At 51.7% G+C, this 124113-nt stretch overlaps 6 protein-coding genes across 22 annotated transcripts; 5 read left to right on the top strand and 1 right to left on the bottom strand.

Annotated features, from left to right (window-relative positions):
• Positions 1–17737: 17737 nt before the first annotated feature.
• Positions 17738–20941, top strand: PSMG3 (proteasome assembly chaperone 3). Of its 4 annotated transcripts, none has more exons than XM_084536326.1 (4): positions 17775–17907; positions 18290–18419; positions 18506–18723; positions 20396–20941. In XM_084536326.1, the coding sequence occupies exons 3-4, from the start codon at positions 18508–18510 to the stop codon at positions 20546–20548; spliced, it is 369 nt and encodes a 122-aa protein (XP_084392452.1). In that variant the 5' UTR covers positions 17775–17907; positions 18290–18419; positions 18506–18507; the 3' UTR covers positions 20549–20941. The 4 variants fall into 4 exon arrangements, with proteins under 4 accessions (XP_084392451.1, XP_084392452.1, XP_084392454.1 ...); XM_084536328.1 differs by lacking the exon at positions 17775–17907 and adding an exon at positions 17938–17955; XM_084536325.1 differs by lacking the exon at positions 18290–18419 and having other exon boundaries at positions 17738–17907.
• A 1231-nt stretch (positions 20942–22172) lies between these two features.
• On the top strand, positions 22173–33450 carry TMEM184A (transmembrane protein 184A). Of its 3 annotated transcripts, none has more exons than XM_084536323.1 (9): positions 22173–22680; positions 25450–25674; positions 26098–26263; positions 27068–27158; positions 27253–27328; positions 27882–27973; positions 28354–28523; positions 28611–28808; positions 28927–33450. In XM_084536323.1, the coding sequence occupies exons 2-9, from the start codon at positions 25450–25452 to the stop codon at positions 29175–29177; spliced, it is 1269 nt and encodes a 422-aa protein (XP_084392449.1). In that variant the 5' UTR covers positions 22173–22680; the 3' UTR covers positions 29178–33450. The 3 variants fall into 3 exon arrangements, with proteins under 3 accessions (XP_084392449.1, XP_084392448.1, XP_084392450.1); XM_084536322.1 differs by lacking the exon at positions 22173–22680 and adding an exon at positions 22698–22917; XM_084536324.1 differs by lacking the exon at positions 22173–22680 and adding an exon at positions 22967–24112.
• MAFK (MAF bZIP transcription factor K) lies at positions 32951–46149 on the bottom strand. Of its 4 annotated transcripts, none has more exons than XM_084536332.1 (3): positions 46017–46149; positions 38633–38712; positions 32951–37731 (listed from the first exon to the last, which is right to left on the bottom strand). In XM_084536332.1, the coding sequence occupies exons 2-3, from the start codon at positions 38666–38668 to the stop codon at positions 37297–37299; spliced, it is 471 nt and encodes a 156-aa protein (XP_084392458.1). In that variant the 5' UTR covers positions 38669–38712; positions 46017–46149; the 3' UTR covers positions 32951–37296. The 4 variants fall into 4 exon arrangements, with proteins under 4 accessions (XP_084392458.1, XP_084392457.1, XP_084392456.1 ...); XM_084536331.1 differs by lacking the exon at positions 46017–46149 and adding an exon at positions 40682–40814; XM_084536330.1 differs by lacking the exon at positions 46017–46149 and adding an exon at positions 40503–40524.
• LOC311444890 (lysosomal alpha-glucosidase-like) lies at positions 42286–57932 on the top strand. Of its 6 annotated transcripts, XM_084536320.1 has the most exons (21): positions 44510–44578; positions 44851–44995; positions 49516–50077; positions 50293–50438; positions 51053–51218; positions 51498–51594; positions 52495–52614; positions 52713–52831; positions 52910–53041; positions 53801–53911; positions 54505–54618; positions 54883–54967; positions 55274–55391; positions 55712–55845; positions 55987–56138; positions 56240–56388; positions 56481–56622; positions 56816–56914; positions 57086–57250; positions 57335–57481; positions 57630–57932. In XM_084536320.1, exons 3-21 carry the CDS (start codon positions 49526–49528, stop codon positions 57690–57692), a joined length of 2811 nt encoding a protein of 936 aa, XP_084392446.1. In that variant the 5' UTR covers positions 44510–44578; positions 44851–44995; positions 49516–49525; the 3' UTR covers positions 57693–57932. The 6 variants fall into 6 exon arrangements, with proteins under 6 accessions (XP_084392443.1, XP_084392446.1, XP_084392444.1 ...); XM_084536317.1 differs by lacking the exon at positions 44851–44995 and having other exon boundaries at positions 42286–44578; XM_084536318.1 differs by lacking the exon at positions 44510–44578 and having other exon boundaries at positions 44589–44995.
• Positions 57933–58794: 862 nt separating this feature from the next.
• On the top strand, positions 58795–86345 carry INTS1 (integrator complex subunit 1). 4 transcript variants are annotated; one of them, XR_014698210.1, is made up of 47 exons: positions 58795–58941; positions 59030–59320; positions 59864–60060; positions 60300–60437; positions 61159–61318; positions 61611–61716; positions 61986–62172; positions 62294–62439; positions 62723–62864; positions 63212–63388; positions 63613–63721; positions 64250–64370; positions 65050–65127; positions 65637–65794; positions 66321–66417; positions 66850–66941; positions 67277–67337; positions 67701–67898; positions 68178–68307; positions 68399–68578; positions 68670–68819; positions 69382–69561; positions 69757–69861; positions 70796–70963; positions 71310–71421; positions 71854–72015; positions 73204–73350; positions 73723–73821; positions 74183–74307; positions 75019–75273; positions 75928–76087; positions 76704–76844; positions 77242–77422; positions 77504–77627; positions 78148–78266; positions 79313–79400; positions 80031–80257; positions 80802–80925; positions 81440–81533; positions 81837–82029; positions 82249–82376; positions 82861–82973; positions 83547–83660; positions 84530–84600; positions 85150–85241; positions 85355–85464; positions 85759–86345. XR_014698210.1 is itself a non-coding variant. In XM_084536792.1 (47 exons), exons 1-47 carry the CDS (start codon positions 58884–58886, stop codon positions 85872–85874), a joined length of 6564 nt encoding a protein of 2187 aa, XP_084392918.1. In that variant the 5' UTR covers positions 58795–58883; the 3' UTR covers positions 85875–86345. The 4 variants fall into 4 exon arrangements, 3 of the variants coding, with proteins under 3 accessions (XP_084392918.1, XP_084392920.1, XP_084392919.1); XM_084536792.1 differs by having other exon boundaries at positions 81400–81533; XM_084536794.1 differs by having other exon boundaries at positions 81400–81533; positions 83550–83660.
• An 8936-nt stretch (positions 86346–95281) lies between these two features.
• MICALL2 (MICAL like 2) lies at positions 95282–119278 on the top strand. The gene is made up of 17 exons (XM_084536798.1): positions 95282–95600; positions 102184–102232; positions 105407–105548; positions 107281–107441; positions 108114–108235; positions 108606–109274; positions 109492–109667; positions 110513–110588; positions 110909–111024; positions 111550–111702; positions 114436–114491; positions 115005–115128; positions 115726–115816; positions 116143–116216; positions 116527–116641; positions 117591–117637; positions 117723–119278. Exons 1-17 carry the CDS (start codon positions 95458–95460, stop codon positions 117806–117808), a joined length of 2400 nt encoding a protein of 799 aa, XP_084392924.1. The 5' UTR covers positions 95282–95457; the 3' UTR covers positions 117809–119278.
• Positions 119279–124113: the final 4835 nt, after the last annotated feature.

A 124113-nucleotide genomic window follows, 5' to 3' on the forward strand; every position in this document is an offset into this window, starting at 1 on the left:
CACGGATGGCAAAAGCACACCTAGAGAAGCAAGTCGGGCTGTGTGGGCACTGTCTGCCACACAGAGCTTGTGGCATCGAGTGACAAAAGCCACTCGAGGTCAGGTTGAGCTGGTTCTGGGACACCACAGGGGGCATCTCTTGGTCCTGGTGGCTCAGACAGCAAGCCACCACAGTGGCTTTCTCACATCCCCTGATGGCAGCCAATGCAGGAGGATGGTTTATTTGAAGCGTGAGGTTTGCCCCATGTCTGCTTCTCTCCCGCTTCCCATCTCAGGGAAAGCCGCCCTTGCCCTGGATCCATCTGCAGGATCAGAGCAGCCACAGCCAGACCAGGCATTACCACAGCCAACATACCAGCTGGGTGGGATGTTTTTGGTTTCACAGGTCCTTGGCCAGACGTTGCCCAGGCCCAGGAGCTGGTGGTCTCATTTGGCTCCTCTGGGCCAGCTGCTGGAGCATGGGAAGCAGGGGGTGATCCCAGACCAGCCCTGCTGCGGAGGTTTCTCCAGTGAAATGAATTGTTGTACAGAGCAGGAAAACTTCTCTGATGTTTGCCAGGGGATTTTGCTGAGGGAGAGGCGAGGCAGAGCCAGCTGTAGTGAACGTGCAGCGCGGTGCAAGAGCAGGGAGAGAAAGCCCAGGTCTGACCCCAGCAGCAAGCGGGTGCATGGCCACAGGCGATGCTGCCAGCTGTTTTGCAATCTCATTTCATACAGACATTGTTTTCCCTGCCTTCAGTTCATTGCTGTTGCTCATTTCTGGCCTGTGGGAAAGGGAATGGAAAGGGAGAAAGGGAAAAGAAAAAAAAAAAAAAAAAAAAGGAAAAAGAAAAAAAGGAAGGGAAAAAGGACAGAAAAAAAGAGAAAAGTTATTGCAGACCCATAGGAGCCTTCCAGCATAACATTTAATAGGCTTTCTCCTGTTATATTAGCACTAGACAATCGAACTGTTCAGCACAAGGTTATTTCCCTCTAGGATAGAGCAGTGGCTTGGTGAATGCTTAAGGAGATCTAACAAACATGTTATTGCATTCCTGATGGCGGAGGGACCACCAGCGACCCGCGCTGGTCTCTAATTGCCTCTGTGCTGCTGGGTTTGGGACGAGAGAAACCAGAGGTCTGGGCTGTAAGGAGTCACCCCGCACCCTGCCTCTGCCCTGGGAGGAGGGGACCACGTCCCTGGCTATGATATTCAGGATATTTGGGATATTCAGCATTCCTCTCCCAGCTCACCTTCCCAACGCGCTGCTGCTGGCTGCCATTGAGCAGCTGAGACTTCTCCCACTGGAGACCTCTGCTTCCCAGGCCTCCATCACTTCCAAAACGCTGTAGGAAGGGGCATAAACTGCATCCGCAGCCCCACTGACCCCGCAGCAGCCTCTCCTGCCTGCACCACGGAGCAGAGCACACCGAGAGATCCGCTGCCCATTCCCATTACAGACCCCAGACCCCAACCAGTCTTAACGGCAAAAAGTCAGTTTTGGTTATGGGAATTGATTTTCTCCTCTTACAACTCATCCCCACCAGGTACGGCGTTGTCAGTCACTAATTAAAGAAAATCATTTCTTTTCTTCCTTCAGGCAGTGCTCCTTGCAGCCTTACATCTTAGCCTGCTTCTCCCCTAGTCTCCTCCACCTACTTAACTTCCTTAATCCTTCCTCCCGTATCTCCTCGCTGCAACGTCCCACTGCTGCCTCACTGCCATGCCCCAGGCTGGATGCGATTCCCCTGGGTGCTCCCCTGTGCTGTGCAAGGCGAAACAGCTGCAGGGCCTACAGGCAGTGCTACCAACGGGCACTTCTCTCTTTCTCACCCTTCCTTTATCTCTTACTCTTCCTTTTGTCCTTTCCCTTTCCCTTTCCTTTCCCTTTTCCTTTCTTTCCACCTCCCTTTTACTTTCTCCCTTCTCTTCTCCCTTCCTTTCTTCTCTTTCCCTTTCCTTTTCTTTCCCAAAGAAAATCCCCCCTAGGTCCACGTATGGATGTGGGGACAGCAGGGTCCCTTTGAGCACCCAGTCCCCACAGTGCAGAGATGCTCAGTCTCACATTTTCCAAGGTCGTGTGGCTCTTTGGGGAAAGTGAAGGAGCCTCGACACCTCCCCAGCCTGGCACTGCTCTGCTGCTGGCACGAATCCTAGCTCCCCTGTGCTGCAGCAAGCCATTTAGAGCTCTCTTCAACGCCATTACCTTTTCCTCATACGTTTTTGATCCAAAGCACAGGAGAAAGCTAACAGAGGGAAATCAGCAGTTTAGCTGGCTGATGTGGCAGTTCATAAGCAAGTCAGCTTATACATGGGTTTGGACGATAAAGAAATTGGCTAGTGGGAAGAATATTTACAGGAGTCTTTTCCCAGCTTTGGAATTAGAGAAAATAATCCTACTGAATTAAACAAAAGTGATAATAATATAAGAGAGCGCTTCTTAAACATAACAGCTTCCTTCCTTGCCAGCAACATAGAACTCAATGTTTTCAACACATGTATAATACATTTTTAATGTAAACAGCGGGAGGCATAATTCCAGCATAGGAAGTGAAATAGAGAAATTGTTCAGGAAGGGAGCTGGGGAAATTGCTAACGTTGCACGCAGAATGAAACTTTCTCTAAATCCCAGCTCTGTCTGTGGGGCATTACGGCATCAACGCTATTACCACCGCGCGCCACGGACAGCTTATTGCTATTAATGATGTTAGCGAAATAAAGGATCCTTTCTGGCTGGACTGGGTGGACGATGTTAAGCCGTGCTGGAAAAGCTGGATAAACCTCATTAAGGAGAATTTGGCACTGGGAGAGAGAACACTGCAGCTCTCACCAAGTTCAGGATATTTCGGAGGAAATCACGGCCCCTGATAATGGGGATCTCAGGAGCCAGGACAGCTCTGGGCATCCTTCATCCTGCAGCCCACTGGGGTCTGCCCAGGAAGGGACCGTCCCCACACCTTGCCACCTCCTCAGCCACCAGCTGTAATCCTGGGGTTACGAACTCTGCCCCTTTGTTTTGGGGCTCCTTGGTTAAAGAGAACATGGGGAAAGGGCTGTGGCCCCTAGCAGGCACCCAAGTGGGTGGCAGGTCCCTGGGTGGCAGGCTATGGGGACAGCCAGGTTGCGCATTCCTCCTGGCTCCTGCTCCGTCCTGTGTTTGCTCTGAAGACACGTTGATGGATGAAGGAGCAGCTTTATTATGCATGCAGACAAGAGTGATCAGGGAGGGATGGCAAGGACGTTTTGGGGACAAGGCTAGAATTCAAAATAATTTAGACTAGTCGGAGGAAAGGGCCCCAAATCCAGAGGTGAAATGCAAAGTGGGGACGGCAGCAAGGTGCTGCCTTTCAGCAGGAGGCACGGGGAGCTCAGATCCAGGTGGGAATGAAGGGAGGAACGGCCTCTCATCCAGAAGGGAGCTGGGAGAGCAGCAGGTGCAGGGCAATGGTGCCATTAGGAAATGGGACGGAGTCAGGCAGCCCTGTGCCACAGGAGGAATGGTCCCTCACCGTACTTAGCCTAAGAAATAGCAGAGGGGGGCTGTTAGCCTTGTCTCCCCCTCAGCTTAACTGCTAAGTCCTTAAGGCCTTTAAAAGATAACCTTCGGGAGGAAGGGAACAGCCTGTTCTCCACGCCTGCGGCAGACAGGACAAGATGCCACGGGCTCAAACTGCAGCAAGGGCAAACGGGGTTACACCCGGAGAGCTGTCATAGGGCTGCTGGAGCAGGTGCCCTGCGGGTGCTGGAGGCTCTCCACTCAATGGGTTTAATAGCAGCAGAGCTGCAAACTTTTATCTCCTATCAGTGTGTGGTCTTCCCTCCTTCTGTGGTGTCAAAAATGCACAGGGAATGCAGGAATTTCAGCCGTGCTCAGGGAGAGGAGTGGGTCTGGGTTCCCCCCGAAGCCTCTTCCCCTGCACAGGAGAGGCAAGGCCAGCTCATTGCCCTATGAATTAATGCAGCGCTGAATAAATGGGAAAAGATTTAAGTGATGCTATTTTCGAAGGCAATATTGAACGTAAATAGACATGGCCAGGTGCCAGCTTCAAAACATAACAGTTTCCAATGCAGCCAGGAGAGGCATTCAAAGAGTCTTTTGAAAAATCCATTAAGGCTCCATCAAAACAAGGAGCTTTTCATGATGACAGACACATAGGTGCCTCCTTCAGCTTGGCCATTGAAATACAAAAATCAGGCAGGTTTTCTCCTCATTTTCCTTCACTCAGATTCAGCCCCTCCAGGAAAAAAAAAAAAAAATCTTTTTTTTTTTTTTTTTTTTTTTTTTTTTTTTTTTTTGTTACGGGGAAGAAGGCAGCACCGTTTCAAGTTTTAACAGATCTCCTATTGATCAGCCTTAAATTCACTGCACGCTGCCTTCATTCGAGCTCTCAGCCCCGCTGCACTGCTGCTGGCATGGAAGGGACTTAGCAGGCAAGCAGAGAGCTCAGCAGAACACGACCCTCCTCTGGCTCCAATATGCAGAAGCGTTTCAAGGCTGAAAAGCCCAAGCTTTTGCCTTTCCACCAGTAGGTCTCTGAACACCTCTGGGTCTTCATAATAGCAGCTTCTGCTTCATCATTTCAATTTCTGCATGAGTCACAGTTCCCCCCATGTACTACTTTTCTTTTCCTGCTCTGCCTCAGAGATAAGATTTCACGGTGTCCCAGAGCAGAGATTTGAGAAAATTCAGGCAATGGGTTCATGTCCTGGAAAAAATGGGAAAAAAAGAAAAAAAAAGGAATAATAAAAAAAAGAATCTTATCTATGACAAAAAGGGAAAAGGAAAGGGGAAAAATGGGTTTGTAATAAGGTTGTTAAGAGACTAAATCAGTGCTTCCTTAGGAAGTCTCTACGATGTAAAGTGCCAATTAATGTGCACATGATGTGAAATATGAATAGGCTGGGGTTTTGGCTCATCCCCCAGTACCAACTAAGTGAGGGGCTTGAGTCGACAACACAAGTAGCAATCTGAAGGGAGAAAAGGAAAGCCTTTCATCCCGATCGGGATGTGCCTCCAGCCACCGCAGAAGGACAGAGGAAGAAATACGAGTTAGGAAATGCCAAGATCCGGAGAAGTGACCCGAGGGTGCCCGTGGTCTGCCTTGGACATGTGCTAGATGAAAGCCCCCAGTCCTCACAACGTTTTTTCCCAGTCACGAATCCAACAACTGTTGCAAACTCGTTCACACAAGCACAGACATCAGACTGCAAAGGCACAGCGCAGACCTCCTACAGCTGCGGACCCCCAGGCACTGGGTCACGCTCATCAACCACCCCCCCTGGTGCCTCTGGCGCTAAGGTATTTTTAAAAGGCTATTTTAGGAGACAGGACAAGGGGCAAATTGTTGAGAAAGCCACCAGAATCGGTCATTTGATTCTTTAGGAGATCTGCATGCTGGTGAAGGAGCTGGATGCTGGGGCTGTGCCCTCGGACCATCCCAGCCAAGACAGGATCAGTGCCCACGTCCTGCCCGGTTGTTGATGCTCTGGACCAAACCAGGCTGGTGCTGAGGCACCGAGGAGAAGCCAAAGCCATTCCTGGTGTGCTCTGTACTTACAGCTGCAGTGCAATCAAATCCATCAGGCAGGAAGAGGAGTTCAGTTGGCGCTGTGGCGTCCCGGAGGAAAGCCGGGTTGACTCAATTAGAAGACGCGTACGAGTATTGATTAATGTCAAGTACACATTCTCTCTCTCTCAACTATGTGGTGCACTGGTAGCTTATTTGCCCCCTCCAGGTTGTTCTTAATTTCAGACCAACACGATCCTTGTTGTTCCAAATGCACAATACAAATTGACAATGTAATGTGGTTTGTATTACCGCGGTCCCTACTGGCCTCTAATGAGTTACTAATTCAGCCATCTGATTTCCTCCTTTTATTTCCTTTGTGCTTGTGGGTTCCACACTCCCTGCAAATGTATTTCTTGCTGATGTTCCAAGCCAAGTCACCTCACAGCAGTAGGCCCTACAGATTTTTCTTGTCCTTGGACTCCACCGTAAAGGTGGCCGTATCTCCTCCTGCAGGACACTTTCCTCATCCCCAGGGCAATTTTTGTGTCCCAGGTGTGGGGTAAGGGCAGGTTCCTGGGAGCCAACCCCTCCCCATGTGCTGGGACAACTGGTTCGGGGAGGACAGCAGAGCCTGGAGCTCCCCACCTCAGTTTACCTACAAAACTCAGGCTGGCCCTACGCAGGGAATGGGTGCTGCACCCTCATGTCTTCCAGGTCAAAGGAAGCGTTAGACCCTCACTGAACACATCTGCTTACAGAGCTTATTTCTCCAAGAGGGATTTCTTCATCTCTGCCTGGGGAAACAAACCCTTTGAGCACCTTGCTATAAAATTAAGAGCTAACCAGGCTCTCCACCAGCTGAAAACAGAGACCTCGAGGTCCTGTAGCTCAGTCAGAGCAGCCAGGAAGGTCCAGTTTTTGTGCCAGCACTGCCAGTCTCCTCTCCAGGCACTGCAATCCCAAAGCCCTCCAGCTTGTTGCATGGCACAGGCAAAATGCACTGGCTGCATTGAGTAAGGCTGGGGGCTCAGAGGTGCCATGATCTCACCAGAAGATATTAAAATTCTCCATCTTCCTCTTGCTTGATGAAGGAGGGGTGAACTGTGCTTGGGCCAGTTGGAAATTAAACCGTTTCAAGCGTGTAACGTCTATTGCTCTCCTTGGGGATGACTCAGGATGTGAGCAACACAGTTCTGGTGGAATGGCACTGGAGAGGACAGCAGGGCCAGCACTTCGGCTCTCTATTTATGGGTATCATCAGAGAAGCTTTATTGGATACATATTTTGCAATCCTCTCCCTGGAGGGTCCAGCTGACTTTCGCAATATCTTTTTCTCTTGCTTTCAGTAGTTGATTTTATCTCTGTGTTGTATACCTATGTATTACATGGAAGGGATTTGGGGAAGGCTCCCTTCAAGTATGGGGAACTGGCAGGTGATCCCCATTTGGCATAGGAAGGGAAAACAGAGCTCCAACCTTGGGTGCAAGGTCCAGAGCGGGTCTGTCCCTTCTGCCTGTCACCTCACCGTGCTTCCCTCCTCCAAAGGAGACCAGCAAATTGCTTGCCTTGCACAAAGGAGGCCTGCCAAGGCTGCTCGCTCTTCTGGTTGCCTGCCAAGATGTGCTGCTTCCCCCATTTTGGCCACCTCTCAAGGGCACCCGATGTCCTCAATGAGAAGTGCCGGGTTCCCTGGAGAGTGGGTCCTCCCCTCTCCAACAGGTGGGAGGCCTGAGGATTTCCTTCCAAACAGGGAAAAGAAAGCAATATTTGGAAAGTTTTCGCAAAGCCAGCACATCCCGCGGGGAGCCTGGGTCAATCAAATGTTTTCTTTCGCTCTCTGTTTTCCCATGTAAGATAAAATGTGGATGAAAAATTGACACGAAGTGAAAATGACTGCAGCTTTGTTTGAAAAATCATCAAAGCAGAGCACTGTAAGCTAGAAGTTACTTTTGAAAAGGCAATGATCAAAACAATATGGCCTGATGTGTCAAAATAGCATTTCCAGCAAAAATTGCTTTGACAACATTTTTTCCGAAAAGCTTTTCATTGCACCTTCCCCAGAAGAACTGCTCCTGGTGACACCATGAGAAGATCATCACAATATCATCCAGGCATTTTTCCCTCTTGTATCTCCCCTTTGGGCAGTGGTGATGTGTATGGCCTCTCCTTCTCCCTTGCTGTGCTATGGGACATTTAGTCTTTAGTACAAAGGTCTTGTGATTATTGTTGGCCATGCAGGGAGCATTTGTGTAAATGGATGACTTCCTAGACCCCTGCAGACTTCACAAGGGTTTCATGTTCGCCTGCAGGGGCAAGGGATTGGTCTTAGCTGACACAGATGTCCCCAAGACAGTGGTGATTTATGAGAAGCGCATGAGGGAGAGTGAGCCTGGCATGAAGGGTGCGTTACACGTTTTGGGCCATTCATATTCATAAGTGCAATGTGCATCTGCTGGCTGAGGCACACGTATAGAGCAGATATTGGGATAGGACGGTGCGTGCTTCTGCAGTTGTCAGCATGGCATTGAGATGGCCGGCACGTAGTAGAAATATATATAGGAAATGATAGTTGGAGCATGACTGTGTGATCTCTGCTCGAGATAGTACATGCTGAACTCCGTCCACACGAGCAGGATGGTACAGACCTGAACAGAGCATAATGAATGCCCTTCTTCATCATGCAGGTGTCACTTCTCCTGACTCAGATTCAATTACACTTGTGGAGCTGATTGCAGATTTCAGACTACTCTCGCATATCAAGAGCATATTCAGTGTTCCGGGGACTCGATGAAACAAAATGTCAGCACGTGGTCTTCTTTACAGCCCCTGGGTCTTGTTCATCCCTGGTGGAGCTACATAAAGAACAAGCTTGGCCTATTTTGTCAGATGCAGGGATATCTGTGGAATAGTATGTTCAATCTCTTATGTCAGGCCATCTATCTCTCCTCAGCAAAATGCATCTGTGATTACTTCTCCGTTTGCTGTTTTGTTTTTTAAATATAGAATTATACAGTAGCCCTCCAACAGAAGGAGGGGGGAATGAAAATGTTTCATTTAAAAGTTTATCTACTCGAAGTAAAGTTAGGAAGAGCACTGAGCATCTCAGGTGCTGGTTACCCTATAAATGAAAAATAATGAAGACAGGGAAGAGGAATATTAAATGAAGTGGATTCCTCAGGGATTCATATCTTGGCTCATATACAAGTCTGAGCTGCTGCAGGAGAGGAATGGGAAGGCTGGGCTGGCGGATAGGAGATAGAAGAAGAGAGAAAACTTCAGTGGAGCCTGGGTAAGGTGAAAAATAGCTCCACCAGCAAACCAGGCCAGGCTGGATTCACCCCACATAACAGCAGCGATGGGGTTTGCCCTCAGAACCAAATGGCAAAGCAAGTTCTGTGGTAGAGCTTCACCACCCATGCAGCCGAGATGTCAGGGTGGTTCACTTTGCACAGAGCTTGCTTTAAGGAAGATGGCATTCACACCGCTCCCCCTCCTCCAGCCAGGGACCCTGTCTCTGGGGACTACACACTGCCTTTTGGCAGACACAGCCCTCTTCATAATTCACGGCAGGCTCCCATGACACTGTCCCTGTCTGCTTTCTCTTGCCCGTGCAGGAGTGTGAGACCAGGATCAGTGCAAGAAACACCAAAACCCCCCAGCAGGTTGTTCATCTGGTGGCTAAGATGGGTCCTGGCACATTTTTCTCTTAGCCCTGCTCTCTTCAGCTTCTTGGTGGGAGCTGACGCTGTGGGAGCCGTGTTGCATTGCTGTGTGGATAAGTAGAAATCTCCACTCAAAAGCTCTGCCTTGGCTTCCAAGTCAACAATGAATAAACTTCGGCAAAGAACGCCGTGTTGTAATGCAGGTCCCAGCTGGCTCCAGGAACGTTGTTCTGTTGGAGACTATATTTCACAGTGTGTAACTGTGACAGGGTTTCCTGTAGCAGGCCAAACGCGGGAACATTTCTCACTCCTTGAAAGTTGCTGTTTGTTCCTCGGCACAGATTTACAATTTAATTAAAAAAAAAAAAAAAAAGGCAAGAGAAGAAATGTTGATTAATGCTGCTCTTAATCATCAAGGCTTCCACCGGGGACCACCTGGTTCTGCCCACCCAAGCCATAACATGCATTACAGGACTGACAGTAGAAATATTCAGAGAGGAGAATATCATAAGAATGAGGCAAATTTGGGTCTCACTTCCTTGGGAGAAACTCTATGACTTAAGTAGCCTTTCCATCTTTCTGTGACCGCAGAAGCTCGGCTTGGCCCAGCGCCTTCTTGGTATTGAACATTTTCCTGGCTTCTAATCTGTAGGACCTTTCCCCAGCAAGCGTCCCTTCAGGCTCCCATTTGTAATGTTTGCATGATATATCAGGAAACATCTAATCACAGTCTGTCTAAAATGAGACATCAGTCCGCGGCATGGAGTCCTCTCTGGGAAATTATCTGCTGCGCTGCAGGCTGTGAAGGGGAGATCTGTTACCACTCAAGAGCTGCCCCATTCAAAAACTGCTGAAGCAAATAGCAAAAATTCTCTGAGTCAAGCCTGAACCAAAGCCCCAGCCAATATCAGGGAGCCCTATTCTGTCAGAAGAGCCTCTTTTCAGATAAGACTTTCATCCAAGGTTATCCGAACACTTGCAATCAAGTGGCATTTTGTGCTAACATTAATCCTGGTGTCCTGGCCACGATCCAGTTTGAGTAACAACATTCTGCCAACCTAGATTCCTCCAGAGGTTTCAGCAGGATGCAATTTTCATCTTCTTTGCTGTCTTCCATTTTGGGGCAGTTAATTCTGGACGGTGTAGAAGACTGACCATGTTCCACCCTGCAGCTGGCAGGGGTACACTGATGGAGAAAGAGGATATTGAAGTGAGTAGGAATTCTCTAGGAGCAAAACACTGCATGAAGCAGTTTATTAGTAACAAATGCCTTTTAAAACACACTTGTACTTTTCTTTTATACTCTGGTATCAATTTAAAATATAGAGCTGGAATACCGCTGAGATCCCTGAGAAAGGTTATTGGCAATCCCAGCAATCAGCAAAGAGAAGTGTATTTTAAGTTGTAATCAATAGGCTTACGACACAAATGAAAGGCAGGTGTTACATAAGGATTTTTTTTCCACCGTAGAAAGCCCTGACAGCCAGTGATTGCAGTGAGGAAGAGAAGTCATCCAGATGGACTCTCTGTCACACTAATGAAGCCATCTCATAACTGTAACAGAGCCCTCATGTATCTGCTGTGACACTTAGCAAATCCGGGTATGAATAAATAACCAAAGTCCAATTGAATTAACCTCCAACTGATCAGCACTACTAAACAAATTATCCTAAACTCCGAACGAGATGAGAAGGACTGGCATGGGCCAGAATCATGTGGTAGGAGTGTTAATTCAGTTTAACAGGTTTAAACCTAATCTCTCAGCATTCTCTGATCCCAGGGTTTCAGGGCAAACGGGTTCCAAAATGCTCTTGGAAGCGACAGGAAAGGAAACTCACATGAAGTTGCGAGCAACAACACGAGCAACAGGCTAGAGTCCCCTGGAGAAACAGAATTAAGTGAGGAGCAGAGAAAGACTGAAGCAGAGCATTTCTTGCAGACACAGAAGAGAAAGTAGGAAATGACACTGATTTCCTTTTGGAGTATTCAGACCTCATTTCCAGGATGAAATTTTAAAAGTTCACGGCATATCTCCTTTTCTTGATGAGTATGCTTCTTGGACAGAAATAGAAAAGCATTTGTGAAATAAGGGACAATATTTTAATGCCATTTTCTTCAGTGTATAATTGTATTTTTACTCCTCAGAGTATGTGTATACTGTATATCAAAGGCACAATTCCATTATTACAAACTTCAGTTTATTACTTAGGATAGTAATAACAAACAATTTCAATACTATTTTTTTTCTAATGTTGGTTCATTTAATTTTAATGTTGATTCTTTATGTGGTCAGTGAAAATTAACTATTTAAACTTCAGCTTTAACAGACTTAACATTTTCCAGGTTTCTGAAATGTCAAATCTGCTTACAAGAGAAAACATTTATCCTGTCACTCTCTAGGGACAGGAATGGATGCAGAAAATTCTACAAGTGTTATGAAATGGAGATAAGGATCTGAAGCACTTCTAAATACAAATTTGTGCAGCGTATGCACATGCCTCACAAAATCTTTCCAATCACAATATTCTTAGCTAGACCAATTTTTTTGTCATAGCTATGTCCTTCAGTATGGCTTCCAGTTTCTTAAAATCTCACATTTTTTTCAGAGACTGAATCAGGTCACTGTCAGTAGATGGAGACTGGGATCGGAGAGCTCATACATCCCACCGAAGGGTGCCTGCCTCCATTCTTTTGCATTGTCATGGTATGTCTTTATGCAGGTCTGACATTTATGACCAAAAAATGTGTTATTCATTCTTTATAGTGATCTACAGCATTTTTTTCTTTTTGTGCTAAGTATTTTAATTTTGACTTAGTTTTGATGACCAAAAAAAAATGTAATGAACTACAAAAGAGTTCATTCAGACACCAGGCATTTCCACCATCCCTGTCTTCAAAATCTGTAGAGAACTTCAAAATTAGATGGTGCCATTTTCACCTAATATCCCAGAGTGTTTCTTAACACCCAGAATAATTTTGATTTTTTTGCATTACCAAGGCACAAAGCTACTCATTTCACTAAGAGAAGCCTCAATATTTCCACATATTTAAGTTCTGCAAAATGAATACCTTCTGTAATTCTGAAATTTTTGTTACATGACCCTCAAAATCCAATCACGACTACTGCATACTTTGCTGTTATTTATGCAGTATATGCACTAAAAGTAAATATTTATTCTAATTTTCCACTGCGTGCACTGACTGATATCTCCCAAAGTTAACAGTAGCATTATGAGCTGCAAATGATGATGCACTGTCAAAGTTGAAAACATTTGGTTATATGCCTCTTATATTTTCAAATATTCCCAATGCAATTTCATAACTGTCTTGAACATAATGAGACAATGGATTTTTTCTCTTTCAACTGTGTAATAATGAACAACTATTAGAAACAATTTATTATTTCCAGAGTTTAAGGGATCAGTGGCCACAGAGAAAATATGCCCTTTTCAACCAAGTTTTTAATTGTTTTCTCACTTGAAAGAGGAGCTAATATATTACTGGCAGTGCACAAAGCATTTGTCTCATCAAGACACATCATTTTAACTATGGTTGAATTCTAGACAACGGCACTATTTAATTTGCTGTCACAATTAAGTGATTTATACAACCGACCATGCTGTTAGTATTATACCCATAGTCTGATATTCTCTTGTTGCTTCTGCAAGAGTCAAGTTGTTATTTTGTCTCCACACTTCTTAGCAACAAAGAGCGGTACGAATTTTGTTCTTAGAAGCTACGCTATTATTATTTTTATGATCCACTCCATTTGCATGCTGCCTTTCATTTGACAGACCACCGTGAGCAACTGAAAAACTCCTGCACAAACTAGAGTGAGCTTTATGACAATTACTGCTGTCTTTACTGATCCATGGAAATAATTTCTTCAGCCGTTCCAGCAATTCAAAGTTTCTGCTGCTCACAGAGTGGATCTGTTGATGGATGATACCATCCACAGGCACTGTCATGGTCATGATCAATGTAGGGCTGTTATTTGACAAATGAAAATTATGTAAACAGTACTCAAACTCAATCTTGCAGCATGATGACTCTATCTGCTCTGTACCCCCTGGGTGCAGTGCCCAGTACAGGCAGCTGTTATCTTATGATAAATATTGTAGATAAAATTATTGTTAGCACCACCAAGACTTCATGATGTAATCCCGAGCCTTTTAGGTAGCTGGAGTTCTTTAGGTAGACTGGGGCTGTTCTGGATGCATTTCACACATTTCAAGAATGTCGTTTTCATTCCAGCAGCTGCTGAAGTCATTTCTGGATAATTTTTGCAAATAAATGTAGGATCCACTGGTTTTCAAGGTACTGGCTATAAGAAAACTACTGCTGCTCAATATCAAGCACCCAGGAAACCGTTTTCAGCAAAGTCCTTCTGTAGGTGTGACTTGCCTCACTTGTGCCAGGTTCTACAATCTCGGGAGCAGCCCCTTTCTTAAATTCTCCCGAGCATCAAAGAAGCCCATTTCTCATCCCAGTCTCATTGATCTCAAGTCCTCCTACCCCACTCTGCACAGCAGCCCAGAAAACACAAATGACACAGCATAACAAAGTCCTATAAGGCCTGGAGTACTTCTTTTTATAGCTTGCTAAATCTGGGGGAAAAAAAAAAATGTAAAGAGCTCTAGTCAAATTGCTACCTAGATGTTTCCAGGCCCAGCCAGAGCGTGTTGGCTTATTGCCATGTTTTTAAATCCTACCCTACACACTGAGCTTTTGCAGGAGAATACGCTAGTGTTCATATGTGGGAAGTTGCTATTTACACAGACATCAGTGAACATTCCCATATTGTTTTCTTACTACGTTGAAAATGATGGGAAAAAAAAAAAAAAAAAGACAATAGGATGACCTGACAGTCTCAGGCATGCAACTACATACAGCAATTCAGATGTGCAGCTGACTGCAGTCTAAGGACTATACAGAAAGGAAATAATTAGTTTTTGAGCTTTTGTTTTGTTGTTGTTTTGTCAGAAGGTTGTGGTGGTGTGGTTGGTTCTTTTTTTTTTCTTTTTTTTTTTTTTTCAGGCTGAATTCATCACTAAGAAAAAACAAAAAAAAAGCTTAATCAATGAACAGGTAAATAGCTTAGAGGGCTTCTGCAATGCCTGATTGATTGGCTTAGCCTTCCTCTTAGTTATGCAACAAATGAATGAAATAGGAGATGTCGCACACAATGAGAGCTGTGTAGAAAACTTAAGGACAAAGCACATCTCCTCGACTGGTCTCTTAGAACAGGAAATGATACTGAAACTCTGAAAGTTCTGTTAAGCTGTCACCTAAACCTGGACATGTCCGAACTCAGATTTTAACCTCAGGTTTCCCTGCAAACCTGATGTCCCGTTTCAGTCCACGTGCAGAAGCTGTTCTCTTTGGGTCATGTTTAGCAGGCACATACCTATGTCAGGTGTCAGCCTGACTGGGGTTTAGAAACCAGGAGATACAACAGCCAGCTTCAGCCCCGGCAGGCTTGACTCCTAGCTGTAGGTAGCCAGGTTCTAAGGTGTGCTTCTGCTTCATATCTAGGCATGACATAGCCTCTCCCAACTGGCTGCAGAGATAGCCAGCCGAGATAAAAAGGCTTCTGGTACCAAAGCTGATCTTCAAGAACAGCACCAAATGTGCTCCTCCACTTTCCCTAGGCTCTCATTTCAGTGCTATTTTCTGGACATGGACACAGCCTCTGTCAGACTCCATTTAAATGCAGTGGGAACTGCTTGAAAAAATCAGGAGGTGGATTTCTGTCATCCCTCTTACCCCTTTGACACAACCGCCCCAAAGAGGGAGCAGTGACAAGCAGGCACATAACCCTGCACCACCCACACCCTCCCGACCTTGCTGTGATGCTGATATGGTGAAGAGGAGCACTCTGATATTGCCTGGCCAGACAAGAGCCCTTAACAGCAGCTCTGCTTCACGCACCTGATTGATAACAAGGGTCAGAATAATTCCCAAGCAGCTCCTCCATCAGGGAGCAAACTAATTCCTTTCCTCTCTCCTTGGATGCGCAGACCAGAGCCCAGCTGCACCTGAGGTTCCAGCTCACAGTCTATATTCTGCATCATAAAAGATACAAGAGAGAAATCTAAACTAGAGAAGTAATAACCTGTAAACTAATAAACCAACCCAGCGCTTTGATAGCTAGGCACTCCCAAGAGCAGGGATTATTAATGGATGTCCTGAAACACTATGTGTCTAGTTTTCAAGAGAAGTGGGAAACATTTCTAATGCTCTGTGGATCCTACGCATTTGCTCTATAAAATCACTTCAGATAAATGCAAAGATTATTATAAAAAGCAGACTGCTTCCAGTCTACACATAGGCACTTAAGCATTTTAAAAGGAAGAGTAGTAAGAAGCTGCTCAAATAAATAATAATAAAGGTATAAAACTGCAGTATTATGAGTAGTTTTTCTTGTCAAAGTATTGGGCTGCACAGTCATTGAGTTTCACTGGTAATTGAGATAGTGACATGCATGACTTATGTTTCTTCAGCACTCAGTGCCTGGGAATGGAAGAGATCCTGGAATCCTGCACAATCTCTGGCCAAGGACGTGATGGCTTCTCAGCTGCTGTCTCCCTCAATTCTTTATTTCCCTCGGACCGTAAAATGGGGTATATTAATAACCTCGTATGTCAAAAGAGAGTTCATGAAGCTAAATGTAATAATGTTTGCAATGTGATTAGGGATCTTTGGATGAAAAGTGCTATAGATAACCAGACTGTAAGCACAGATACGTATCTTTCTCAGCCAGAACATGATGGGAAGCAGGTGGTGGTCAGGCAGGCAGACCCCATGGGAAGGGTCCCATTATCTACCAAGGTGTGCATTCTCAAATCCCCATGCCCTGCCTGCGTCAGACAAAAAACAGTCAGACAAATACAATCTCCTTAAAAGTAATCCATATATTTTTAAAATGTATTTATTTTTTGTGATGAAAATTCAGGGCTCAGTTACCTCTTGCTGTCTGCTTCATGCATTTGCTACATCCTACCTCAGATCCATGCCAAAATGTGACTTCCAATTAAACGAAACTGTTAAAAATAACTCTTTGCTCCAAACCTAATGAAAAACAGTGAAGTATGAGGGACAGAGCTGTTTCCATCTAAGTTTGAACTACAGTGGACTGTCTTTGTCCTCCTGTCATGTAAAAAATAAAACAGAGTCTGGCAAGGATGGCAGGAAGAATCTGGTCCTTTGTGTTTCCTGAAGTAAAATTATTCTCCAGAGAAGGTAGAGCAGGAATAAACTTCTTCATGAGTCAGGAGGCTTTACTGACAAGAGCTGCTATTATCTCTGTCAAACAGGCAAAGCCTCAAGTGATTGTGGTAGGCAAGAAATAGGAATGCTGGTTTTTCGCAGTGCTGGAAAACAGACTATTTGCCAGACTGTGCAGAGTGCCAAAAAGGTATCAAGCCTCTCCTTTTGCGTTAACCACAATAACCTGCTCGAGCAGAAGTTTTTTTCCGTGGACCTCTACTGCTCTCTAATGGTGCCTTAAAGCATTCTCAGCACGAAGTTTATGCGCTCTTCCTAGAATTTAGTTAAAAGTTTTGCTGAAACTTTTAATACAAAACAAAAATATCATGAGCTCTTAAGAGTGATCTTCTGAAGAGGTAACCCAGCATTCAGGATGTTTTTCCTGCAACCATAGCTGGGATATTTTGTGTCTGGTATGAAGAATGGTAAAGAACAGCTAACAAGTAGAAATGAAGGCTTAGATTGAATTTTAGATGCACTGAGCGCAGCAAATCCAAAAGTCCAGAAAGTTGTGAATCTCAGAAAAAAACAGTTTCCAGAGCTTTGTATAAATTGGCCAAAATTGTTACTCATAAGCACTAGCAATTCAAAGGAGGAAAGGAGAAAAATCCTAATTAGCACTAAAATAACTGTACGGACGTAACAGAAATTAAATGTTTGTATGAATGGCTCATGGTATATAAATATCTTTTTGCACGCTTCACATACATGCCGTTATCTCCCATTATAGCACAGGTGGGCAGCAGCTACTTGCTTGAGCCATATGCATACTGCTCAGGAACCAAGACCAAAGGGGGCAAGGCTTGAAGGGTATTTTATTGGTAAAAACAACCCCGTTTCTCCCATCAGCACTGAACCCAGGTGTCCCACCAGTGCCAGGGGAGGACGGGACCCAAGTGAAGGCATCCTTGAGCTCATGGATGGCCCAAAACCAAAGGTGTCGTGACAGAATGTGTCCCCTTTGCTGACCCGCCCTGCAGTCCTCAGCCACTCAGCACCACACCACAACCCCCAGCTGCTGGGCACAGTCACATCCTGCGTGAAAACTTGAGAAAAACAAACAAACAAACAAACAAAAAAATAAATATTAAAGGTTAAATTTAGCAGCCTCCATCCTGCCACCAGGTCAACCCCGTCCCGCCACACACCCAGGGCAGTCACGGACGGGCACATCCCACTCCTTCCTATATTTTCAGCCGCGATTTTCAGCGAAAAATGGGCAGAAAACACCCGAAAGGAGCTTTGGGGGGGGGGGGCTGCCCGTGAGGGGAACGGGGGGGGGGGTTGCGCTGCAGATGGCGCCTCCCTGGGCGGGCGGCCCGCTAATGGCGGCCCCGCGCTGAGGGGACGGCGGCGGCGGCGATGGCGGCGGCCCTGCGCCATCTCCCCGCGCCGCGGGCGGCTGGAGGGAGGGGAAAGGCGCCGCTTCTGTCGTGGCTGGGCGGGCCCGGGCGGAGAACGGCGGCGGCGGCGAGGCCTGAGGAGGGTAGGGGCGGGCGAGCGGGGGCTGTGATCAGCCTGAGCCCGGGGCAGGGTGAGGGGATGGCGGGCACGTCCCGCAGCGAGGGTGCTGTGGGGGTGCAGCGCTGCTCCCCTCATCTCTGAGGGATGCGATGTGGGGGGGGCCATCCTAAAAAAAAATACATAGTTTGGGGTTGTTGTTGTTGGTGTTTTTGTTTCCTGCTTGCCTGCCCACACAGTGCTGAAGTCTGGGAGGTGCGGGGGTTTTGGGGGGCTCCCCTTGATGGCAGTAAGAGTGAGGAACTGCCATGAGGTTTTGCATCGTGCTGCGCTTGGTGGGAACAGGTCCACTCATTGTTAAACTGCGAGCAGTGTGAAAACCTATAAACAGCAACTTTTCCATGTAGGGGCATTTGTATTTCACCTTCCTGTGAGGTGCGTGTGTGGACACTGGGTGTTGACAACTGTTCCTGTCCTGGCTCACCGCTTTGCCTACACCTCTGGGTGCTGTTACTCCCTGAAATCAACTTAACCTCGGTACACCAAGTGAATGAAAGGATTCGGGCTTTTTATAGCCTGTGGTCCGTGTTTTTAATCTAATGTCGCGTTATTGTTTTCTGCAGCAATGGCAGCAAATCCCATCGTGACGTCAAAGCAGCGAGAGGAAGTGGTACACGGGGTCCCCACGGAGGTGGTGTGCACGGCATTCTCCAACTCCATTCTTGTGGTGGTAACGCAGTACGGCAAGCTGGGGACGCTCGTCTACGTGGACCCCAACACAATAGGCGACAACATTGGCAGGCCTTCGCTCACCACAAAAGTGCTACTGGGCAAGGATGAGGTAAGAACAGATGTACAGCATGCTGGCACCAAGGCAGAGGGGGAAATGTGGTAGCTGGGGCTGCACCAGTTGCCAGGGAGTTGATGAATCACCGTAGTTAAGCAGTGTTTGCATAGTGGTAAAATTAATGTAAAAATCTGTTCCGAAGGAAGAGGGGTTCATCAGAAAAATATGCGCATTTATCTGTTCTTCAGCGTAAGTTTAACTAACTGAGTGGTTTGGGGGCCTGGTATTTTGTATCTTACAGGATATGGGTTGCTTTGCAGTGTTTATGGCAGGTTTGATACAGCTGGTGTTGATTTAAAGGTTGCAAGATCAAACATTTGGCCTTCGATAACCTTTTCTGGGTTTCAGTTCCAATAAATTTAACTTTTCAAGTCTCGTCTCCTCCCCCCAGCCCCCACCCATGCCAGCCCCATAATGGACTTTAGTTGCCCTTTCCCAAGTGTGCTTGCCAGCACCTGCCCTTGATAAAGTTTAATTTGTTTTGCTTCAACAAAATGAGTTTTTATCGACTATTTCACAAAGCTGGAGAGAAAGCAGAAGGAAACGCATTTTGCAAAGCGTCAACTAGTCAAGCATTAAAACAAAAAGTTACAGAGCTACAAGATTATGAGGCTTTCCATCAGGGCTGGAGCTGTCAAATATTACTTACTAGCCTAAAGTAGAAAAAACTAGCAGCACAGGTTCCCAATTCTGTCTGCAGCTTCTCATTATGGAGTTCTCATTCTTCAGTAATAGCTGCCTTTCCTAGATGGGAGAACCTTTGCTTTGGTAGGTGTGACATCTGCTAATTCTGAATGGCACCACCTTCAATCTGTTTTTATGTTTTATTTTGGAGATGGAAAGTGCCTTTTTATACTTGGTTACATAGTATTTTTAAATAATTTTACAAACTTAATCAATCTAAACTTTAAGGAAAGGCTTTTTAGTTTGCTGGTTTCCTGCTTGTTGCCATTAACATCCCTGTTTGGGATAGGACACGCTTCCAACACACAATGTTTGCTAAAATCAAACAAGCTCAGCCTTTTAATAAATACATAGCTATGGTGCCAATAAATCCTAGACAAGCTTGACATTCTTGTTAAAGAAACATCACTAAGAAAATTCTATCCCTTTTCTTCTCTGCTTTGGCCTCACCATTTATTTCTGTTTTTCATTATTCTATTAAAATCAGAAACACATCTTTTACACATGGCACGTAAAGAGCGTGTATATAACACCACTTTGAGATCTCTAAGAATTGCAAAAAACAAGACAGCTTTCTTCGCTGTCTTTCTACAACGGTGGAAGGAAAGACTCCCCACACCAGCTTTCCAAATTTTCCAAACGAGTGCAAAACTTAATTCAAGTGCAGCTCCCGTTAAGTTGTTTCAGGGTGGGTTGAACAGCTGTTGCTCTCAGGTCCAAACTCTTCCATTTTAAGATAGTTGAGAAAGTGCTTTCTAAAATGTCCTGTACCATGGCTTGGCTTTGCTGACCAGCCAAGCTGCGTGTCTGTTTCTAATCATGCTGGAACTGTTCAGCAAACTTATGTTCAATCTGAGTCCAGTATAGGCAGGTTCTCTGTGTGCTCCACGAACGAGTCATTGCAAGACTCTTCCTCTCCTAACGCACGCAGGAGGGCTCTCCCAGCTGTAAGAGTACACATCTGTATACCTTTGCTTTTCAGCCCCTCGTCCATGTTTGTGCCAAAAACCTGGTGGCGTTCGTGTCTCAGGAAGCTGGGAACAAACCTGTTCTTCTCGCCATGGCTTTAAAAGACAAGACCATGGAAGGAATACAAGCTCTACGGGAAGTGATCCGAAGTTGCCAAGTGTGGTGAAGTTGTACCATCTGGATTCAAGGAAATGATCTTGAGTCCATGACTCATCACCACTTTTTTAAAAGGACAAAAAATGAAAATGATGGAATGTCTTTGTGCTGGTTTTGGACATACTGAGGAATTTGATGAATTTTTCTCTACTGTGTAGAATGTTTGTGGGTTTTATTACTGTGACAGGTTTGCAGTCCATATAGTCAGTGATGAGACAAGCACAATTGTCTCGACATACAAGAGAAATTTTATTTTTATCACTTTGGGTGGGTTGTATATTTGAGAAACATGGCTCTGCATTTGTGTCCTGAGGAGTAATAGATGCCAAGCTCTGTAGCTACAGTGTACCGCAAAGGGGAACACCCAGTGCAGAGTGAATAAAAGAAACATTGATGAATCTAATTTTATGTGTTTTCTTTCTTACTCTGTGAAAATCACTTCAATTGAAATACAAGCCTCGGTAACAAATCAGCAGCAGTTGCATAATAGGAAAGACTTTCTTGACTGTTTTTTTTAAGGAAATGAGTCCTATATGAGTGCTTTTGTCCGTATGTCAGTCCCTTCCTGATGTATTCTGAACCCATTCTTTACTTTCAGTCAAATTTTAAAGAGAGGTAGATAATTAAACTGCTCAAAGTTTTTGAAAGCTGACGTCAGGATGGCAGAAAGGAACCCAAATTAGTAGTGGAAAAAAGACAAAATATTGGCTGTTTACTTGTTATATGTCACCAGCATTTTAGAGAGGCAGCATGTGCGTAGCTCTGGACCACCCGCAGCAAGCTGCCCCTGTTCTAAACCATCTGTCAGAGGAGATGTGAGGTCAGAAGGACTCGTGGGGGTTACACAGCGGTGTGTCTGCCAAGTCCATTGAAAAGAAGTGGTGTTACTTGAAGTCATGTGAGTAAACGCAACACTTAATAGCCCAGCTCTTGCTATTTGCCTGGAAAGCAGGTTTGTTTTTACCTTTTCTTTGAACAATTAACACCAAGTAGTAAATTTTTAAGTAAGCCATTACACACTTTTGTCACTTATGAACTTGACTGAGTAGACAGAGGACAGGTCTTGTGTTTAAATTCTGAGCAGGAAAGACCTGTGTTGTGTTAGGAACCATTGATACTAGCAGAATCAGCACAGCCATTCCCCTTGTAGATCCAGTTGCAGGATCATTTCTGTTGCTAAAAGATCCCCTAAAGGTAGAAAAGCAGAAAATGAACTTCAAAAGGACTCCCTCTGAAGGAAGGGTTATTTACAATATTTAAAGGATAATGAGAAATGAAAGGTTTTTTTAAAGTACATTCAAAAGCTGCAGGCTCGCAGCTGCCCTTGACAAGAAATTTCATCTAAAAATAGTTTTCCAAACTGTGCTTCCAAGAATCAAAGATTTGCATCTGTCAGAACTCCACATTTTCTCTCTTTTACACTTTTTTATGTTGTTGCTCTAGGAGGGCTGAGAGAGGCATGTGGAATTTGTTAATGCTGATCGTGGTTTGCTGGTAGAGATCCTTTTCCGTTACAAAATTCAGTGAATTTCCTGGTTCGTGGTACTCCCACGGTGTCTGTGGGTCCAGCAACTTGTGGAAAGTGTATGTTAATCAGCAAATTGAATGTAAATCATCACATCTCCCACTGTGGTGGTAACGTCAGCACACCGCTGCTGTGCCCTGAAGACTTTGAGTGTTGCTACCTGAATGCCAACCACAGATTAACCACCAGAATTTCCTGGTTCTCTTTGCCACCAGGTCTGCACACAGTGGCAGGCAAAGAAAGGACGTGGCAATCTCTGCCATTTGATGCTCGGAGCCGCAACAGACTTATCTGGCTGCCTTCCTGCGGGTGATAAATCTGACCGTGAGCACTTGGTCCTTCGACTTTGCTCTCTGCTCTGCAGTAAAGCTGGGGGAAGGCCTGCCCCAAAAAACAGCCACGCGAGCCTGGCTGCTTGTACAACCAGATGTCTGCCTTTTAGTCATCGTTATCCTCCGGGAAAGATTTAACTCCCAACTGCAAGGAGAACCATCTTCACTGCCCGTGCAGGCGGCACAGCGCTCACCCACAGCCACGGGGTGCTCACGGGGCAGCAGCGCCGGAGCCTTCCGTGTTTGCTTTCCGGGCGTGGGTGCCAAGTGGGGCGGACTGGAAAGGTACGTTTGGCAGCTTTTCCTCAGGAGGCAAAGCTCTACCTGCTGCTCCAGCCACCCTGGGGCCCAGGGAAGGGGCAGAGGGGCTGGGACTGAGCCCCCCGGGGCTGGCGAGGTGAGGGTGCCCGGCTGGGAAGGTGCCCAGAGGAGGAGTCTGGTGGTGGAGGAGGGCGCAGGGGATGCGGAGGCAGGTGCACGGCAGGAGGCAGCCGAGGCCGGCTCCCGGAGGAGCCCCGCAGGGTGAGTGGGGCCCTGGGATGGGGAAGGGGATCCCGGTGGGCTGCTGGGGGGTCCTGGTGCTCCTCAAACAGAGCAGAGGCTGCCCCAGCCATCGGCTCCCAGCACCTGTGGGTGCATGTGGCAGGGCAGAGCCTGCAGCAGGAGCCCTGTGCGTGCATCACCCACTGCTCCGCCTTATTTTGGGTGCTGTTCTGCCTTATTTTGGGCACATGCTGGAGGTATTCCTCCTGGCAGGGGGTTGTGGGGGCTTCTGCTCCCTTCCTGGCTGTCCCTGCCCCACGGGGCAGCCGCCAGGGTGGGGTTTGTGCTCCTCAAGGCGTCCTGGCAGCAGGCAGCTGGGGAGGGATCCAGCAGCCTGTCATGCAAGGAAAATCCCAGACAACACAATCCTACAGGTGGTCTGCCCCAAGAAAGGTGCCAGTGCCTGTTTTTTTTTTTGGCTCAGCGCTCCCTTAACATCCCCAAGTCGCAGAGGGGCACAGGGCAGGTGTCTGAGCACAGCCCGGCTGGATGTGGCACTAGCACCGTCCCGTTGAGCTGAGTTTTGGAGCTAGAATTACCCTCGCACCTCCTGGCTGCCTTTGTTTTGGAAGCAAACGGGCCCTTGGCTGCATTGAATTGCCCGGCTACCTTGCACGGCTGGGATCTGATTACCTCTGGAGCTGGGAGCCCTGGCTCCGAGTGGCACGGAGGCTGTTGTTTTTAATGACTTGCTGCGACGTGTTAAGAGTTTTACAATGCGGGAGAGCCTGCCAGGGCCGGCTGCTGGTGCCGTGGTGCTCGCTGCGCAGCCGGGCTGTGAAAGCTAATAGGAGGCAGCACGGCTTGGGCTGAGCATCCACGGCACGGCGCTGGGCTGAGAACAGAATAAATGGGTCTAGCAATTAGGAATTGAGCCAGATCGTGCCCTCCCCCAGCACAAAGCTTGGGCAGAGGGACAGCACCTGACACAGGGCATCCCCAAAAAGCACGGGGGGCTGCGGGGAAGGGGGCCCAGCTCATCTCTCTCCCTCCTCCCCACGCCTCCAGCTCTCCCTGGCCTCCAGTTAATGTTTACAAGGCAGGTCCGCTCTGTCCAAAGAACAGATCCCTCCCCGGGATCCTGCTTCCTGCTGGCCAGGGCAGGGTCATGACGGCTGCACGGGGCAAAAAAACCCAGCTCCTGCCACCTCCGTGAGCCCTCGGCCAGCCGCAGGTACGCTGGGACGAGCCCTTGGGACCTCGCCAGCCCGCGGCCACCCAGCCCGCCCCGGGCATCTCCTCTTACAGGCGGTGGGAGGTATTTTTAGGGCCGTTGATCTGACACCAGCTGGGTTTCCTCTCCTACCAGCTTGGGGTTCGGAGAGAGGGCGAGCCAGGCGAGCTCCAGCTTTGGGTTGGTTCCTGTGTTTTAAGTGGATCGAGGTCGTTCCCTAGCAGGCTTATCACTGGCAGATATTTTCCTGCCGCTCACCAGTCCGTGCTTACAGGTTTTCCTCCGGGTGATAGTTACCGAGCAGCTGAAATCTTTGTTTATGACCAGCGTGCCGAGGAGCGTCTGCATTGGTAGAGCTCCTCTCGCTGCTGGTTTTCAAACCGCTATTGTTGTACTTGGGGAAAAAGCAGCTTTCCATAGATTAGCACAAAGAGAGGCCAAACACGGCAGTTTGTGCATCTGTTGGCCTTGAGATATGAAGCTGCCCTATAAATAAAAGTGTATTATTAGGCTGGTCCTTGCTGTTTGGAGCTGCAGGGTGCACAGTGCCCTGTGTGTCCCGGCCACTCTCTGTGCTGGGAGTGCTTGGGGTGAGCGGCTTTGGGGAGGGCAGAACTGCCCATGAGGACGCTGTGGAGGTGCAGGAGTGCTCCAGCATCCCCAAATCCCAGCAGGACTCCCTAAATCCCAAAAGGGCTGCTTGCTCCCTGGCTGAACTTCAAGTGATGGCGATGCCAAATGCCCAGCTCCTCGGTAAACCCCAGGGTTTGCCCCAAGCGTGTCACCCATGGGAAAAGGAGCCACATTTTTTTTGGGGGGGGGAGATGACACTGCAAGGGTCTTGGTGTTCTCTGGACTCCCAGGCAGATGAAGATGTGCACGCACTGTCTGCAGGGATGTCAGGGGCCTGATGGCTTGTTGGTAAGGGGCTGGATGGGGGTAATTTTAAGCCTTAAGTCTCTGGTGCCTGGTGAAAAAGGGTCCTGAGCCACAAGTGTGCTCCCAGGGGCACAAACATGGACAGGTCTTTCCCTGGGAAAACCAGAAGGAGCAAGGCAGGCGGGGAAAAGCAGGCATTTCAGGGGACACAGGGAGCACAGACACCCCCTTGGAGACACGAGGGTCTGCTCTTGGAGGACATTTGCATTGTCCTGCAGCAGCCCTGGCCACAGTGAATCGGCTGGCTTGGGTGAGGGACCTGCTGGAAAAGGCCTGGGGAGGAGAAAAACTCACAGGTGGTTTGTCCACGTTGCGTGGGCCGGGAAACCTGCAGGGACCTTCCCCCTCCCCAGCTTACCTCCATCCTGCGCCACTCCCCGTGCCTCTCCCTCCTGCAGATGAGTAATGCCACCCGGGCCGTGCCCTCTCCCACGCCACCCGGCTCCCCGGGGCCCAGCACGGTGACCAGGCTGCCCTCAGCCACCCCTTCCCCAGCCTTTGCCATGCCGATGACGGCCCACAACGACTCCCAGGACGGCCAGCAGCTCTTCCTCACCACCACGGCGGCACAGGCCATCTCCGGCATCTTCGTCTGGTCGGCGCTCATCATCACCTTCCACCAGGTACGGGCGGGATGGAGCTGCAGCTCTGGGGCAAAGCTATCGATCAGCACCAAGCTCGCTGCAAACCATCGCCCCGGGTGGGTATTTCCTCCTGGGGCTGCAGGGGATATCTCTGCCTTGCGAGCGTGGACTTTGCCCACGTGCTGCCAGAGCTGGGAGAGGTGCAGGGCATCAGCAGTGCCTGCAGGCAGCTCCCAGCCAGGAGCTCCAGCACGTGTCTCCTCCAGCACCCCAGAACTGTGCCTTTGGGGCACGCGGCCTTGCAGCACCCTGCCAGTAGGCACGTTTTGGGATGCTGCTGGTGATTTTAGATCCGTGCTGCTGGGGCTGCCCTGGGGTGAGCCACTGCCTCCAGGAGCCAGCCCCAGCTCAGTCATCGGTCCTAGCCGGAGCTGTGTGCAACGGGCACGCTCTCCTCTGCAGATCTACACGCACCTGAGGAACTACACCGTCCCCAAGGAGCAGCGCTACATCATCCGCATCCTCTTCATCGTGCCCATCTATGCCTTCGACTCCTGGCTCAGCCTCCTCCTCCTCGGCAGCCACCAGTACTACGTCTACTTCGACTCGGTGCGCGACTGCTACGAAGGTGAGCGCGGGGTGGCCACCTTGGCAGGGGTGCTGAAAGCAAAGCAGGACTCTCCTCCCCCGACATGTCTCTGGAGCAGCCTGGATTGCACACAGTGCCAGATCTCCACCGTTTTCACTTCCAACTCTCCCTTCTTCCACGTGGAGGTTTCCCCTCCCTTCCCCAGCAGGTGAGAGAGGTGGCCCACGGGCAGATACCTGCTGGCTCAGAGGGAGCCCAGCGTCTGGTCATGTTCCCAGGAAGGGTTTTCTGGCTGCCATTGAGGTAGCAATGCAGTTTTTCTAAAGCAGGTACACTTACCTAAGAAACTGGGGAGTTGGGATGTTTGAGGTACAGGGGGGAACTGTTGAGAGCTGAGGTTGCTCTTGCACTGGGTTCCTTCCCCCCAGGGCATGTGTAATACTTCAGGTCTGGAGCAATACAGCACAAAACAAAAATTGGTGGGGCTGGCCAAGAAAACTGCAAGGCTGCTGGGCTTATCTGGGTGTGCACGAGGGCTGGCTCCTTGGGCACTGCTGGGACACACAAGTGCCACCACGTGCCCTGAGTGCAGGGGCTGTGTGTACACAGCAGAGCTGCTGTGTCTGCAGCAGAACACACTTGCCTTGTACACGTGGCACGGCGCGTCTGGCTCAGCTGGATCTGACCTGCTGGTGGCCTCCCACCCACCTGGACCCGAGTCCCAAACCCTGGTGCTGTGCCAGGGCGGGTGAGAAGACATCTGAGCAGGAAGGGATGGGAAATGTAAGACCCCCCCCGCACCTCCACCAGCCCTGCTGATCGTGCCTGCCCTTGCCTTGCCAGCTTTCGTGATTTACAGCTTCCTGAGCCTGTGCTTTGAGTACCTCGGTGGGGAGAGCACCATCATGACGGAGATCCGAGGGAAGCCCATTGCGTAAGTGGTGGCACGCCACCAGCTCCTCAGCCTTTCCTCACCCACCTTCCCCATCCGGCTGCCCCAATGGCATCTCCTTGGCTTCTACTTCCAGGTCCAGCTGCTTCTACGGGACCTGCTGCCTTCAGGGCATGTCCTACTCCATCGGGTTCCTGCGCTTCTGCAAGCAGGTGGGTACCCGGCGGGGAGCCTCTGCTCCCCTCTGCACTGAGGGATGAGGGCTCTCCAGGCTGCGTCTCAGTGGGTTCCTTACCCAAGGAGAAATCTTACCCGAGATGCTCTTTTTTTTTTTCCTCTGAGGGAGCAGCTCTGCCGGCACCTGGCCAGCAGCAGAGCGCAGCGCTCGCTGTCCTTGCCTCTGACTCACTGCTGAGTCAGGGTCTCCTCCCACTGCAGAGCTGAGATTTTTATCTCTGTCCAGTCCCAGGTTAGCTGGACGGCTCCCTCACCACCCAGGGCTGCGCTGCAGGGACAAATCCTGGCACTGGTCTGTCTGTGAGCCAGCCAGTCCTCTGCCTCAGCGTGGCTCTGCTGCTTTTTGTGAGCACTCGGGGGCACAGCCCTGCTCCCTCCTGTCTGCTGGTCCAGATCTCAGCCCGCAGTGCTGGTCACTCCAGAGATGGAGAATCGATCACCCCTGTGTCCCGGGAGCAGGGAGCTTGGCTGTGGTGGGGCTGGGGGGACAGGATGGCCCTGAGTGCACGGTGTCTCTCCTCTGTGTAGGCCACACTGCAGTTCTGCATCGTGAAACCCCTCATGGCCATTGTCACCATCATCCTGCAGGCGTTCGGGAAGTACCACGACGGGGACTTCAAGTGAGGATGCTGTGTGGGGCTGGGGAGGAGGCACCAGCCTCCTGGGGGGAAGGGACAGGTTGGGTCCCTGCTCCATCGCAGGGGATGGGGTGACCTGCCAGCCTCCCCAGGCAGCAAGGCCACGAGGAGCCCAAAGCGCCCAGGAACGGAGACTCACTGTCCCCTGATGAGATGGGGATGAAACGCTCAGGGGCCATCGTACAAACGGTCACACAAGAGAGGAAAAGTGACAGCAGCCCCTGCTCCCCCACTTCCCATTCTCCTTCCCCAGCTGGGCTGCCCCCCAAGACAAAGCCACGCACGCCTCCCACCCCCTGCTCCCCTTCTTCCCCCTGTGCCTCTGGTTGTGCTCGCTCCAGCAGCCTGCTCTCTCCCCGCAGTGTCCGAAGCGGCTACCTCTACATCACCATCATCTACAACTTCTCCGTCAGCCTGGCGCTTTACGCCCTCTTCCTCTTCTACTTCGCCACCATGGACCTGCTGCGCCCGTTTGAGCCGGTCCTCAAGTTCATCACCATCAAGGCCGTCATCTTCCTCTCCTTCTGGCAAGGTGGGTCCCCCGTCCTCCTCCTCTCGCAGCACCACGCAGCCCAGGGATGCGGGACCAGAGCTGACCCCTCTCCCTTCCCCTGCACAGGGACGCTGCTGGCAATCCTGGAGAAGTGCGGGGTGATCCCTGAAGTTCAGATCATAGACGGGAAGGAGGTGGGAGCTGGGACGGTGGCTGCTGGCTACCAGAACTTCATCATCTGCATCGAGATGCTCTTTGCTTCCATTGCCCTGCGCTACGCGTTTACCTGCCAGGTGTACAGGGAGAAGAAAGAAAACACAACAGGTAGCTCTTCCTCTCCTCTTCCTCCTTTCATCTAAGGAAAAGTGTCACTGCAACCTCGGAGCACTCGGGCTGTTGCTCATCTGATGTCCCATCACCCTCCTGCTCTCCTTTTTTTCAGCAAACCTCGCCCCGATGCAGAGCATCTCGAGTGGGCTGAAGGAGACCATGAGCCCCCAGGACATCGTGCAGGACGCCATCCACAACTTCTCGCCCACATACCAGCAGTACACCCAGCAGTCCATGCAGGAGGCAGAGCACAAAGCACCGGGCGAGAACGGGCACGTGGCCTCCAAGGCAGAGGGAGTGAGCGGCAGAAAGAGCAAAAACATCGAGAAGAGAGTGCTGATCCTGTCGGACGAGGAGCTGTAGGAGAAGTCAGAAGACAGTGACACTGGAGAGGCTTAAACCCATGGAAGGGGGGACTGTCTGGAGGCTGAGACAACCTGGTCTAATCAGAGTGCTGAGAGGAGGAGAGGGAAGCCGAGAACTCTACTCAAAGGGCAGTCCCTTGAAGGGAAGATGCAATAACCCAGGGAAAGGTTAAATCAAACAGTGCCAGCTCCTGCTGTCCTGTCTCTGCTGGTGTTAGGGACCGGGCTCTTTGCTCTGTGGCCAAGCAGTCACATGCTGAGCTCAGCTCTTTGCTGCCAGGGTTTGGGTGCCAGCCCCATGCCCGTACCCTGGCTGGGGTCCCCAGCAAGCCAGGCCACCCACCTGTGCCATCGGATGGACTGGCTGCCCTCACCCTCCTCCTGCCTGCAAGCAGCGCCCAGGCCTGAGAGAAATGCTTTTCTCAGCACAGTTCTGCTCTAGTTTTGCCTGATTTGGGTAAAAAATGATCTCAAGGGCCCTGTGGAGAAAAGCAGAGCAGGAAGGTGACTTCACTTCACCTCAAAACCCGGTAATGTTTGAAAGACATCATGCCTTATTTTTACACATTTTCCTCTCTTCCCCCCAAAAAGCCTATGGAGTCATGCAGGAGACCTTTACAGAGGAGGAAAAGTAACTCATCCTCCTCTCCCTCCAGATGGGGATGCAGCTGCTTGAGCAAGTCCCCCGGGAGCAGCAGCGGGACCTCACTCGGACTTCACCACGAGGTCTCACAGCTGCATTTCTGAGAGCTGCTGGTGACAGAGGCACTTGTTTATGTCTAAACCGACTTATCTCTGAGCGGATCAGAAGTTAAAAGGGATTCCAGCTTCCTTATCAGAGGCATTATTAGGGAACCAGACTGTGACTGGTGGTGGTAGGAATGCACTGACCGGGAACTGTCTGTTCCTCCTAACCCCTCTATTCCACATCCCTACCCCTGCTTGCAGGAAACAAGTGCTGCGGCCAGGCTGGGCCAGATATGGGATGCTGGGGGACCCGGGGAGCTCAGCGGTGCAAGGGCTGCGTGAGCCATTTCCCAGATCTGACAAACTCATTTCACCCCTGCCAAGCTGCAGAAAGGCATGTGGGGCTGAGCCCAGCCAGGGTGGTATTGGCAGAGATGCACTCAGGGCAGGAGTGCTCCCAGGGAGGATTTTCTCTGTATCCATGATGGAGAGCGTGCCTCCTTCTGTTAAACTGCCTCTCTGATTTTATTTTTTCCAATTTCTATTCCCTTGCTGTTCATCAGATGGTCCCTGGGAACTTATTTGGGCTGTTGGTTGGGGTGGGAGCTGGGTAGTGGAAGGACAGAGGCAAGTCCGGAGCCTTCGATTTGCATGGCAAACCAACCTCTGGGTAAGGCTTATAGCCATTTTAGAGCTCCTAGTGTTTTGTTGTGTTTTTTTTTGTTTGTTTTTTTTTTTTTTTCCACCTGCTCCTGAGCTGCAAAATGTAAATTGCGAGATGAAATTATTTTATTTATGATTTTTTTTTTTCTAATAAACAGCAATTTCTACCATGGATTGAACAAGTGTTTTTCACTTAGGTCAGCGAGCAGAGCCCACACTCTGCCCGTTCCTGCTCTAATGCTGATGCTCTCCAGCTCCGCGTCCTCCCTGCCCCTCAGTGCTGGCCCAGCAGAAATACCTGCACACGCAGCATCCTCCACACTCTGGCATTCCCGCAGGGTTTGTGCTCATCTTTTTCACTCCACAAGCGGTGCGTGCCCCCCTGCTTGTGCTGCACCTCTTCCAAGCCTCTCCTAAGCTGCAGATGCAGCAGTTCAGAGCCGCTGGGTCCTCATCCACTGAGCCAAGCCCAGACTTCGGCAGCAACAGCACAAAATCTATTTCTTATTATCAGAGAATATCTTATCGCGCTGGAAGCCTGGAGTCAACACGAGCAGGCTATGGCTGAGCCAGTCTTGCAAGTCCTCTGCTCCAGAGCTCCGCTGCTTGTACCTGCCCAGCCGGTGAGACCGCTGCCGCGTTTGGTGTCACCAGGTCTGTAAACAAGGGCCATGTGCTTGGCACGTCCAGGCACAGGGGCACGACCCCGCTGCCCACAAAGAGCAGCATCGACAAGGCTGCCTGGCTTTGTCGCGTAGCTGTCACCGAAGCAGGACCGTCTCTCAGCGAACATCTTGGTCCACGCTGCCCCTCTGGGATGGAGCCTGCCGCAGCTGCAGGAACAGAGGCTGCTTCGCCTCCCGGGGCGAGGACAGACTGCAGAGGTGACGATGGGGCATCTGCCAGCGGGCTCACAGCCGCTGAGATACAGACTCGCACAAGAACACAGCGAGGAGCGTAGTTGTACTTCATTGCACAAATGATCGACTCCAGCGCATAATGGGCTGCATTCATTGCTTTTGCCAGCAGGTGCAATTCCCACTGCAGACGGTAACAATCGCCTATTTATGTCAAGCCCTGATTACTGTATTATATGTAAAACAGGTCTTTCTTGCAAGCAAAACACGGAGAGAGAGAAAAAAAATAATAATAAAAAACCAGCTGTGACTCATCCGAGTCAGCAGCGCGATGCCAGCCCGAAGGAGCCGTGCTGGGCTGGACCCCAGCTGGCGGCCGCGCTGTGCAGCAGCAGGCAACACGGCCTCCTCCAGCAGGCTCAGCCTCCTGCTCCTCCTGAGCCTCTGAGAGGGGAGAGAGGCTCACGGCTCCTCCTGGGCTCTGCCCCTGCCCTCAAACCCCTGCAACGTCAGAACACATCCACGGAGAGCTGATATACTCGAGGTGCCTTAGGTGGCATGAGTCGTCTAGCAGCTGTGGTGCTGTGTTCCTAAGGCAGGATGCCTCCTCGTCTCCTCTTCCTCTACAACAGGAGCACCCACAAGAGCAGGGGCTGACCGTGCTGGCCTCAGAACATACACTGCAAGGCAGAAGCATTTCTTTTTTGGGGTGGTGGCACCCACCCGTGAGGCCCCAGCCCTCCACAGGCAGCAGGTTGCCAGAACTGCCAGCGGGACTCGTGTGGTGCCAGCCCCGCGTACCGAGACTTCCCCCGGCTCTAGGCCTTCCTTCCCCCTACCCCAAGCACAGTGAGGGCTGAGTCTCCTTTCACCCCAAACTTCCACCTGGCTGAGTCCCAACACTCTTTTCCACCTCAGCTCCTGCTCCTCCATCCCTGGCAGACACAACGTCCCACCTCCCTCGCTGCCATCCCTGCCAACAGGAGCTGAAGCAGACGATGGAGGCCTACTCCAACCCCTCACCAGTGACCGCGACCACCAAAGCTAACGCGGCTCCCAGGAGCTCTCTGTCAGAGGCACCACTGCTTTAAATCCCAGAGGAACAAACAGGGAAAAACAAAGTATTGATTTAAGGGGTTAAAGCTGTTTCTCCACAAGCAGTTGCATAGGAAGCACCGCAGGGCTCTTTCACAACCCTGAAGGGAGGGGAGCAGCTCAGGACCTGTCTCACCTCCTGAGCTCCCCACGCCAAGCCCTGCAGGGTGCCCCCAGCACCATGACCAGGCCGCCAGTCCCCATATGCTCTGCGAGCCACCACCACAAAATATCCCCTGATGCTCAAGGAACAGGAACGTCTCACATGTCACGGCTGGGACCTGGGCAAGCTGGTGGCTCTGCAAGCACCCAGCTGGCTCAGACACTCACAAAAAGGCTTCCTCCCAAAAATACAGCGCTCACCCGCAGCACTGCATCCAGCTGCACGCCGCTCAGGTGACAGGTGAGGGAAACATGCCCCTGAAAAAAAATCAATGCAAGCTCCAAAACGCTGACCATACACCAGGGCAAGTCTGAAACCAGAAAATGCTTTATTGGAAAGGTACAAAAAAACCAGTCACTGCAGCTAAATTTACAGCAATAAATTACGTTGTGGCTGTCAAGAGAAAGTAATGGACACATACACAGGGCTACTCGCCTTACAAACAGGAATCCACATTGCTTGGTATATCAATAATTTATTTTATAATAAAAAAGCAGCACAAAAATAAATATTGAAATGAAATTACTGAGTAACCACAGAGGATAGAATGAGCTGGTGATAAAAAACAACTTAAAACAGAAGACTTCTATCATTAAAAAAATGAAAGCAAGTATCCACCATCTACGGAAACACCCCAGCAGACTGAAATACAGACGAAGGAAAACAAATCCACGTTACAAAAGTTTTTCTTTTTCGTTTTGTTTTTCATTTTCTTTTTTTCTTTTTTTTTCTTTTTTAAATAAAAACAATCATGACAATGAAGTTTAAATGATTAGAGAGAGAAAAAAAAAAAAAAAAAAGAAAAACCAAAATGCCACCTTCTCCTCCTCCCCGGGGTCTGAGCCATGCAGAAGCCCGACCGCGCCACATGCCCATGGCATCATGCCCTCGCCCACCAGCACCCATCCCTCCCCACAGCTGTGGTGGCACCCAGGGCTCCAGCAGGTGGTAGGGGTGGGCAAGAGCTGAGATGCTGACTTGCTTTGAGGGTCTGGAGGTGCCCTGGAGGGAAAAGATTTCCCCACTGCCAATGGAGAGACCAGCAAAGGCGCCTACGAGACCAGGGACTCCCTCCCAGTACCCGTGCGGATGCTGCAGGCTGTTCCAGCATCCCACGGTGCCCATGTTTTGGAGAGGCTAGAAAGGCCAGGCCCAGGGGAGAGGATCCCAGCACTCAAACTCAGAGCCCACCGCTCCTTGGCAAGCGAAGAGGGGCAGAGAAGGGAGCCCCGGCACCCCCAACTACTGCAGCAAGAGACGAGCGAGAGGTACTGCGGCGGGGGAGCGCCTTGGGGGCTCTGCAGCTATGTCCCCACGCCACGCTTGCCCTGGGTGTCAGGCTTGCAAGTGCAGGACGGAGAGGAAAAAAAACAAAAAACGAAAAAAAAATAACTAAACAGAAACAAACCAAACCCCAGAGGAATGCAATGTGACAACCCCAAGCTGGAGGGCCCTCCGGGACGGAGGGTAGAGGAGTTGGGTCTCCAACGTGGTCAACAGCTTTCGGGTCATTCCTCCCTCCACGTTACCTTGCAATTCTGATCCCTCTGTGGAAGTTTAGCCAGGACATTTCATTCCCCTCCAGGTCACCACCCAGGGAGCCCTGGACTGGCAATTTCTTTTAATAAAGATTTACAGTATCAAACTTGGAAAAAAAATTATTTTTTTTTTTTACGAAAAATCTGTACGATAAAATGTATATAATTATATATTTATATATATATTTCTCTCTCTTTAAATATTTCCACGTGGTCCTTATGGATATCCAATATGGATTACCTACCATGGCTATGGTATCAACAGCTTTAACAACACCCAGGCCTCTTGTTCTTTAATCGAGTGACCAGAGATTTAAGTGCCTACCAGCACTAAACTAGCAATCGCTTGGACAAGCCTTTGGCACCCTTCCAAGAACTGGAAAAAAAGAAATACTTGGCCGCAAGGGAAGTGCCACATAAAAGATATGTTTCTCAACTCATTCCAACAGCAAGAAGACCCTCCCCAAGGAGCAAAGTTCAACCTCCGTCCCCCTCCGTGAGACTGGTCTGCTTTCACCGACAGGGGGTCAAGGGCAGCCAGAGGGTGTTCCTATCTAGCCAGGAATGTTATGGAGCTCTGGAGCTGTTTTAAAGACTGGAAGCATTTGGGCATTTTCAAGTCAACTGGCCTTTTTCGTTAAAGTTTTCATTTAAAGCCCCAACAGTGCCAGGAGTCTCCATTTTGCCTGTTTTCGGAGGCACCTGTAAAGGTCTGGGAAAGTTTCCAACATTTGCGAGCTGGAGAACATGAGAGGACCAGGAAATGACAGTAACATCTTTCTCTTCCTCAGCTTCTGCTGTGGGAGTCAATAACTGGTACTGATACACAGGACATCGATCTGCCTGTTAGGAGATAGGGAGGGAGTGGAGGAGAAATGAGGTAACGCCAAGTGTCATCCAAACTCCACGGGTTGGAAAACCACTTGTAGGAAACTCCCTGCTCCCCTCCGCGACACGTGGATCCGGCGGGGGCGACAAGCCTGCAGGAAGCGTTTCGCTCGCACCCTTCCTGGCTCAGTAAGGTCACAAAGGTAGGTGTTGAGGACTGAACGAGAACCGAGGCTGAGGCTTCTCTTTTCATTAACCTATTTCACAGAGGACCCTCTTGGGAAATGCAGAGACTCCAATGACAAGGTGAAAAGAAAAAAAAAAAAGAGGAAAAGCAAGCTAACGACTTCTTCCAAAGACAAAGAGGGCTGAAACTCTGCAAACTTACTGCCACTCAAGACAAGACAGAGCCCCAAACAAGTCGTACTGGGTGGTGGATGCCAGCCTCCTGGCCTCTTTTATATGGCACTCCAATGATTCTCCTTCAGTCCAAAACACCGGTCAGCTCTCCGTGATCTCTGGCTTCTACTCCGGAGCCCAAATCCCCATAGCTCTTCCCCTCAGCTTCACCTTCGGAAACCTCACTTCTCACCTGCGTGACAACAGGCATCGTCCGTTCCACAAGTCTCTGCCCTGCCAAACTCACAGTCCCTTTTCTTTCCTACTTCAAAAAGAAAATAAAAAATACAACGAAACGCACAAACACCAACATAGCTATTTTTTTTTTTTTTTTTACAGTGACCTGGAAACACTCGTCCTTTCAGCGCTGCTGCGCGACAGCAGAATCCCTCCTCTCGGCTTCCTGCCCACCGCCGAGCCAGAAATCCCTCTCCCCAACCACTGCTCAGAGCCACTCGCACGACTTCTCGGTCCCAACTCTTCCTTCCCCTACACACGACCATCTTCGTCCTGCCCTCCGTGCGCCTCCCGGGGCAATTCACAGATTCCCGAGAGGAAGCGTCAAGTTTCAGGGTCACATTCACACAGGTTGTCTGAACACTGAGGGTTGTAGGCTGTACTCTTTGGATCCTGACTGACACGAGACAGAGAGGAAAAACCTCACACAGCTCCCATCCAACCTCCCCACAGCCCTTCTCTGGCCATCAAAGAGCCCAGCTCTGTAGCCGGGACCATCACCAATACCAAACTTCCACCAAAGAGGAGGCTCTAAAGTCTCTCCTTCTGCCCGTGTCCCTCTGGTTACACTTCAGTGCTTTAAAAACATCCCAAATACTCCACGCAAACCCCTTCTCAGAGCGCTGAGCCCAGCCGAACCGCCCCGCCGCCTCCGCCTGATAATACTTCCAGCATCGTTCCTCCTCGTCTCCCCCTCTCCTCCCCATCACACAGCTCTTCACAGCATTTACTGTGCCTCCTTCCCCTAAGCTTCAGGGAATCCACGAAAATAAAATAAAAAAAAGCCGCTATTTCAAAACCGCGGATCATTTGGAAGAAATACACTGCATAAATATACCCAATTCACAGGCACACCTTAGGGAAGGAGCTATTAGGAAACTTGGGCTTGGAATAAAAGGAGGCTGCAATGTAATTTTTTTTTTTTATAGGCCACACAGGTAGTGGGGCGTATTAAAATATGTAAAATATATATTTTTCCATATTTTAACAGCATGGATTGAAAACAAAAGGTTGTTCCTAATGTGTGAGGTCACACCCAAGCATTAGTCTCCATCATCCTCCCACTCCCATCCACTCTTGGCAGGATGAAGCCCAAACCAAATGCCTATTTCCCTGCCCTCGCGACAGCAGATGGAAGCGGGGAGGGTAGGGGAGACCCTTCTGCCAGGGAGCAGGATGCCACTAAAGGAAACTCTTTTCCATACATTCATCTCACGTGACGATTTCTACGGTCCATCTGTTTCCTGGCTCTTGAGCATCGTTCATGAAGACTCCGGAGGCTCCTCGGGTATCTTCTCCCAGCTGGAAAGCTGCCCACGGCGGGGAGGGGGCCGGGGGAGGCAGGGGGAAGGAGGAAGCAACTTGTACTGCATACAGAGCTCAAATCCTGGACACGAGGGGTTGGTGGAGCCACCGAGTCCAGAGAGAAGCAGCCAGTTAAGTTCCCTTTGTAGGTTTGGGGTTTGTTTTTTGTTTTGTTTTGTTTTCCTTTTTTCTTCTCTTTTCTTTTTTTGTTTTTTTTTTTTTGGCGCTTTTGGAAGAGAATCGTTAAGATGCCAATTCTTGACGTGACCAAGGACTCCGGAACAATGCATAAGAGCCTTCTCCCCTCCCTCCGAAAGGCTGCTCGTTCCCTCCCCCCCGAGGGCACTAGGACGCTGCTGAGAACGGCACAGAACTGGATGAGATTTCGGCGGATTTCACAATGGTGATGACACTGGTGGTGGCAACTTTGGCCGGGGTAATAGGCCCTCGCGCCACAGTACGAGCAAAGGTCTGGAGTGCTTCGTACTTGGAGCGCAAGGCGTCCAGCTCGAGCTTCATGCTGCTGTTTTCTCTGGCCAGCTTCTCCACCTCTTGCTGCAACTCAACCCGCTGCCTCTCGAGCTCCTCTTTCTGAGTCACGCGCTTGATGCGGCAGCTGGCAGCGTAGCCCCGGTTCTTCAGCGTGCGCCTCCGCTGCTTCAGCCGGATGACCTCCTCCTTGGTGAGACCCCTCAGGTGCTGGTTCAGCTCCCGTACGGACATTGACACGAGCTCATCGTCGCTCAGCACCGGGGCATTCTCTCCCGACTCCTCCTTTACCTGCAAACACCAACAGCACAGGGGTAGCAGCGGCCCCGCCAGGCGGCGGAGGGGCTGCCCCCTGCCAGCAGCGTGCCCCGAGGCACCGCGGGGAGCTCAAGGAAATAAAAGGAGGCTGAATTCGTCCCCTGCCGATGACACCCTTCACCACAGCACGCTGGGACACCCGTGCAGCAGGCTCCAAGCAGAACAGCCACTTGTGCACAGGGTTTAATTCGGCACGCTGTGGCTTTTCATCAAAGGCTGCTCGTCGGAGCACTGGCCGAAACCAGCCCTGCGTGGCTGCAAGGAGCATGGCCTGATTGGGTTTTCCTGCACCAGGAGACACCGAGGGCGTGTGCCTCTCTCTCTCGAGCAGGTTTGCTGCCACAGCTACTCCCAGAACCTCCAGAACATCATTCTTTTGTCCCTTCTGACACTACAGACGCCTGCAACAAAGCGTCAGGACACCAGAAAAGCTGCACCAGAGCATGAACCTGGTCCACTGCACAGCAGTTAAACCCAAGGCATTTACTGCCTCGTGGATCTGCAGGAGAACAGGTGGAAGCTGCCTTTCCCTGCTGCACCTCAGCCCTGAGAGCAGAAGTGCTGCATTGCCAGGCCTGGGAGCGCTGCTTTCAGGGTGCTGCCAGCACCTGCCCTACCCCAAGGTTTCCTGGATGGCAACTGGGATGCTCAAGCCCACAATCCCATAGATTTCAGCCATATTTCTAGGTATGACCAGCATTCTTCTACTGTCTCTCTTAGAGATCTTTCCCATAGGTAATGGGAAATTATATCAGCACCCATCTGTAAGAGTCTGTCAGAAGAAAAGATGAGCCACATGTGATGGGTGCTGCACGGAGCACGGCTCTGCCACGGCCCCCCCGCCACCCTGCGGCACCCGCTCGGCCTCCCCTACCTTTAACGCCTTGTTCGGTTTGGGATTAGTCGTCATAACCTGAGCACAGTCTTCTGGACAAAACTGCTCAGAAATTGCAACTGGAAAAAAAAAAAAAAAAAAAAAAACACAAAACAAGGTTTTCAGGTTACGTCAATCTCCGACATGAAGGCCAGGTAAAGAGAAAAGACACCCAATACACAGCCCGAAACCCCAATCCAAACCACCCCCGAAAAACACCGCACCATGGCTAAAAACCCTGGGAAGGGTTCAGAGATCGCCTGCCCTGTACAGACGTGAGGAAGAGACATTTGTATGGACAAGCTCATTGCTGCCTGATGCTGAAGACCTCATCTTTTGCTTTTAAGCACACCGTGACGAGGCAGGGAGCGAGGGAAGGACACCCACCCGCCTGTAAACAACAGCAATGCGATGCGAACGGCCGTGCACCGCCACCTCTTTGCTGGGGGAGCGCGACCACCCGGGCCCCATCCCTCGCTCACCTCCCTCTGGAGGAAACCTAAATGCTTCGGACACCCTCTGAGGGACCGACCAGAGAGTCACCTCCGCTCATAAAAGGCTCTGCAAAGCCACAAGACAACAACTCCCTTCACCCTCCTTTTGACGATTATTAACACGGCTTGACATTGAATCAGCAGCCCAGAAATAGGCTGCCTGGTTCGTCACCTGCTTCCAGCGCCGTCCCCACCCAAAGGCGACGCTACTGGAAAACCCAAACGCCAGGAACAAAAGCCCACCTCCCCCCCCCCCCCCCCAATAATGACAAAGCAAGGCATTAGACTTTGCCTCTCCCAGCACACCGAGACCTGATGATGCTCGATGCTCGCTGCACGCTGACCCCCCGGCGATGTCTGGCGAGGTGCAGGCAGCTCCCCCGGCAGCACCCTTCGCTCCCACCTCCCCGGGGGGGCTTAAATACACCCCCCAGCCTTTCGGCGACGAGCCACCCGAATCCTCGGGTTTCGGCAGCAGCCTCGGGGACCTTACCCTTGGCGAGGCGAGCGCAGCCGTGCCACCATCACAGCCTCTGCCTGTCGCTCCCCCGGCGGGGAGGGCTCCCGCGGCGCGCCGGTCCCCCCCGCCACGCCACCCGGCTCCAAGGGGCTGCGCAGCCAGCGGCACCGCGCCCGTCTGGCGGCAGCCCGCTCCCCTTCTCCCCCCCTCCCCAGACCCGGCCCAGCCCAAACCCTCCCCGTTTCCACGTCTGCGTCGTGTCACACATCCTAATCATTCATGAAAAATCCAGCCGAAGCATCCCAAGCATGATTCCCTTCCGATAGTTGCCATGGTGACCTTGGGAAAGTAGCCAACCCCGAGACAGTCGCCATGGAAACCGAGAAGCCCAAAAGCGATAATGACTTCAGGTCATGTCTGTGCAAAGACATCACGAGGTCGTCGGCGAGTAAACAAACTCATTCATATCTGCAAACAGCGGGTGAAGGGACCCGGGGGTGCAAAGGTGGGCTGCGGGGACACGAGGGAGCCGCGTGGGTGCTGCTGTCACCTGCGCTTTGTCAGGCAGACACCTCACTGTCACACGGCTGACGTACAAAGCGAGCCGAAGAGCTGGGGGAGGAGGGTTGAAAAAAAATAATAAAAAAATAAAATAATAATAATAATACTCCCGTAAGCGCCGAGATACTATCCCAGACATCAGGGTGCGCGCGTTCAGGCACCTCCTCTATTTTCCAGCCCGAGGCAGCGCGGCTCCGCACGCCCGCCGGAGGAGGGACGAGGCCGAGCTGCTGGGTGATGAATGGAGCGCTGCGAGCAACTGGTGTGCTGCTTCTGCCACAGCATCGCACGGCCCTGCCCTGCTCTCCCCCAGCGCCCACCCCACCCCGAGCACGGCTCCCGCTGCCCCCCTTACTCGCCGCGAGCCCGGGGTCCCCCCCAAGCCAACTTCCCCGAGCTGCGTTGGGCGCGAGGGCCGGCTCTTGCCTTCGCCGTCCTCCTCCTCCTCCTCATCGCTTCCCCTCGGCCGCCCACCCCTACCTCCAGGCCGGAGGCGCGCGCGCTAGCACGAAGGAGGAAGGAAAAGCTCCTCGCCTCGGCCCAACGGTCCCGGCGAGCTGAGGGGAGCGGAGCACTGCCAGTGCGTAAAGGAAGCGGCCGGCAGCCCCCTCCCTGCGCACGCAGGGAGCCGCGGCCGCGCAGGCAGTTGGTGCCATAGCTATGCAGTGAGTCACCAGCTGTTTACAGACTTGGAGAGCTCGCATTCCCACAGCATCAGAAACTCTTCCTCCCCTCGGCATCCCCCCCCCCCCCTCACTTCTTCCCTCGCCACCCCCCCGGCCCTACAAGGAAAGGGGCGCGATGCCGGCCCCGTTGGCGGCACCCAACGCGACGCCACGCACGGCGCGGGGCGGCCGGAAAAGGAAAGGCGAGAAGGAGAAGGGGGGGGGGGAGCGCGACACGGCAGGGCGGTGACACCCACCGGTTGCACAAAAAGCCTTTTGATCCTCACCCAACGTGTCTTCAAAGCGCCTTCTGCGCCAGCCGATGGAAAAACTGAACAGGCCGCTTGGCCGCGCGGGGACGGAAAGAAACGTAAAGGAGCGTGGAAAACAGGCGGCGAGGGTTGAGATCGCCTCCGCCGGGGGTCAGCGCAAGGGTGCGAGGTGGCTCGGCGTGGTGACGGCCCCCCCCAGTCACCTGTCACCCTGCGCTGCATCTCCCAACCCCACGCCTTCCTCCGGCTGTGCCGCACACCCAAGCGCTCCGGTCGGGCTGCGGTCGGTTCTGTTACGTGGTGGGGCTGTGCCACGGCTGCTGGTGGCACAAGAGATGGGGACAAGGATGGGGATGTGCCCAAACAGCTCCAGGAGGAGCACACGGGCTCCCCATTGCCCCATTCACGCTCTCAGTGCCCAGACAGCACCGCTCACGATACCCACCAGCGGCACGGGCACGTCACCTGAACCACAGACCCCCACCGGCCAAATCCTGCCCCTCAGCACCACTTTGGGCTACCTGTCTCCCAGCATCAGGGCATTCCCACAGTAAGGAGGCGAAAACCCCAGGACGGAGCAGTAAATTGTCCCGCAAACATGCTGAACCCATGGCATCCCCCAAATGCACTGCTCTGGGGTCTGCAGGGACCCCACCCGCGATCTGATTACCCCAGCCCTTCCAGTCTGCACCCTACTGCTGCCCTTCTTTCCTTAATTGCATTTGCTGCATCACGTCTAAAATTAGGAGCTCGGCTTTTTGGAACGAGGAGCGCATTACATCTCTATTCTGTAAGCAGCGTGACACACTTAGGACGCTACATAAATAAAACAGCGAGTAGTAAGACACCCGCCGTACGGGCACAGGCTTTTACAGCTCGGCTCCACGCTCGTATCCAAAGCGAGTGTTTTGACTGTGGGTTGCATAAAGAGCCCTGGTAATTCCGCAATGAAGTTACCCACCGGCAGCCTCGCCAACGCCCTCTCTCTCCCTCGCGGAGGGCTCCCGTGCCGCTTGCAGCAGCCTCCCCAAAACCCTCCCCAAAACCCACCCCTGGCACCTCGAGGCTGAGGGTCGCAGCCTGGAGCTCCCGGTGACCCCCGGCTCTGGGTGACGGAGGCAGCCCGGCTGCGCCGAGGTGAGGCAGAGCCTTCCACGAGAGGTTGGTAATTAAGAGAAAGAAGAGACGCCAGAACGCGATTTCAGACTTTCCACGCTACGGGGCTTTCAGAGCGCGTTCCGCGTTAAGGAATTACTACAAAGGCTCCGCCGACACCCGACGACTGCGGATGAACTCGAGTTTTCAAACTCTTTCTGCGCCGAAAGACAGCCCCGGCCAGAACACGAGCGCCTGGCAGACAGCCCCGCTGGTGCTCGGCTTCCATCCTAACACAAGTCCAGCAAACTGAAAACACGCAACCCTCACCTCCAGCCAGGCCAGCACCAACTTCCAGAGGGCAGAAAAACAGCGAAACGTTCAAGCAGCGGCGGGGATCTCCGCCGGCGAGCCTCAGTTGAGCACCGAGGGGAATTCTCTGCTCGTTCCCAAACACAGGGCTTTAACTGCGGGCAGCTGCTGTAGCAAGTTACCCAAATCTCCTGTTTATCCCCAAATCACTCCCAGCTCCGGGGGGCTAGCTGGAGGGATGCGCTTCCCAAGGACCCCTCTGGATCTGACAGGCGAAGGGAACCACAGATGCTTCGATCTTCATCTCTGCGCCCCCACCACTCGCAGACACGACACGGGTCTCCAAGAGGCTGCAGCACGGCACGCCGAGCACCATCCCTCACCCATCATCCAGAAAGCCCTTCCCCTGCTCTGCCAACCTTCACACAGCCCACGAGGCAGACTGACGCCTGTCATTCATTCGGTACAGGAGAGGGGAGGGCCGGGCTGCCGGCGTGAATCTGGGAGCGCATGCGAGGCAATATATTTGACACGAGCAGGGAGAAGACACCAGGAGGGGTGAGTCACTGTTTACTGTTCTCTGCACAGCCCTCGCCCAGCTGGCCAGCTTTCCATTTCCCTTATGGATCGGAACCAGCATCCAGCAGCAAAAGGGAGATTCGGGAACCTTTGGAGCAAACGCCAGAGCTGCCAGGACACGGCTCTCTGGGGCGCTCTCTGGGGAAGGCTGGACAGAGATCAGATGGGCTGTGCTGCTTTGGTAAACAACCCCGTCAGAGAGCCTGTGGTGATGGAGCAGAGCACCACGAGGGTACCAGGAGGGTACCAGGGGGGTACCACTGTCACAGCCAGAACCCAGGACCTCGGGGGACAGGTACGCAGAAGACACTGCCGGTGCTCACGAGCCACAGCGCAGGGCGCTCTTCCCACCATGCGCTCACAAAAGTGGTGACAGAGCTGCACCCGAATCACATCCCAGCATCATGAGCCCAAGGACACCTCTCTCCCAAGCAGAGGAACCAAACCATCGAGCAGCAAACGGCTCGGCTCGCTCACACAGGATCCGATCAGATCCTATGCATGTGGCCAGACATCAATTTGGAGATCTTCACCAGCTGTGATACAGGAATGTGATGGTGTGGCTATTTGGGGTCCTGCCACCCTGCAAAGCAGGGGGATTTGGGAGCTTCGCGGTGCTGCCTCTCTCCCCCTGGTCCTTGTGTTTATGGTCGTGGCGCCGCGTGGCTTTGCGCTTGCTTCATGCTTGGAAGGCTCTGCCCGAGTTTGCAGATAGCCTGAAACAATAGCCCAGACAGAAGTGGAAACTGCCTGCTCATCTCGACAGGGTGCTGAGCCTGAAACTTCCTGATAATTGAAAGTGCTAGCGCTGCTCAAGTGTTTCACAGCTGGATGTTTACAGAAACCGTCAGCGAGCGAGCTTATCCCACAAACCCCAAGTGCCGCGGGGCCAGCACTCCCAGCTGTCCTCTCCTGGCTCCCCAGCTCAAGGTTTTCAGCGCCCAGCCCCACGGCGCACTCCGGCGATCCGTCACCGCTCGAGGCCGACGGGATCAGGAGCGCGTCACGCCGATACGCGCCGGCTGGGTGCATGGCACTGCAACAGATTGCCCAGGCGGGTGCGGGAATGAGATAAAACGTGACAAAGCACGCTGTCCTCGAGGGAAAAGCAATAAAAAAAAAGGCAGCAAGCCGCTGGCTGGTTTAGGAACGCTTTTGAAGCAGGGCACGAGCGTGCCCTAATATAGCCAGGGACACGCAGCGCACCGCGGCTCCGGCACAGAGCCCCGGTGAGCCGAGAGGCCGGCAGCGTGTCCTGCTAAGGAGAGCCACCGTGCCCCAACCTCACGGCCAGAGTTAATTACGATTAATTAACGGCGTGCAGCACCTCTATCAGGTACCAGCAGAGTTAACTCTCCTGCCGCCCGGCCCTGCGCGGCGCCATTGGACAGCGGCGGCATCCATCACGCCTCGGAAGTGACTGCGCGGGGAAGGCAGCTCTGCGCCAGTGTGTACACGGAAGGAGAGGGCAAGAGGCGCCGAGCACGCAGCAGCGAGCAAAGCCCAAGGTAAATTAACTCGCCGCTGGAGCACGGCAGCACCGGGCTGGGGCGCAGGGTCGAGCGTCTCGACAGCCAGGGCTCAGACGGCAGCGGTGGCACATGTGGCTCTTGTCCCGCAGCCATCCCGACGGCTCTCGGCTCCTGTCCCCAACGCCTCCGGGCTCGCCTCCTCTTCGCAGCCCCCCGAGGCCGGGGGCAGGCAGGTGAAAGCGAAAATGGAGGCCTCGCCGCTTCCCACAGCGGCGCGCTGCCCAACGGGGGCTCGTTCCTAATTGCAGACCTCGTGGCCTGCTTTCGGCACGGCCGGGGAAACAGCCCACGAGGGAGGCGAGCAGCCCCGCCAGGAGCAGCAGCAGCAGCAGGAGGAGGAGGAGGAGCAGGAGGAAGAAGGCCCTCATCGTCGGGCACTCGGCGAGTCCAGAGGTCTCAGTTCCCCTCCCGGCCGTTTCTCCAGCTCACGCCACTTTTCTTCCCCGGCCCCGCCACGGCTGGGCTTTCCCCACCCCCGTTTCGGAGCAAACCCCAAAATACCAGCACCAAAACTCCCCAGCGCCCCGCGCCCACGTGGCGGCCGTGCCCGCAGCCGGGGGTCCCCGCAGCCCCCACCCACGGCTGCGCCCACCCGGTTCAGGAGCCACGTGTGGGGCGCTCCGAGCCCCCCCGACCCCACTGCTGGGACAATCCCCGGCCCCACAAAGCCTCCCGGTTTTGGGCCCCCAGCACCACGCCGCTTCTCCTCGGGGGTATTTTAAAGCTCGTTAAAAATCCGGGGGCAGGTTACCGGGGGGAGGGGGGGGGGCACAGGATGGACCGGGACATGGTTGGGGGGGGGGGGGCTGAAAGCCCCAAGGCGGAGCCGTGCGAGCATCACCGCCGCTCCCCACAACTTCAGGCAACTTTTCCACCGGGCCAAGCAGCGGGGACGGACCGGGGGGGGGATCCCAAAAAAAGGGGAGGGGGTAAGAAAGGGGTAAGAAAGGGAGACGGGGGGGGGGGGGGGGGGGGGCGGGGCGGGTGGGAACGGCGACAGCGGCGAACAGCAGCGGGGTGGCGGGGTCCCTCGGCTTCTCGGAGCCCACCCCCGGTTGCTTTCGGTTCCCGGAGCCCCCCCCTCCCGGTAACTCCCCCCCTCTCCTCCCCTCCACGTGCTGGAGGGCTCGGGGCGGCGGCCCCACGTGCCCGGCGCGGTGGTGACTCAGCACTTCGAGCCCAGCCACCGCGGCGGGCGCGACCCCACCCGGACACCGAGCTCCGGGCAGCGGGGGCAGCACCCAACCCAACCGATCCCAACCCAACCGGGCCGCCCTATAACCCCTCCGCCCTATAACCCCCCCTATGCCCCCCCTAGCGGCGCCCCCCCGCCCTTATCACCCACTCCCGGCTTTATCCCCCCCCCCTACCCCACCCCCCCAGGCTCGGTGCCGACCCCTCCGCGGGTGCTCACCTGCAGTGCCGGCGGGAGCGCGCGCGCGCTCCCGGGGCGGCCGGAGCGCGTGGTGGGGGGGGGGCGGCGGCGGGGGCGCTGCTGGGGCTCGCTCCGAGCCAGTCCCGCGGACAACAACAAGCGCGGGGCCGCCCCCTCCCCCCCCCCCCGCCCCGCGCCCCGCCGCGCCCCGTCCGGACCAATCAGAAAGCGCCGCCGCTTCCGGCCCCGGCGCGCGTCAGCGGCGCGCGTCAATCGGTTCCCGCCCCGTGACGTTAGCGCCCCGCCGGCCACGCCCACCGCGGGTTCATTCATGGCGAAGGGCGGCGGGAGGGGGAGGAGGGAGGGGGCGGGGCTACGAGGAGGGGGTGGGGTTGTAGAAAGGGGCGTGGCTACGCGGAGGGGGCGTGGTCACGGGGCGCCGCGCCCCAAGGGGAGGCCGGACATGGGGGAGGCCGGACCCCAATGGAGGCTGGGTCCCGGTGGAGGCCGCCCCCCGTGGAATTTCCCCCGCCGTGGAGGTGTCCCCGCCGGGGGAGGCTCGCCCCAAGTGGGGGTCTCTCCCCCCCAAGTGGAGGCTCCTTACAGTGGAGGTTCTGCCCTCAAGTGGAGGCTCCCCTCAAACGGAGGCTCCCCTCAAATGGAGGCTCCTCCTCAGTGGAGGTTCTCCCCCCCACCCCCCGTGGAGTCCCCACCCAGTGGAGGCTCCCCCCAAGTGGAGGACTTTCCCTCCACTTGGTGAAGGCTGACCCCCAAGCAGAGGTTCTCCCTCCCCAGGTGGAGGCTCCCCCCAAGTGGATGTCTACCCCGAAGCGGAGGCTCCCCTCAAATGGAGGCTCCTCCCCAGTGAATGTTCTACCCCCCCCCCATTGAAATCTTCAACCACTGGAAGCTCCCCCCAAGTGGAGGCGTCACTCCCCCAGGTGGAGGCTGCCCCCCAAGTGGAGGTTGTCCCCCTAAGTGGAGGTCTTCCCCTAAGTGGAGGCTCCCCACAGTGGAGGTCCCACCCCATGGAGGTCCCACCCCGTGGAGGCTCCCACCCCATGGAGGTTCTCCCCCCGTGGTGGAGGCCGTGGTGTTTGCAGCGCGTGGGCCCGGTCACGGGGCGGTCACGGTGCTGCTTTGCCGAGCCCCCGGGACGCCTGCTGGGAGTCATGAGGCTGGCGAGGGTGATCGGAGGCTACTTTGGTGTCCGCCTTGGCAGCTCCTGGCACAGCCTCCCATCCTCCGTGGGGCACTGAGGTGCTTCCCCAGAGGCCAGCAGGGCATTGCCAGGCCCCAGCTGCACCAAACCCGCAGTTCTGGGGAGTCCAGCTCATCCCAGCGGCACAAGCATCGCCTCGTCCCCCCATCCAGGGGAGGCGAAAATGCCCAGGGGGTGAATCAAGGCGGGTGGCTGACCAAAACCATGGCCTCCCTCGAAGCTGACCTCCCTTTTTTTTTTTGTATGAGGCTGCTCACGAGTGCATTGCGAAGGCAGCGCCGTCACGGGGCGCTTCGTGCTCCCAGCCCCACACATCCTCGCTCGGGCACGTCACGGGATCACGGCGTGGGTTGGGTAGGACGGGACCTCAAAGCCCACCCCGTTCCCACCCCGCTGCCTCCCAGCAGCCCGGGGTTGTTCCCCCTCTCTTGGCGGGGTCGGGGTTTGGGGGTCCCCTACGACACGGGGGATTTTGCTCGAGATTCTGCTTCTGGGGCAAGCGACCTGCCCCCCGCCTGCTCCTGCTTTTGATTTTCGTTCCCTGGAGAAAGCAGCTCTGCTCCAAAGGTCTGTCGGCCTTCGCCGCTGACCTTTAGACCGCGGTGGCCTTCAGTAGTAAACAGCGAGCGGCTCCCCGGTCCCAGGAGAGCGGGGAGCCCTGGGCGGGAGCACGCACTTCCACGTGCTCGGCAGCCAGACGAGCGTGGGAGATGGGGCACTTGGTGAAACCCAGGGCAGAATTTGGGGCTTGCTTTGGGGCTGTGGGTTGCTGAGGGTCTCACCCACCTGCTGTGTGCTCAGGCACCGCGATTCCCCGTCCCTCCCACCCTCTGCTTTGGCTGAGCCCTGAGGACGAGGCGGGGGGCTGGAGGCGCATGTAGGGGCTGGAGACCCTGTGGCCGTACGGTTAAACCCCTAACACCGCTCACCCCCCATATCCCCCTCCACGGGGCTTCCGAACAGCGCTGGGTGCGGCTGTCTGGATATGAACACGTCTGAAAAGAGCACAAAGCAGCCGAGGAGGCGGCCACGAGGCGCATGCTGGCGCTGCTACTAGAGGAGAGCGGTAGGCGCCGGGCGCCTTGTCGGGGTTTTACGGCGCAGCGGGCAGAGCCGCAGCGCTGGGAGCCCTGCCCGCACGCTCTGCCCGCACGCAGCCCCAATGTCAAGAGGAGACACGTGAAAGTAAGCTCCTGGCACGGCCGGAGCGCTGCCTCCCCGGGCTGGGCTGGGGCCCCCCAACCCTCCATGCGTTTTGGCAGGGCCGACCGCGTCCCCCTCCTTGTCCCCAAAATGCCACCGCCGCACGCAGGCGTCACGGGTGGCCTGGGTGGTGCGGGGGCTGGTGGCGTGCTATGGGGCCTGGGGGTGCATGCGGGGTGCGAGGGTGTTCGTGGGGTCCTGGCCTCGCTGTCACCCCCCGGGGTGGGGGCACAGCACCCATCGGGGCGCTGCGGGGTGGGCGCTGCTGCTGCGGGGGCTCGCAGCCAGGCCCCGGCGGGCTGGGATGTTTTGGTGTTGGAGCCGGGGGAGGGTTCATGGGGAAGGAGATCTGCTTGCCAGTGAAATCCCTGCTTCTGAGATTGCACAGCGCCTTTTGAGATCACACGGTGGAGGTGAGGGGGGTCCGAGCGCTTCGGCAGAAGGCGGAGGGGAAAAAAAAAGAAAGTTGTGGCCGTATTTATAGGGCTGGGACTGCTCCCTGCAGGCAGCACGAGGGGGGGTTCTCCACTTCCAGGCTGGAAAATGTTTGCCTGAGAGGTTTCTGAAATTGTATTTTATCAGTGGGAGGCAAAGACTGACAGCACGTTCCCTGCCAGCCCTTGTCCAGCTCTCTCCGGGCTAAAACGTCTGACTCAGGGCTTTGGGTGTGAGCAGGGGATGCTCGGAGCAGAGGAGGCTCAGGACAGAGGAGGCTCAGAGCAGAGGAGGCTCTGCCCTTTCCTGCTCCCAGCACCACGGCTGTGCTCCGATGGGTGGAGGGGGCTTGGTTTTGCTTGCAGCTTCTGGAAACGCTGCATCCCGTAAATTCAGGCCTGAGCAAAACTCCGTGAGGGGATGCTCTGACACCAGCCAAGGTGGGGAGCTCCAGGAGTGCCTTGTGGCAGGGTCTTAGTTTTCCCTGGTGGGGCCAGGACCAGCCTGGCACGGGCAGCTCCAGGCAAAGCCATCCTGGGTGCCGTGGGTTTGCAGTGCCCATTTAAGCCTCTGCAGGATGCTCTGCCTAAAATGGGGGCATCGGGCACAGAGACCCCATCCCGGTGAGCTTCCCCTGGCTGGTTCCTTCACCCACACCTCCGTCCTTCTCCCCCGCAGCCCCAGGACGATGAAGTTGTACCAGAAGCTGAGAACAGCAGTGCCACGGCTGGTGCTGAGCCAGGAGGATGAAGAGGAGGAAGAGGAGGAGGAGGAGGATGCGGACACCCCGACACCCACCGGGCACAGCAGGCTGGCCCCGTGGTGGGTGGGCAGCGGGCTGCTGCTGAGTGCCGTGCTGCTGAGCGCCGTCACCGTCTGGGTGCTGCGACAAGTGTCTGGGGGCTGGCACGGCCCCGCGCCACCCTCCCAGTGCCACCAGGTCCCCGAGAGCCACCGCTTCGACTGCTACCCCGAGCGGCGCGTGGTGGTGACCCGGGAGCTCTGCGAGGGCCGGGGGTGCTGCTTCGTCGAGACCTCCCCGGCAGTGGGGGGCACGAGGGGGGTGCCCTGGTGCTTTTACCCCCCCGACTTCCCCAGCTACGCCCTGCAGAGCCTCAACCAGACGGCGCTGGGCATGGCGGGGCTGCTGGTGCGCAGGGAGAAGGCTTACTACCCCCGGGACATCGGGGTGCTGCGGCTGGATGTGGAGCTGGAGACGGACACGCGGCTGCACGTCAAGGTGAGCGTGCCTCTGGTTCCCTGCCAGGGCTTGTGACCGTGCTGCTGTCCCCTTGCACCCTCCGTGCCGCGTCTGTAGGTGGCTGTCCCCTGCTCAGAGTGGGACCAGCAGCCGCTTTGCTCCTGGCATGGCCGTGCGTGGCCTCAGTCAGCATCTCCAACCCTTCGCCCTCTTGCCAAGCTGATCTTGAAAGCATCTTCTCTCCCCCCCCACAGATAACCGATGCGGCCAACCCCCGGTACGAGGTTCCTCTGGATGTTCCCCGGGCAAAGAAGAGAGCAGAAAACCCCATCTACAGCCTGGACTTCTCCAAGGACCCCTTTGGGCTGCTGCTGCGGCGCCGAGACACGGGGACGGTGCTGTAAGAGCTCCTGCATGCTGGGCACGGGGAAAGCCCTGCCTGCTCCCAGCAGGTTCCTGCATGCCCCCCTGGGGGTTTTCCTTAGGGAAAAACACCTGGTGGCATCTCCAGCTGATGGTTACTCATTGCCTTCAGCCTTGGGCTCAGGCATTTAGGGGAAAGGAACTGCTGGTGGCTTTGCCATGCTGCTCCAGTCCCCTCCGTGGCTTTGCCCACGCTGAGCCCCATTGCTGAGCTCTGGCAGCCCCTGGGGACCGTGTCCTTTCCTCCTCGCTCCTGTCCGCCAGGCCCTGTGGTCTCTCCTTTCCTTGGGAGCCGCTTATCAGAGGCAGCAGGCGGAGAACCCCCTGGCCACATTGCCTCGATGGTTAATAATAACCTCAGTGGAAGCTGCTGGTGTCAAATGAACGGCTGTGCCGTGCTGGGGGAAGCTTCGGGGGGGGCAGACTGTGCCTCACCTTCCCCAAAACCCCAATTTGCCACCTGCCAAAGACATTTGGGGTGTGGATGTAGGATGGCACATGCTGTTTCGTTGCCCTGGAGATGCTTCTAGAGGGAAGGGAGCATCCCCGATAGGCATGAGGATTAATGTCCCCTCTGTGTCGCCCCGGCAGGCTCAACACCACCGTGGCCCCCTTGATCTTCGCCGACCAGTTCCTGCAGATCTCCACGGCGCTGCCCTCCAGGTTCCTGTACGGGCTGGGGGAGCACCGCAGCACCCTGCTGCACAGCCTGGACTGGAGCACCCTCACCCTCTGGGCCCGCGACGTCTCCCCCACGGTACCCCCGGGGCGGGGAGCTGCTGGGGGGAGCCTTGGAGCCAGCAGGGACAGGGGGTGGTCACGGGGAGATGCTGGGGAGGATTTGGGTGTGATTGCAAAACACCCCTCAAGCACTCTCCTGGGGCTGCCACCTCCAAAACCGTCCTCGGCCATGGGGTGACAGATGCCAGGCTGGGTGGTGGCTGGCACCGGGCAGCAGAAGTGGCTTGGGGACGTTGGTTAGCCCGAGTGTCACGGCTCCGGGCTCCCCTTCTCACCGGGCAACCTCTGCTTGCAGGAATCGTTCAACCTGTACGGCGCTCACCCCTTCTACCTGCTGCTGGAGGAGGGCGGGGATGCTCACGGGGTTTTCCTCCTCAACAGCAACGCCATGGGTAGGTGCCCAGGGCGGCTTCAGGAACTCAGGGCAGGAGGAAGCCATAAAAGGGACACGATGTGGTTTGCTGGCTCCGTTATTGAGCTTAGCCATCTGTTTCCTGGCTAAGGCCAGGCTCTTTAGCAACTGCCGAGCAGTTTAACCACACGCCCAGCTGCTGAATTGCCGTCGGAAAAGCAAGTCCCTTGTGTGTGGCTCCATGCCTGCTCCCCGGCTGCCCCAAACAGCCTCACCCTGAGGCTGGCAGCGGGGGTGACCCCAGCACGGACGGGGATGCCGCCTGCTGTCCCCAGCTGTGCCCGCCGTGCCAGCTGTGCCCTGCAGCATCCTCCTGCTGATAACTCCCCGGGGGTCCTGCCGTGCTGGGGATGGCACCGGCAGCCACCCGTCCCCTCCAGCAGCCAGCTGGGACGGCACTGGGGCTCCAGCTGCGCTTTGTTGCAGCAATGCTCCCTCCCCAGGATGAGCACGGGGGAATGCAGCGGCTGAGGTTTGAGGGCTCAGCCCTGTGAAAAGCCCTGGGTGCTGTGTGCTCTCCCGTACAAGTAGCTCTCGATTCATTATTCGCCTACGAGAAGGTTTGGGGGAGGATGTGAGGAATGCGTGCGCTCACTCATCAGGTGGGAGCTGGGAGAGCGGCACAGCCTTCAGCTTACAGAGCACGTTTTGAAAAGAGAGCTCCCTCCCTGTATAAACCAGTATCTCCCCAGTCCGTGATGGTTCAAGCCTCCTGATACCCACTCGGTGTTCGATCAGGGCAAGGCAGGGTTTCTCCTCTCCTCTCCTCTCCTCTGCCAGAGGCTGAGTGTTGTAGCAGCGCCGCCTCGCCCCGCGGTGGGATCGGGGTCCCGGGGCTGCTCCCCACGTCCCACTGTGGTTCTGTCCCCGCTCTGCACAGAGGTGGCCCTGCAGCCCGCTCCGGCCCTGACCTGGAGGACCATCGGGGGGGTGCTGGATTTTTACATCTTCCTGGGGCCTGACCCCAACGCGGTCATCCAGCAGTACCAGGAGGTGATAGGTGAGTGTCCACACCACGATGTTACTCCTCTCCCCTTCCTCCCCATCCCTCTGCGATGCTGCCGTTGACTTTCGGATGCCCCACGTCTCCTCCTGCAGGTTTCCCGGCCATGCCGCCCCTCTGGGCACTCGGCTTCCACCTCTGCCGCTGGGGCTACGGCTCCAGCAACGAGACCTGGCAGACCGTGAGGGCCATGAGGAACTTCCAGATCCCACAGGTGCCCCCCCCAGCCCCGTGGAGGGAGGAGGGTTGGGGTCTGGGGGCTGCCGCCCGCCTCTGAGCTGTTTCCCCACAGGATGCGCAGTGGAATGACATCGATTACATGGACGGGTACCGCGACTTCACCTTCGATGCCCAGAAATTCGCCTCCCTCCCCTCGCTGGTGGAGGATCTCCACAAGCACGGGCAGCACTACGTTATGATCTTGGTACTCGGCTTGTCTCACTCGTGGGCTTGTGGCCAGGCTGCAGGGCAGGGACACGGGGACAGTTGGTGGCCCCGGGTGGTCTCTGCAGGGTGTTAGCCGGCACCAGGGCTGGGGATTTTTACCAGTGTCTGCAAACTGCCGATGGAAATCCCCTGTAAGGGTAGGAATGGCTGAGACACAGGCCAGGTTGTCACGCTGTGCTCCTGCCTGCTGCGGGAGCCCAAGGGTGCTGGGGTCCTTGTCCCCTGTGGGTAAAGGGACCAGTGACCAGAGCCGGGGTCAGGCTGCTCAGCTGGTGGCTGCTTGCTGTGGGAAGCTCCGCTATCCCACGGGTGCTGCTGGGCTCTCGTGACCCAGCTGTGATGTCCCCTCACCCCGCTGCTGGGACACGGGATGTGGGTTCTGGGGGTCCTGGGCTGGAAACGGACCCTGGGAGCATAAGGTTGTGTTCCCCTGGCCGGCTGAAGTCCTCTTCGCAGCCTCTCCGTGACCTGATGTTTCTTGCATAAGCGCATGATGACTTATATTTATCCCCCCGCTCCCCCAAACCCTGTAACGGGTCCTTGGGACTTGCAGAAGTGACTTGTTAGAAAACATGCCTGGAAGCGTTGAAGCAAGTTTCTGTTCCTCTTGGTCAAAACAGCCGCCGTGTGCGGGCTCTGGCTGACCCCGTGGTGGTTGTCTTCTCTGAATCACGCTGGCATCGCAGGGGGAAGGGGCTGTGCTGGGAAAGACACTAACCCTCTGCTGCATCCCCAGGACCCCGGCATCAGCAGCACCAGCCCGCGGGGCTCCTACTGGCCTTTTGATGAAGGTTTGAGACGGGGTTTGTTCATAAACACCACCCAAGGGCAGCCGCTGATCGGGCAGGTAAGGAACCGGGGGAAATCCCAGCCCTGGAGGGGTTTGGCAGGAGCAGGGCCAGGATTTCTTCCCTCCTGCTTCAGAAAAAGCCATGTGGCTGATGGCCAGAGCCTGGCTGTGCTCTCAGCTCTCCCAGCTCTCTGTGTTTCACTTCATGGCATCCCCACCACCCTCTGGAGCCAGCTCCTGCCCTGGCAGAGGCACCCGGGGAAGTCATATGAGTGCAACGGAGTCGGTGGTTCTGCCTGAGGCCGGTCATCTGATTTCTCTCCCTTCCTGTTTTTGGGGTGAGGCAAGGTTGTGCCTCCAGATCTGCTCAGGACCCGCAGCAGTTCCTTCCCAGTTTATCCCCTCCTTCCCAGCCACTCACTCCTCCTCACCACCTGTAACTTTTGGTAGTCTAAAAACAGGGAGAAAAAGCACCCCGAGGTGCCCAGGTGGATGCTGCACACGCAGCCTCCAGCACTCAAAGCAATCAGTTTGGATTTTCTCATTGGTTTTATTGTCCATGCTCCTTCAGCGTGCTCACACCCCCTGGCACCTCCTTCCCCACAGTGTTCCCCCTCTGCTCAACCCTCCGCTCTGCTCCTTCACCATAGGTCTGGCCCGGCTACACGGCCTTTGCCGACTTCTCCAACGTGGACACGCGCCGGTGGTGGCTGGAGAACCTGCAGCGCTTCCATGCCCACGTGCCCTTTGACGGCGTCTGGATCGTAAGTGCCCCCTCGCCCCAGGTGGCTCCCTGTTGGACAGTGCCCAGTCCTAGAGCTTCGTCTGTCCCTCTTTTAATGGTTTTTCAGCTTTATTGTGTTTAGCAAGCATCAGGTGCTGGCAAGACACCAGCCCCACAGATGTGCTCACCCATGTGCATGCTGGGCAAAGGAGCTCGGTGCTGCCACCGGTGCTTCTGGTGTTAGTGCTGGATGCTTCTGATCCTTAAAAACTCCCCAAAGTGCTCCATGATTTCCTTTGCTTAGGACATGAACGAGCCGTCCAACTTCATGGATGGGTCTGAGGAGGGCTGCCCGCCGGGAGAGCTCGACAGCCCCCCGTACACGCCGGGTAAGGAGGGCGCTGAAATGCAGGCTGTGCTGGTAGGTACCGCGCGCTCTCAAGTCGCTGAAAACCGAGTGAAAACCATTTTTAAGAGACATCACATCTCCGTTTCAACCCCTGAACGTTTCCATCCCTGCTTCCGTGTGCTGGTACCCGAGCACTGCATGCTTGTGGCCGTATCGGGGATGGGACTGGCTGCGGGAGCTTTCAGCGCTCAGTTTGCACCAGCAGCAGGGCACCTCGTTCAGCATGGGGGGCTGCATGTCCCCACGCCCCCCACCACGTGCCAACGGTGACTGTCCCTCCCGGCAGCCGTGCTGGGCGATTCCCTGTCTGCCAAGACGGTGTGTGCCTCGGCGAAGCAGAGCGCCTCGGTGCACTACAACCTGCACAACCTCTACGGGCTGATGGAGGCCGAAGCGACGGCGAGGTACCCGAGCACCCTAGGGATGGGATGGGGTGAAATCCTGCTGCTCGGGGCTGGCACGGTGTAGGAAAAAGACTAGGGTTTGAGGGCCTGGCCCAAAAGGAGGTGCTCTGGCTGCTCACAGCCTCGGGTACAGGAGTAACCCAGCAGGGCAGGGGAGTGTGCGTGGCTGTGGGGAGGGCTGGGTGGGTGAGGCTGATCCTGGTGTTGAGCCCAGGGAGAGGGGGACCGTGCTGCTTGTACCCTCAGAGCTGTCCCTCGACCTCTGAGGGATAAGGGGGCTGCTCTCACCTCTGGTCCCATGTCTCCCCGTTGCCTTCCAGTGCCTTGATCCAGATCCGGGGGAAGCGCCCCTTCGTCATCTCCCGCTCCACCTTCCCCAGCCAGGGCCGGTACTCGGGGCACTGGCTGGGTGACAACCGCAGCCAGTGGAAGGACATGTACTACTCCATCCCGGGTGGGTGGCACGGCCTCACAGCCCTGTCCTTCCCCGCAGCATGTGCAGACCCCCAGCACCACCCCATCCCGCATTTGGGAGGTGGTGCAGACCCCAAAACTCCCAGCATATTGCTGAGCATCCATCCCCATGTGTCCGCAGGGATGCTGAGCTTCAGCCTCTTCGGGATCCCACTGGTGGGGGCCGACATCTGCGGCTTCTCCGGCAGCACCTCGGAGGAGCTGTGCACCCGCTGGATGCAGCTCGGGGCCTTCTACCCCTTCTCCCGCAACCACAACTCCCAGAATGAGAAGGTCTCGGGCGGGATGCGGGATTTGGGATGTGGAGTATGGGATGGGGGATGCCTGGCAGGGCTGGGGCTGGGGCAGTCGCTGATTCCCCGCATCTCTCCCAGGCCCAGGACCCGACAGCTTTCAGCCCTGCGGCAAGGACGGCTATGAAGGACGTGCTGCTGACCCGCTACTCCCTCCTGCCCTTCCTCTACACGCTTTTCCACCGTGCCCACGTGCATGGGGACACTGTCGCCCGGCCCTTGTTCTTTGAGTAAGAGCATCCCTGACGGAGCTGGCGAGGTGCTGGATTCACCTGGACGGCGGATAGCAGCCGATGCGAGCGTTGTCTCTGTCCCACCGCAGGTTCCCCCAGGACACGGTCACGTACGGGCTGGACAGGCAGTTCCTGTGGGGCCGCAGCCTGCTGGTGACGCCGGTGCTGGAGCCCGGGGTGGATTCCGTGATGGGCTATTTCCCCCGAGGCGTGTGGTACGACTTCTACACGGTGAGGAGTGCCACCACGGTGCTCGGTTGGGTTTTGGGTGGTCCCTGCTCAGCAGGGAAGGCCTGCAGAAGGGCTGGAGCATTGCGGTGTCAGTGCTGCCCATGGGGCTTGGTGCCAAAGTGGCTGCTCCCTGGTACTTTTCCTGAGCCCCCACGGTGTCCCTGACCCCCCTTGGCTCTCACCACCTGCCCAGGGCTCCTCTGTGAACAGCAGCGGGGAGATGCTGAAGCTGTCGGCCCCCCTGGAGCACCTCAACCTGCATCTCCGCGAGGGCTCCATCCTGCCCACCCAGGTGAGCTCCCACCCACCACCTCCCCGGGCTGGGGACTGTCCCCGAGGAGACACCTCCTGCATGGCACGTGCCCCCGAGTACCTCAAGTCTCAGCCCCCGTGCAGGTCGCAGCCCTCCCCACCCTATTTTGGGCTGTCAAAACCCTACAGTGCCCATGTGTTTGAACCCCAGAAACCCGGACCCACCAGCAAGGCCAGCCGAGGGAACCCCTTGCGCCTCATCGTGGCCCTGTCCCCGGGTGCTACCGCCTGGGGGGACCTCTTCTGGGATGACGGCGAGAGCCTGGACACCTTCGAGCGGGGCAGCTACTCCTACCTGGTGTTCAATGCCACGGAGGTGGGACAGGGCAGGGACGGGGCATGGGGACCCCATAATGTCCCCATCTGGCCACCCTCATGCTCACATTGTCCCCTCCCACAGAACATCTTCACCTCCAGCATCCTCCACACCAGCACCGAGGCCGCCTCCACCACCATCGGCACCCTGAGCATCTATGGGGTGCGGGAGCCACCCCACAAAGTCCTCCTGAACGGCCAGGAGAAGCCCTTCTCCTACCTGGACAACCAGGTGCGGCCCCATTTGGGGTGCCCTGTCCTGGAGGGGTGTCCCCAGCCCTGGCAGGGGGCTGAGGGTGCTGCTCAGGGAGGGGTTTTGGGGCGGTGAGGGCAGGATCTCTGCCCGCTGCCATCTCGGGATGTCCCCTTTTGTCCCGCAGGTCCTCACGGTGAGCGGGCTGGGCATGGGGCTGGGCCAGGCCTTCTCCCTGCAGTGGCTGTGATGGGGGGCCTGGAGCTGCCCCCACCCCGCCGAGACCACCCGTCCGTGGCCGTGATCCCGAGGCGGGGATGGGATGTGGATGTCGCCGTGTGGAGGCGCTGGGAACTGTCACCTGCTGTGGATGGGGATGGGGACACTGGGATGGGGACATGGTGGGGGGTGGCTGCCGGGTGCCCCCACGCCGTGCTGGTGGTGTGGGGTGAGGGCTGGCGGCCCCGTCTGCAATAAAGGAGTGAGGAGAGCTTGGTGTAGGGCTGTGATGTGGGGCTGGGGGTGTGTGGGGGGGGTGACCACGGACAGAGCTCAGCCACCCAGACCCCACTGCCAACGCTGATAATGTCCTACCATGGTGTCCCCGCATCATGTCCCCTAAAGATGTCCCCCCTACAAAGTCTCCCTGTGATGTCCTTCCACAACATGCCCGCATGATGTCTCCCTGTGGTGTCTCCATAATGCCCCCCGTAATGTGTCCCCCCATAATGTCCCCCATGATGTCCCCCCATGTCCCCCATAATGCCCCCCATGATGGGTCCTGCAATGTGTCCCCCCATAATGTCCTCCCATGATGTTTCTTCATAATGTCCCCCGTAATGTCCCCACAATGTCCCCCCAATCCCAGCCCTTCATCCCCCAATCCCCCTCATCCCCAACCCCCCTCTCCCCCCCACACTCCCATTTCCCCCATTTTCCCCCATTTCGCCCATATTCCCATTTTCCCCCATATCCCCCATTTCCCCCATATCTCCCCATTTTCCCCTATTTCCCCCATATTCCCCCACACCCCCATTTCCCCCTATTTTCCCCCATTTCCTCCATATCCCCCATATTCCCCCATTTCCCCCATTCCCCCATATTCCCCCATTTCCCCCATTTCCCCCATACCCCCATATTCCCCCATTTCCCCCATTTTCCCCCACACCCCCATTTCCCTCATATTCCCCCATTCCCCCCATTTTCCCCCATATCCCCCCACACCCCCATTTCCCCCTATTTTCCCCATTTCCCCCGTATCCCCCCACACCCCCGTTCCCGATTCCCCCCCGCTCCCCCCGGGGGCGCTGTGTGCCCTCCTCCTTCCTCCTCCTCCTCCTCCTCCTCTCTGTGGTTCCGCCGCGCTCCTCCCGCTTCCCCCGGGGCCGCCTCAGCGCCGCGGCGGCCGGAGCGGGGCTGAGGCAGCGGCAGCGGCTCCGCCATGAACCGCCCGAAGGCGGCGGCCGTGCGGCGGCCGGGGGCAGTGCCCAAACCCTCGGGTGAGCACCGCGGGGCGGCGGGGGGTGTCGGTGGAGCCGCCCTCGCCTCAGCTCAGCTCAGCTCAGCTCACTTTTGCCTCTTTTGCAGCGCACCCGCCGCCCGGGGACTTCATCGCGCTGGGCTCCAAGGGGCAGGGCGGCGAGGGCAAAGCCTCCGGCTCGCTGCTGAAGCCGGCCCCCGCCGGGCTGCCCTCCGAGCGCAAGAGGGACGCGGCCGCGGCTCTGGCCGGGCCCCCCGGGCTGGGCGGCTTGGCCAAGAGGCCCAAATTGGCCTCCACGCCGCCCCTCAGCGCCCTGGGCCGCCTGGCGGAGGCGGCGGTGGCGGAGAAGCGGGCCATCTCGCCCTCCATCAAGGAGCCCTCCGTCATCCCCATCGAAGGTAAGGCCGGTGTGCTGCTCTCCTGGTGGCCGGGGTAGGGCTGTGGGAGCCTGGCTCAACGCCCGGCAGCCTTTCTGTAAACCCCCCCATCTCCATTTGTACGCTATCCTCAAGGGTTTCACCCCCTGGTTGTGGCTAAAGTCACGGTTTTGTCTCCTCTTCCCTCTCTGTGTCGGGTTGTCCTCACCCTGTCTGATGTCACTACATGGAAACCTTACTGAGAAAGTCTCTCTGTGGTGTTTCACTCACGTCTGTCTCCTGCAGACTGGATCTCGCTGTTTCTTGAAGTGTCACCCCGTTTTCTGGCATTAGGTATATTTACAGAGGATCGTTTTAGCACGGACCAACCCAAAAGTAATCAACGGGGTGTTGTCAGGCACAAAACGGGATTTTTAGTAGGGTGTGGATAGGGAAAATGCCTTTGCGAGGAGTCAAGGTAAGCAGATCCATCCTTTGCTTTCCACACGGCTGGTGCTGGCGGCATCCCGGGGCAGGTTATTTTGCCTGGGGGTATCAAACTCACGCCTGTGTTGGTTGCTGCAGTTGGCCCCACGGTGCTGCTGGAGGAGATCGAGGCAGCAGAGGCAGAAGGTAACGATGACCGCATCGAGGGGGTGCTGTGTGGAGCGGTGAAGCAGCTGAAAATGAACAGAGCCAAGCCCGACACCACGCTGTACCTCAGCCTGATGTACCTGGCTAAAATCAAACCGAACATCTTTGCCACCGAAGGGGTTATTGAGGTGAGGGCTGTGCCGTGTGGGGACTCTTGGGCTTTATGAGGTACCTTTCTGTGTGTTTCTGAAGTACGTTTCTGAAATTCCTGCCAGTAGTGAGCGTAGTTGCAGCTGCCCTCCAGCTGATATCAGAACATAATCAGCGTGTATTTGTAAATACCACAGCTCTGTGGTAATTACTGAGATTTGTATTTCTTTCTTGGTAGATAGCTTAATTTTATTGTATCTGTTTTATAATCTTCCAGGCACTATGCAGCCTGCTCCGAAGAGATGCCTCCATCAATTTCAAAGCCAAAGGGAACAGCCTTGTGTCTGTCCTGGCCTGCAACCTTCTCATGGCAGCTTACGAAGAGGATGAGAACTGGCCAGAGATCTTTGTCAAGGTTGTTGAACACGGGGTGCTCCTGCAGGGCTGAGGCACTGGTGGACACGTGTAAAACCAGCCAGGGTCGGGAAGTGGCTTGTGTTGGGGGCAGGATAAAAGCAGAGGATTTATTATTGCTGCACGGCAAGGGGGTGTCCCGTGATCTATCCCTCAGCATGGTGGAGGCAGTAAATGGGGACTGGGCTGATGCTGTATGGAGAAGGGAAGAAAAACCCAGTCCTTCTTTTCACCAAGGAAAACCTCCACAGGCTGTTGAAGTGCTATGGTCTTGTTTGCATTTCTCTGCTCTTCTCTGGGATGCCGTTGATGGTGTTTGCTAACATAAGTGTCTCAGAGACTTTGTGCTCTATAATTTATCTGCAAGGTGTAATGTTTTCTTGTTGATCTGAAAATGAGAAGGTTTTGAAAGGCAAGCTTATATATCTTGGAGGTAGGAGTTATGGTTAAGTCTTTGTTAGAGCTTAATCTGATTCCCTGCTGGAGAGGGAGAGTGCCCATAGAGGTTACGATGCGGTGGTTTGTTGCTCTGCTCTCATGTGACTTGCCTGCAGTCATCTGGTCTCAGTTTTTTCATCTATGCGTGGCTATGCTAGTTTCCTACTTCACAGTTGCATGTTGAAAATAAATAATAACTTGGGAAACTCAAATAGTCCTGCAACAAACATGTACAAAAAAGCTTGAGCATGGTTTGTATTCTCTGTGGCTTTTTTTTCCTTTAGGTTTACATTGAGGACTCCCTTGGGGAGCGCATCTGGGTGGACAGCCCTCACTGCAAGACCTTCGTGGATAACATCCAAACAGCTTTTAACACCAAGATGCCTCCTAAGAGCATGCTCTTGCATGGAGAAGTTGGCCGTAGCAGTGGGGACCTCAGTGCTGGTAAGAATAAGCTTAGGAAACAGGAGCCAAATCCTGTAGACTCAGCTTTGAGTTTCTAGTATTGCTTTTCTTTTCTTTAGTGTCACTTCATTTCTAGTGGATGTTTGAGGGCAAGCGGTTATAAAGACTTGAATGAAGGACCTGAGTGTGTTGCGATGTGAGAAGGTGACGAGTTGTGGCCTCCTCCAGTGTTGCTGATGTGAACCCTTGAAAGAAGCTGAATGCATAAGAGCGTGAGCGATCGATCTCTGGAAAGAGAAATGGTCTCACAAAGCACACTGGTCTTTTGTAGGGAGTAGCCCCCACCCTTCCATGACAGAGGAGGAAGACAGTCAGAGCGAGCTGCTGATTGCAGAGGAGAAAATGAGCCCGGAGCAGGAGGGCCAGCTCATGCCCAGGTAAAGTGCATTCCTCTCCTGGTGCAGCCGTGTGGCAGATCTGTCTGTGCTCATCCCGCTTGCACTGCTGCAGCAGAGCTCCCTCTTTGCAATAGCTGTCCTGTGGCACCTGCTAGAGAATGTTGAACATCAGGAGAAATTAATAAATGGGTGTTGGTTTTGTTTTTTTGTAACCTTTATCACAAACAAGAAAGAATGCTGATCTCTGGACGCAGCATCACCAGGCTAGCTTGTGCAGAAGTGAATAAAACACAGTTTGTATGGCCCAGGTATGACGACCTTGCAGAGAGCGTGGAGGAGTACGTCCTGGACATGCTGCGGGACCAGCTCAACCGGCGCCAGCCCATGGATAACGTCTCCAGGAACCTCCTCCGGCTGCTGACAGCAACCTGTGGCTACAAAGAGGTGCGACAGATGGCCGTGCAGCGCCTGGAGATGTGGTTGCAGAATCCCAAGGTAAGGACAGAGACTGAACCGTGCCTTTACTGGGCCTGGTCTGGAATCCAGCCCGGAGGTCCAGTTCCATTTCTGATCTGTGCTGGCAGGTGGCTGCAGTATTTCTGTTCTTCCTCTGCAGTTGACCAAGCCAGCTCAGGACTTGCTGATGTCAGTCTGCATGAACTGCAACACCCACAGCTCAGAGGACATGGAAGTGATCTCTAACCTGATCAAAATTCGTCTCAAGCCAAAAGTCCTTCTGAACCACTACATGCTGTGTGTCAGGTGAGTGAGCGACTGGGTCTGTAATGGGAAGCGAGCACTCCGGATGATGTACACGGGGCTCTGTCTCTACAAAGTGTTTTTAAATAACAGGTGTGGCTGTGGGGTGTTCTGTGTCACATTCAAATGAATTTCATTAGTCTGGAAATCTCTCAGTAATCTTTTGTTGTTGCTGACTGTAGCTGCTGCCCCACCATCTTCACTTTTTGTGTTAAATACTTAGAGAAAAATCAGAACAAAGCTGAAATGAAATCTCAGCTCTGATACCTCTGCTCTTCCCTTGCAGAGAGCTGCTGAATGCACACAGGGATAACCTGGGCACGACAATTAAGTTTGTGATTTTCAATGAGCTTTCGAATGCAAGAAATCCCAACAACATGCAGATCCTGTACACTGTTCTTCAGCACAGCTCAGAGCAAGCTCCAAAGGTAGGTGTAATGTCTTGTGTGACTGCTGGTGGGGCCAGACCCCTGCTTGAGAGTTTTAGCTGAACTGAGGCTCAAATAAAATCTTCCCTTAGACAACTTAGATCCATGTCATATTGGTTTGAAATTAGGTTTTTATACTTGTTAGAAAATGCCCACACATGTTTATTCCTAACTCCCACATTCATTGTGACCAGTCCTGTGGTAACAAAACTTAATGAGAAATGTGTTACAGCTCCCTGGGGTCTGAAGGGCAAGCATATTACCTGCGTTATTTCCATGTCTTTTCATTCTGTGGCTGTGGATATTTTACAGTGCACTGAAAGCTTTCTTTTTCTGTATGGTCTCAGTACCTAGCGATGGTGTTCCAGGACCTGTTGACTACTAAGGATGATTACCTGCGGGCTTCACGGGCGCTGCTGCGAGAGATCATTAAACAGACAAAGCATGAAATCAACTTCCAGGCCTTCTGTCTGGGCCTTATGCAGGAACGAAAGGAGGCCCAGTACGCAGAAATGGAATTCAAGGTACCACTTTGTTTGACCCATGTGCTTGCTGGGTGATGCCAGCGGTGTACCAGACTCTTCTATATATGTTTTTCTGGCAGATTTTATCCGTCCCCACACCTCTTATTATCTGAGTAACTCAGTATTTGCGTCTTGCAGTTCACAGCAGCTCTTCCACATCCCGTTTTGATGACAAAACACTGTTCCAGAAGGCAGCTTTGATTTGACTCACTCCTGTTTTTTAGGAGCGGTTTGTCATCCACATAACTGATCTGCTGGCTGTCTCCATGATGCTTGGTATCACAGCCCAGGTGAAGGAGGCTGGAATTGCCTGGGACAAAGGAGAGAAAAAAAGTAAGCAGACAGCCCAGATTCCATTTGAAGATGGGTGGCTTGTGAAATATTTCCTGGCTGCGTTGGGACTGGGGCAACATTGCAGCCACGGTTAGAAAGGGGCCTGTAAGCCTCTGTTCTAAGTAAAAGCATGGGGTTGCTTGCTGTTCTGAGACTAGCAGAGTTGGGAGGTGTGGCATTTGTGTGGCTGGGTGGAGAAACAGGCAGTTTTCATATCTGTGGAAAACATAGATGACTTAATGCAGAGAGGGCAGAGCTTTGGGGGACATTGAAGTGACTGCCCAGATGTCTTCTCACAACCCTAATTCATTTGTGGTGCATCTTGGCATTTTGTTGTGCTTCACTTTGACACATCTGCATGTTCTGTCAGTGCTGGCTTGCTAAAGGCTGTCTGATTTCTCTCTCCCGCTTACTGACTGTTTATGCTCAGAGCCATGGTTACTGTTGGTCTTGAAATGATGCTTTCTCCTGCTTTGCTCTGTATGAGGCTGTGATATGTGAGTGGTTTGTAACCTGACTGTCTTTCAGACCTGGAAGTTCTGCGCTCTTTCCAGAACCAAATCGCTGCTATCCAACGCGATGCAGTCTGGTGGCTTCATACGGTCGTTCCATCTATCAGCAAGCTGGCTCCCAAGGACTATGTGCACTGGTAAGAGCGTCAGCTTGGGCATCTGCTGTGCCTATCCAGTCTGTTTCCCAGCAGTTTATGACATGTTAGGAAGACCCATACATGTGGCAGGGTTTGGTTAGATCTCTCTTCCCCTTAACAGGGAGCAGAAATAATGTTTTAGAAGGGTTCGGGTTGGGATTGTCTCCCCCTCAAGAATGTCTGCAAATGCTTCCTCTCACTGGAAATACACGATAATGGAAAACTTCTGATTTGTGTTATTTGGATTCACCCTTTTGGCTCAATAGGGAGTTTCCAGTTACCTGGTCAGGAATGATTCCCGTGGACCCCTTGTTGTCCTGCCTGACATCCTTTTTCAGGCTGTATAGTTGAAGGCCCCGTATATAATACTGTGTTCTCTGCTTGCCTCTGGAGATGAGATCATATCCTAGGGTGTGGTTCAAGGCATTACTGAGGCAGGTCAAGCCAGAACTAATAGTGTATGAGGTGTGTTCACTGGAAGGTATAAAAGTCCAATGTCTATACCGCATAGTCCTCTTGGCTCTGATTAGCACTGTCAGTTTTAGTAGGCTAGTTTATCTAAGGAGGCTCTTGCATGTATAGAATGGGTAGCGTTAGAAGGAGTAGGGGGAGAGTGGACCACTGAACGTGTTCCTGAGCTTCACACAGGTAACATTTGCTGTTCTCTTCATCCTGACAGCCTCCACAAGGTGCTCTTCACAGAACAGCCAGAGACGTACTACAAGTGGGACAACTGGCCCCCCGAGAGTGACCGCAAGTGAGTGCGTGCTCCACCCATGGCTGGGAATGTGGACCAGAGCTGCAGCTGGAGGCAAAGGAATTAGTGTTTTCTGGTGCTCTTTATGTAGCTCTTTGTTGGAAAAGCTTGGAACTGTGCCTCATTTTTTCATCCTTGGTTACAGTGCCTTAAAATTGGTGAATGTTCTTTCAGTCTCTCTCAGTTTCTATTCTTGATTCTTGTTCCCTGTGGCAAGCTGCTCTATATCTTAATGCTGTAACTGTAAGAAGGGCAGGCCTGCTCTGTATGGTTTGTACTGGTGTAATGTTAGGGAAGTCGGACTCCAGCAGGCTGAAGTGCAGAGGTACAAAGCAATGCAAACAAATTGTTTCTGGCAGCTGCACTTGGAGCTGCAGACCAGGGAAAAGGTTGTAAACCAAACTGTGGGTTATTTTGTGCTCAGATGAGCTGTAGGGTCTGTGGAGGGTTTCAGCAATGTTCATGCTGCTGTCAAGGGAAGCATGATTGATGTCTGTTGTCTCATGCAGCTTCTTCCTTCGCCTCTGCTCTGAGGTGCCCATCCTTGAAGACACGCTGATGCGGATCCTTGTGATCGGTTTGTCACGGGACCTCCCTCTTGGCCCTGCGGATGCCATGGAGCTTGCTGACCACTTGGTGAAGCGGGCTGCGGCTGTGCAAGCCGATGGTAAGACTGCACAAAGCTCCAGTGGTAACTTCCGTGTGTCCACTTATCACCACCCAGGGTTGAGACAGCTCCTACCGTGTTCCAGAGAGCCTTTGCAGACTCAGAGTTAAGATACAGTGAGTTAGAAAGCTTGCAACAAAGTTGAAATGGATTTTTAGCTTCGGAGCCCCAGAATTTCTGAGCAGACTCACTGCTTACCTGAAGGAACACACTTGAGTTTTGAAAAAGATGTGGATAGCAGGTTGGATTCTTTTGTGGGGAAAAAAATGGCCTTCTGAAGAATTTTAACCAAATTGCAGCTGCAAACACAAGTCATGAGGGTACTGAGTCTTTTTTAAATGTTGCTGCTTTTTAAGAGTTGTGTAGTGGTGTTTTTTGTTGTTGTTCTAATTCTGGAATATCATGAGAGCAAGACCACAACAGCATAGTTGCTTCAAGTTGAATTTTTGTTAGTGTTGCTTTTCTTGAAGGACTTTCTGCCAGGTGGGCCAGTCAATAACTTGTTAGGTCTTTTCTCCTCTTCCAGATGTTGAAGTCCTGAGGGTAGAGAGAATCCAGCTGATCGATGCTGTCTTAAATTTGTGCACTTATCACCATCCAGAGAATATCCAGCTACCCCCAGGGTAAGGCTTGTCAAGTAGATAATCACTGTGTGACCTAGCTCATTTTCACCTTGTTGTGACCTAGCTCACTTTCACCTCGTGACTAACAACACTAGCTCACAGACTTCAGGATGCTATTTCCCATTAGAATTTTTAATAACAAAATCACCAGGAAACCTTTTCAAAGTCATGTTCTGGTGGAAATTTCTCCAGGGCAAGAAAGTTCTGAGTCATAGAATGGAATTTCCTCTGCAAGAACTCTGACCTTTCTGCTTTAGAAATTTTCAACTGAACTCTGTTGTTGCACCCGTGAGAGACTTTTTCATTTTTTCCTTCCTGAAAACCACTGAGCTGGTGTGACTGAATTCAGTGCGTGACTAAGGAGAAGAGCTGGCTTGGGATGCCCTCTGGTAACCAAATCCAATCACTTGTATCTGTTGATGTCTCTTGTAGGTACCAGCCTCCAAATCTAGCTATTTCTACCCTGTACTGGAAAGCCTGGCCTCTCCTGCTTGTAGTGGCTGCGTTCAATCCTGAAAACATCGGTGAGTGTGGATGTTTCTCAGGGTTCTGGTTCTGCCGCAAAAACTGGGGAAAGTGCTGGGTGAAGTCTAGTTGCTTGTGTTGAAGTCATATGCTGGGATGGCAAAATAACTGCTGTTAGCTAACTGTGCTGTAATGCATGTTCCTTGTGTGTGCAGGAACGCACAGTGGGGTGGTTTGGACCAGCAGGTGGCTGGGATTACAGTTTCCATGCCCTGAGTGTGGCGAGACATTCCAAAGTGTGTGTGTGTCTTCCTATTGTGGATTGCGATAGGATCTCAATAAAACCCTGACTGGCTTCTCGTATCCCTGACTACCCTTCTCTTCTGTGCTGCAGGTCTGGCTGCGTGGGAGGAGTACCCCTCTCTAAAGATGCTCATGGAAATGGTCATGACCAAGTTAGTATTGTCTAAATCCCCCCCCAAATCAAGTAAGGGCACCGAGCGTGTATTCCTGAATGAAGTTTGTGCCAGTTGGCTCCTTCCTTTCTAGTGGGACGTGTAAAATAGCAGGCTGGCAGCAACACTATAGTTTGAGTGGGAAAGAAGCCTTCCCCCAACAGAAATATTATCAACATGGGAATAAAACTCAGAGCATGATTGTTGCGCGATTTACTGAAAAGGTCTCAGTCTCCCTGGCTCTGTTGGGAAGCTGCCTTGCATTTTCTGTGTTCCCTAATGGAACTGAGGCCATAGAGACATTATGACTGTTTCATAAATTCTGAATTGGACAAGGTAACTGTTTTTGACTTGTTTTCTCAGCAATTATTCCTATCCTCAATGTACCTTGACGGATGAGGAGATGCGCACAGAGATGATTAACCGCGAGCTTCAGATCTCCCAGAGAGAAAAACAGGAGATCCTTGCATTTGAGGGTCATCTGGCTGCTGCGTCCACAAAACAAACGATTACAGAGAGTAGCAGCCTCTTGCTATCCCAGCTGACAAGTCTGGATCCTCAGTAAGTAGCCTTCTGCAGTCTGGTGCTATCAGGAAAACCCAGTTAATGCTAGTCAAGAAATTCTACTGCTGATAAGGTGGTTGGGGTAGGCAAGAAGAGCCCTGAAACTTGGTCACCTGTGGGATATGTGTTGCATTCAGTCCTTGTCCTTCTGTTGTAACCTGCATGTGGCCATCACACGCTGCTGACCTGATTAGTCCTCATCAATATTGGAGTGAAAGGGTGCCTTGTCTGTGAATAACTTCTTGTTTCACAAGAAGTTTTGCTTCTTGTTGACAGGGGGCCCCCACGCAGACCTCCGCCACATGTCCTGGAGCAGGTGAAAAGCCTGAACCAGTCGCTTCGCTTGGGCCACCTCCTTTGTCGCAGCCGTCATCCTGACTTTCTTCTCAACATCATTCAGAGACAGGTAGGCTCTCCTGACGGGTTGGCTAAGTTAGGATCTGATCCCTCATCTCTAAAACTTGAGCAGAGCGAGCAGGGCTTCTTCTGTTTCTTAGGCCTCATCACAGTCAATGCCATGGCTGGCAGATCTGGTTCAGTCCAGTGAGGGCTCCTTGGATGTCCTGCCCGTGCAGTGCCTTTGTGAATTCCTGCTTCATGATGCTGCTGACGAGTCAACCTCAGGTGAAGAAGAGGAGGAGGGTGAGAGTAAAGAGCAGCGTGCCAAGAAACGCCAGGTTAGTGGTCTCTTGGAGATCAGTTCTGTTACCTACTTTCTGTGCATCCTGGATTAGATTTCACTGGAAAGGCCAACTCCTTGTTCCACAGAGACAACAGAAACAAAGGCAGTTGCTTGGACGATTGCAAGACTTGCTGTTGGGTCCCAAAGCAGATGAACAGACAACCTGTGAGGTGCTTGACTATTTCCTGCGACGCCTGAGTTCCTCCCAGGTGGCCTCACGGGTCCTGGCCATGAAGGTGAGTAAAATCAATATCTTGAATCAGGTTTATCAGAAACTAAGGGCAGATTCTTAGATTCTCGTGACTGCTGTGCAGTGCAATTTCCATGTCAATTTTCTTTAGTAACTCATCTCAGTCTCCAAGGCCCGTCAAATGTGTTTCTGCTTCCTGCTGCTCAGAAGCCTTCTCTGTTCAACAGCCAAGTAGTACTTTTCTTAAGATAGATCTGGATTCTGCTATGTTTCCTGTGAAGTTCAGGTGTGGACTCAGCACATCATGTAGTATGAGGAGTAAATGGCAGCAGCTGTTGCCAGTGGGGAATGTAAATCAGTAAATGCCTGGTGCTCTAGAGCACAGTCAAGGCAGGCAGAATTGCAGAGTTCAAAAGATTGTGCTTAAAGAGGATTGAAACTTTCAAGTATGGTAGCTGTCAAGCAAACATGTTTTGAGACCTGTTGTAGGCTGTGTGTGCTGCATTTGCATCACTCCATGACATTTGAAACTTGTTTCTGTTCTGTTTACTAGTATGAAACGAGTGGTCCAACCATGGCTTCATATGCATGGGCTTTGATTTCTGCAGGGCCTGTCCTTGGTGCTGTCAGAAGGTGGGCTGCGTGATGGAGAGGAGAAAGATCACCCCATGGAAGAAGACTCAGGGGATTCTGAACTGCTGCAGGGGTATCAGTGGCTGCTGAGAGACCTCCCGAGGCTGCCACTGTTTGATAGTGTTAGAGCAACAACAGCTCTTGCCTTGCAACAGGTAAACCTTTGCTGGAAGGGATAAGGGGCCAGCTGTGGGGCAAATTATTCTTTGTTTTATTCATGCTAAAACAAATCTGAGCAGACTGCATGTGGCTATGGTATCGACATGTTTATGTGCATGCAGAAGAATGTGTTTTGCTGGTGCTTGTCTTCATTACCTCCTGATCCCTGATGAAAGAAATTGTCCTTCTAGGCCATCCACATGGAGACAGATCCGCAGACCATCAGTGCCTACCTGGTGTACCTCTCCCAGCACGCCCCAGTGGAGGAGCAGGGACAGCACAACGACCTCGCTCTGGTGAGGAGGCAGAGTGCAGGGGCAGAGAGGTTATCAGAGAGACCTGACACGTTGAACTCCTTGCAAATGGCAGTGGTAGACATGTGACTTGCTGTACCAGCAGGATGAGGTTGTTAGGAGCATGTGAATTTGATAACTGCATGGCTGTGTTTCTGGGTATGTGTTGGAAGGCAACCCGTGTCTTTGGTTTCATATCATTCAGACAGAAAATCAGAGAGTAACAACCTCCAGTCCAGCAGTCCATCTCAGCTGGCATGGGGAATGCAAGAGTGGAGAGAGGTTTGAAGGCAATGCCACCATCTGGTAGTGGTTCTCAAGTATGCAGGTGCTAAACCTGCAGTCACATACATTGGGTGACAGTGGGAGGCCAGGAACCTTAGTGGTGGGATATGCATTCTTCTGTAACTGAAATTGGATTTCTGATTCTTTTTTTAAGGCTTTGGTGATTTTGGATGTTTGGCTTGTATGCAATGATTATTCATCGTCACTCTTGGGTGCTCTTTTCATTGCTTTTAAGTTCACTGACCAACATCCTTTGTAACAGTCTTTGAGATTCAGTTGCATGGATCTAGAGGTTCACAGGCTCTTTCTGCCTGCATAGATCTGTTTAAGTATATGGAGATTGTTAAATAGTAATCATACCGTTTCTTCAGGGGAATGCATTTTTTACTTCATAAATACTGCTAAATGCTCCCTTTTGCAATGGGATGCATCAGAATGCAGCTGTACTACAACTGGGGGCACTGTGAGGTATCACAAGATGCATGCAAAGCACTTGAGTTCTTCCTAATTTGACAGTTTCACTCTTGACTCTACGTGGTGATCTCCGGTGTTACCTGGGCTGGTGATGGGAACCGGAAGATGTGGCAGAATAAGGCAGGAGGACTCGTGTACGTTGCTTAGTAAAGATCCCACGGAAATTTTTCCTTTTCAGGATGTGGCCCGGCTCATAGTGGAGCGCTCTACCATCATGTCTCACCTCTTCTCCAAGCTCTCGTACTGCGCTGAGTCGGATGCGGTGCTTGTAGCTCTGCTCTCCATCTTCTCTCGCTACATCAAACGCATGCGCCAGAGTAAGGAAGGCGAGGAGGTGTACAGCTGGGTGAGTGCCTCTCTGCCTTTCTAAGTGGGTAGAAGAAGAAAGGATGAGTTTAACACAAGAGATGCCCATTGTGGGTTACTCAGTATGTAGAAACCATGTCTAGTTCAAGGATCCTTGATCTGAAAATAACTGGGACTTGGCGTAGTATCAGAGCCAAATGTGCGTGTACACATAGAAAGCATTTTCTTTTCCTTGTGTATCTTCTTTTGCCACTATTGGAGATACTGGGACTCAGTCAAACCTGTCCATTCTCATGTTGTCCTTTCACCTGCTTCTCGCAGATCTCACTTTCTGTTCTTTCCCCACCGTTGTTCATCTGTTTTTCTTCTGCTTTGTTTTTTTCCAGTCAGAGTCCCAGGATCAAGTGTTCCTTCGTTGGACTAGTGGTGAAACAGCCACTATGCACATCCTTGTGGTTCATGCCATGGTTATCCTGCTGACACTAGGGCCACCTCAAGGTTAGTGAAGTATGCTCAGATGTGTTCAAGGGGTTGTGGACTAGACAGAGAGCCTTTCTCTATCTGCATAATGAATTAGGCTGGTGTTAATTCTGCTTACAGGCTTCTCCCTTTCAACATTTGCTTGTAGCTGTAGGAATGTCAGAATAGTGCTGCACGGAGTGAAGCATTTGCAGGCTGCCTTGTGCAGACAGCAGGAAATATTACAATGATGGTGTGTCCCTCCCTGCTGAACAAAAAGGATGCAGAGGGTTATTGTAGGGTGAGAACTGGGCACTCAGATACACAGATGATGCTTCCATTTGGTAGTATTTATTCCCAAGTTGTTTCTAGCCTTTGAGCAAGAAGGTATTTTAGTGCATTGATTTGTACAGAAGTGTAGTATGTTTGAAGTGCTTCTGAACATAAGAGACTTTTCTGTCTGCTCTTAAGCAGGGGATGGTGATTTTTACACGTTATTGGATATATGGTTCCCGGAGAAAAAGCCTCTTCCTACTGCTTTTCTGGTTGACACCTCAGAGGAGGCTTTGCTGCTTCCTGACTGGCTAAAGCTGCGTATGATCCGCTCCGAGGTCCCACGTCTTGTGGATGCAGGTGAGCCTGTGGGATGTTTGGCCTTTCAGACCCTCCCGTAGGAAAGGGAGTCTTCCCTGCTCAAGCCTTCTGTGTGCCCAACCGTCCTACTTGAATGCCTTTGGCAGGGCCATCAGTCACTGCAGACCCTGCAGCTGAACAGAGAGCTGGGATTTAAAAGGCATCGTCTCTGGCTTTTGTGACAGTTGCAATCTGAGCATTCAATAGATTATTCACTGTGTCCTTTAGGGAGTCAAACAGATACGCAGAATATGAGTTGGTTCTGGGTTCTGTTGGGGGTTGTCCCAATGTTTATTCCCTCCTCAGCCGTGATTTGTAGCCCATGTACCATGGGTTTGAGAATGACTACAACCTTGCTGAACTATCACACAGGTTAATCCCCACTGCATTAAGAGCAGAACTCGGTGAAAGCTGAGGCTGAAGGAGTTTAGTGCCTATGACAGCTCCTTACTGCCGTGTTGAAGGCAGGTCCTCTCACTCTGATCCAAGTGCTGAATCTCAGTGGCATTTTTAAGCAGTGTCAGTTACTTTTAAAGCATGGGAGAGTCTGTATGACTGCTGTGCTTTCTGTGTATTTAAAGGAAATACAGGATTGTGAATTGGATGCCATCTTTATTACAACAGTTCAGATTAAATTAAGCTACACAATCAAAGACAAAGCACTGCTTCCATAGGACATAGCATGCTTGCAATGTGGAGAGCAGTGGCTGAAGGATGTGAGCTATATCTGTAGTTACTTGTATCCTTGCACAGCTTGTCAGTGCTGTCTGTCTTCTTGGTGTTCAGAGCTTTGTCCCTTTCTTACTAATTAAATGACAGCTCTCTATAGCCAGTGATTGAATTATTCAATAATTCCTGCCTGGAGCCATTAACAGATAGGGTGGAAGTTATTTTTTAATATGGATGATTGGGTTCCTGAGGTTTTGATCAAATTAAACGGAAGATCAAATTAGTCAGCAAGTGAATTAACTGAAAGATGCAATAAGAAGGTAATGATTTGCAGAGCAGTGAAAACATAGTAGGCAGCTGTCAGACTTCTGGCTTTAGGCTCTCTGCGTCCCTGTCATTAATGCGCCACTTGGTCCAGCCAAAAGTACAAATACAGGTGATAAAAATGACCCTGTATAAGCAATTTGGTGGTCTCAGGACTCGGTGTTTTTCAGCTCTTTGTATCTTTGTGTATTTCAGCTCTGCAGGACCTGGAGCCACAGCAGCTACTTCTCTTTGTTCAGTCCTTTGGAATCCCAGTTTCCAGCATGAGCAAACTTCTGCAGTACCTGGATCAGGCGGTATCTCACGACCCACAGACACTGGAGCAGAACATCATGGACAAGAGTAAGAGCTCCATATAAGATTACTCATTTTAATTTTTCTTACAGTCACATCCTGTGACTTCCTGGAAAAAATCCAAACTAGTTCTGCAAACTCTGCTTTTGCAGCCTGTTGTCTTTCCCTGGTGCTTGTCTAGATGGCTCTTGGCTGTATTTCTTGAAGTAGAGAAGGATTTTTCTGGATGGGATTGTAAAGAGTCTAGGGATAGTCTGGAGGCTAACTTGTAAAAGAAATAGGGCTGACTCGCTACATGTTTACAAAGTTCATAGTAACAGCAAATTCTCTTCACTGTGGTAGCTACACTGACAGCAGCCAATTCTGTACTGCTTTACTAAAGAGGGTGAGACAACTTGTTTGTATTTTGTCCTTTTTCAGACTACATGGCTCACCTTGTGGAGGTTCAGCATGAAAGAGGAGCGACAGGAGGCCAGACCTTCCACTCGCTGCTCACAGCCTCCTTACCAGCCCGCCGAGGTAACCTTCCCAGCCCAACATTGCCTAAATTTCTGAACATCAGTCTTCTTCCTCTTAATGGCAACAGGGGAAAGACATTTGGACTAGGAAAAACTGTTTTCAGAAGCAGTTGTGTTGCAATACATTAGCAAGCTACAACTAGACACTAGTTCTTCCTAGAGTTTTTCACTTCTGTTAAGGGGAGAAATTCTGGTATTCTTGGAGTTTACTGTAATGATTTATTCTAAGTCTTGCTTGGCCTTGAGAGAAAAGGATTCTGAATGAATTCCTCAGAGACGTTAAAACTGAAGGTGATCCAGTGCTAGGCTTCCAAATGTTTGTCAGCATAACAGCATTTTTCTTTATTTTCTTATTATTACAGACAGTGCTGAGACTGCAAGATCAAAATCTAGCCCTGAGAACAGTCAAGGCCAGAGCCGGATCCGGACTTTAAGCCAGGTTCGGGTTCTGGGCCCAGAAGATGACCTAGCAGGCATCTTTCTGCAGGTACTGGTGTAACCTCAAGCTGATTGTCTCTCAACTGCTTCCCTGCAGCACCTTTACAAAAACCATATCCCTTATACTTGCATCTTTTTGCCCTGTTCTATCTTCAACGTTTGCAGACAGCAAGTAAGAAAACCTTGCATAAAATAAGGCTGCACCATTACAGCCTGGTGGAGTTGATACTGGACAGATTTTTTTCTTGTAATTTGAACATGATGTGGCTTTTGATCATGCCTAATGCTGTCAGTACTTACTAGCTTGTTGTCATCTCTGCACATTGTTTGTTCTGTGTATAGTGCCTTTTTTCTCTGCAGTGCATGGAGGATTTGTGAAATGCTCACAGGGCCTTGGCAGCAAAGCTATATGTAAACAGCTTTTGTACCCTGGCATGTCTGCTAGCAGAGCCTCCCTCTCTCTATTGACTTCAGGACAAACCTACGGGGAGTTAATTGGCCAAGTTGGTTGCCTGTGTTTGGGCAGTGTGGTGATCCCCTGCAGTGTTAGTGTTGACAGTCATATTGCTGCTGCATAGATGCTGTGCCTTTTCCTGTACCAGGCACTAAAAAATTGAAAAAGCTCTTTGAAGGTTCTAGTTAGTCCACAGTCAGTATGATTGTACGAGGTAAATCAATCCTCCGCCTCAGGGATGTGTATGGTATAGCAAGTCCTTTCATTTGTTTTCTCATAAATGCGCTCTGCTTTGTATCCTTCCAGCTCTTCCCACTAAATCCAGACCCGCGGTGGCAGAACTCAAACCTGCGCCCACTTGCCCTGGCGTTGCAGCAGGCCCTGGGGCAGGAACTGGCTCGTATCCGCCAGGGGAACACGCCGGTGACCGGGATCACCGCGCGACTCCTCCAGGCAGTAGCTGCGCTGATAAACTCACCGCACAGCGGGGCGCTGGTGATGGCCATGCATCGCAACCACTTCATCTCCTGCCCACTGATGCGCCAGCTGTACCAGTATCAGGTGAGCAGCATACTGAACAAAGAGGGGTGAGGAGGAAAGGAAAATCTGCAGTGCATCCACTCTGCTGTGCGCAGACCCTCTACCTGTGTAGTGCTGGACGTACAGCCTGGGGAGTGTGGTACAGAGGGACTCAAGCTGTCCCATGGATACAGGCTGGCCTCGTTAGTCTAGCAGTGCTGAGAGCTTGTGTGCAGGGTTAGGTGTACGTTAACCAATCTGATAACTCTGTGGCACTGTGGATTGGCAGCTCTGGGTCTCTTTTGGTTTTGGAAGCTCCAATTTGTGCTGTTTTGCAGCATGAACATGTCTCGCAAACCAAGGCATTTGCAGACAATTTGAGAGTAGAGGTCTGTAATTCCTTAGGGAGCTTTGGAGCAGGCTGAGAGTTAACCAATGAAATATCTCATTCTTTTCATCATGATGGAGGAAGGCACAAAGTTGCCCTTAGTTCTGCTTGGAGAGGTATTGTGGGTGTGATGGAGTTTTCTGCTTTGGGCATTAGAGGCTGCTGCCTTGATACCTGTGAGCTGTGGTCCAACAGAGTAGGTGTGCACTGCGTATTCTTGGCAGTCCGTGTCACTGTCTGCCTCTCCTGCTGTCTTTGCTCTGTGATTGAAGTGTGTATAAGCAGGTCTCTTTTGCTGCTCTCCCCAGCGCTGCATGCCACAAGACACTGCCTTCTCCTCGCTCTTCTTCAAAGTCCTCATGCAGATGCTGCAGTGGTTGGAGAACCCCGCGGTGGAAGATGGGCCTCTCCGTGCTCAGCTGAAGGCCTTTGCTGTGCAGTACTCCTCAAGGCACAGGATCAGTGACGGTACTGGCATTGGGCAGGTTGTGGGAGTCAGAGTGGACCGAGTGGGACAAGAAAGGGAAAGAAATGAAACTGCACCCAGAGCAGAAAGTTGGGTGGGCTGCTTTTTGTAGAGGTATGCTTAGTAGTGAAGAGAGGGAAAAGTCAATTTCGTACTGTGCTATAAAATTCCATGAGGATGCAAACAAGTAATTTGGCTCCAAGGGGTTTTAGTAGACACCTACTAGCATCTCATCAAGCAGAGTGGATTCAGGGAGAAATTCCAATTGCTCAGGCCAGGAATTTGTGCTTGCCGTTGTACTGGAAGATGAGCACACAAGAATGCTTCTGAAACAAGGTCACATTGTGACTTGTAGGGTTACTGTCATCTGCCATCTGTAGAGAGGAGACTGAGAGCTTAGGCATGGAAATAGGTTTGTGGTTATAGAGTATTCTCTTAAGTCATATGTCCCTGTAACATGCACAAGAGCTGTTAAGAGCTACACTAGGAGTAAAATGATAGTAGAGCATAGTAGGTGTGTGTTTGATTAGTTGTGCCCTGCAACCACCTGGTGCATCTGTAGAAGAGAAGCCTGATGTGGCTTGTCCCTGTGATGCCAATGCTGTAATTTCTTTGCAGTTCGAGGTGGCTTCTTGCACCTCACAGAAGCTCTGACTTTCCGTCGTGACCCTGACTTGATCAGCTCCACAGTACGTGCCATCATTGCAACGCTGAAATCAGGAGAGAAGTGTAACGTGGAGCCGGAGCTCATCAGCAAAGGTGTGTCTGTCCTCTCTACTTCCCTGCTGCTGCAGCAGGCTGGACTTCCAGCCCTTCAGGGGAGTGCTTCGTGTGTAGGCAGTGGGAAGCTGCCTTCTTCCTGGGTCAGAAAATGCAAACTGATCTGAACTTGGTCCTGTCTTGTATCCCTTCCTTCCCCTGCACTGGTATGTGGGTTTATAAACTGTGGCCTGTGTCTGGGATTCAGTCCTTCAGCAGACTGCTGGTTTCCAGTAATCCTGTGAGAAATAGAAACCTACTGTTCCAAGATACAAATGGCTTCCATCCTCCTTACTGAGCCATGCTCTGGGAAATTCATTGCCTTTGTGATACCCATATTATGTTCCATAGCTTTCACCATATCTTGTAGCTACTGACACATTTCTGCCTCTTACAGCCCTTCAAGGTCTGATTGAAACTCACTCGCCATACTTGGAGGAGCTCCTGACGGTCCTCTTCTCGGCTACTGTTGAGACCACTGCCAGATTTCCTGCCATGAAACCAGTTGCTGTGGTGAGCTCCTTGTTGCTCCAGGACAAAGAAGAGACACCAGTGAAGAAGGAGCTGGACAGTTGCAGGTGAGTCTGGGTGATGTTGGGAACTCACTGGTAGGCCTGGTTTCAATGGCATCACCACTGATACAGGCGTTTTCTCCTCAGCACTGAAGCCACTTGGCTGGGGCCCTCCTCTGGCCTTCTGAATGACTGGCTGGAGATGTTGGACCCAGAGGTGATAAGCAGCTGCCCTGATCTCCAGCAGAAGCTACTGTTCTCCTGGAACAAGGTAAAAGTTGGTGGGCAGAGGGACTTCTGTGCTGAAATGGCATTTCTGGGGTGTTGACCTGCACCTGGAAACAGGGCAAGGGAATTCTTTGTTTTTCCACATTGCTATGTTCCAAAGCCATACAGGTTGACTAAGAGGGGGATTCTGGTACATCAGATCAAGTCATGTTTCATCTGATCTTTATATTTCTTCAGGCCTGTTCTCTTCAGGACTTCAGAGCATTACAGACACAGCCTAGTCCCATAACAGATCAGCCAGCTATGTTTTCAGTTGTATTTTTGCAGTCAGATAAACAGCCTGTCCAGAAGTGCTATGCCAAAGCTAAGACTAAAACTGAATTTCATGGATTCTGCCGTGTGCTTTTAGACAGTTTTGCAGTTCATATCCTAAATCCATCTGTTGTCTTCTCTGCTATCTGCTTGCTTTTATTGTCATCCTTCTGTAAAATACAAGCTATCTCCTGCATCTACCTCACAGTAATGATTTCTTTATACCAATCTTCCTTGTTTTGTACTTTCAGGCAGGGTCCCAGGTGCCCTCCTTCCGTCCATATCTCCTGGCTCTCCTCACTCACCAGTCCAGCTGGACCACTCTGCACCAATGCATCAGACTTCTGCTGTGCAGAAACCGGGAGCAGAGGTGAGTCTTGTTTTTTGGGCCAAGCAAATCGCCCAACTTAAAACGTTATGTCTGAGAGAGCAAACAGAAGCTGAGAACAAGAGCTGCTGCGTTCCACGGTGCGTCTGCCAAGAGATGTCATCTAGCCAAAAAAAGGCTTTGTGAGAGGGATGCTGATTTCAGTCATGCTGATTTGTGTACCTTGATATAAATATTACCTGCTGTTTGATGGAAGGAGCACATAAAGATTTGGCTGTGTTTTAAACAGGAAGTGCTAATCGCTGGGTAATCTATCTAGCGTTGCCCTTGTTGATAATCTTTATGAACATGGGGTTTGAAAGATTGCTTGGATAGCAAACTGATGGGAGTCTCTGTACCTGGGCAGGCTCTGCTGGATCTTTTGCTTGTACTAAACTCTGTTACCACTCTTTATCCCCCTTCCTGGCATCAGGCCCCCAGTTCTGATCTCTGGAGCAGCCCCAGCTCTCAGCTCCTATATGTTGCTCTCAAATAATGAAGCTCTACTGCAGTAGTGTAGTATCGTGTTTAAATTTGTTAAACTTACAGACCAGGAAACACTAACACTGGTGGCAAGTCAGGCCATGATTTAACTAGCAGTGTGTCTAAAGCTGGCAGTATTTGTTTCTCGCTATTTTATTATTGATCTCTTGCTCACAAACACTTTCATTAATTTCTGCAATCCAGGATAACAGGTAGGATGTTTTGGATTCTGGGGCAGTATGGTCACTGGTCTGCTTGTACCAGTTGGTTATGTTTATGACAGACTTCTGGCTTTGTGGTGCAAGATTCTGTAGCCACCGTACTCTTAGCGAATGCCATTTGTTCAGCTGCGTACCCTGTGCTGTGCTTACTTCAAGAAATATTTAGTCACAATCTGGGAACAGAACCAAACCCCTTCTTGGGACTTAATGGATCCTATTTTTACATTTGCAGATGTTTTTCTTCACAGTATTTGTGATGTTTAGAGAAGATGCCATGTGTTTGTGTGCTGCCTGAGGGCTGCTTTGACTCTAATTGCAAATCTGTCTTCTTTTGTCTTCTGGCAGGTTTGACCCAACTGCATCCTTGGATTTCTTGTGGGCCTGTATTCATATCCCTCGGATCTGGCAGGGAAGGGACCAAAGAACTCCTCAGGTAGTGGCTCAGTTCTTCCAAGATTCATCTTCAGATGGGGTGCGAGGTGATGCTTTCACATTGCCTGGCTTTCCATGGCCAAGAGGTGGCTGAAGTGATAGGGGTGCAGCATGCCAAGTTTGCTGCCTGTACCTCAGCTGGTTGCTTTGCTGCTCTGCTCTGCTAAATATTGCAGTGGCAATTTGGGGTCCAAAAAGCTCATATGAACACACATAAGTTTGCCCACTTGACATCTCCTCTGCAGCTCCCGCAGAGTTGCCACAATATCCATTAAAGATCTAGTCAAAAGGCTACAGCTGTGAGCAAGATAAAACCCGGTGTGGAGTAATTCCCACCGCACTGAGAGTAGGGGACTGCATCTCTCTTCCACAGAGGAATTTTTTTGGTTTGATGATTCAGTTATGGCTTCTGTCCCATCACGCATGCTGGGTTGGAAGTAAATGAGTTCAGAAATAGTAGAGGGGTAAAGAGGTTTTTCTTTGGGGGGCTGGGATATGTGCTTTCAGACTTCTGGATACCGGGCAGTTCTTAAGTCTGCTTGTAAGAGATGCTCCTTTTTATGTGGGGAAGGCATAACTAGAAGGGACTAAGGGTCTAGGGATTCATTTTGAGTGTTGTCTCACATAACAGAAGCGCCGCGAGGAGTTTGTGCTCCACCTAAAAGCACCAGAGTTGATCAGCATGGTGGAGTTGATCCTGGCTGAAGCAGAAACCAGATACCAGAACACAGAAGAGGCCTCCTGCACACTCATCCAGTCTCGACTGCCTCTGTTGCTCAGTTGTTCTCATGGGGACCTTGAGAGCATCAAAAAAGTAACAGAGTATTTGACCAGCTGCATCCAGCAGTGGGGAAGCAGGTGGGGTTGCAAATGGAGAGCACTGTCTGCTCTAATTGTAGTTATTTGGGCACAGGCAGCCAGGTAATGAGGAAACTTGCCAGTATATCTTCGTTAATAATAGTGTTCCAGAGCCCATATGACAAGTGCTTACACACAATACTCTCTCAGAGATTTGGGGGGGAATAAGATGCCATTTTAAGTGCTACTGGAACCAGGAAGGTGACCTTAAAAGTGAAATTGCAGGGCACTTTTGCTTTCAGGAATACAGGATAAAATGTTTGATGTAACTTTTTTTCCAGCATTGGAAGTATCGTAGTGGTGTAGATCTGTGTAGATTGTATGTGGATCCCTGTGGACTGTGCATGACTTGAAAGTAGTTAAAAGAACAGAAAGAACACTCATTCAGACTGAAAAAAACACTGATTCAGATTAGTGGTGGCTGCACTCTTACACAAGATTTTTGCCAAATGCAAGAAGGCTGTTATGAATCTGATGGGTCTGGGATGTTTTCTTGTGGAACTAAAGCAGTAACCAGAGGGTGACATCTCCCTTTTTTCTTTAGTTCTGTGGGAAAATGCTGCCAGGACCTTCTGCTTCAGATGTACCTGCAACTACCTGAGCAACTTGTGTCTATGCCTGAGGTGCTTCTGAGCAGTGAAGGAGCCAGAGACAGCAGCACTTGCAAGGTAAATTTAGAAACATGGGAAAGCCCCTCTCCAGCTGTGCACCCAGATTGAATCCTACCATGACTAAAAGGAGAGGACTGTCAAAGGCTGGCTGGGTCATTTTGGTTTCTTTACCTTGCTCTTCAGTTGCCCCTTCCCTGCCTGCACTCTCAGGAGCAGGGAGTTCAGGTGTAGTTTATTTTGCAGTGTCTGACTATAAAATAACTTGGAGCTCTACTTATATAAATTTCTGTGTGCCAAAGGCTTCTGTAAAGCACAAGTGTGCAGGCGTCTGATCCTGCTTTGATGTCTGTAGGAACTGTGGACTTCAGATCCTGTGCCAGCTGGAACGCTGCATCTGCTCACAGGTTCTAGCTGAAAATAATTTCTGTTAACCTCATCTGTAGTTGGAATGTATTTGGGAAACACTGCTGAAGAGCCAGGGGCTTGCTTTTGCTTTCAACTTAACTGTTTACTCACTACTTTTCTTTCTAGCTCGATGCCCTGGTTCACAGATTCATTAACCTCCTTGCAGACACCAGTGACTCCAAGTCGTCAGAAAGCCGTGTGTGGGATGCCAACATGGCCTGCAGGAAGCTAGCTGTGGCTCATCCTATCCTACTTCTTAGGTACCACTCTCCCCTTTCACCCTCTGTGTGGCTGGGTTCACTGAAAAGCATCCACCGTTGCCCTAGAAGGGGAGTGAGTTTGGACTAATCGTGATGGTTGTGACGGGATCTGCATTCATATGTGAAAGTTAAGAGAAAAACAGCAGAAGTTGGAAATGGTGCTTGCTGATTCCATGGATAACAGGGATTAAACCCAAAACCCTGGGAGGGGATGAGGGATGCTAACAAGAACTGAGGTGTAACAACCTGTAACTGTGTCTAGGAAGAGGCTAGAGCTGGGTGTTGTTCTGTTTGGTGTTTCAGGCACTTGCCAATGATTGCAGCTCTGCTGCATGGCCGTGTTCACCTCAATTTCCAGGAGTTCAGGCAACAGAATCACTTGACCTTCTTCATCCACATCCTGGGGATCCTGGAGCTGCTTCAGCCACAGGTCTTCCAGAACGAGCACCAGGCGGCACTATGGGACTGTCTGCTGTCCTTCATCCGGCTGCTGTTGGTAGGAAAAGTTCCTGCTCTGCATCCGTGTGTGGGCTGCCAGCCGCTAGAGGGAGAGCCTTTGCATAACTTAGAGCTCAAATGTGTATCGAGTACTGGGGGGAGCTTAAAGGGGAGGCCAGAGATCAGGAATCTAATCCTTGGAGCCCAGAGGTGCAGCATGGGGCAGTGCATCACTGCTGTTTTGTCGTTAACTCTCATCTTCCCTACCCTTTTTCAGAACTACAGGAAATCCTCACGGCACCTGGCTGCTTTCATCAGCAAGTTTGTCCAGTTTATCCAGAAGTACATCACATGCAATGCTCAAGCATCTGTTTCCTTCTTGCAGAAGCACTCCGATCCACTCCAGTAAGCTTCCTTACTCCGGTTAGCCCAATGGAGGGCTTGGTCAGGCAGGCTGCCGTGAGATAATTGGACAGGAGACTGCAAGAGGATGTAACAATAGCTGTTAATGTGGCACTGCTTCATCCTCACGTCACTTAAATGTCTATTAAGATGAGCAGTTTCCCTTTTTGTAGATGAAAGCTAAGCCCAAAGAAGTCAGGTGACAATTCCAACTCACATAATGCCTTAATGCCCCTGTACGGCACTGTGCTGCCCTGCAGACATTTCCAGAGAGCCAGTAGGAGGGGCTGTTCCCTGAGCAGTGGCTGCAGGATCCCACCTGCAGATGTAGGTACAAATGAGTTTGAGTTTATTATGCTGAAAGGAGTAATCTTGTTTCTGCTTCTAAGAAATGTTTCTACCCTATTTCAATGTATGTACATGTGCTGTTAGTTGTCTTCACACCCTTATTGCTATTTAAAGTTAAATGTACCATCTGTTCCTCTAGTGACCTGTCGTCGGACAACAGTGACCTCGCGATGTTGAAGTCCCTCCTGGCTGGGCTGAGTCTGCCCACTAAGAGTGGCATCTTGGACAGGGGCTCTGAGGAAGAGAAGGATGGTGAGTCTGGGTGTTGGAAAGCTATTCCAGCTAGTGAAAATGCAGTGAAAATGCTAGTGAAAATGTTTTGAAGTGCAGATGCTTTCCATAGAATCACAGAATATTCTAAATTGGAAGGGACCCACAAGGATCAAGTCCCTACTTCCAGTGAAAAGGTATTTAGAATGGAGAACAGCACTTGTATGCTCAACAGCTTGAAGCCAGTATCTGGGACAGGTGATAGATTGTTTTCCCTGTCACTGGTATTACTACTGCTGTGGAATAGCTCTTGGTGAATTTCTTTCCTGTGGATTTTACCTTGCTCAGCCTCACTTCAGAGTCAGCCTGTCAGAAAACCCTAAAGTTACCTTGACTTCTCCACTCTTCTCTTTAAAACTTGAATGGGAAAACTCTCCAGTATTAAGACAGGTCAGGAAGGTTTGCTCTCTTTGCATCAGCAGAGGGGTACCAGAAGGTGCAGTGGGGCTGGAGGCCGAGAGTCAGGAAGTCTGTTAAAGTATTGCTGGTCCTGGGAACACTGGACCTGTCTCCCTGTTAAAACTAATAGAAGTCGCTGTTCTCTCTCTGCCCCAGAAGAAGCAGCAGCTGGCTCTCTCCCCCTTGTCAACGTGTCTCTCTTCACCCCTCTCACACCGACTGAAATGGCCCCATATATGAAGAGGCTGTCTCGAGGCCAAACAGTTGAGGGTAAGTGAGGACCTGCAGAGCTGCACAAGAACATAAGGCACGTGCAGACAGGTGCCAGCCCTGTTATTAAATGACAGCTGCAGGCCAGTTTCCTCTTTGTCTCGTTTGGAAGTCTCCAGCAGTTAAGCTGGGGTTTTGTTTTGGATGGACTTGTCCATAACCTTCTGTGATTGTGTGACAGAGGCTTCCCATGATGCTGTTGTCACTTAGCGTGGCAGTGCTGCAACTGCCTCTGCTTTGGAGCTTTTCAGGGATCTTGAAGGTACTCTGGGAGGTGATATGAGTAATTCAGGGCATGCTACAGTTCATGTTCAGCCAGCACTGATGGTGTCCCAGCTCAGGAGTGCTGATAGGAGCACCTTATTTTATGCTATAAAAATACCAGACTGATTAGAAATGGAGTTTCTAACAAACTTCTTGGATGATCTTCCTGAAAGAAAATCACGTTAACCTGGTATGTGGGAAGAACACGCTTTTTCTCCAAAGGTCTTCTGAAATCACAGGTGTCCAGTGGTCATATCAGACTTACGTTGTGTTATTGGGGTGACAGTTTTCCTAGAAACAGGGGGAAGAAATCCTGTCTGGGCACTGTTCTTAAAAGAGGCTTTCTGTAAAGACCTGTCAGTTACAGAAGGTACTCTGGAATTGAAACCTCACACCCCACAACACTCCTTCCCCTGCCCATGTCATGACAGTGCTTGGTGGCCCCACCTTGGGCAGTTTGCTCTCATCCTTTTTGAAGAACTGCCTTTATTACTCTAGCTGTGTGTGCAGGTAGCAAAAATTGACTGATTGAAGATGTGGATTTGTAGCTCCTTTGCTGGATCGGTAAATTTCAGTCACCCCTCTCAATCTGTGTCTTCCACCAGACATTTTGGAAGTGCTGACAGACATTGATGAAATGTCCAGGCGGAGGCCAGAAATTCTCTCCTTTTTTTCTGTGAGTATGGTGTCTCAAACTGCCACTAGAAATAGAAGATTCTTTTCACCACAGTCTATGTTGCATGGCCAGCCTAAGTGCTATCCTTTCCCTGCCTTTTGGGAGGTTGTTAAATTTCTCTGAAGATGCTGCAACTTCAGTTGGGCTTTCTGACAGCAGGCAATATTTATTTCCCTACTGTCTTCCCTCTGTTGCATGCTGGATACATCATCATCCATTTTCACTTTTCTGTATATCAGAGGAAGAAGTAATCCTCTGTCCCCTTCCTCGTAATGGGGCAAGAAGAGAGCAGAACAGCTCTGTTTAAAAATAAATAAATACTGAAATACAGGTAAATTTCAGCTGTCCCATGTGCCATAAGTTTACAGGAGGGTGTTCTAAAGCATTTCAAACAGCACGATCCTTATTACACAGAGGGATTTCCTGTCTCAGCTAGTACCTGCTGGATGTGTGTAGGGCTGGGTGGGTGCTGAAGGGGCAGTAACTCAAGTCTGCACAGTTTTGATCCCTGGATGGCCTTGTAATCCTTATTTTTGTGTCTTCTCTCAGACAAACCTACAGAAGCTGATGAGCTCATCAGAGGAGACCTGCCGAAATCTGGCCTTCAGCCTAGCTTTGCGCTCCATTCAGAACAACCCCAGGTGAGGACTGCGGGGACTTGGCTACTGTGAGTCCCTGACGGGCACCGGCTGCCCGCTCCGTGCCTGCTGATGGCGATCTGGTCTGTGCTGACATTGTGATGTTTTAATCCCAGCATTGCTGCAGACTTCCTTCCTACCTTCATGTACTGCCTTGGCAGCCGAGACTTTGAGGTGGTGCAGACAGCGTTGAGGAACCTGCCTGAATATACCCTCCTTTGCCAAGGTACGGTGGCATCTGCCTTCTCTTGTGCTTGGGAGCATCACAGGGGAGGTTTGCCAAAGGGATGAGGAAGGCTTCTGTGCAAAAGATTTGCTCCCTTGGGGTTTTCCTCTCTGAGTTGTGATCCCTCACATAATCAGGTACCCACGGGGCTGTTAGATGGTGGATTATGCCCCGTTCTTACAGAAAGAGAGAACTTTTTGCACGGCTACAAACGTTCATCCAGGTGTTCACTGCTGGATTGCTCTTGCCATATGCTGGAGCTCTCAGTCCTCACGCTGTCTCTCCCTTTCACAGAGCACGCCGCAGTGTTACTGCACAGGGCTTTCCTGGTGGGGATGTATGGCCAGATCGACACCAGCTCTCAAATTTCAGAGGCCTTGAAGGTTCTGCACATGGAGGCGACGATATGAACACGTGGTTCTGGGAGCTCTGCTTCCAGAGGAATGAATTTAACTGGACTCATCAGCTGCATTGAGGCCCTGTAAGAAGGCACTTTATTTCATCCCATGTGCTGGAGGATCACAGATGATGCAGCAGGCCAGACTCTGCTGAAAGGGGGAATGTGCTGACCGAAGATCAGAACGGGCAAGGACAGATCTGTCTGGCTAAGATGCCATTACTGTGGGAGAAGAATCTCCTGAATATTGTGCCAAACAGGGACCAGTTCTGTCACGGGTTCTTAGAGCAGTGGCTGTCACTCCTTTTATTTTTTTCTCTAAGAGGGCAGAGCTGCTTAGGAGAGCAGAAGGGTGCATTGGCCCTTGCACTTGAAGTCTGTGTTAGAGGAAACGTGGACATGTGCAGGGGAAGAGACTATTTTGTGTTTCAGGGGGAGAGTGGGTATTTTTTTTTTTTCCCAATTAAAATGATCTTTGTTTCCACTGTGCCTTTCTCTGCTCCATGTTGCCTTGAGCGTAGCTTGACATCCCTCTCTCCCTGTTCTTCATCCTCTTGCTATTCTAAACAAAGCTTCTGTGGACAACCTGTCTGTGGCCAAATGTGTGCAGAGCCATTTTGGCCTTTATCCTTGAGGGGCTTTAGAAGGGTCAGTGGCATACAGGAGATGAATTTAGTGACAGGGTCTTGGTAGCACCAACTGCTGACTAGACAACTGTTAAGAGGTTTCTTAGAAATCTTTTCTTTAAAAACAAAACAGGCTTCTTGGTACATCTGCAAACATCCCAGCATCTGGCCCTTGTCACAGTGGGGTCTTTGAACAAGCAGCTGGATTTCCTCCTTGGTATCTGCCAGTTTCTCCTGTGATTCTTCTCCTAGACCCTGCTTTTTCTGGTCCTTATCTGCTGAGAGGTGTGATGGTTTGCTTGTCAGCTGTCATTTGAGGACAGAAGGAGGTGTCTCCTTCCCTCTGCTCCAGAGGAATTACTGCTGTAGATGCTCATTCTACAGTCTTATTCTACTCACTGCTTTGTTTTCACATCGTTTGTCTCTTTTTGTCTCACACTCCACTTGCTAGTAGAGAATCTAATACCCTAAAGATAAAGATCCTGGAGGAATTTTATGGACAGTTGTAAATAAGTCTGCTTACTCGTGGCAGGGACAGTTGTGAGCTCATGGAGGGCTGGCTGGAGAAATATTGTGTGTTCTTGCAAACAAGAAATGCTACAACTGAACACTTTGGTTAATGTGTCAAACTATGAATGACTGTAGCTGGCTTCACGGAGCTCGGGAAGAAAAGGGGGAGATAACCTCCCAACAACTGCAAGTAGCCTTGCCTCTAACTAAAGAGATTAGAGCTAGTGCTTAAGGATGCAACATGCTTTTTTCCTCAGCAGCATCTGCTTCACATCCGAAGCCACTACTGTGGCAATTAGCTAGATATAAATTATGTGGAGGAACAGCTGAAGAAGATCAAGTCAGTGAAATGGTTTTCCTGAGGGGCTCGGTGACAGCAGGATTAACGCCTGTCTAAAGGGTTCCCAGTGAGATTACTGACTCCTCTTGTCTTAGTCCCTTATCAGACATCATTAAAACACTGTTCAGTTTGTCAGAGCAGGTTGGTGTTTCTCTCAGTGCTGCTCTGGGCCCAGAGCCACTGGAAATGTGGGATTGGCTGGGAAAGGGCTTTTCACAGGACTTTGAACCAAGGAGAAAGGAAAATGTCCAAAGACTGTTGTTATCACAGCAAAGTGAGAGTCAAACAAGGTAGTGGTCCTTTGGTGAAAAGCCTCCCTGGGGACAGGGCTTTCCAAAATCCCACTCCAGGGCTGCAACAAGAAACATTTATGGGTAAAGGGGAACGGTAATTTATGGATAAATGGGAAATTCTGTGATAGCTGGCTGATCTCATCCGAACAGACCAGCTCCAGGAAGCCTGGTTTGGGCGAGCAGGGGCTGCTTGTGTGGTGGCAGAACTATTTAACCACCGCTCACTGCAGCATGGCCAGGCTTTGCAGAGCAGGGGGAAAACAGGTGGGTTGGAGGAGGTGGAAACAGCATCTCCGTCATCAACAGGAACCATCTTTTGGGAGACGGGAAACTCATTCGAGGCTACAGAGTGGGTGGAAGTTGCTCAGAGGCAGGGCATTTCCATAGATCTCTAAATACAAGATTTGTCATTTCTCCATTTTCTGCTACATAGAAGGCTTCCCCTATGCATTTGTCATGCCACCATCCTCCGCTTGAACGCAGTGGATCTGAGCGCGCTGCCCTGGCTTGGAGCACACCACTGAAACCAGCTCACGGCTGAGAAGAGGGCTGCCGAGGGGTGTCTGGATGTGCAGAGACAGCTCGGGGCAGGAGTGCCGCGGGAGCCCATCCCTCCTGTCTGCAGAGGCAGCTGTGACAGCTCGGCAACGGTTAGCGACGGCATTACTGATGCCCTGACACTCGCCCGCCTTTTAATCAGCACGCTGTAACTTTCATCTCCGCCTGGCTGAGCACCTTCTCTCCTCCCATCCCTGCTGAGCTGACAGTGTTATCCTTCACAGGGCTGCCGGGCTCCTCCTGGGGGCCGGGGCCGCGTCCTCTGTCTTGGAGGAGAGCTGCTGACTCGCTCAGGAGAGGAGCGGGGAGGAGGCTTGCAGGGTTGTTCCTGGCTGAGCCCGTGGGGGCCCCGTGAGTGTCTGTGTGTGTGTGTGCCAGAGGCTTCCTTCCAGAGTGGTGCAAAATTGGTGCTTGGATGCTCCCCTGCCACTGGCAGAGCTTCCTAGGAGAGGTGTGGGCTGCCACAGCTGGTCTCTGGCGGTGTCTAAGTGGGGCTGGGGGATGTGCTCAATGCTTTCCCTCTGGTGGAAGAGGGCTGAGGAGCAAAGGAGGAGCTGAGCAGCTGCAGGGCTCCTCCAGGAAGGGGAAGGGACATGGGAACAGCAGTGCCCTTCCAGCTCCAGTGCCTCTCATCTCCAGTCCATGTTGCTTGCTCCAGGTGAGGCCTCACCACACACACACCATGTCGCACAGTACGTGCCATGCTTGCAGAAACGAGAGTGCTAGGTCCAAGCTCCCAGCCATCCGGGCACTCGGTGGCAGTCAGGAATTTCTCCAATGGCTGGGCTGGACAGAGGCTGCTGTGGCAGCAGCACTGGTGTGTGCATTGGTCTGGCGTGGCTGTGAGCAAGGCATGACTAAGGGAGGAGGTTCCTGCCCGCTCCTGACTCAGTGGCAGCTGCCTGGGGGACGTGCGTGACATTGGGGAACTGGAAGAGGCCCAGCGCTGACCTCAGGGGCAGATCTGCCCGAGCTGCTCTCGGCAGCAGAAAGGCAGAGCGAGGTTGAGGCTCTCCAGGTTACTGCTAACGAACTGCTTTTCATGGGCAGAGGCACCGACGCTTTGCTGGTAGAAATGAGGAAGGAAAGAGAAAGAAAAGCCTCGCTTTGCAGGCAGCACCATGCGAGAAGCCTCCCGCAAAAAGGGGAGAGGAGAGCTCCATCTCCATTACTTGTCGTGTATGTGTAAATTGGGGGCCGTGGAGTCTACGCAGAGACTGCTCCCCAGGGCCCTGCCATCCTCTTCAGCCAATTCCATCTGTGACCTCGGTCAGTGACAAATACAATTCTGGCCCTGCCTGACCTCAATTAACTTCCCTCTGGCCATACGGCGGTTCAGGACAGTATGATTCACGCTGAAGTCAGGGAGTTATTCACTAAAAGCTAAAAATGTTAAGACTTTTGTTAGCTTTGGGTATGTCGAAGCCAGCCCCACACCAGCTACTTAGCCTGGCTTCTGTAGAGGTAGCATTTGCCTGAGGTGGGCTGATTTTTAAACCTCTGCCTTGCCTCTCCCTGTATTTAGATAATGTGGCCCTCAAGCAGCAGAAAATAGAGCTTGCATTTTCTCTCCCTTTTAAATTCAAGAGATCTTAATAATAATAATCTGCCTGTCCTGTGTAGCTGGTGTTGTCTTGCCTTTGGCCTTGCCCTGTTTGCGTGAACAGCATCTCTAACTGAAGAAGATATTGGGCGAAAGAACGTCAAGACCCCCAGCAACAATTAAAAAATTCATTAAGCTACAATAGGCCAGTCAGTGCTGGGTAATTATTAAGCTGTAAGAATTGCTAATTGTCTTATTAGCATTAAACAATTATGCAAATAATGGAAAACATACCATAAAAGTAATAAAATTACCTCTCTTTTTCTTTTTAAACCAATAATGAGATTTAAAATCTAAAGTGACGCTTATGGTTTTGCTCTCCGGGGTTTGTTGGGAATGTCTTTGGAGACGTTTTTTGCCTCCCAATGTCTTTGGAGCCAGACCTCCAATGGCACCCAGCACAGGGGGAGCAGGACATCCTGAGCTACATCTCCTGTGAGTCTTTTCGGGAGGCTCGTGGTGCCACCACCCCAGGCTGTGCCCTGTTCTGCACTTGCCACGGGCAGCAACGTGGAGACATGCAGGTGCTGAGGGCTTTGGAGGGCCACGTGGTGGTCACGGTGCTAGACCAGGACTGGTGAGAGCTTGGATTTTGCATTATCATGGGCTTCCTGCAGTATGTCAGGCTTTGTGTCCCCTGTTCTCCCCCAGGTACAATACATGGGGCTTCAGGTTTGGTCTGGGTGGGAGCAAGCTGGTGGGTTTTACATCAATTCAGAGGGATAGTGGAAAGTCCTGGCCTTTAAAGTTATTTTATTTCAAGGATTTTATCTTCACTTATCTTGTTATTAACCTGAGGTAAGAGCTGGCCTCTCCTCCTGGTAAGGAACCAGATGGACTTCAGAGTTCAGCTCTAAGGGAATGCCAAAAAAAAACAGGCTTGCCTTCCAGTGAAAGGAGAATAAAGCCTCGCCACCACGGAAAGGAGACTTTGTTTATTTGCGTCCCCAAGAAGCTTGGAAGAGGAAATGGGCTTCTTTGCTCAGAGTGCTAACAATGTTAATCACTAACAAAAGTTATTGTGTTTCCAGGCTTTAAATTGTGCTCCGCTGATAAGAGAGCATTTCAAAGCAGCCCAGCCAGCTCCTGCTCCAGGGCGGGTCCTGCTCCCATGGTGAGGCCGTGATAGATACGGGTCACCTCACCCAATCTCGTGATCCAGAGGGATTTTGATCAGCAAAACACACCTTTCACTTTCTCTTTCCAATAAGAGCAGTGAAGCTCTGGCCATTTTGCCAGGGCTGTGCAAAGATCAGAGATCACCACTAGTCCATATCGGTTTTCTTGGAAGAGGAGGGGAGGTCACCTGCCAAGCACCATCCCCCTTTCCCTCAGAGCGCTCCTTTGAGCTCCCTGAGGTTCTCTGGTGCCCCACCAAGCAGCCGTTCATGGCCTCTTCGTTTTTCCTTCTCGCCTGGTGCGTAGGATGCAGCACATGGGCAGTCTCCCATCCTTGCTGCTTGGAAATGACTTCCTGACATTGTTCCCCCACCTCAGTGTTTTGTGGACAGGAGAACCATCAGGCCACCTTGCCAGCAGGGCAATAAGTGACAGAGACTGTTTTTTTTTCCATCAGATATTCTGTTATACCTGGGTGACAGGTCATGCTTTGCCCGATGCTCACTGTTCTTGGTCCTTCGAGGTTTTAGGGTAATGGATTTACCATTTATGAGCTTCTCGGAGGCATGTGTTGTGGAGAGATTTACCGAAGTGCCTCTCTCTGTAACTTCGCATTTTGCTTTCATCTTCTTTCAGTGGAAATTCGTGTTCAGGCTTGAATTTTGTAATAACTTTTTTTTCTGCTGCTTTACAGGTCAAACTAGCCAGACTCCGAGGAGAGGCGGGTATCACGCAGAAGCATTTCTGTGTGAGTAGCTGTGAAATAGTTGGGGCATTCTATTCTCTGGTTTGGGCCTTGCTGTCTCGGTGGAGTCAGCCTGGCTGCCTTCTGGGAAGAGAGAGCTGATGAGGCATGTTACTGATGAGACGCGTACTTTCTCCTCCTTGTTTTGAATCCCTCAATTTAATACGAGCCATTGGCAGGGGAATATATGAGAGCTCTTGGCTACAACACACGCTTCCTATTGTTGGGAGTGAACAGCCCTGCATACAGCCTGCAGCAAAATTATGAAGTAGCTCAATTTGATCTACTGATTTCCCACAATAGTTAAAAGATGTGATTTTCCAGTCTACATTGTTGCGCACTCTTATGAAAAAAACGTTAGTTGATTCTCAGCTTCATGAGGCCCCATGCTGGCTGATATGAGGAATCAACCCTTTCCCTCTTCCTCAGGTCTTCAAAATAACAGGCGTTGGCTTGTTTTTCTTTGGGCTTTAGGGTAGTCCTGGACATATATTTAAGTTTTTCTCTACTAATGGTAAAACCCAGGATACTGCATATGAGAACCAGGAGAGGTGATGGCCGAGAATGGTCCCCGCTAGTCATAGCAACCATTGCAAAGCACTCAGCATTTCCCCATTACAGTCTGCTGTCTAGGAAGAGAACTGAAAAGGATTGGGAAGGAAGAAAAGGGAAAGTGTCTAAGTGCAGAAGAATAAATCACTCCATGTCTCTGGCCTACTGTTCTCCAACAAGCTTCTGAAAACGCTGCGGGAGGTTGGAGGGAAAAGAGCACAAAATGGGAATAAAGACATATAAAGCTCCTCCAAGGAAAAGATGTAAAAGGGAAAACCACAATCCAGAGTGAGAGTTTGTAAGCTTTATCCCATGAGGAATGTCCTGTGAGAACAGCAGTTGTTGGTAATGGGTAAGCAGCTGCACAGACAGCTCTGCTCTTTTCCTCCCCAGCTCCTCTCTCTAGTGCTTGTTAGTTTACCTGTTGGTGTATTAAACACTCATCATGGCTGTAAACTCCCGCAGAGCTCTCCTTAATCACCAACTAAGAACGCCGCACAAGTCGCTGATGTCTGTATTTTGAAAAGCCATTATTGGGCCCATAGTAATGCTGCTACTGCATTAGCTAACTTGTCCAGCAATGTCATTTTAATCACCTTAGCGTATAACGTGGACCTGTTTCTAATGGTATACCAATGGCTGTGTCTCCAACCTTACCCTCTCTTGGGATGCACAGCTTGGAGCCGACGACTAACAGATTCTTCTTCTGGTGTCTGCAAGCCTGGATGCCTTTCTGATAGGATCACCTCGGTCAAACACAGCTGACCGGGCTCAGTGCGGGGAGGAAGGAGGTGAAATGTAGCGATCTGTGATGTACAGAAAGCAGCAGCTGCTCTCATAGTCCAGCTTGGCTTTCTGCTCCGTGGCTCCGTGTCCCCTGCTGCCCAGCCCCAGCTGCCCCTTCCTAAAGTGCAAGGTAATGAGAACGGACTAACCACACCGACTCATTAAGCTGGGTTTGTTAGAAGACAGATTGTCATGTTAAACAAATATATTTTTTAAAAAACTAAAAATCATTCCCTGTGCTGTGCCCCATCTGGGCCATTAAATCTGAAAGGGGCAACTACAGCTGTGTCAAAGTGAGGCTCGCTGGCTTTCCACTACTGATTGGCAACAACTCCATTTTCAAACATCATTTTTGTCTCCTCATTTCCCAGTGCTGCACTATTTAGATTGCAAGCACGGCAGGGGGACACATACTGCTAAACAAAACAGTCTTTGGGACTTTAAGAGAAGAAACCCCATGAATGTGTTTCTAAAACCCGTTACATCCTTTTTATTTCTCACAAGGCCCTTTCCCTGAGTGACCTGATGGCAGAGGACGGAAGGACTGCCCATCGTTAGCCAGTTTGCTTTTCACAAATTCTGCAAGTTTCCTCAATTTAATGAAAAGGTGGCGTGGAAACAAACCAGGACAGCTCAGCTTTCAGGGTTCCAACACTGCTGTGATGGATATTTCCAAACTGCAAGAAAACAAGCATCTTTTTTTTTGAACTGAGGACACATACACACACAACTTTGAGTTAATCCAGCATTTCTTTTGATTGATCCCTTGGTAATCTGATTAATTCTGAGTGCAGATGTTTATCCCTTCCTTCACAGAATACAGCCAGTACTTGAGAGCAAGCTCTCTGTGCCATATTTCCTACTTGCCACACTGTTCTGTTATTGTTACGGTCGTGCAGCAACATATGCTAAGGCCTTATTACAAGGGATTCCTATAAATGGCATAAAGGATTAATAATGTATTTATAACACAACTTTGTTTTAGTATAAAGTGATCTATAAATTTGTAATAAATGTTTTATAATGTTTTTGTAGCCTGTTATAAATGATAAATGGGAGACTATAGATGCCACATCAAATATTCATGCTGCATTGTGTGCATTATTATGCCGTTACTGTTCAGGAAACCATTAATAATAAAGTGAATGGAGATGTAAAAGTTGCTGACATGCCCAGCAAGCCATTTATAATGAAATGTATAATCCTTACCATAAAGTAAATACATTGGCCAGTGACTGTTGATGAAATGGAAACACACTGAATTATTCGTAAGGTATTTATATATTAATGTATATTATCCATATCATGTCATAGAAATGCCATTAATATCTTATATTATATGTATTATTAATTATTTTTACCTAATTTATAGGCAGCTCCTAAAGTGTTACCTTGTCTCTTCTGCAGTTTTGTCAGCCATATGAGAGCCTATCTGCTGAGTTATTTCTCGTGTTGTGCGTGCCGCAGGGCAATTGTATAAATTAGCCATCGCCGTGCTTTCCCCAGCTGTGGCTAGGCCACCTGGGGCAGGTCCACGGCTGACGGGCTGATTTTTGGCTCCTCACCAAGCTACCCTGCTCCTACCTCTCTGCAGGGAAAGCAGCCTAAATTCATCCACCCCCAGCTCTCCGTGTGCTCTCCTTGCACTTGTTGGATTTTGCTCTTTCGAGGGCTCAGTTCACCAAGGGCTTGGCACAGCGGAGGTGGCTTTGAGTGACCGTCTCTGGAGTTTTTTTGGGTGCCTGACCCCTAACACCCTGCTCTCCTCAGCCTCGGGTTGTTTCACATGGCTGTCGGCAGCTGTACTTTGTCCTTGCTTGTATTTTGCCCTCACGCTGGGGACGCACAAGGTTGCCTCGCGCCCCCTCAGCACCTCTCCGAGGTGAGCTGCAAAAACGGGGAAGCCGGAGCCTCGAGCATGGGTCTTCCCCTGTGGCCTCCAGCCTGAGGAAAGGCTGCAGAAACCCAGCCTGTCTGCTCCTCAACAACGAGAGGCAAACCTGCTTGCTGACTTTGCAGGCAGATAAATTTCCCTTGTGTTTGTGTGCAACCCCCGTCTTTGTGCGAGGGGGGCGCGGGGCTCCCCTCAGCCGCTGTGGAGCGGGCGGCCGCCCCGCTACCACACACCCACGACGCCAACTTGCGGCGTGAGAGGCATTTTTCGTCGAAAACCCAACTTTCCCTGCCCCTTTCGCCACCCCGCACACCACCAAGCGCGCCCCGCGGGCCCGCCTCAGGGCGGCCGTGAGGGGCCGCCGCCGCCCGCCCCTTTCTCCGCCTCCGAGCCGGCCCCGCTGCCGCCCACAGGGCCGGCAGCCTCCTTCCCTGCCTCCTTCCCTATCTCCCTGCTTCCCTCCTTCCCTCCCGGCTCGGCTTGACGGAGCTGAGGGCTCCTGGTGGCCCTCACCGATCCCCCCCGGGGCGTTCATCGCCACCTCCGCCTCTCCCTCCCTGTGCCCGCGCCATGGCGGCCATCCAGAACCTGCAGCTGTGGTGCAAGCAGCAGTGCGAGGGCTACCGCGATGTCAGCATCACCAACATGACCACCTCGTTCCGCGACGGCCTGGCCTTCTGCGCCATCCTGCACCGCCACCGCCCCGACCTCATGTGAGTACCCTGGGCGTCGAGGCCGGCACATGGGCAACCCACTCGGCGAAGCCGGGACCCGCCATTTGGGCACTCCGCGGGTGCTTGCCCAAGGGGAAAGGGACAAAAAGTTGACAGAAAGGGACCTGTCCCGTTGCCTTGTCCCGTTGCCTTGTCCCGTTGCCTTGTCCCGTTGTCTTGTCCCGTTGTCTTGTCCCGTTGTCTTCTCCTCAGGAGATGCTCAGTGCTCATGCGAGCTCTGCTAGCGCCAGCGAAGGTCTCTGAGCAGAGCTCTGCCCTCGCTGCTTTTTCCTTTTTTCCCCTTTTTCTCCTTCTTCGGGGAGCTGTGGCTGAAAGATAAACCCTTAAAATATGTCCTTTTCTGTTGCAAAACAAGTTCAGGCACTGTTTTGGGAAATGTTTCCTTCTTCGCTGTTTGTGTTTGTTTAGGCTTGGCTTTCCCCACGCGGCTAAACTGCAATTCTGTGGGTTATTAGTTAAGAAGCGAGCGCTGTTTGAATCAAATACAAAAGAAAAGTGGGCAGTTTTCTGGAGGAGCTGTGCAGAAGAGGAATTGTGTCTTCCCCCAGCCCACTCGCAAGGCCCTGGGAGCAGGGCAGGCGCCCTCGTCGCAGGGATCCCCTTGTTGGTGCCTGGTGGTTGCTGCATTCCTGTGACTGACTTGTTTGCACATCCAGAGCTCCGTCCGTGGGAGGCACAGTGTTTTCCAGTCCTTGCTGGTTTCTTTGCTGTTGTCCCGTGGGTTTTGACCCGTCTCTGACCAAATGTAACCTCTGGGTATGTAAATTGCCAAAGGAAACTAAAAAAGGGAAAAAAAAACACAAACTATATATATTAAAAAAAACTAGGGAGTTTCTCAAGGTAAGGGAGCAGCACAAAGATCGCCCGGGAGTATTGATTTAAGCATGAGGTCACTCCCAGCCAGACGTGGAGGACTGGGGTGCGTTTTCTGTGCTGTGGTTTCCCTGCTGTTTCCTGAATTCTGCCTTTGCCTCAAGACTCCAGGACAGCCTACCGCGTGCGTCTGTGTGCAGAGATCTCTTTTGCAGGTGTCTTGCTTCTGGTGGAAGCCCGAGAAGATAACCTTTTGCTCTCTTCTCAGTTGGTTTTGAAACTTTGAAGCAGTCAGAGCAGCCTTGTGCAGCAGGAGGTCATGCAGGAACTTCAGGCGCGCCCTCTCTGATGTCCCCTCCTTGCCGGTGCTTTGGCAGTCACCATGGTGTTGCAGTGTATGGCTTCCTGACCTGCTGTCACTTCCATGTGACTCCAGATATTCCCTTTCCTTCCTTTCATTCACAGTCCCAGAAGTACTGAAATACCAGGACAGAAAGGTTGGTGTGTCTGGGAGGTGCTCGTGGATGGCTGGGACTGCTTCCTGGCCGATTCCATTGCCAGCCCATCCAGAGCATGAGAGTGAGCAGGGGCTCATAAACTCCTTTAAGTGAGTTTAGTGAGTCGTTTATAATCCTTGAACTGTGCACCACGAGTTGTGGATAGACATATCTTAAGTAAATACTCCTGTGCTGCAGAGAGGAAGCAATCTGTGGCGTCCCTCTACTCCCGCTGAATTCCTCTTCTGATGGAAATCCTGCCTGACTTTATGCAGAACCTTACAGAAACTCCTTCTGACTTGGACCAGCTCAGCAAGACTGCCTGAAGGTTAAGGAAAAGCATTTATCTGTGACCTCCCTCCTTGCTGTCAGTGGTATAATACAGGAAAACACCAGCTGTACTGGGCAAAGTCCTGCTGGAAGCAAATTATACTTTCAAGTGGTTGGTGTCCAGGGCTGCCTGATGTCACGTGTACCTCAGCTCCTGGGGCTGAATACTTGTGCAAATTCCCTGTGAATGTACAAAAATCCTTTTGGCGTTTCAGGAGCCACTGACAGGAAAGGGTGACTGGGTGCACATGTGGCTGTGACTCCTGCTTCTCAGGGGCTTGAAGTGATTTATCCTGAGCTCCTCCCCCGGCTTCTAGCAAAGATCCTAGCTGAAGATTAAAAGTATCATACAGAAAGTAAAACTAGAATATGATAATCGGTGTTTGGAGAAGCCGGTGTGTTTGCTGAAGCTCTTGTGTATAAATCACTTGCAGAACACGATTCAGTCACTGCAGAAGAGTTTTGCAACAGCATGTTTTCTTTCGTGGTTTACATTCTTGGGCTGAGGAGTACATGGTATGGAGAGGGGATTTTTCCTTGGAGGAGCCTGAGAAATTCTCGGGAAAACTTCAAGCAATTACAAGAGCTGGTAATAGTCATGTGCTTCTCTCGAGAGTTACATGGGTCGGAGGACAGGCTGGTGCAGTTTCTTGCTCCTTGTTTTCTTGCCAAAAACCATATGGGGTATGTGATAACTCCTCTCAAACTTGCCTGATGTCAGCTTGTATGTTATCAGTGAACAGGGCAGGCTGTGTAAAATTAGAAACGCATTTCCAGCTCACTTCCCACTCACCCGCGGATGCGCAGACAGGCTGGGTTCTGGGGGCGTGGAGGCACACAGCGAATTACCATGGAAATTCATTTCTTTCATCACAGCTGAAGCATGTTTGGTACCCAGCCCCAGCCAGGCACGGGCACATCATCAGGCAGATCCAAGCCCATTTTGTGGGATGAGAGCAGAGCCCTGAAGTTCCTTATGTCAGAGAACGTGAAGCTTTGCAGCGGTGTGATGTGGGCTCTGCCCTGCAGCTGCTGGCTGTGACGGTGCTGCCGGTGCGAGCTCCAGCCGGGGGTTTCGTGGTCTCAGCCTGATACGTGGGTTAGAAGCAGCAGGGAGCCGTGCACGCTCTCTCTGATATTAATGCCAGATGTCGAGGAAAGTTTTTGATTCGGCTCCTTCTCTTCGTCCTGGATCCTGCTTTCCCAGCCTGCTGGCGGGTGTTTAGCAGCGTTCTGGGAAGGGACCAGTTGTGAAATCCCCCTTGGCAGCCGTGCGCTGCTGGGACACGCGCGTTTGGTGGCCGGCGCTGAGCAGCTGCATGCACCCGTTCCTCCAGCCCTGTTCTTGGGGTTGCCGTCAGCTCAGCCAGACGGGATGAGGCTGGGAGCCTCTAACGTGGACAGGGAGAGTTGCTCGTGGTTTCCTTCTCCTCAGCAGAGAGCTAAGGCGAAGCAGAGCTGCCGCCTGCTCGGCCTCTGCGGGGCTGCGGTTTGCGTGCCAGGCGGGTGGCCCTGGGGTCGGGGAGCCTCATCTGTTATTACTCGTCCTCAGCCTCATCTTTTATTAGTTGCAGCCCGCCAGTGGGTTGAGAGGAATGCGGAGCAGGCATTGCAGAGAGGAGGAGGGGTGCGTGGGGGGCATCTTCCACCTGGGGTTCCCAGCCCCGTCCCAGGTGCTTTGCACCTCCAGATTGAGCACTGCTGGGAGATCCCATTCCCGGCACAGCACTCTGAGCTCAAACCCTCTGTTTGAGGTCTGTATGCAGGCAAAGGGTGCTTTGCTCTCTTCCAGTGATCCTTGTGACCGCACAGACCTCCTTGTCTCCAGGGGAAATACCACAGAAGTGCCTACAGACAGGAGGGTCTCTGGAACCCTCACAGCCTGTGGTCTCTGCGACTTTTTTACCTCCATCTGCTCCGAGGTGAGGTTTCCAGCTGAGTTAGCGCCTGCAGCAGCAGCAGCAGAGGGGGAAGCACGTGTGCCTGCAAAGGAGCCTGGTGTGCTGGGAGCTCTGGGTCTGTGCAGCTGGAGCAGTGGGTGGTCACGGAGATTTCTGGGCACGGCAAATGCTCGGCCACTTTTGGCTAAGAGAAGGACTTTCTGCAGAGCTAAAAACTTCACTTCTATTCCTTTGCTAGCAAACTCCATTCTGATTTGTTTCCAGCTCTGGAAGCGCTCTCTTGGGTGAGATTTATGTTTCTCACCTCTTCCAATTAATTCAGTTGCCTGTGTTTTCTCAGCGGAGAACTCCTACTTCTCCATTTAGTATTAGCTTTGCTTTCTTAGGATTACATTGGTCCAGAGAGCTTTGATATTCCAAGATAGGAGATGCACCAGCTTTCAAAAGAAATACTGTATGTAAACTGCCCACCTGGCTAGCCGGGGAAGCAGTGATGCTGAGAGGGCAGGGAGCTCCTGAAATGACCGAGTGAGCTGGCTCTTTGCACTCTCCCCGGGGACCAGAAGGGGATTTCAGATATTCACCTCCAGAGACGCAGCTTTTGTGTCTCTGTTCTGTGCCACACAAGTGGGAAGCTGTACAGATGATACCACAGCAAACAGCACACGGCAAGGTGGGAGTAAAAGGCGCAGGCTGACAATAAATAGCTCACTCCAGGGTTACTGAGGCCGGCACGGCTCTGCTGCAGCCACCTCCTGCATCTGCGTTTTGACGTGCTGGTGCAGAGCAAAGCCTGGACTCGTGGCCTTGTGTTTCCAGCACTCAGACTGGTTTCACCGGGCTCCCCGTGTGAGTGGGCACTGCTCCTGCTGTTCCCTGCTCCCCTTGGCGCTGTGTTACTGCTCTGCACGGCCGAGGAAGCCAGAGCTCCCCTGGTCTCCTGCAGGTGTTTTCCTGCGCTCAGGATGTCCGCGGAGGCGGAACCGGCAGTGAGGCAGAGGGCTGCAACCACCTCCTTCAGCTGCCTCTTAAAAGAGGTGGTTTTCTTGCCTGACACAAAACAGGATGATTACATCTGTTGTTCCACTGAAACTTTTTGTCCTGTAGTTATTTTCACCGCTCTTTCTAACCCATTGTCTCAGGGAAGGGAAGTGCCTGGGCAGGAGCACCGCTCGGAGAACAACCTCTGCGAGTCCCTTCAGACTGCGCAGGAAAGGGGCTAAGATTTAAAGGTGGGATGTGCCTTGGCTTGACGTGCTTCGCGTGGGGAGTTTGACCTTTGGGTCTTTGCGGTCGCTTCTTCTTCATTCTCTCGTTATCCAGCACAGCAGCCTCAGATGTGGGAGATAGGAGGCAGCCCTGGCTTTGGGTGCCTTTCTTATTTGCAATGCAATGCTCTACTTTCTCTGTGAAGCAGACAAAGGACCTGGCTTGCTCCTTGCTCTTACCAGTCATGGAAAAAGTTCCCCCGCTGCGGTGCGGATCATGTTTGTCTCATGAATAGATCGCCGTGAGCCCGCTTTGCCCTGGCTCTCACACCGCTACCCTCGCTCCTTTTAAAGGTGAGGCCAACAGGGGTAAAGCTGCATCGGTTATAAAGGTGCTACCTACAAAAACACAGTGTTGGTGGTGTAGCCTTTTTTGTTTGCCAGTGAGAGTTTCCTTGCTGATAAAAGCCTTTCACTGAGCTTCGTGCCAAGAAGCACAAGGATTGTAAAGTGAAACTGGATTATCAGCGAGGAGCTGACCCTGCGCGCTTGCCTGGGCAGGAAGAAGCGGTGCTGGAGAGTGAGGCTGGCAGCCAGCAGCCAGTTTCGTGTTCCCATGTTAGCAAGTGTTTCAAACAGGCTGGTGGTGAAGGTTTCCTCAGCAAGGCACATGCTCTGTGTGTGGGAAAAGCACGCTGAACGGGGGCTCTGCTTCCAAGGGCACAGACTCACTCTCCCCTGTGCTTTCCTGCCTGTCTTCCACTCCCAGTTTGTGAGTTTCTGGCCTAGCCTTGTGCAGAGGTGGCAATTGGGTTGGATCAGAGAAGGGAGAGCAAATCTGGGGAGTGGAGAGAAAATCTGGAGAGGGGAGGAGGGAAGTGATGTCCAGGGACAACAGAAAATGAAGAAGGGTTGTTGACTTTGGCTTGTAACTGCAAGCAGTAATTGTCTCTTCCTTTTCAGTTATTGGTTTAGATTACAAATCAAAAGTGACAGCCCCAGGGAAAGGAGAACGAGATTTTTAAAGGCAACTTCAGTGTTATCAGTCACGGAATTGTGTTGTGGGCAAAGGTGTTTCTCATGCAGGCTCTCGGTCCTGGTTTTATACAGCTGTGCTAGAGAAGGAAAGAGGTTTTGAAACCAGAACTGGTGGAAGCAGAAGCATCTGAGATCAGAGGTATGGATTTATCGAGCAGCATGAGATACAGGCAGTGTTGGAGGTGTCCATCCCTTCTCCGAGTTCCGTGGTCTCTCTTCGTGGAGATGACTTGGAGGAAGGGCAGAGATGGATGTGTCTGCTAGGAAAATGTTTCCAGGGAAAGTGTGTTGCAAGTCTGGCTGGCAGCCAGGGGTTTCTCCTCTTGGGGTGGGAAAGAAGAGAGGCTTTTTGGAGGAAAAAACAACAAAAACAACAATAACAAAAAACCCACAAGTCAGAATTTGCTCCTGGCTGTCTCAGCAAAGCCCCTGAACCTGCACGGGTTGTTTTGGCATCAGCATGTCCTGTCTGCGGGAGGCTGCGGAAGGCAGCCCTGCGGGGCTGGACGTGCCAGAAATGCGTTGTGCTGCCTGTGGGCAGATGGCTGTGCCTGCTGGGCCTCCTGGCCGCTCCTGTCCCAGGAGGAGCAGCAGCTCTGTGGCCGTCTGGAGGCTCAGACGGGATCTGCCAGGCTGCTCCCTCTGGAAAGGCAGGGAGGGAGGAGATGCTCTGTCCCCCAGACCAGCGGGGCTCGGAGAGGTTTGAGAAGCTGGAAACGAAGCAGGTTGCTCAACGACACCAGCCTGAGTTTTTTCTCTTCTTTCTGTGTTTCAGAAACTTCAACTCCCTCAGTAAAGAAAACGTGTATGAGAACAACAAGTTGGTAAGTGGCTTTTGATGTTTTCTTTTGGTCTAGTCCATGGCCTGGCACCTTGCTTGTGTGTTTTACCAGCAGAAACCCTGCAGGTGCAGTGACCTGGCAGTGCCTTATTCAGATCCTTTGGCTTATTCTGCATGCATCCAACCTTCTCATTTAAACAGTAACATCCAGGCTCGCTGGCAGCTTGAAAGCACCCTCAGCCTGCTCACATTTCTCCACGGGCTGCATAGTGATGCCTGTCCTTAGTGTGTCCAGTTCCCTTTGGAACTGACCGTGTCACCGTCTCTGCTGTGTACAGCTCTGCTCACTCTGCCAGCTCTTGTCTAACAGAGCCACGACTCCCACGGGCTTCTTCCATCTCTGCTCACCCTACATAGCCCATCACCATCTCTGAATGAAAGGTACTTTGGAAGTGCTTGCTCATCTCAAAGTGGACTTAGAATCCTCCAGGAGAGCTAAAAGCTGGGATCCTGTGTGTTCCTCACCTCCGTGTGCTCCCTAATTTCTGCTGCACTGGGGCAGTGCCATCTCCCCGAGCCTGGGCTGTGCTACATGAGCAGTCACTCGGGCTGTGGGGTTCAGCCCTGTGTGTTTCCCTCTTGCAGGTGAGATTCAGGCTGAGTGTTTTTGCCTGGGAGCTTTGGTATTTGGCAGGCACAAGGGCCTCTGCTGTGGATGGTGGTCCTGGCCAGAGTGCTGTGAAGCCCCAAGTGCTGCTTCTTCCCTGCGCCTGGCTGATGGTGTCTGTTCTGCTGGCAGCTTTGTTTTTCTCTGGGAAATGAGCTGTACAACTGACCTCCAGTGCTTTTCCTAATGAAAAGCTTCTTTGTGCCTCTCATAAAAACAGTTGCTCCACTCTCCTATGTCAGCCTGTGTTTCCCTCCCTCCCTTTCCTCTGTTTTTTAGTTCATCCTTTATTTTGCTTTCTCTTCCTTACTGCATCTGTTCTCGGTGCCCTTTTACTGCTGCTGTCCCGCTGGCCTGCCTCTGCCGTGGGTGGCATTGTCCCCTCCACCTCCCCGTGGCACTGGGTTCCTGGGCTAGCCTCCTTCCTTGGACTGCTCTCCATCACAGGCTTTCTTCCTCTGGCTGCTCTCGGGATACGAGTGGTCTGATTTCTCCCAGTGCTGCTCCTCTGCTATTGTTCAGGCCCTCCTTCGTGCCTCACTATTCAGTAACTTCTTTTCAGAGGCTGTGTTACTCAACAAAAAAAATCTTGTCCAGGCTGCGACTTGCCACATGAGGTCTTTTTGCCAAGAAAGAATGTGTCACTCCTCAAGTGCCAAAAAGAAAAAGAAGGGGAAAAAAAAGGAGAAATTGCTGTTGGTGTCTTTTTTTGTTTGTTAAAGATTTCAAAATATGTATAAATAAGAGAAAGGTTTCTAGAGACCTTGCATCCAGTTTCTTCAGTGCTAATGTGTGGTGGCCTGGTGTAGTGGGTACAGCAGTGAAAAGCTGTGCCTGGCCTGCTCAGATGTCCTCAAACCTCTTTGCCTGCTCTGTGCAGCGTTCACAAAACGGGAACAGCAGTGCTTACCTCCTTTGTAAATCCTTGGAGCTGCACCAAATATCACGTCACTTCTTTAAAGGCCAGCCTGGGCAGGCAGGGAGGGCAAAGCAACTGGGCCAGGTGAGGCGGTGGGCTGGTTAACCTCCAGGAAGAGCAGTTCCCAGGAGCACGAGGACGCAGAAGGCACAGGGGACAGACACCACATCCTCATGCTGCCCTTCGCATTGCTCACCTCGTCCTGGCCAAACTGGCTGTGTGCACGGAGCACCCTCAACAACACAACAACCCTTGTTGTGTGCCTGTTGCATGGGTCTGACCAACAGCACCGTGTAGCAGGAGGTGGCACGGCTCTGGCAATGCCCAGCAAGAAAACCCCACTGGTCAGACAAGTCGTGCAGCCAGCCCGATGGGGACCACGCCAAAAAAACATATTAAGTATGAGGTTACACGACGGGCAGGTGCCAGGCTGGGCTGGCAGCCGGGTGGTGCCGCCAGAGGTAACTGGCTGAGCGCGTGCGTAATGTCAGCTCGGTTACATTTTTACTGGGATACCCAATGGAAAAAAATGGTAATTATCTTGCTAAAACACAGTGGCTGTTTGTTTCTTCTAAGCAGGAATAGGGAGCTTGTACACCAGCCCTGTTGTGTGTCTGCGCCAGAGGTCAGATGCGGAGGGTTTTAATGTGTGCAAGTCTTTCTTTAACCATTTAACTGTGGGATTCAGCAGGAGCCTTCCTGGTGTCTCTGCTCCTTGAGGTGCTGTTGTCCTTTGCTCTGCTGACATTTCAAAAGGGATGCTCCAAAGGGGGAAAGAAAGGATTTTCCCATAAGTGAGGAAGGGAGAGGGATGGAGAAAGTCCCTAGCAGAAGTCCTGTGGTGAGTCGAGCAAAGGAAAAGTTGTTTTAGGGATGTTGCTTTTTTCTTTTGTCCTCTTGTGCAGTGGCAAAACAGAACAGCTTTTCTGTCCTTTACCTGGCTTTGATCCTGCAGTGTCAGAGCAAAGGGCACCACAAAGAGGTATATTTGCCCCAAACACATGTTACGTTAGCATGGAAATGGTTAAGCTGGGAGTTAGGTATCAGAAATTCTTCAGCGTTATTCCTCTATTCCTGCTTTCTAGCCTGGGAGGAATGCTTTCCTTCTCAGCCCAAGATTTCCCCTTTTTCAGACGGGGAAGAGCAGGCAGTAGGCAGGCAGCGTTAACATTTGCACAGCTCTCGGAGCTAGAAGGCTGCCTGCAAACACCTCCCGGCACACCGTTAGCTGGGGAGAGCTCCCGGTTGGGCTGGCAGCCTGCACGCCAGCACGGGCTGCCACAGACCCTTCTGCCAGGCCTTCTCTCCGCAGCTGTGTGCATCCAGATAGAGGCAGGCTCGAGGAAGAGCAGGGGAAGCCCAGGTGAGTTCCCGTGCACCGAGCTCCGGCCAGCTTGCCAGGCCAGATTTTTGGCTCCCTGCCTGAGTTTTTCAAGGCGGTGGCTGGAAGCCACGACTCTGTTGGTTCCTGCAAGGGCTGGACGATGTCGGAGTTAAACTGGTGCAGCTGTTCCCCGGTAGAATTAGTATCCGAATGGGGCTGTTTGCGGTGCAGTTTCTCCTGATGCGGAGCGGCTCTGCTGCCTGGGCTGGACGAGACCCCTCATTTTTTTGTTTTCTTCCTTCCCCAGGCGTTCCGAGTGGCATCAGAGGAGCTGGGAATCCCAGCCTTGCTGGATGCAGAGGATATGGTTGCTCTGAGGGTACCAGACAGGCTGAGCATCATCACCTACGTTTCCCAGTATTATAACTACTTCCATGGACGGTCTCCAAGTAAGTGCCACGTTCCATGGAGGGGCGGCCAAGATTGGGCCTCAATTTTGTGCTTTTTCTTTCCTAGCTTGGAAAGGCAAAATAGACTTCATGGAGGCCTTTTGGTGCCAAAACTATTTCAGCGGGGGATCTGACCTCTTCACTTACTGCAGCAGCACCAGTGCTTTTGGAAGGGCACAAGGGCTGTGCTTCATCTTTAAAGTGTCTTCGAATTTAAAATATGATCTAAAATTTATCAGGGCCCAGCCAGATAGGAGCACAGAAAGTTCACTTCTGTGGTCTACACTTCAGCTTTCCTTTCTTGGGTGCCTCCATCCCTGCCCCAGTCCTTGCCACACCAGAGGGCTGCCTTTAATATCTGAATTCTTCCCCCTCCTCCACCTCTTCACTCATTTAGCTATGCTTTCTCTTTCCCTCCACAACCTCTTCCCACCCCCACTTTTTTTTTTTTTTTTTTTTTTTATTTCTCGTTTTAAAACCCTGATGAAACAAATTCCATCGTGTTTGTGCCAAGTGGTGGGAATCTGGGTCAGTTTGGGGTCTTTCCTCCCCCCTCCCCAGCTTCTCGCCTACCACATCATCAAGCACGGCACATTTTTATACTCTCTAGTGTCCCACAAAATGCTTTGGTCGCATTCCTGTTGCTGGGGTGAATGTGTGTGTCTGAAAATGAGTCCAGCCAGGAATGTGCCCTCTGACTCCAAGCGGACTCCTAATACTATCGCCGTGACCTTTGAATGGGCTCCAGCAGGACCATGAAATAAGCAGGACGCAGAAGGCCAGAGAGGGCGAGCAGCCAATATTTTATTGAGGTCAGGATTTCACAGAAGAGTAGAGCTGAAGCTGTGCTGGGCTTTGGGAGCTCGATATCCGAACTAGCAGGCAGCCTGAGTCTGAAGTGTTTGCTGAGTCCGGTGTCACCATTCCATTGGTCTCTTGTGGTAAAAGAGCCCTGGGTGTTGACTTGGACAGCTGAGAGAAGACCTTGAGAGAAGACCACTAGGAGCTGGGCTTCCTCTCTGCTCCTAACCTGCTCAGATATCCCCTGTATTTACTCAGAAGGATATAATCTCTTTTCAGATGGGTGGTCATTTAGTTGGTTGCTCTTGAAACAAAGCTACAGCTCAGATAACTGCTGAGTTCCCAGAAGGAGTGCAGAGATGTTCAGAATAGGAAGTGACACAAAAATAACATCTCTGCAAGACCCATGAGGAGTCCTGTCTGTCACAGTTGTACATAAAGCCTTATTTCCCTGGGAAGTCTACCTCCATTTCCCAGGACACAGGGCACTCATGCTGGGCTCTTGACTGAAGGTGGTGATTCTCTTTTCTCAACTTGCTGTGAATTTAGAGAGGTTATCTTTCATCTGCAATGGAGGGAGCATTGGGCATTTCCAGGCTTTTTTGTGGTGATTCGCATTTTGTTCACACCATCTATGTTCTGTATTTTTCCACTTTTTCATTCCCTTCTGGGGAATTTCCCTGAGAAGAAAAAAAAAAACACCAGCAGTTTCAGCTGCCAGCTGATTCCTGCATATGTTGGTCAAACTCGCTTGTTGCCTCTTTCCCCTCGCTCCACTACAGAACTGCTTGTGAAGGAAGCCTGAGTCTCCTTGTATGCTTTGCAGGTTATCCATCAGGCACCTCTGGATCTTCTTGTGTTGTAAATAGCTCCTAAGCCTGTGAATTTTCCTTATGCTCCCTTAGAATCTGCCCTTTTTCCTTTCTTCCAGTTGGAGGCATGGCTGGAATCAAGCGTCCTTCCTCTGAACCTCAGGAGCAGCCTGTTGGGAAGAAGGTGGTTTCAGAGCCTCCCAAGCCAGCGTCTCCAAAACTGCCTCCTGCACACCCACCAGCCAAAGCTAAGCCCAAAGAAACCTCCCCAGTCACCACAGTAAGAAATGGGTTTGGGGCTGTTCTTTATACCTTTAATCTGTTTGGTGAGCTAGGAAGCATTGAGTTAGTTCAAGGCTGCTAGTGCTGGGGCCTCAGTCTCTCAACTTTCTGTTTATTGCTTCGGATTTAATCCAGAGGTCTGGTTGCTGCACAGATAAAGATGGGAGTCACTGGAAAGCCATCAGCCAGCTGGGATTCATCTAGAGGTGAACAGGCCATGGGTGTCTCAGGACATGGCTATGTTGTTCCTAGCCAGTAGATCCTGGGGATGGAGATTTCTAACAGAAGAGTTTTTGTTTTTGATAGAAAACATGGATTAATTTCTCAGAAACATTTTCATAGCAGAACAGGGATGAAAACAGGGTGGAAGAAGGGAAGCTCCTCTTTCACTGGGGTAATTAGCTCACAAGCTAATTCAATTCAGAGACCTTTGAACTTCAATTTCCCACATGCAGGCAAACACCCTGGCCTTCTGGCCTTGTGGAATTAGGTTCCCCTTACACTATCCTGTTCCACTTTGTGTAAACTAGGGGTCAGCCACAGCAAGTATTTCCTGCGTATCCCTTCCCTGTCCTAGCAACTGGCTGTGCATGTCAAATGCTTATCTGGGAGATTCTTAAGCTGTACACAGGCCGCAGTGCTGCCTGCTCACCACTGCCTCTTCCCACAGAAAGGGGTCCTGGCAGAGAGTGGGAATATCCGCAGCAGCAGCTGTGGTATCTGCGGGAACCATGTCCACCTGGTGCAGCGCCACTTGGTTGATGGGAAGCTCTACCACAGGAACTGCTTCAGGTACAGCTCTCTGAAAGGGGGGGCACAAACCTGTGGGTCCCAGGGGCAGTCTGGGACTGGAGAGAGAGGTGGGAAGCATTCAAGGTGTTGGAGGACATTTCTGACGGAGTGGAGGCAGCCAGTCTCTTGACCTGTGCATAAGGGAAACTCTTTGCACAGGTCTGTTTTCATCCATGCCTTCCCTACCCCAGGCCATGCAGTTAGCAGTTCCTGTTCTGGTGCCTAACGAAATGCACACGGGGTCTGCTCACTGCCAGTGTGGTACCTTCACCCTCCCTGCGTTGGCAGTGGAATTGTGCCTGCGCTCTCAGCTGTGTGTCAATGGCCCCAGAGCTCTAGAGGACGTGTTCTGAGACTTCTTTATCCACAGGTGCAGGCAGTGTTGGAACGTGCTTCTTCCTGGAAGCTACAAAGCTGGGCCTGAGCCCGGTACGTTCATCTGTAACAGCCACCAACAGCCAGACAGTGTCCAGATCTCTGGACTCCGCAGCACCGGGAACAAACCTGAGAGCAGCCCAGCCCCTGCCACTGTCAGGCCATTCCAGAAAGCAGCAGAACCCAAGAAACTGGAGCAGGTGTTGAAGAAACCGAGCCAGGAAGGCATCGCTAATTCAAACACGCCATCTGTTTCATCTTCTGGAAGCTCTGGCTTCAGAAGTCTAAATACTCCATGGTCTTCTTCAGCTGTAAATAAATCAGATGACTGCAAAGGTACCCCGCTGGGAAATAAAACAGAGCATCATGAAGGTACCCCATCAGATCCACTTCGGACAACCTCAAAAACAAAAACACAGCAAGCCCGAGAAAATTTTTTTCAGTCTTTAGACTCCTTCAGCAATAAAACCTCTGACACTACAAAACATGTCCCTTCTCACAGCCCTGGTAAAATTACCTCTGGCAGAACTGAAGCTGCAGCCAGTCCAGAGAATGCCGAGAAGGATCAGGCACGTAACCATATTATGCAGGCTCTGGCTGGGTCAAAAATCTCTCCAAGCAGGCCAGGAAGATTCAGTTTCACTGGCTCCTCAGCATCCAGCAGGTAGGTGCTATTTCCCTTTCCCTCTTTATTCCCAGGATGACTTTGGCATAACTTGGAGAAGTCTCTGCATCTTTCTTCTTTTTCCCTGACTGATGTTTCTGATGGGATTTAAAGACTGAGTGACTCATTCAAATCTTTAGGACACCATTCAGTATAAAGCTCCATCCTTTGCAAAAGGACAGACTTTCAAAACTCATCAGATTGTTCTTTTTTGCAGTGGCAACCTTTCTCCCGCCAGTTCTCAATGGCAGAGTCCAGCTCCAAAAGCACAGTCCAGCAAACCAGGGTACACAGCACCGAAACAGGAGAAGATCACAGAGCCTCTGCCCAAGAATCAGACTGCCAGCAAACCTATTGACTCTGTGCACAAACCAGAGTCAAAAAGCCTCAAAGGTGAGGATGACTGGTGTGTATACAGCTCTGCCTGGACACAGCGTGACAACTTTAGACCCTTCTCTTGGGCCAGCACAGCGAATATGTCAGTGGGTCACATACTTCCTATCTGTACCGCTACGTATGTGTTTTCTGGGTTCTGGGGATCAACACACTTCCATTTGTCCTTGTGCAACTGCTGCCTGTAGCAGGGCAAGTTTTTCGTCTCTGAGGATCTCCAGGTATTTGAAGTTGTAGTAGCTGTCATCAAGTGTTGTGATCATGATGGATTTCAGAGGTTTAAGTACACTTTCCCGGGCTGGAGACCTTGTCATAACTTCAGGATGATTTTGTGGCTACAACTGGGGCTTACCCAGCCTTCTTGTCTATTTTGAACTGAGCTTCCTCCCCAGTGACTGTCCAGTGGGCTAGGGTCTGATGTTCTGAGAGTTCTTAGTCTCAACCACTTTATCTGGGGGGCTGAGAACAGTATCTGTGTGGAGTTTGTTGTGAGCTTGCTGGTCTTTTTGTCTCCCCTCTCCTCCCCCATCCTTTGCTCTCTAAGATCTAAGCTGTTATTGTTGTATTGCTGTTAAGTATGTCTTTGTTTCCATTGTGACTGTGTTTCTGTAGCTGCACAAGTTTTAAAACATTTGAGTTGAAAGGGGCAAAATGCCACCAAGGTTATTTAGTACCTACTGTATGGGAATCTGCCTGTGTTAAACTTGTTGAGTTGGTGCTGGCTTGCTGCAGTAACATGATGGTATCTACCTCTGTGCATGCCTTCTCTCTTCCTCCTGAGACACAAATCTGGTTTGTGTCTTCCTATTGGACCTGATGTTATCTTTCTACGTTCCTTCTTTTAGCAACCATTAATGCTGGTGAAGACAAGTCTGAGAACCCAACAGAGTGGAGATCTCGGTTGAAGCCTGTGGCCAACAAGTAAGTTTTTTTTTCAAGCAAGTGGGTCTTCATGATAAGTGAGTGGGGATGTCCATGTCTGCAGCTGTATTTGTTGCTGCAGGTCTGTGTGCATGTTGGAGGGAAGAGCTCTTATGTTTCAATGCTTCTGTTTTCAACTATTTGAAGGAAAAGTCAAAGGCTTTCATTTCTGGGAAGGGAGAGCACATTTCAAATCGTTGAACTCTGATTAGAAGTGTGACCATCATGGCTGGAGATCGCGGCCCAGGATGTCCAGAGCTCTTTCTGTGGACCAGTCTGCTAGAGGGATGGTTTCCTACCTTTGTCTTTCTTCTTTGCAGAGACCAAGGTGGCTCTAAGAAGCCTACTGATAACTCTCAGGTGGGAACAGGGAGCCCAGCACAGAAGGAGACAAAGCCAAGTCCGTTAGTTGTGCCATCAGCAAAGCAGGACTCCGGTATGAAGGATATAAGCTTTGCCTTCATTTTGCTGGTCAGGCGGGGGCAGGCATTAGTGCTGCAAGGCACAGAGTGAGGAACATGCTGGTGGAGATGGTGCCTTCTTTGCAGGGATTCTTGCTCTCCCTAACCCTGCTTTGGCCCTGCAGTGCCTTTATTTGGAGAGCTGTCATTCCCCAAGGAGAGGGACTTAGTCCTCGCAGTGTGCTCCTCTTCTGTAAGACAGCTAGCAAGATTTCACTTGCTCTCTCTTGCATAAATAAGTATTGCTGAGAAATCTTGATGACGGTTCCTGACCTTTCCTTCTTCTCCTCCACCCTTCTCTCATACTGTGGCCTTGTGACTGGTGGTTTCTCTCCATTTTCTTCAGACTCATGTCCCTCAGTGTCATCAAGAGAGGAGTAATAGGACTAGAAATGAAGGCAGCTAGTGATGAATGCCAGAGTCTCTGGGCAATACGGGGATTTTTGTGGGACGAGGCTTGAAATTTCTTACCCAAGACCTGTCTGTGCTTCTTAATTCAGCTTCATCTGGTGGAGTCGTTAAGAAGAAGTTGATCCCCAGCTCAGATCTTATCAGGAGCTGTCAGAATTCAAAGCAAGGCTGGGAAGAACATGGGGGCTCTGTCAAGAAGAAGGAAGAGGGCAACCACCAGTTGCATCAAGGCACTACCACATGTAAGATCTCTTCTGCCTGCTTAGAGCCACTCTCTCCTCTGCACTGTTAGGGATGACCTGAGTGGTCAGTGTGGGAGGCATGTCCCAGCGTTTTCTGTGGCTGTTGTCATGGGGGAAAAATCTGTGTCATTAATTTTTATTAACCATCTTGGGCTAACCAGGAGCCAGCCAGGCCAAGGAATTCAGTGGGAAGAGAAGAAATGAAAATATGGATTTTTCAGGGTTGCTGCTCTGTCATTCTTCAGACTCAAAGCTACGAAGAGGACATCTCCTGATTTGAGGAATGGGAATCTAGCTGTTGCCTCTGTTCCTCTCCAGTTGAGTGGCTTAGGGAAATGAAAGGAATGCAGAGAATTGTCAGCAAGAGACTCCAGCTGGCGGAACACACTGTAGCTCCAGCCAAGGCTGCTGCTTCTTGGACATTCAAAGATGTCCCAGCCAGTTCTGACCAGTTTGTCCCTGCTCCTAATCCAGTTTCTTACTCTTGTCTGTTCAACATCGATGTCACTATGTACCTCTTCTGTTTTGCCCAGTTGTCCTTGCTGCTTTCCCTCTTACATATCCTACCACAATGAAATTTCATGGACCTAACCTGATGTTTGCTGCTGTTCTGTGTGCTCAGCTTGTTTGTTTTCCCCTTTCCTTACCCTGTCTGGCTCTGTCTTATCTGTTTGAACTAGAAGATCCTCAGAGCAGGGCTCAGCTCTGACTCTGATGTTTGTCTTGGAGCAAGTAGGATGGGCCCCCATGGCTTGGTGGTCTCATGCTTCATTTCTTAGCTGGCTCCAGCACTGTCCTTAGCCTTCAGGTCTGACAGCTGAGTAGCATTCAAATAGCAGTTATGTTGTCTGTTTTAACAAACCTTTATTGCCATCTATTTCCCCAAACTTTCCATCTCATTTTTTCTCACACTCAGTCACGAGGCTCGCCATTACCTCATTCCCCAGGAAGTGAGTTGTTAAGATAACGGAGGCTGGTTTTATATCTCTTTTTAAAGCTTAGTGATTGCTGGTGGGAGTGCCTCCTGTGGGCAACTTTCCCAGCAGTTTGCCCCCAGTTTTCACATATGCAAGCCTGGTATCTGAAAGGCTGCTTCCTTGCTGCTGTCTCTGGGCAGCCTGTGGATTAAGGACTGACTTGTTGCTCCTCTGTATAGGTTTCCACCTCAGCAGAGAGCCTCTGAACAGTTATGCCCTTAATACTGTGTGTGCTTCAAAGGACTGTAGATGATGAGCATTTCTGTAGATAATTAATTTTATTTGGTGTAGGTAATGTTTCCAGTTGAAAAAGGAGACTCTAGGTTTTTCTTGCCCCCTGTTCCATTTCCCATTTGCCTATCTTGTGTCTATGGAGACAGAACTTGAGGATATCAGGGGACACCAGACTTTCAGCTGGTCAGCAGAGAGTGGTTTTGCTAGCTGTTGTCCTCCAGTGACCTGGTCTCATGGTCAGTGATGCAGCTTTCTGCCCTGCTTGGAGATGCTGCAGAGGTCACCCAGAAGGAGCTTGGAAATGCAGCGCTGAGCTGGGACAGGGAGGTGATGCTCAGGCTGCCTGTGCCAGGCCAGGTCTGTGTTGGAGGAACCTTTAAGAGAAGAGTGAGTTGCAGGTAGCATATGGGGCAGCAAACCAGCTACATCCAGGGGGAAGAGTGACCTGATGGAGGCCAGCATTGCAGAGACAACACAGCTGATTACCAAATCCAGTACCCGGCATCTTTTGATCCTTTTACAGTCTTCTAGAAAGCCTGTTAGAACAAAGACTGGGCAATCTGAGAGATGTCCTTGAGCTCTTCCTTGAGTTTCTCATCAGCGAGTCAGCACAGTAGCAAGAGATTCTCGGGGGGCTCCCTGGTCTGTCTGTCCTGTCTTTCTCCTTGTGTGTGCCAAGCCTGCATCACTGCTGCCTTTCTTACAGCTCTGCTCTTTTAATACTAGAGTCTTCCTTCCTATCACATCATCCACGTGTGCTTCTCTTCTCTCTCTGTGGTAATTATCCAGCCCAGCCCCTCGGGTATCCGAATACCTCACACTCTCCTGTAGTTATCCTTGCAGCGCAGGTGGGCAGAGGAAGCTGAGGCACAGTGGAACAAACACACATTGCTGAAGGATTGATTTTAATAGGTGTCCAGGGCTTAAATAATGCTGTGTAGCTGGGCCAAAGGGACTTCTCACCTAGGAAGTGTTTTGTGGAAGGAATTGAACCTTAGTTTCCTGAGGCCTATGCTAAGGTCCCCTGGACCATCTTTGTTTCATCGGTATTCACTGATTCTTCTTTGCACAAGAGCACTAGAGGGGCATTTTTAACTGAAACCTGATGTTTCTTGTGACAGTAACCCAATACTTCTGTTTTACCCTTTGGAAGCTTAATAAGCAGTGCTTTTTGCCATGATAAATATCTGAGTTTTAACAAGATAATGAATGAACATAGAAACCGTTGTTCTCAGGTGCAAGCCCCCAAGCCACACCACAGTAAGGAGACCGCCTGTGCCCTGAGGAGGCAAGCAGCACCCTGTGGTCTGGGAGTATCTGAGTGTCCAGCAGCAAGGAGTAAACCAGGCTGTGATGTTTCCCAAGGACACAAATCTCACCTTAGTCTGGGCCTGCCAATGCATGTGTATTGTCAGTGTCCTGTGCTGGGTGACATGGACTTGTGCTCTCAGTGGTGTAGGCACTGTCTCACAGCACAGAATTATTTAAAGTTTGATATGGGGTTTATTTTTTTCCCTTCTAGATAAATCTTCAGCTCTGATTAACATACAGAACTGTGAAGCAGTGTCCCCAACCAAGGTATGGCTGGAAAACGGGTGTAATGGGCACAGACTGGGGTTGCTGGTTATTCTGCTGAAGTATTTGCCTGGATACATCTCAGGTTATCTTATTTGGAAAGTTTACCTGAATTCTCAGGGAAGGGGTAAAAGGCTTTGGAGCAGAGGCGAAAAGGAGAGACTGCCGTTTATCTCCTGGGCAAGGGGACAGTAGAGGCTGGAATGAGACAGATAGATATAGATAACAAAATCCTGTTGGACACAGTCTGCTCCAACAAAGGAGGGGGAATGTCTGTGGACTGACAAGTGTGGGTAGATATTATCACCCTACTGAGTGTATCACAGCACTGTAACATTGCCATGGCCACCACTCCGGTGTGAACAGCCAGCTCTGCATCTCTGCTGACTTGGCCCTTCCAGGGCATGGCTCTAGAGTTGAGCTCCTTATGTCATTTCCCATTTCTGTTGGGGCTGTGCCTTCAGGAAGCAGTCTTAGGGCACTGAGATGTATTCATTCCTACATTTGTTTTCCTAGCTGCACCCAGACTACATCCCTGAGGAGGAAATCCAGGAGAAAGTACGTGATATTGAGAAGCAGCTGGATGAGCTGGAATCGAAAGGAGTGGATCTGGAGAAGCAGCTGCGTGGCTGCGAGGGAGGTAAAGAAAACCAGGGGGCTCTGTTATTGTAGGAAGGTGTGAGGCTCATGTTCTACCCCTGGGCATTCTTGGCTCTGTTTTTAGGAGCTCATACTATGTGTGAGACACCGAGTTACCAAAGGTAGCTAGTACAGCAAAATAATGCCCTGGGAATTTGGAACCCACTCCGCGCTGTATCCTAACCTGTCGTTTGAGCAAGGTCATGTGTTTATCTGGCTGAGTATCAGGGAGTTTTGGGAGTCAAAGGCTGCTATTTATCTGGTGGTTGAATCCCAAGGCAGACTGTCTGTCATGGCCAGCTCCAATTCGATGGGGATTAGTGGGTTCATTCAGAGTGGCAGAGCTGAGCCAGCCACATGGAAAACGAGCAGGGTGCCCTGTGATAGGGTATCTGTGAGCAGCTCTCTTCTGCAGGAAGGGGTCTGCTTCCTTTTCTTTGCATCTCAGAGTAGCGAAGACAAGCTGTTTACACTTGAGATTGCTTATGGCTCATATAAGTTATCCTGGGCTCTCCTTCAAGTGATTGTGTGTTTGAGCCAGGAAGAACCGAACTGATGCAGCTTTTGGAGGTGTTTTGCTCTTCTGTGGTCTTTGCAGATGAGTCTGAGGATGCCCTCATGGTGGATTGGTTCAGACTCATCCATGAGAAACAGCTGCTGCTGAGACAGGAATCGGAGCTGATGTACAAGTAAGTAGAACCAGAAATTCACCTGTCTGCCCACACACTTCATCTGTGAGCAGTAAGCAGTGAAGGAGGAAGTGTGGCAGCAACCAAAATAATTTGCCAGCTGGTGGGATGAGGGAGGGATTGAGAAAGTCTGTGGGAGACCTGCCAGCATCCTGAGGTATTAGCTGGTGGGCCTTTGAGCTCTGAATGGACAGATGAGCCCCTAAGGTCTGTGATGAGCTCGTGGTGAGGGAAACCTTGTAAATGTGAGGGGGGCAAATTTCTCAGAAAAATTCAGCCCTGGATCATGGTGGGGCATAACTCATCACTTCTGTGGTCTCTTCCAGGATGAAACAGCAGAAGCTGGAGGAGCAGCAGTGGAATATTGAGATGGAGCTCCGACACCTCATGAACAAGCCAGGTGAGGAAAAGCTACACCGAGATTTCTGCTGGTCCCTGGCTGTGCAGAGACCTACACTCTGCACACCAGCCCCAAGATGTCCTTGAGATCTGAATGATGCTGTCTGCCTGCCAGGGATTATGGTTTCACTGGGGAACTCTCTTGACTCAGCTGCCAGGTGTTTTCTGAGGGACATGAGATGTACCCCTGAGTGGGAGGATAATCAAATTCAGGCCTGTGAGAGGAACTTGCTGGAGCAGGGTGAAGGCAGTACCCCAGTGGGGAGGTACTGACCTGTAGCTGTGAGAGGGGCCTCTCTTGTCTTGTGCAGAGGAACAGAAGACACGCAGAGAGAGGGAGCGTGAGAAAGAACTGCTGGAGTCCTACCTGAACACAGTCAACGATCGGAATAATATCGTGGAGTGCCTGGATGAGGACAGAATCAGGTGAGGGCCTGTGGGTGGTAGAGGATGAGCCAACACAAGGAGTGGTTTGCACTGTACTTCTTCAACTGCCCAGGATCTAGGGGTGGACAAATGGCTCTAATCCAGACTTCTGTTCCATGAGAGGTGGGTGGTGACCTGTCACCAACCATCTTGTCTTAAATGCTGCTGCTTTTGCTTCCTTGGCACCTGTTAAAAACTGAGATCAGGTCTGCAGCCATGTTCTGAGGATAAGGACTATGAAAATGTATAAAGCAGGAGCAAGAAAGGGAGAAGCTGGAGATGGGGAGTTGGAGGCAGCATGTGAACCCTCGGAGGACTCTGGGAGCATGAAGCCACATGTCTGTTTGTCTGCTGCAGCAAAAGAACAGCCACAGCCATTGTGCTGAGAGCTGGATCTTCCCCAAGTTCAAAGGAAGACTGCTGCGTCAAGTAGTTGGATGTGTGCCTCTGGTTGCTGAGAGCAGCCTCCATTTCTTGCCCTCAGGGCAGCAACCCCACCTCGAAGGTTCCAGTAATGCCCGGGCTTTTGGCTCTGGCCTTGCCCAAGCCCTAGGGTGACTGATGTGAGCACCTCTGCAGCACCAGAGGCTACTGGTGTCTCAATCTTTATTTGTCTCCTGGGGTGTGGCGTTGCCTCACAGCAGGGTAAACTCAGATGATTCATAGGCTAGCTGGGGAAAGGCTCTGCTGATGTAGCACTGGACTGCCGTGATCTGGAAATCCCCACGTAGGCCATTGCTTTAAAGGGGGCTGTAAAAGCTGATGTAATTTGCTAATGTCTAGGACTTTAACTGCTTTTTTTCCCATCCCCTTTTTGGGGTGTGCTGAGGGGATTGGTCACTTCTGACTGGGGGAAGGACTGTAGCCGTGTTTTTTTGCATGTTTTGCAGCATCTACCACCTTGTTGTGAAACAGAGCAGTTTTCTAATGCCATGCTCTTCCATTACAGAGAGCAAGAGGAGGACCAGATGTTGGCAAACATGATCCAGAAGTTGGGTAAGGACCTTTTCTGCTGTTAGGGAGCAGCATTGAGTAGCAGTGGGGCTGTGGGTCTCAATCTTCTCTGCTCCCTCTCCTGCAGATGGATCTCTTGAGAACCAGGAGCCAGAGAAGAAGAAGAACAAGTTCCGTTTGTCCAAAATATGGAAGCAGAAAAATAAGAGTTAAACACAGGAGGGACATTCCCCGGCCCAGTGGCACAGCGAGGGCTGTCAAAGGGATGTTCTTTCCTCACTGCTGCTTTCCTGGAGTTGTGCAGGACTGTGATGAGGCTTCTCTTCTCTCTGACATGAAGACTGCGGGTTTGCAGACCAAAGGGACGGTGCAAGTCCTCTCTCACTGGTGTGGGGTGAACCTTTCCCAGAAGACACCTTAAGACCATTTTCCTTCTTTGAATCTAGCTCAGAGCTGGCTTCAACTTTGTTGGCAGCTCGGGAGAGTAGAACTCAATTTGCACATCCACTGCTCAGGTGACTGCAGACCTGAATACAGCAGCATGGCACTGCATGGCACCCTGCAGTGCCCCCCTCATCTCCGCCAGGGCTGTGCCAAGGATGCTGAGCTGGTTTCTGACGGGGCAGTTCTTTCTCCCTCTGTGTGTGCTTTGTCACAGAGGGAGATGCTATGGGGCATTAGACAGATTGAGGGCCTCCTACTTTCGACACCAGTGCAAGCTGTAGCTGCAGGCCCCACAGCCAGGGGAAGCAGAGAGTAGAAACACCTCCAGAAACCTCCTGAACTATGGGGTGGAATGCCCTAGACCCAGAGACATTTCAGCAATAGTGCTCTGTTTCCAGACCTCTCTTTGAGAGCTGATGTAGGCTGTTTTCTCAAAGCCATGAGGGGTTACTCACTGCTTCATTCCCTCTGTGGGGGACATTTTTAGCTTCCTTATTTCCCTAACTGCACAATGAAGCAGGGTCTTTGTTGCCTGTGGCCCACCATACTGAAGACAAACAAAAGTCTTCTTTTAACAGCCTGGTGCTAACTGGGAGCAGAAGGGGATAACTGAGTTTGTCTCACCACCAGTTTTCTTTGTGGGACGAACATTCATCTCCTGAGTCTCTGCCCCTGGACAGCCAGCGCCCTCAGGGTTTGCCATGGTTCAGCTTGGGACCAGGACAGTAGGAGCAGGACAGGATAGGTGCTGGCATGCAGGCAGTGAGCTTTTCCCCTCCATCAGTCCAGAGTGACTGCAGCAAGGCAGCTGCCCTGGGTGGCAATATCCTCTCATCCCAGTCAACCTTGGCAGCAGGGATAGACACGGGCAGGGAAAGATCGGAATAATCCCTGTTGCCTCTAGCACTAGTAGATGTGGACTCCCTGCACTTCCTTTCTCCCTGCACACCAGAGTACTCGGAGATTTCTCCAGGTCCTGTTCTCCAGCAGGGCCTGGGATGTTGCTGGGAGGAGGTTTGCTCCCCGCTGTGCCCTGTGGCAGAGTGGAGGCGATGCGTGCCTTACCCACGAGGTGGCAGTGGGGCTCTCTGGCCGAGGCAGCCCACCCTGGGCACCGCAGGGGTGAGCTCAGTGAGGTACCAAGTGCCCGAGGGGTTTCCTGGTGCCCACGGTATGCCGTGTGTATGGGACACCGTGTACCTGTGTATGTTTTTGTACAATAAAGAGTTGCTGGTGCAAGTCTCAGGCTCCCAGATTGAGTTTAGGCGTGGGTTACGGGGTGTGGGCTGTCCTGCTTGCTGTGAGCACTGACAGTCCCCTGCAGACAAGGGTGACCCTAGGTGGTAGCAGGGGATGCAGGGGAGGGCTGCCCCTGCTTTGCACACCCATAATAGAGGAGCTTCCCCATCCAGAGCTCGCAGACCAGCCACAGGTCCTGGGACAGCAGCAGAGCCAAGGGGTTTCTCCATGATTTTCCTGTGTTAAACTCCCCCTGGCTCTCAGACGGGTAAGTGCATTTATTTTCTCCCTCGCTGCTTTAGCATCACACGCATCCCCAAGACTTGCAGGACCCCAGCATAGCTGGCAGTCTGAGGGAGAAGACAAGCTCCAGCTCGTTCTGCCATGGTCGGGCTGTCATCCCAGTGACCTGACTGGCTGAACAGCAGTTTCATCAGGCAAAACACCGATGGAAGCCCTGTCACTGTGCTCTGTGCTCGGTGGTGGCCTGTGCTCACCCAGAGAGGAAGATGAGCTGGGCTTGGGGGACATGCTGACCACCAGGCTCTGGTGTGCTGTGCCTTGATGTCCCGGTCTCCTTTTTGGGAAACTTCCTTTCCTGTTGGTGTGTCCATCAGAACTGTCGTTATTGCTAGGCTTTTATCTTTTCAGGCTCAGATTCACCAGCCCCAAGAAATTTAGTCTGTATGGGTTTGGAGGTGGCAGAATCATCCAAACTTATCCAAACTTATCCAAACTTATCCTTCCCTCTCCGGGAAATACAGGGCAGTTGAATCATCACCTATCTTGAAGGCAATCAGGAGCTGGGTCTACACAGGAACACGATCCCAAGGTGTTTAAATTACAACCCTACGGCCTCCTGTAGGGTTTGGTTTTGTGAGAAGGTCTGCTGCTGCCAGAAAGCAGGCCCTCACTAATTCGGACTGAGTGGGGAATCTAGTTCGTGCTGCCTCTCCCCCAACAGTGGTCACCCCTGAGTAATGAGGCAGTTCGGGCACCTTCCTGCAATCGAACAGGAATCAAATTCCTCTCCTTTCTCCACGGGAGGGGACTGCTTTTGCTCCACTCAAACCCCACCAGACACCGAGCCCCGAGGTCAGGCTGGCAGGGGGCTGGCTGCTCCGTCGCTGTGCGCATGTGGGTGTCTGCGTTTGGGTGATGACGGAGAGCTTAATTGCTCTTCCAGGTCAGCCTCTCCACTTCCAACATGGTTTCAGGAGGGCTGAGCTCCCCGCTCATTTCCTGTCCGGGTTCGTGGCCTCCCCAGCTCCTGGATACCCGGAGCGCTGCGGCTGCTTTGTTCCTAGCTGATATGTGGGAGGCTGCATAGGGCCTGGGGGCTGCAGCCCTCAACCTCTGCCATTTAGGAGGGTCTCGGGGTCCTCCTGTGGGTTTTGGGGTGAAGGGGAGGCAGCTGCCAGCTCCAGTGCTTCATGACTTGCAGATGAAGCTGTGACTAGGCTCTGTGTGTGTGTGTGTGTGTCTCTCTCTCTCTTCTGCCGTTTTCTTTAATTACAATCTCAGAGGTAATTTCTGACGCATCATTAACAGTTCTGAGTAAACAAGGGGAATTCTCCAAATTATTCGCCATGAGCACAAAGGGAAATTGGCTTTCATCAGCTCCCTCTTCACCAAGGAAGGAGATGATCTGGAATAGGCACGGAGAGGAGGGGAGCCCTGTGGCTGCACTCGGATGCCTCGAGTTGACGAGACAGAGCAGCAAACAGCCCCATTTATCCCGCTGACTGCGAGGGCAGTGCTGCCAGCAGCTCCTTGTCCCCGCTGCAGAGCTAAGTGGCCAGGGCTTGTCACAGCCGCTGCTGCAAATGCAAAGCGCCTCTTGCTTGTGAGAGCTTTAGGTGCTACTTTTCAGCGTTCACCTCCTGTCTCCACCTGGATAAATCCATACCCCAGCTGCTTGGGAAGACACCAAACCCATCTGCAAGGCTGGGGCTCAGCTCGGAAGGCGACAGCCCGGTCCTTGGCTATCAGGATGAAGCCCGAGACCCGCGATGTTGGGAAGGGCTGGATGGAGCGCTGGTATGGTGGGACGTGGGTCCTCGGGAGCTAGGTCTGGACATTTCAGCCTAGTGCAGGGCTCGAGGGGAAAGGGGCTTCATTAAAAGGGTGGCACGTGGAGCTCACGTGCCATTAAAGTGGCAACACGAGGCCAGTGAACCTCATGAACACCCACACACCAACCTTCCCCCGGCACAGGGCCCCTCCGGCAGCAGCCAAGCGAGCGGAGGTTATTTATATTCACGTTGCGGCGCTGCCAGCCACGACTCTGTTATCTGCCGTGCGTGAATATCATTTGAATACGGAGTTTGTCGTGACTATTCTTCCGCGTGAAACGAGGGATTTGCAGTGGGATGGCAGCCCTCCCTCCGGCTGTCACTCACGAGGGGTTTCCTTTTCCTGTCTCGCTGGAAGCCGCGTCCCCAGCAAGGTGAGACAGTGGACACTTTTTCTCTTGTTAATATCCATGTCTAATCTTCTCTCAGAGGGGCCCTTTGTCCTATGCTGTAGCCAAGATGAGTAATTCAGGGATAGATGAGACGCTATAATTGGTTTGTGACAAATTAAAACATTTTTCCTTCGGAGCCGAGAGCAGGACTGTGGTCTGGAGCTGTCACGCGTCACAGGGGAGGGCGATTTTCGGAGTAAGCGCCTTGCAAATTGGCTCCAGATACGCCTTGGAGCCTGAAATTAAACTCCAGCTGGTGACTCCTCTCGGTTGGGGTTTTATTTTGGGAGGGGACAAAGGGAACATGTGTGGGGAAGGAGGGGATCGATAGAGAGGCTGTAACTTTTTTTTTTGCAGTGAGCAATGAGCTGGGGAGCACCACCAGGCACGGCGGGGATGCCGGGGAGCACGCCAGGGCACGAGGGAAGTGAGCAGGCCAAAGCTGGAGCCCACCCTGGCCTGCTGCCCTCCACCCTGCTCCCAGCAGTTCCCCAGTCCCATCCCAGCGAGGACAGGCCATAAGAAGAAGCTGCAGCTCGCTCCAACTCTTCCTCTTTGCTCCAAGTTGGTACCAGGTACAGAACATCCCCAGGAGCCACCGGCTGGTCCTTGCCCTGTTGTGTGTGTTTTGCAGTTTGTTTTCCAGTTTATTTTTCCATGCTTGTTTTTTGGTGCTGCGGTAATGGCGCCTCCATCACGTGACGGAGATCGATGGAGAATGGAGGAGACCATGAGCTCGGGAAGGACTCGTGTCTGTAGGGGGGATTTAAGAGAGGCAGCAGTCACCGTGTGGGCTGGTTTGTGTGAAAGGTAGCGGGGAAGGGAAGCTCTGAGCTGGGAAGGGTCCAGGAGACTGGGGTGTGAGGAGCTGAGCCTTGCCAGCCTGGTGGGGTGGAGGCCACAGGCAGGTTCAATATGGGAATGGATCAGATGAGCAAGAACAAGGCCTTGAATTGTTTGCCTTGGTGTTTTCTGTCTGATACTGAAGAAAAGTAGGCCCAAGGAAGGAGCGTTGTGAGTTTTCCAGTGGGCTGTACGTTGGAGAAGAAGGCCTGGAAGAGAAACCTGGAGGTATCAAAACAGCGAATGCACAAAAGCTTTTGGGGTGTCTAAAGAGACCCTGGAGTGAGGCTGGGTGAGAAAATGAGGAGATTTGGGCATCTCCTAGCTGTGAAGGGTACAACTGGCAGGCCAGGGTGGCAGGCTGATGGTGATGGAGTTGGAGGCCTTGGGCGGGAAGATCACAGGATCTAGTTTAGCAGTGGAAAGTGCATAGATACAGCAAATCCTGAAAGGCAGGATCAGATGGCGAGCTGTGACTGGTGTCACTGGCATTAAGATGTTAGCTAATCCGGTTTAAGGGGATAAGCCCAAGAAAAACTGTGGAGACCTAAATTGGAGCTTGTCACTCTTCCGTGGAAAGCAGGAATGTGGAGGAGGAGGAGGAGGATTTGCTGAAAGAGCCCCTGGATGGCTGGTCAGGGGCAGAGGGAGGCTGGAGGAGTGCTGTGAAGAACAAGGGTCAGGACATACTGGGTGGGAAGGAATGAGAGGAATCACCAAAACCCATCACAGGGGAGTGGTTCCCATTGAGGAACCTCTCCCTGGGGCAAGGAGAGGCCGTGGGACATCCTCAGCGAGGGGTGGCCAGGGCAGGAGACGCTGGCTGCAGAGCATGTAAATCTGTCGTCAACTCAGATGCCAGCAATCTCCTCGTAACTGACTGAGACTTCGGGTCGTTAAAGAATATTGCACCTAAAATATTTACAGGGTGAGGGGAAAAGGAATGGTTGAGAGAGAGCAGAGGAAAGCCTGCTTAAACAGAGACTGCCTGTGACTTAGTGCTGTGCTGGGCAGTGAAGTGTCCGCAGTATTTCAGAGTTCATGCTCAGCATTGATGCCTTTTTGTCCTGTAAGCGTGATGTTGTTGCAAAAGGTTAGTTCAAGTTCAATCCTCTTACTGATGAGGGTAAAACAAATGTTTAGTTACACACTTTTTATCAATATTGCTGGGCGTTTTTCAAAAAGGAGACAGGATGCAGTGAGAGTTTTGAACCCAAAGCGCTAATTGGAAATTGCAAGCTCTGGGAGAAATCGCTGCTCTGGTTTCAGTCCATACATAACTTCCCATGGCACAGCCTGGCCGGGAGCTTTGGGCTGTGTAATCACTCTTAATAGTTTGGAAGCTGACCTCCAATAGCCTGTCCTGTGCGCTAGGTGAAAGTGGTAAGGTAGCAGTGAGTCTGTAGACGTCCAGTGATTATGGTCTGGGAAGCTTATACGATGCATATCAAAGGCAGTGTGGGAATTGCGTAAGTGTGATGTAGGTCTGGCATTAAAATGATAAGAGTCATATCAAGGGAATAAC

Source organism: Aythya ferina (genome assembly GCF_964211825.1).
Source record: "Aythya ferina genome assembly, chromosome: 15".
Lineage (NCBI taxonomy): Eukaryota > Metazoa > Chordata > Aves > Anseriformes > Anatidae > Aythya > Aythya ferina.

What these genes read in the sequence shown, in the direction of transcription:
- INTS1 (XM_084536792.1), top strand. Translation starts at nt 58,884, where the DNA reads ATGAACCGCCCGAAGGCGGCGGCCGTGCGGCGGCCGGGGGCAGTGCCC. An exon ending in CACGGGTCCTGGCCATGAAG is followed by an intron (nt 68,820 to 69,381) that starts GTGAGTAAAATC and finishes TGATTTCTGCAG; the next exon opens with GGCCTGTCCTTGGTGCTGTC. An exon ending in AAGGCACAGGATCAGTGACG is followed by an intron (nt 76,088 to 76,703) that starts GTACTGGCATTG and finishes ATTTCTTTGCAG; the next exon opens with TTCGAGGTGGCTTCTTGCAC.
- PSMG3 (XM_084536325.1), top strand. Translation starts at nt 17,784, where the DNA reads ATGGCGGCGGCCCTGCGCCATCTCCCCGCGCCGCGGGCGGCTGGAGGG. An exon ending in GGCGGCGAGGCCTGAGGAGG is followed by an intron (nt 17,908 to 18,505) that starts GTAGGGGCGGGC and finishes TGTTTTCTGCAG; the next exon opens with CAATGGCAGCAAATCCCATC. An exon ending in TGCTACTGGGCAAGGATGAG is followed by an intron (nt 18,724 to 20,395) that starts GTAAGAACAGAT and finishes TTTGCTTTTCAG; the next exon opens with CCCCTCGTCCATGTTTGTGC.
- MAFK (XM_084536332.1), bottom strand. Translation starts at nt 38,668, where the DNA reads ATGACGACTAATCCCAAACCGAACAAGGCGTTAAAG. An exon ending in AACCGAACAAGGCGTTAAAG is followed by an intron (nt 37,732 to 38,632) that starts GTAGGGGAGGCC and finishes TGGTGTTTGCAG; the next exon opens with GTAAAGGAGGAGTCGGGAGA.
- TMEM184A (XM_084536323.1), top strand. Translation starts at nt 25,450, where the DNA reads ATGAGTAATGCCACCCGGGCCGTGCCCTCTCCCACGCCACCCGGCTCC. An exon ending in TACCACGACGGGGACTTCAA is followed by an intron (nt 27,974 to 28,353) that starts GTGAGGATGCTG and finishes CTCTCCCCGCAG; the next exon opens with TGTCCGAAGCGGCTACCTCT. An exon ending in CTTCCTCTCCTTCTGGCAAG is followed by an intron (nt 28,524 to 28,610) that starts GTGGGTCCCCCG and finishes TCCCCTGCACAG; the next exon opens with GGACGCTGCTGGCAATCCTG.
- MICALL2 (XM_084536798.1), top strand. Translation starts at nt 95,458, where the DNA reads ATGGCGGCCATCCAGAACCTGCAGCTGTGGTGCAAGCAGCAGTGCGAG. An exon ending in GCTGCGTGGCTGCGAGGGAG is followed by an intron (nt 115,129 to 115,725) that starts GTAAAGAAAACC and finishes TGGTCTTTGCAG; the next exon opens with ATGAGTCTGAGGATGCCCTC. An exon ending in GAATCGGAGCTGATGTACAA is followed by an intron (nt 115,817 to 116,142) that starts GTAAGTAGAACC and finishes GGTCTCTTCCAG; the next exon opens with GATGAAACAGCAGAAGCTGG.
- LOC311444890 (XM_084536317.1), top strand. Translation starts at nt 49,526, where the DNA reads ATGAAGTTGTACCAGAAGCTGAGAACAGCAGTGCCACGGCTGGTGCTG. An exon ending in CCTCAACAGCAACGCCATGG is followed by an intron (nt 51,595 to 52,494) that starts GTAGGTGCCCAG and finishes CGCTCTGCACAG; the next exon opens with AGGTGGCCCTGCAGCCCGCT. An exon ending in ACAACTCCCAGAATGAGAAG is followed by an intron (nt 56,139 to 56,239) that starts GTCTCGGGCGGG and finishes CATCTCTCCCAG; the next exon opens with GCCCAGGACCCGACAGCTTT.